This window comes from Henckelia pumila, chromosome 2 (assembly GCF_033568475.1).
Source record: "Henckelia pumila isolate YLH828 chromosome 2, ASM3356847v2, whole genome shotgun sequence".
In the NCBI taxonomy this organism is placed as follows: domain Eukaryota; kingdom Viridiplantae; phylum Streptophyta; class Magnoliopsida; order Lamiales; family Gesneriaceae; genus Henckelia; species Henckelia pumila.
In genome coordinates this window covers 138,582,309-138,684,218 of record NC_133121.1, presented here as the reverse complement: position 1 = coordinate 138,684,218, position 101,910 = coordinate 138,582,309, and the positions used below count along the sequence as shown (strand labels likewise).

At 35.4% G+C, this 101,910-nt stretch overlaps 3 protein-coding genes and 2 non-coding genes across 30 annotated transcripts; 3 read left to right on the top strand and 2 right to left on the bottom strand.

Moving 5' to 3' along the window:
- The first annotated feature begins 2,778 nt into the window (after positions 1 to 2,778).
- Positions 2,779 to 4,236, top strand: LOC140878519 (uncharacterized). The gene has a single exon (XM_073282118.1). The coding sequence runs from the start codon at positions 2,779 to 2,781 to the stop codon at positions 4,234 to 4,236; it is 1,458 nt and encodes a 485-aa protein (XP_073138219.1).
- On the top strand, positions 4,233 to 7,454 carry LOC140878518 (uncharacterized). Its single transcript, XM_073282117.1, has 7 exons — positions 4,233 to 4,517; positions 4,614 to 4,945; positions 5,025 to 5,101; positions 5,407 to 5,694; positions 5,758 to 5,942; positions 5,988 to 6,875; positions 6,954 to 7,454. Exons 1-7 carry the CDS (start codon positions 4,233 to 4,235, stop codon positions 7,452 to 7,454), a joined length of 2,556 nt encoding a protein of 851 aa, XP_073138218.1.
- An 11,476-nt stretch (positions 7,455 to 18,930) lies between these two features.
- LOC140885822 (small nucleolar RNA R71) lies at positions 18,931 to 19,040 on the bottom strand. Its single transcript, XR_012151237.1, has one exon. It is a non-coding gene; the product is annotated as a small nucleolar RNA R71 (small nucleolar RNA).
- An 11,850-nt stretch (positions 19,041 to 30,890) lies between these two features.
- LOC140885799 (small nucleolar RNA R71) lies at positions 30,891 to 31,001 on the top strand. Its single transcript, XR_012151215.1, has one exon. It is a non-coding gene; the product is annotated as a small nucleolar RNA R71 (small nucleolar RNA).
- A 16,163-nt stretch (positions 31,002 to 47,164) lies between these two features.
- Positions 47,165 to 71,918, bottom strand: LOC140880045 (tRNA dimethylallyltransferase 2-like). 26 transcript variants are annotated; one of them, XM_073284112.1, is made up of 16 exons: positions 71,687 to 71,918; positions 68,904 to 71,591; positions 68,701 to 68,764; positions 68,444 to 68,611; positions 68,185 to 68,277; positions 66,182 to 66,486; positions 65,615 to 65,669; positions 64,972 to 64,990; positions 64,783 to 64,879; positions 55,631 to 55,712; positions 51,670 to 51,814; positions 48,886 to 48,960; positions 48,127 to 48,504; positions 47,953 to 48,028; positions 47,700 to 47,860; positions 47,165 to 47,445 (listed from the first exon to the last, which is right to left on the bottom strand). In XM_073284112.1, the coding sequence occupies exons 12-16, from the start codon at positions 48,889 to 48,891 to the stop codon at positions 47,329 to 47,331; spliced, it is 738 nt and encodes a 245-aa protein (XP_073140213.1). In that variant the 5' UTR covers positions 48,892 to 48,960; positions 51,670 to 51,814; positions 55,631 to 55,712; positions 64,783 to 64,879; positions 64,972 to 64,990; positions 65,615 to 65,669; positions 66,182 to 66,486; positions 68,185 to 68,277; positions 68,444 to 68,611; positions 68,701 to 68,764; positions 68,904 to 71,591; positions 71,687 to 71,918; the 3' UTR covers positions 47,165 to 47,328. The 26 variants fall into 26 exon arrangements, with proteins under 26 accessions (XP_073140213.1, XP_073140223.1, XP_073140226.1 ...); XM_073284122.1 differs by having other exon boundaries at positions 68,498 to 68,611; XM_073284125.1 differs by having other exon boundaries at positions 68,444 to 68,764; positions 68,904 to 69,016; positions 69,783 to 71,591.
- Between the last annotated feature and the right edge of the window lie 29,992 nt (positions 71,919 to 101,910).

The following is a 101,910-nucleotide window of genomic DNA, read 5'->3' as shown; positions in this document are numbered from 1 at the left end:
CAACAGACATACTCTTATTTTTTTTATAAGAAAAAAGGTCTGATAATCTTCTTTTTTATAAGAAAAAAGGTTTGATAATTTTTTTTCGTTCGCAAAAAAATCTTTAACATCGTCTCACCGATAAATTTTTTCAGTCAATTTCTAACCCAATCTAATTTATGAAAAAGTTTTACTTTTTATCTCAAAAATTATTTTCACCGCAGATATGAATCAGACTCACTCGTATGACAAAAGAGTTTTTTTTTTAATTTTATTTATCAACTAATTTTTGAAGATAAACGAATTAAGTCTACTGGTATCATTTTGAATGCTAATTTTTATGGTGTATATTTTATCATATAATACTTTTATGATAAATAGCATATTATTCAATTTGAACTGATAATTATGTGGATATATATTAGTGATTATTGATTACGAATTAAACATTGTAAAATTTCTGAATAATATATTTGGAAAAATTAGATATATTCATGATACGGCATTGTCTTAAATAAAAGTTGCGTAAGGTTGTTGTTATCCTGAGAAAATATTTCAATTCGAGCCCATTTATAATGGGTTTACCCGGTATAGCCCAAGGTGGCAAGGTCCAGTCCAGTCCAAAATTATGTTGGACTTTGCCGACCTGAGCTGGTCATTATGGGCCGACCTGTGCTGTTTTTAATGGGCTGCAGGTATCCTTTTCTAGTTCAAATAAGACTCTGATATATCTGAGATAAGCTTGGATCTTTTCAAATATTCACAAGATATAGATAAATTTAAAAAGGATCCAATGGATGAAGAGTTCTAGTCCAGGACATGTTATAATTAGACTAGGTAACTTACTATTTTTCCCTATAAATACAGGTATTGTTATGGTTGTGTTCATTCATTATTCATTGTTCACCATATATTATTCATTATACACACTTCTCTTAGTTTTTGCATTAATCATACCCTCTGCCTTCAAGACACTGACTTAGGCATCGGAGAGGTCACGCCGAAAACACTTTCGGCGCCCCCTGACCTAGCTGTTTCTTGCGTAGATTTCATTGATACCCGACCCGACTTGCTTCATAAAGGATTTGGAGGATCCATTCTACCAGACTGAACCCGGGGTAAAAATTCGACATCATCAATTGGCGCCGTCTGTGGGAACGACATCTATTCCCATGAGTATATTCTCTACCGTTGAAAGATATCCCCACGGTTGAAAGAAGAAGGAAAAAAAAAAACCAATCCTCCTGATCGAGCACATTCCTTGCCCCATACTTAGCGATCTCGTTTGCATGGCTGTAGTCATGCAGTCAGCCAAATCTCTCAAATCAAAATTGTCGTACCAATCACCTAGGCGAAACCCAAAACAATGTCCCAATTATAAAATATTAAGCCCAACGTCTTTTTTTTTTTTGAGTATTTCCAACCTTAAAAATCCCCAAACCAAGTGCCGCCAAGCGTCTCTTTCCCACATAGCCCATGTAGTCGCTCCTTGAACAATGGGTTGCCTTCACTGTCATGTGCACTGCCGAGGAACATGGGTTGATTCGTCGTCCCACAATTATGTTTTATCGATGAATTATCGGCTACCACCATGATCTCTACCTTGTGTGTCTTTGATTTACAACTCTCTGCCCTGCGTCCCAAGGTTGATCCCCACCGGAAACCGCTATCACCTCGACGTATATATGCATAACCTTGTTGGGTTGTTCTGTGGCTACTGTGCCAAACAAATCGATCTTATCTCACGGAGGGTGAATTTGGCCTTCAAACAACGATGCAGACATGGTCATTACTCACCCGGATGGGTGAAGTTGGCTGATGCCCCGGGGGGCAGGGACATAAAGAGTCAGGGATTACAGGATTGTATTAAAGCAAGGGTGGCGGGACTGTAAGTCAGGACAGCGAGTAAGACTCTAGCCCGACTATTTTTGGGATGAGTAGTGATGCCCCGGTAAGCCAGGGGTGCAGGGCCACGAATGCCCCGGAGTGGCAGGGCCTTATTAAGGCAGGCCAGGAGCCTCAGGAGCCCGGGAAACCAGATCTGCAGGACTTAGATAAGGCCCGTGTTTTAGGAGCATGATCCCCACGATTATCATAAACCCGAGCTTTTCGGGTTCATCGTACGTGACAGGCAAACGTGGGCAACTACCGCACCCACGATCCAGATCGTGGCCACTACCCTGGAATTGCGGAGTGACACTCTCACTCCAAGGCCTATAAATACCTGGTCACACATATTTGTAGAGGTATGTTCATCTAAACTTTCAAAGAACTATACCCATTTCTCTAAAAAGCCTACTCTATTTCTAAGTCTAACTTAAGCATCGGAGTGGCACCGTCGGAAACCCCTCCTGCGCCCCACTAACGTGCTTTTTATTCCCTTCCTTGGTGTGCAGATCATCTTGATTAAGGAAGGACAGCTCATATATTACCTTCATTAGCCCGGTCACCATGTCAGGCCCACTTCACTATCCTGATAGCCCGGGCCCTGTTTTTACAAAACCATCATCATTGGCGCCGTCTGTGGGAAAGCTTGTTCTATAGACGTAGATATGGCTTCTCATGATCAAACATCACCTGGAGACCACCAGCCAAGACGGAATATTACCATTTCCGCGGAGCAGTTTGAATCATATGTCCAAGATGTGATATGGAAGTCATTGATAGCTGCAAAGCAGCCACAATCAAAGGACATAACAGTGGGAGGAAGAAGGGAATCAGGGTAATCCAAACCCTACTGCCCAGGTTCGAGAAGGAGAAGAAGAAGAAAGCTCCTGGATGCACTCAATACAGCCGTCCATGGCGGATGAGTTGCATGAACTCAGGAGGAAGGTACATAAGTTGGAGGAGGGGGGTTCCAAAATGGCTTGCCCTATCAAAATTCCGGGTTGCCCTTTTTCACAGGAGGTGATAGAGGAACCCTTGCCACTGAATTACAAGTCGACAAAAATCCGGGAGTACGATGGGAGCACAGACCCAGAGGAGCACCTGGCTCGGTTTGAAAATGTAGCCATGTTACATTGCTATGGAGATAAGATCAAATGCAAAGTCTTCCTAACCACTTTGGTGGATTCTGCCCAAAGATGGTTTGAGAAGTTGGAGCCCCAGAGTGTTCAATCCTTTGCAGAATTCAAGCAAGTGTTTTTGCAGCACTTCGGCAGTAGCAAGAGGTATAGGAAAACTGCCTATAGCCTCTTTGAAGCAAAGCAGTCAGGAGAGGAGTCTCTACGAACCTATATCAAAAGGTTTAACAAAATTGCTTTGGAGGTCCCGACTTGTGCCCAGGAGACCAAGATCACGGCTTTCACTCAAGGTCTTCGGGAAGGGGAATTTTTCAAATCACTAGTGAAAAAAGCACCCCGGACCTTCGAAGATTTGCTGGCTCGGGCTGAAAAATACATTAACATGGAGGAAGCTCAGAGGCAGAAAAAGGAGGTGGCCCGGCAGGAGGGAGGCCGGGAACAAGGAAGAAGTAGAGAGAACCATGATCACATGGGGCAATTGTCCTGGTATGCTCTGCACCGAGGGACCCGAGATAAGGCTGTTTATATGTGTGAAGAAAGGGTGGACACGCAGGCCCCTGTTTCAAAAGAGAAGCTCTGGAAGTATTGTGCACTTCATCAAGAGTGCACTCATGACACCAGTGAGTGCCGAACTCTGCAGCAAAGACACCAACTGCCTTATGTTAGAGATGGTAGGCCGGTCCCAAAAAAGCCCCGAAGCGTGCCTTGGCTTCGGGGGTCACAGACATCAATTCCTCCCCGGGATGCCACCAGCTCTCGGGAAAAAAGGAAACAAGAAATGGATCATGCAAAAAAAGACAAAACATCTGGAGACGGGCCAGCCAAAGGTATCATTAACATGATATCGAGAGGATCTACGGACGGAGATTCCAACCGGGCTAGGAAGGCCTGGAGTCGGAGGGAAAGTTTAGGGGTGGAGGAAGGAAGGCAGGGTATGGGGCCAATCATCACATTTGGACCCCAAGACCTGGAGGGAGTAAACTTACCACATAATGACGCCTTGCTTATACAAGCTCGGATCTCCAATTATGATGTTCGAAGGGTGTTCGTTGACTCGGGAAGCTCAGTAAATGTCCTTTTTCAAGAAGCATTCGAGCAGATGGATTTGCAGGGTTATGAGTTGAGCCCGGTAAAACCGCCTTGTATGGTTTTGCCGGGCACACCGTCCAACCCCAAGGGAAAATGTTGCTGCCCATCACCTTGGGATCAGAAGATGAGAAGAGGACGGTCATGACAAGATTCACATTAGTGAAAACACCTTCTTCCTATAATGTCATCTTGGGTAGGCCGGCTATGAACTCTTTCAAAGCCGTAGCCTCAGCTTACCATCAAAAGATCAAATTCCCAGTGGGATATAAGGTCAGAGAAGTCCGAGGAGATCAGCCTTTCTCTCGAAAATGCTATGCCGAGACAGTGAAGATAGATTACAAGAGGGCAAGACAGAATGCAAAGGAAGGAGCCCTGGGGGGAAGAGAAGTCTGTTCTGTGGAGGAATCTAAAAGCGAGTATGAAAAGGTATAGATAGAGCTCGGGCAAACAGGGAAGTCTGTTAAAATAGCCCGGGATTTAGACGTATGGTTGATTGAAGCATTGAGAGGCTGCCTCATTCAGAATAAGGATGTGTTCGCCTGGGCTCAGGGTGATTTGGTGGGAGTTTCATCTCAGGTGGCAGAACACAAACTAAACATCAACCCGGGTTCCCGACCTGTCTTACAAAAGAAGAGGCATTTTGGGGCCGAGAAGGATAAAGTGATAGCGGAGCAGGTTCAAGAGCTACTACGGGCCGGGCACATCAAGGAAATACAATTTCCTACTTGGTTGTCCAATATAGTGCTAGTACCAAAGGCTACTGGGAAGTGGAGAATGTGTGTGGATTTCCGGGATTTAAATAAAGCCTGTCCCAAGGATTGTTATCCTTTACCCCGAATTGACGAAATGTGGAGGTATATGTGGATGATATATTGGTGAAGTCCAGGACCCGGGATAGTTTCTTACCCGACTTGGAGGAAACTTTTGCGACAGTTCGGCGGTATGGGATCAAATTGAACCCGGCCAAGTGTATGTTTGGGGTGAAAAGTGGCAAGTTTCTGGGGTTCATGGTAACTGAACGTGGGATAGAAGTCAACCTTGAAAAAAGTGAAGCTGTTGCGGGAAATGTCTTCACCAACATCTATTAAGGAGGTACAACGATTAACCGGCCGGATTACAGCCCTGTCTCGGTTTATAGCTCGATCAGCTCATCGCAGCTATCATATTTTCCAAGTGTTGCGTAAAGCCCAGAGGTTTGGCTGGACTGAGCAATGCGAGCAGGCCTTTTAGGAGTTGAAGGAGCATCTGGCTAGCTTTCCTATCTTGGTTAAGCCGGAACCAGGGGAACGATTGTGGATATATCTGTCCACTACAGAAAACGCGGTCAGCACTGTCTTGATAAAAGAGGACAAGGGAGATCAGAGGCCTGTGTACTACGTCGGTCATGCTTTGAAGGGGGCGGAAGTTAGATATACGGAGATTGAGAAGATGGCCTTGGCTCTAGTAATAACGGCCCGGAAATTGAGATCTTATTTCTTGTCTCACCCGGTAACTGTTCTTACTAATAGCCTCCTGGGGCGCATTATGACTCACCCAGATGCCTCGAGGAGGCTCATGAAATGGTCGGTGGAATTGGGAGAGTATGATATTGAGTACCAGCCGCGTAAGGCCATCAAAGCCCAGGCTTTATCTGATTTTTTGACAGAGGTGGCCACTTTTGGCTAAGAGGAAGTATGGAGGGTTTTTGTAGATGGAGCAAGTAGTGTTGGAGGCAGTGGTGTGGGGATCATCTTGATCTCACCTGCCCAAGAGAAGATTGAGATAGTCGTGAAGCTTGACTTCCAGGCCTCCAACAACGAAGCTGAATACGAGGCTGTGATAGGTGGGATGCAACAAGCTCGGGAAGTCGGGGTAAGTCATATCATAATTTATTCTGACTCTCAGTTGGTTGTTCAGCAAGTAAACAAAACCTTCTGTACCCGAGAGGAGAAATTGATAAAATATTGTAAGATGATTGAAGAGCTCGGGGCTAGTTTCAACACTTGGAGTATAGAGCAGATACCCCGGGAAGAAAATATGGAAGCAGACGCCTTGGCTAAAAGAGCGGTCGCTGGGGAAGGTGATAGTAGAGAATCCCTTATGCAAAGGGAAACGGTGGCTGCCATAGAAGCCCAGGAGCCGGTCCTCCAAGAAAACACATGGAAGGCCCCGATTGTCAAGTACCTAACTCAGGGGAATCTTACGGAGGACAAAGGACGAGCCTGGATCATACGAAGACAGGCAGCCAGGTTTGCTATCTTGGGAGGAAGCCTGTATAGGCGTTCCTACCAAGGCCCTTTGCTCAAATGTTTGGGGGAAGGAAAAACAGAATATGTCTTGCGGAAAGTGCACGAAGGATGTTGTGGAAACCATGGAGGGTCTATGAGTTTGGTCCGAAGGGTGTTGCTGTCAGGATACTGGTGGCCCATTTTTCAGGCAGACGCATCCAAGATTGCCCGGTCTTGTGAAGGATGCCAGAGGTTCGGCAATATACAGCATAGCCCGGCAAGCAACTTGAATCCGATATGGGCATCCTGCCCCTTTGATCAATGGGGTCTGGACATAGTGGGACCTTTTCCACTAGCTCGGGCACAGAAGAAGTTCTTGTTGGTAGCTGTTGATTATTTTTCCAAGTGGGTGGAGGCAGAGCCTTTGGCGAAAATAACAGAGGCCGAGGTGATGAAGTTTTTATGGAAAATCATAGTATGTCGATTTGGGCTACCGAGAAAGCTGGTCTCGGATAATGGCAGGCAATTTCAGGGGAAAAAATTGGCAGACTGGTGTGCCGAGATGGGCATTAAGCAGGTTTTCACCTTGGTCGCCTATCCTCAAAGTAACGGCCAAACAGAGGTAACCAATCGTACTATTGTTCGATCTTTATAGGCGCGACTGCATGGAATGGGGAAAGATTGGGTTGAAGAGATCCCGAGTGTGTTACGGGCCTATCGCACCACTCCACATACTGCAACACAAGAATCACCTTTTAGCCAGGTATATGGTTCGGAAGCTATTTTGCCAGTAGAGATCGGACAGCCTTCAGCTCGGATTAAAGCATATGAGGACACAGACGAAGGAGCCCGGGCACAAGAATTGGTTCTCATTGAAGAGCAAAGGAAGAAGGCGGCTCGTAGAATGGAGGCCTACAGAGCTCGGGTGATGAGAGCCTATAATCAGAAGGTCAGGCCTCGAGAATTCCAGGAAGGAGAATTTGTGTTGAAAAGAGTTAATCCAGCAGGGGAAGTAGGGAAGCTGGATGCCCGATGGAAGGGACCATATAAGCTTATCAAAAAAGTCGGTGCTAATACTTGGTACCTACAAGACGGCCAGGGACGCCCCCTCAAGCGACCATGGAATGCTTTACATTTGAAGAAGTATTTTGTGTAATGTTTTTGTATTCAATGTTTTATTAATGAAGGAGTTTTATCATGAAAGAAAGATTTCCATTATATAAGCCCGGGAGGTTTCAGGCCCCGGCACCCATCATAAGCCCTTGGCATTATATAAACCCGGGAGGTTCCAGGCCTCGGCACCCATCTTAAGCCCAAGGCATATATAAGCCCTTGGCATTATATAAGCCCGGGAGGTTCCAGGCCTCGGCACCCATCATAAGCTCAAGGCATATATAAGCCCTTGGCATTATATAAGCCCGGAAGGTTCCAGGCCCCGGCACCCATCTTAAGCCCAAGGCATATATAAGCCCTTGGCATTATATAAACCCGGGAGGTTCCAGGCCCCGGCACCCATCTTAAGCCCAAGGCATATATAAGCCCTTGGCATTATATAAGCCCGGGAGGTTCCAGGCCCCGGCCCATGATAAGCCCAAGGCATATATAAGCCCGGGAGGTTCCAGGCCCCGGCACCCATCTTACGCCCAAGGCATATATAATCCCTTGGCATTATATAAGCCCGGGAGGTTCCAGGCCCCGGCACCCATCATAAGCCCAAGACATATATAAGCCCTTGGCATTATATAAGCCCGGGAGGTTCCAGGCCCCGACACCTATCATAAGCCCAAGTCATATATAAGCCCTTGGCATTATATAAGCCCGGGAGGTACCAGGCCCCGGCACCCATCTTAAGCCCAAGGCATATATAAGCCCTTGGCATTATCTAAACCCGGGAGGTTCCAGGCCCCGGCACCCATCTTAAGCCCAAGGCATATATAAGCCCTTGGCATTACCTACTCTTTTATTTATATATAAGGCATTAAATAATGGATAACAAGAACAGATGAGTTACATTGACAAAGGATTACGAGAGGAAGGGCTCCTACGGCCCAATTACAAATAATAATTCAAAGTGCGGGGTTATTAGAAGGACTGGCATCTGCAGTTGTCTGAGTCGCGGCAACCTTCGCATTTTCAGCTCCTTGGGTGGCGGGGAGGGAGTCGATGGCCTTATCCAAGTCGGGAAAATCTCTCTTGTCAGAAGACCATAGGCCAGCTTCCTTGAATTGCTCTCGGCATTTGTAAAATTCGACCTGGAAAAAAGTGTACGATCTGTCCACCACTGCCTCTTGAAACTCAGCAGAAGATAGGAAAGCTGCTTTGAGCTCTTCTTCTGACTTCAGGCGAGTTTCCAGAGCTGACACTGCTTTCTCCGCTTTATCCCTTGCACTGGCCGCTTCAGCTTGAGCCTTTGCAGCAACTGCCCTCAACTCAGCCGTAGTGGTGGCTAGAGCATCTCGAGCCTGCCCTAGATCAGCTTCAGAGCGGGCACGGTCTAGCTAAGCAGAGTGAAAACCTTGCTCGGCTGCCTCCAGGGCTGAACGGAGGCTAGACGCTACTTGATCATGACTTTGTTGTGCCATCATCAAGTCCTGTTCCAGTTTTTTGATCAACTCCGCGGCAGCCCGAGACTTCTCAGCCTCTACGTGTGCCCGATCAGTCTCAATCCGACCAAATTTGGTCGCATCTTCATAGCTGTCCACCAGCATATGCAGTCCCTGAAAGCAGAGGTATTAGAAATAGAAAATAGAACACGTTTGAGGCTAGGAGAAGTAAACTTACGGATATAACCCGGTTGGTGCCCTCGAAATACTTAACGTTCGGGTTTTGGTTGTAGAGGTGGAGCTGCTCTGCAGAAGTCAAGAGGTCCTTCAGCATCCGTACTCCCCGGCCAGAGGCCCCGGCTTGGAATATATTTTCCCTCGCACCAAAGGGACTAGATCCCTGGGCAGCCTGGTAGAAGGGGACCAAAGGGGGGAAAGAGGGAGAGGAAGGAGCCACCTCTTCTGGGTCACTAAGTATGACCATTTCTGGCTCCTCTATGGCCTTCCTCTTTCGCGTCAAAGGAGAGGAGGGACCGGCAGCAGAAGGAGCCTGATCATTCGTCACCCCTGCCTCCACAGATGGAACTGGCAAGGGAACAGCAGAAGGTGAAGGAGCGGAGACCTCGGGGGTGACAACGGCAGTGGCAGCCTCCTGACGTAGGGCTTGTTGAGCCCTGCGTTCCTCCGTAGTTGAAGGACTCGGGTCTTTCTAGCTGCCTCTGCAGCCCTGGCTTCTTCTTTTTCCCGTGCAGCTGCCTTCTCGGCTACCCGTTTCTGAGCAAAGGCCTGCTTCATCAGTCAAGATTTTTTCTTCTTAGGCGGGGCTAGGGATGCTGCGCAAAAATGATAGAAATCGGCCCATTAGAAACAGCATGTAAGAGAAGCAAATACATGGTAACAGTAAAGCATACCAGAGACTGGGGCCGAGTCATCATATTCATCAATAATCCGGTCAACCGGATCCGTTACCCGAGCACCCAGCCCGTAGTCATTCAAACTTTTTTCCTCCAGGAGAGGGGCTGAAGGAAACTTCTGGTTTTCCACTAGCTCTTGGGATCGGAGGTAGGGTTCCTCCAACTTATAATTTTTAAGGAGCTCGGGCTGAAGAGGAAGGGCTGACAAGAATTGGGTAGGTCTGGTTCGGGCACCAGGGAGTTGAATATAAAAGAATCTTTCTTTTCATCCCTTCCAAGAGGAAGGGGTATCATCTAGAAACCGGGCATTCTGCCGGGCATTCAAAGATAAAGCCATCTCAGTGAAACGACAGGCATAATAGTAGTGAAAGATGAGAGGGGTGATGGCTAAGTTGTTCGCTTTGAAAAGAACGTAAGTGGCAGCCATCATATGGAAGGCATTGGGATGAAATTGGTTCAAGGGAACCTTGTAAAAAGAAGCAATTTTGTAATAAAATGGATGAATAGGGAAACGAAGCTCATTCCTGAGTTGTTCCCTGAAGAAGGTATAGAACCCCTTGCTACAACTTAAATTGTAATTCACCCAAGTGTAGGTTGTCTGCAAGTAATATACTCGTGAGTACGAGATCGATCCACGGAGAGGATGTTGTAAGTTTAATTTTAGCAATAATATATTATAGATGAAAATATTATTATAAAACTTCAAATACACAAATTATAAAATTGTCAAGGTTTCAAAGGTTCATTGTTGGTTTATTTAAGATTGCTAAATAAAAATAAATAAAAGAAACTAAAATAAAAATAAACATAAAAGAACAATGAAACAAGTATATCATATAATATAGTTTCCACTATATTAATATCAGATTAACCGATATTTAATACATGGTACCCATAATATATATATAGATGAATAAATATAAACATAAAAAGAACAATTAAATATTTAAACAAGTATATCATATAATATAGTTCCCACTATATTAATATCAACCGATATTTAATACATGGTACCCATAATATATATATAAATGCATAAATATAAATTGACATAAAAGTAAATGTTAGATCAAATCACAATATTTTATTTAGAACAACCGGCAGAGCCACGCTATCGTCTAAATAAAATATATGACTTTATGTTAGATGCGATAAAGTAAATGTTAGTTGCGGAAAAGTAAAAGTTAGATGCGAGAAAGTAAATGTTAGTTGCGGAAAAGTAAATGTTAGTTGCGATAAAGTAAAAGTTAGATGCGAGAAAGTAATTAGTTCAAATCACAATATATTATTTAGAACAACCGACAGTGTCACGCTATCGTCTAAATAATATATATGACTTTATTATAAATAGATACATATATTTATAGTATATAATTATTGTAGTAATTATTGTATCATATTTGACAACAAATCAAGGTAACCACATTCAAGGTACCAAGCATTTGATGTAAATAGATAACAACAAATCATCCAAAATTATACCTACAAATAAAGATCAATTAGTAAAAATAAAAATAGAAAAGAAAAGAATATACAAAATATAGACAATCTTACTTGACCAACAATGAAACCTTTTCACCTTGACATAAAAAGATTTAGCTTTCCATGAACATGAAACTCAAGAATAAAGATAAAAGAAATTTCATACTTGAACTTGAGAAACTTGCACACTCAAACTTTTATTCTCACACACACAATATTTATTTTACAAATGAAGAATTCTCTACACTCTTGCACACTACAAAGCTTATACAACACATCTATTTATAGGCCAAATGAGAGCAAGAGTCCAAGGCTCATTAAATGTGAAATAGTAAAGTTGGTGGGTGCTTGTCTCCTTGAATGTCAATACCATGACCCAACTTTAATTGGCATGTTTGATGCCTTAGACCACCGATTCAGCCTTTATTTTCAACATAAAACACGTAGGATATTTTGTGTAGATGTGTTTGGATAACTCATTCACCCCTTTGGATAAAATATGAAATACTTATGATATTTTTACTCCAAGCTGGTCATAATAAAAGTAAATCTATCTCCATTTTGATGTTTTATTATTTTGATCATCTTAATGAAGTTTTTGGAATTTCTTGTCTTCTACAAAGTTGAAGATGCCTCTTTTGTGATTCTACAGGTTTTGAGATTACTCCATTATGACCACTGTAGCTTGAGTAATTTTATTTTTATCAAACCTGCGCAAATCGTAAAATACAACATTTTAATAAAACATTTAAATATAAACACATAACACTAAAATAATACAACTTCATAATTTTAATTAAACTTAAATTTTAAAACATGCTTTTTATCATATAAATAATTACAAATTTTAAGTTTCATCACACCCCCAAACCGGCTAATTACTAGTCTTAGTAATAAAATATCATAAAATGTCATAAAATATCATAAAATCACAAGTTAGATTTTTATTCCTTAATATATATATTCAAATTTTGCAAACTTTAAAATTTTAAAAACACACTTGTGAGGAGATCATATGTTTATTTATAAATCTCATTATCAACCAATATATTAATATGTAATTGGATGGGCTATACATATATATTTCACACAATATCAAAATATTAAATATATATAATTTTTTTTACATAAATATTTTCTAAAAACTTTGAGAATAATATAATTAAAAGGATAATAGAAATCATTTTCATAACATGTATATCATCAGGAATATTAATGTAAAAGTCTCAACTCCATATTCTCTCGGGTTAAAGTATTTCATATATAGCTGTTTTTCACTCATGGAGTTGGAAAAAAATTATACACTCTTTGAAAATGGCTAGTAAAGAAGACAATCAAATAACCTAATATTGAAAATAAGATAGGATGATTTACAAAGAATAAACCCAATTTTTTTTTTGTTTTTTGTTTTTTGTTTTTTTTTTGCTTGGCTGCAAAATTGTTTTTACATAATCAAATACCTCCAATAAACTTTGAAAATGTAACATTTTTTTTTCAAAGTTTATTTTTTTTTTTATTTTTTATGAGGTAAATCTATTACATTAATAATTATAGTAGAGATATTAATACTCTACATCTTTACAATCAAACTTCAAACAACTTTGCAGCCAATTTTCATTTTTCTTTTTTTTTTTTCAAAATGGGTTTAATCTAGTAATCAACCATTTCTTAATAATCAATAAAATCTTATAAGTTGTTTTCTCAATTCTTACCCCTCACTCACAAAATTTATGTGAGTAACTATTGCACTTTTACAAATTAATTCCCTCAATTATACATGTTATTATTTATTCAATCAATATCACTTTAATTATATACTCATAAAAGTTTTAGAAAATATGTATTTGAAAACACACAATTATATATTATTTATAACTTATATCCCATCAATTATATATTTTTTATTAAATTGATAAAAAGAAGAATAAATAAACATCTATACAAAAAGACTTGATTTTCTTAGTAGTTTGCAATTTAAATATATACGGAATATTAAAATCTAATCTATTGTGATAAGATGATAAATAAAAACTAATGCGTGTCAGGAGTTTTTGACTCCTTACTCTGCCATTGAAAAAGAAAAATAAATATTATTATAGAAATATATTTTTTTTAAATTTTAATTTTTTTTTTTTTTTTTTTTTAGAGATAAACCCTCCCCCAAACCTGAATATGACATTGTTTTTAATTTTTTTTTTTTAAGAAAAATAATGAGTACATGATGAAAGAGATATCACCTGGAATTATTGAAGATGAGGAACAAACACAAACCATTTCATGACATGTTGAATCAATGATCCAGTTTTCTTTTCTTACTGGTTGGTTGAGACCAATTGATCTTTGTTATAGCTGAATCTGGTTGATGAACAAAAGCTTGGAGATCATCAATTAATTGGTCTTCATTCGAAGCAGAGATGAACATCCTTCGTGAATTTTCTAAAATAAAATTTTGTTCCACGGCTACATCGAGAAAAGTCAACAAACCATCATAATAGTTATTGATATTCAACAAGCCAACAGGTTTATTATGGATATTAAGTTGTGCCCAAGAAACAACATGAAAAATTTCTTCTAAAGTACCAAAACCACCAGGTAAGGCAATAAAAGCATCAGAATTTTCTATCATTTTTGTTATTCTCTCGTACATTGATGAAACTTTCAACTCTTCCCCAACCGTAACACCTGTAATATTTCCTTCAGCTAAAGCTGTAGGAATAATACCCAAAACCTGACTACCTCCAAGATGAGCTGCTGTTGAAATAGATCCCATTAATCCAATATTGCCTCCTCCGTAAACCAAGTGAATTTTTCTCTCTGCTAACTTTTTTTCAAGATTAATTGCTGCATCAACAAATATTTCATTCTTTCCAGTATTAGAACCACAAAAGACACAAATATTTTTCAATTTTTGTGAAGAAGATCCTGTCATGTTTTTTTCTTTTCTTTTAAAAAAATATAGAGAGAGTTGAGTGATTTTATAAGGAAAACAAGGAATAAGACAGAAATAGGAATACAGATGTGAACAAAATGATAAAAATAGTAAAAAAAAATAATATATAATAATAACATGCATGCGTATAAACAGTGATGTGATTGTGGCTCACAGTGTTCCTTCAATATTTATGAGTCGAGGGTTGGCTTACCATCCAATTTTCTTATAAATTGGAAAATAGGGTCTTTTTTAGTCAGATTCCCAAGACCATCACCATGACGCTGCGCTTGAAATAGTTTCCATAAACGAAGAAGTTGACCTTTTACATCTCCACTAGAATGCGTCTCAAGAGTCAATGAGATATCATCCAATGACTCTTTACTCAGCCCATTCTTAATGAAATCAATTTTATCTTCTCTATTTGTGGAAATATATCCCAAAGATCTGCATTGTCTATTACAAGTCCATCTGACACAATTATGACAAACATCTAACCTTTTAGCCCTTCTTTTCTTCGCATAGGTACTTTTTCCTAGTCCAGACATATTTCGAACAAGTAAAAATTTTGGAACTTCACCACCTAATCGAACCTTGGCTTCAATTATAAGACGAATATCCTCCGGGATTCCTTTTTGCATAAGCATTCTCAATCTTTCACATCTGCCTTCATAAATCATTCTCAGAACTTTTTTAGAAACAGATGGAAAATATTTACCAAGTTTTTTGATAGCTTCATCCATAATATATATTTATATATATATATATATATTCAATTATTTTGGGAAATTGAAATAAAACCGACTGAAAGTAGTCACGGAGTACCGTTATCCGCCACTTAACCGGGAAGTGAACTCAATTCTGCAAAAATAAAATAAAAATATAAGTAACAATTAAGTTGGATCATATAAAGGCATAAACTCTTCATTAAGAACTTCATTTTCTATAAACGGTTTAAGTCTTTGCCCATTAACGTTAAATACATTATTATTTTTAGGATTTTTAACATCAACAGCACCATGAGGATAGACAAATTTAACAATAAATGGTCCAGACCATCGCGATCTAAGTTTTTGGAAACAAATGCAAGCGAGAATTATAAAGTAAAACTTTTTGTCCGATTTCAAAAGATTTTCACATAATATTTTTATCATGAAATGCTTTTGTTTTATCTTTATAAATCTTTGCATTTTCATATGCATCATTTCTTAATTCTTCTAGTTCATTTAATTGCAATTTTCTTGATTTAGATGCATCATCTAAATTAGTATTAAACGCTTTAATTGCCCAATAAGCTTTATGTTCAATTTCAACAGGTAAATGACAATGCTTTCCAAAAACTAATCTATATGGTGACATCCCCAATGATGTTTTAAATGCAGTTCTATATGCCCATAATGCATCACTTAATCTTAAAGACCAATATTTTCGATTTGGATTGACTGTTTTTTCCAAAATTTGTTTTATTTCTTTATTTGCAAGTTCAACCTGACCATTCGTTTGAGGGTGATATGGAGTAGAGACTTTATGTGTAATACCATATTTTCTTAACAACGAAGAAAATGATTTATTTATAAAATGACTTCCCCCATCACTTATTATAGCTCTAGTTATTCCAAATCGACTAAAAATATTTTTTTTCAAAAATTTTATCACAACTTTATGATCATTAGTTCTACATGCAATTGCTTCAATCCATTTTGAAACATAATCGACAGCTACTAAAATATAAGTGAATCCAAAAGATAATGGAAATGGACCCATAAAATCTATTCCCCAACTGTCAAATATTTCAATAATCATGATTGGATTTAAAGGCATCATGTTTCGTTTTGAAATTGAACCCATTTTCTGACAATTTTCACAAGATTTGCAAAATGAATGTGTATCTTTGAATAAAGAAGGCCAATAAAATCCACATTGAAAGATTTTTGCAGCTATTTTCTTTGACGAAAAAATGACCTCCACATGCCTCAGAATGACAAAATTTAATGACACTACTTACCTCATTGTCGGGTATGCATCGTCGAAAAATTTGATCAGGACAATACTTAAACAAATAAGGATCATCCCAATAAAATTTTTTGACCTCTTTCAAGAATTTATTTTTATCTTGTGAACTCCAATGAGAAGACATTTTATTTGTCACAAGAAAATTTACAATATTAGCAAACCAAGGCATAGTAGTAGCATAAAATAGTTGATCATCCGGAAAATTTTCATTTATTGGTATTTCATTTTGAGATGATTCAGAAATTATTCTTGATAAATGATCGGCTACTACATTTTCTTTTCCTTTTTTATCTTTTATTACAAGATCAAATTCTTGTAACAACAAAATCCATCTTATTAATCTCGGCTTAGCATCTTGTTTATTTGATAAATATTTTATGGCAGAATGATTAATGAAACTTAAAATTTGTAATTATTTATATGTTAAAAAGTGTGTTTTAAAATTTAAGTTTAATTAAAATTATGAAGTTGTATTATTTTAGTGTTATGTGTTTATATTTAAATGTTTTACTAAAATGTTGTATTTTACGGTTTGCGCAGGTTTGGTAAAAATAAAATTACTCAAGCTACAGTGGTCATAATGGAGTAATCTCAAAACCTGTAGAATCACAAAAGAGGCATCTTCAACTTTGTAGAAGACAAGAAATTCCAAAAACTTCATTAAGATGATCAAAATAATAAAACATCAAAATGGAGATAGATTTATTTTTACTATGACCAGCTTGGAGTAAAAATATCATAAGTATTTCATATTTTATCCAAAAGGGGTGAATGAGTTGTCCAAACACATCTACACAAAATATCCTACGTGTTTTATGTTGAAAATAAAGGCTGAATCGGTGGTCTAAGACATCAAACATGCCAATTAAAGTTGGGTCATGGTATTGACATTCAAGGAGACAAGCACCCACCAACTTTACTATTTCACATTTAATGAGCCTTGGACTCTTGCTCTCATTTGGCATATAAATAGATGTGTTGTATAAGCTTTGTAGTGTGCAAGAGTGTAGAGAATTCTTCATTTGTAAAATAAATATTGTGTGTGTGAGAATAAAAGTTTGAGTGTGCAAGTTTCTCAAGTTCAAGTATGAAATTTCTTTTATCTTTATTCTTGAGTTTCATGTTCATGGAAAGCTAAATCTTTTTATGTCAAGGTGAAAAGGTTTCATTGTTGGTCAAGTAAGATTGTCTATATTTTGTATATTCTTTTCTTTTCTATTTTTATTTTTACTAATTGATCTTTATTTGTAGGTATAATTTTGGATGATTTGTTGTTATCTATTTACATCAAATGCTTGGTACCTTGAATGTGGTTACCTTGATTTGTTGTCAAATATGATACAATAATTACTACAATAATTATATACTATAAATATATGTATCTATTTATAATAAAGTCATATATATTATTTAGACGATAGCGTGACACTGTCGGTTGTTCTAAATAATATATTGTGATTTGAACTAACATTTACTTTCTCGCATCTAACTTTTACTTTATCGCAACTAACATTTACTTTTCCGCAACTAACATTTACTTTCTCGCATCTAACTTTTACTTTTCCGCAACTAACATTTACTTTATCGCATCTAACATAAAGTCATATATTTTATTTAGACGATAGCGTGGCTCTGCCGGTTGTTCTAAATAAAATATTATGATTTGATCTAACATTTACTTTTATGTCAATTTATATTTATGCATTTATATATATATTATGGGTACCATGTATTAAATATCGGTTGATATTAATATAGTGGGAACTATATTATATGATATACTTGTTTAAATATTTAATTGTTCTTTTTATGTTTATATTTATTCATCTATATATATATTATAGGTACCATGTATTAAATATCGCTTAATCTGATATTAATATAGTGGGAACTATATTATATGATATACTTGTTTAAATATTTCATTGTTCTTTTATGTTTATTTTTATTTTAGTTTCTTTTATTTATTTTTATTTAGCAATCTTAAATAAACCAACAATGAACCTTTGAAACCTTGACAATTTTATAATTTGTGTATTTGAAGTTTTATAATAATATTTTCATCTATAATATATTATTGCTAAAATTAAACTTACAACATCCTCTCCGTGGATCGATCTCGTACTCACGAGTATATTACTTGCAGACAACCTACACTTGGGTGAATTACAATTTAAGTTGTAGCAAGTTTTTGGCGCCGTTGCCGGGGAGGTATAAATTAAGTTTAATTTTGTTATTATGTAAATAGTATGTTGTTTTTAATTGTATGATTGTTTGGAGTCGTAAACAAAGTGGTAGACTTGTTCGAGTAACTGAAAATATTTTAAACATGGACAATAATTCTAATAATCAAGATGATAATAATAATAATAATCATCATCATCAAGAACATGAACAACCAAGAACACTTAGGCACCATATGAATCCAATAAGAACTAGTACACCATCTTGTTTAGTTTTTCCTCCTGATGCATCTAATTTCAATTTTAAGCCACAAGTCATTCAACTTTTACCAAATTTTCATGGCTTAGATTCTGAAAATCCATATTTGCATTTAAGAGAATTTGAGGAGGTTTGCAACACTTATAATGATCAAAATTGTAGCATGGATACTGTTCGATTAAAGCTTTTTCCTTTTTCCTTAAAAGATAAAGCTAAAACATGGTTGCAAAATTTGAGATCAAGTTCAATAAAATCATGGGAAGAAATGCAACAACAATTTCTAAAAAAGTTTTTTCCTTCCCATAGAACAAACTCTTTTAAAAGACAATTACAACTTTTTCTCAAAAACAAGGGGAAACATTTTATCAATGTTGGGATAGATATAAAGAGTTACTTAATACATGCCCACATCATGGTTTTAAAATATGGAGAATAATTTCTCACTTTTATGAAGGTTTAATACCTAAAGATAGGCAAATGATAGAATTCATGTGTGATGGAACTTTTGAAGATAAAAACCCAAATGAAGCTATGGAATATTTGGAGTCATTAGCAGAAAATGCTCAAAATTGGGATAATATAGGCTCAATTGAACCACCAAGTAAAACCAATAATTCAACAAATGGGGGTGGTATTTATCATCTTAAAGATGATGTAGATATTCAAGCTAAACTTGCATCTTTAGCAAGAAAAATCGAGTCATTAGAAATGAAAAAGAGTGATCAATTAAAAAGTGTTCAAGAAAGTGTTTGTCATATATGTGACACACATGATCATCTTACAAAAAATTGTCCTACTTTGCCTTCATTTAAAGAATGCTCCATGAACAAGCCAATTATGTTAAAAATTTTAAAAAACCAACATTAGATCCTTTTTCACAAACATACAATCCTGGTTGGAGAAATCATCCCAATTTTAGTTGGAGGAACGATAATAATGCACAACCTTCACAACAATCTTTTCAAAATAACCAAAAGCATCAAGGTTATGCTCCTTATATCCCACCTCCAAGAAAAAATTTTGAAGATGAAATTCATGCATACATTCAAAAGCAAGAGTCTATCAATATTCAAAACATTCAATCTATGAATGATTTGAAAGAAACTCTTGCAAAATTTGCATCTGCACTTAACATTCATGAAAAAGGAAAATTTCTATCTCAACCACAACCTAATCCTAAAAATCAAAATCAAGAAAAATTTGATCAAGTAAAATCTGTTATTACTCTTAGAAGTGGTAAAATAGTTAATGATCCATATAGTGATGAAAACAAAGATCAATTAAACTCAAAGAGTAAGGATTCAAATCCTGATACTTTTGAGAAAGATGATGCTTTGAGTCCTAAAAATAAGAAAATTGATGATAAAATAAATAAACATGTTCCTTTTCCTCATGCATTAGTAAATAATAAAAAACAAAAAAATGATTCTGATATTTATGAAGTTTTTAAACAAGTAAAAATAAATATTCCATTATTAGATGCTATTAAACAAGTGCCTTCTTATGCAAAGTTTTTAAAAGATTTATGTACTGTGAAAAGACAATTGCATGTAAAGAAGAAAGCATTCTTAACGGAGCAAGTAAGCTCTATTATTCAAAATAATTCTACCTTGAAATATAAAGATACCGGTTGTCCAACAATTTCATGTATTATTGGAAAAAATAAAATTAAAAAAGCTTTGTTAGATTTGGGAGCAAGTGTGAATTTAATTCCTTATTCAGTTTATGAAAAGCTTAAGTTGAAAGATTTAAAACCTACATCTGTCACTCTTGTACTAGCCGATAGGTCAATCAAAATACCTAGAGGTATCGTAGAAGATGTGTTAGTTCAAGTCGATAAATTCATATATCCTGTGGATTTTATTGTCTTGGATACACAACCAATAGAAGTACATAACGAAATTCCAGTAATATTGGGACGTACATTTCTAGCAACTTCAAATGCTTTAATTAATTGTCGAAATGGAATAATGAAATTGTCTTTTGGAAATATGACTTTAGAACTTAATGTGTTCAATTTATGTAAACAACCAAGTATTAATGAAGATGAAGATGATAATGCAATAGAAACAATTGTGGAAGAAAATATACACCAAGAAAACTTAAATCAACAATCTGAAGTTTGTTTAGTGGAAAGTTTTGATTCAAAAAATGTTTTTAAATCAAAGTTATTTGAAGAAATTAATGAATTTGAAGAAGTAAAAGAAAATGATCATCCAAAACTTGAATTAAAACCCTTGCCAATAGAACTAAAATATGCTTTTCTTGGTGAAAATCAAACATATCCTATTGTAATATCTTCTACCCTCTTACCAAAACAAGAAGAAGATGTAATAACACTACTTAAAAAACACAAAAATGCAATTGGATGGACTTTGCAAGATATAAAAGGTATAAATCCTTTAATCTGCACACATAGAATTCACTTGGAAGAAAATGCTAAAACATATCAACAACCACAAAGAATATTAAATCCACACATGAAAGAAGTTGTTAAAAATGAAGTTTTAAAACTATTAGATGCCGGAATTATTTATCCAATCTTGGATAGTAAATGGGTAAGTCCAACACAAGTAGTACCAAAAAAATCAAGCATCACTGTTATAAAAATTGAAAAGGGAGAATTATTACAAGCTAGGATTCCATCTAGTTGGCGTATGTGCATTGATTATAGAAAATTAAATGATGCAACTAGAAAAGATCACTTTTCGTTACCATTTTTAGATCAAATTTTAGAGAAAGTGGCAGGTAATCCTTATTATTGTTTTCTTGATGGGTATTCAGGGTATTATCAAATACCAATATCATTAGAAGATCAATAAAAAACTACTTTCACTTGTCCGTTCGGAACTTTTGCTTTTAAAAGAATGCCATTTGGTTTATGTAATGCCCCGGCTACTTTTCAAAAATGCATGCTAAGTATTTTTAGTGACATGATTGAAGAATTTGTGGAAGTTTTTATGGATGATATAACTGTTTTTGGAAACTCATTTGAAAACTGTCTTAAAAATTTGGAAGAAGTTTTAAAAAGATGTGAAGAAAAAAATCTTGTTTTAAATTGGGAAAAATGTCACTACATGGTTAAATCCGGAATTGTGTTAGGGCATGTCATATCGGAAAAAGGAATTGAAGTTGATAAAGCTAAGATTGATGTTATTGCTAATCTACCATCACCAAACACAATCAAAGAAATTCGATCATTTTTGGGTCATGCGGGATTTTATAGAAGATTTATAAAAAATTTTAGCATAATATCGAAACCAATTTCAAATCTTTTAACAAAAGATGCAGAATTTGAATGGACTCAAGAATGTGAAACTGCTTTTAAAAAAATAATTAATCTTTTAACTACATCACCTATTTTACAACCTCCTGATTGGTCTTTACCATTTGAACTAATGTGTGATGCAAGTGATTATGATGTAGGAGCCTTGTTAGGACAAAGAAAAGAAGGTAAACCTTATGTGATCTATTATGCGAGTAGAACCTTAAATAGTGCTCAAATCAATTATTCAACAACTGAAAAAGAATTACTTTCAGTAGTGTTTGCATTAGATAAATTTCGATCCTATTTAATTGGTTCTACTACTATTGTTTACACTGATCATTCTGCCATAAAATATTTATCAAATAAACAAGATGCTAAGCCGAGATTAATAAGATGGATTTTGTTGTTACAAGAATTTGATCTTGTAATAAAAGATAAAAAAGGAAAAGAAAATGTAGTAGCCGATCATTTATCAAGAATAATTTCTGAATCATCTCAAAATGAAATACCAATAAATGAAAATTTTCCGGATGATCAACTATTTTATGCTACTACTATGTCTTGGTTTGCTAATATTGTAAATTTTCTTGTGACAAATAAAATGCCTTCTCATTGGAGTTCACAAGATAAAAATAAATTCTTGAAAGAGGTCAAAAAATTTTATTGGGATGATCCTTATTTGTTTAAGTATTGTCCTGATCAAATTTTTCGACGATGCATACCCGACAATGAGGTAAGTAGTGTCATTAAATTTTGTCATTCTGAGGCATGTGGAGGTCATTTTTCGTCAAAGAAAACAGCTGCAAAAATCTTTCAATGTGGATTTTATTGGCCTTCTTTATTCAAAGATACACATTCATTTTGCAAATCTTGTGAAAATTGTCAGAAAATGGGTTCAATTTCAAAACGAAACATGATGCCTTTAAATCCAATCATGATTATTGAAATATTTGACAGTTGGGGAATAGATTTTATGGGTCCATTTCCATTATCTTTTGGATTCACTTATATTTTAGTAGCTGTCGATTATGTTTCAAAATGGATTGAAGCAATTGCATGTAGAACTAATGATCATAAAGTTGTGATAAAATTTTTGAAAGAAAATATTTTTAGTCGATTTGGAATACCTAGAGCTATAATAAGTGATGGGGGAAGTCATTTTATAAATAAATCATTTTCTTCGTTGTTAAGAAAATATGGTATTACACATAAAGTCTCTACTCCATATCACCCTCAAACGAATGGTCAGGTTGAACTTTCAAATAAAGAAATAAAACAAATTTTGGAAAAAACAGTCAATCCAAATCGAAAATATTGGTCTTTAAGATTAAGTGATGCATTATGGGCATATAGAACTGCATTTAAAACATCATTGGGGATGTCACCATATAGATTAGTTTTTGGAAAGCATTGTCATTTACCTGTTGAAATTGAACATAAAGCTTATTGGGCAATTAAAGCGTTTAATACTAATTTAGATGATGCATCTAAATCAAGAAAATTGCAATTAAATGAACTAGAAGAATTAAGAAATGATGCATATGAAAATGCAAAGATTTATAAAGATAAAACAAAAGCATTTCATGATAAAAATATTATGAGAAAATCTTTTGAAATCGGACAAAAAGTTCTACTTTATAATTCTCGCTTGCATTTGTTTCCAGGAAAACTTAGATCGCGATGGTCTGGACCATTTATTGTTAAATTTGTCTATCCTCATGGTGTTGTTGATGTTGAAAATCCTAAAAATAATAATGTATTTAAAGTTAATGGGCAAAGACTTAAACCGTTTATAGAAAATGAAGTTCTTAATGAAGAGTTTATGCCTTTATATGATCCAACTTAATTGTTACTTATATTTTTATTTTTATTTTTGCAGAAATTAGGACACTTCCTGGTTAAGTGGCGGATAACGGTACTCCGTGGCTCTTACAGTCGGTTAAATTGGTTTTCCACAATAACTGATCAAAAAAATATATATATTTCTTTATTTTCAAAATGGAAGAAGCTATCAAAGAACATGGAAAATATATTTGTTCTTCTGTTTCTAAAAAAGTTCGAAGAATGATTTATGAATGCAGACGTGAAAGATTGAGAATGCTTATGCAAAAAGGAATTCCAGAGGATATTCGTCTTATAATTGAAGCAAAGGTTCGAATAGGTGGCGAAGTTCCAAAATTCTTATATGTTCGAAATATGTCCGGACTAGGAAAAAGCACCTATGCGAAGAAAAGGAGGGCAAAAGGGTTAGATGTTTGTCATAAATGTGCCAGATGGACTTGTAACAAACGATGCAGATCTTTGGGATGTGTTTCCACAAATAGAGAAGATAAAATTGATTTCATTAAGAATGGGCTGAGTAAAGAGTCATTGGATGATATCTCATTGATTCTTGAGACGCATTCTAGTGGAGATGTACAAGGTCAACTTCTCCGTTTATGGAAACTATTCCAAGCGCAGCGTCATGGTAATGGTCTTGGGAATCTGACTAAAAAAGACCCTATTTGCCAATTTATAAGAAAATTGGATGGGAAGCCAACCCTCAACTCATAAGAAGACGTTGAAGTCATCATTGATTCAACATGTCATGAAATGGTTTGTGTTTGTTCCTCATCTTCAATAAATTCCAGGTGATATCTCTTTCATCATGTACTCATTATTTTTCTTAAAAAAAAAAATTAAAAACAATGTCATATTCAGGTTTGGGGGAGGGTTTATCTCTAAAAAAAAAAATTTAAAATTTAAAATTTAAAAAAAATATATTTCTATAATAATATTTATTTTTCTTTTTCAATGGCAGAGTAAGGAGTCAAAAACTCCTGACACGCATTAGTTTTTATTTATCATCTTATCACAATAGATTAGATTTTAATATTCCGTATATATTTAAATTGCAAACTACTAAGAAAATAAAGTCTTTTTGTATAGATGTTTATTTATTCTTCTTTTTATCAATTTAATAAAAAATATATAATTGATGGGATATAAGTTATAAATAATATATAATTGTGTGTTTTCAAATACATATTTTCTAAAACTTTTATGAGTATATAATTAAAGTGATATTGATTGAATAAATAATAACATGTATAATTGAGGGAATTAATTTGTAAAAGTGCAATAGTTACTCACATAAATTTTGTGAGTGAGAGGTAAGAATTGAGAAAACAACTTATAAGCTTTTATTGATTATTAAGAAATGGTTGATTACTAGATTAAACCCATTTTGAAAAAAAGAAAAAAAAAAGAAAAATGAAAATTGGCTGCAAAGTTGTTTGAAGTTTGATTGTAAATATGTAGAGGAATAATATTTCTACTATAATTATTAATGTAATAGATTTACCTCATAAAAAATAAAAAAATAAATAAATTTTGAAAAAAAAATGTTACATTTTCAAAGTTTATTGGAGGTATTTGATTATGTAAAAACAATTTTGCAGCCAAGCAAAAAAAAAAAAAAAACAAAAAAAAATACAAAAAAAAATGGGTTTATTCTTTGTAAATCATCCTATCTTATTTTCAATATTAGGTTATTTGATTGTCTGCTTTACTAGCCATTTTCAAAGAGTGTATAATTTTCTTCCAACTCCATGAGTGAAAAACAGCTATATATGAAATATTTTAACCTGAGAAAATATGAAGTTGAGACTTTTACATTAATATTTCTGATGATATACATGTTATGAAAATGATTTCTATTATCCTTTTAATTATATTATTTTCAAAGTTTTTAGAAAATATTTATGTAAAAAAAAATTATATATTTAATATTTTGATATTGTGTGAAATATATATGTATAGCCCATCCAATTACATATTAATATATTGGTTGATAATGAGATTTATAAATAAACATATGATCTCCTCACAAGTGTGTTTTTAAAATTTCAAAGTTTGCAAATTTGAATATATATATTAAGGAATAAAAATCTAACTTGTAATTTTATGATATTTTATGATATTTTATGATATTTTATTACTAAGGGACTAGTAATTAGCCGGTTTGGGGGTGTGATGAAACTTAGAATTTGTAATTATTTATATGTTAAAAAGTGTGTTTTAAAATTTAAGTTTAATTAAAATTATGAAGTTGTATTATTTTAGTGTTATGTGTTTATATTTAAATGTTTTACTAAAATGTTGTATTTTACGGTTTGCGCAGGTTTGGTAAAAATAAAATTACTCAAGCTACAGTGGTCATAATGGAGTAATCTTAAAACCTGTAGAATCACAAAAGAGGCATCTTCAACTTTGTAGAAGACAAGAAATTCCAAAAACTTCATTAAGATGATCAAAATAATAAAACATCAAAATGGAGATAGATTTACTTTTACTATGACCAGCTTGGAGTAAAAATATCATAAGTATTTCATATTTTATCCAAAAGGGGTGAATGAGTTATCCAAACACATCTACACAAAATATCCTACGTGTTTTATGTTGAAAAGAAAGGCTGAATCGGTGGTCTAAGGCATCAAACATGCCAATTAAAGTTGGGTCATGGTATTGACATTCAAGGAGACAAGCACCCACCAACTTTACTATTTCACATTTAATGAGCCTTGGACTCTTGCTCTCATTTGACCTATAAATAGATGTGTTGTATAAGCTTTTGTGGTGTACAAGAGTGTAGAGAATTCTTCATTTGTAAAATAAATATTGTGTGTGTGAGAATAAAAGTTTGAGTGTGCAAGTTTCTCAAGTTCAAGTATGAAATTTCTTTTATCTTTATTCTTGAGTTTCATGTTCATGGAAAGCTAAATCTTTTTATGTCAAGGTGAAAAGGTTTCATTGTTGGTCAAGTAAGATTGTCTATATTTTGTATATTCTTTTCTTTTCTATTTTTATTTTTACTAATTGATCTTTATTTGTAGGTATAATTTTGGATGATTTGTTGTTATCTATTTACATCAAATGCTTGGTACCTTGAATGTGGTTACCTTGATTTGTTGTCAAATATGATACAATAATTACTACAATAATTATATACTATAAATATATGTATCTATTTATAATAAAGTCATATATATTATTTAGACGATAGCGTGACACTGTCGGTTGTTCTAAATAATATATTGTGATTTGAACTAACATTTACTTTCTCGCATCTAACTTTTACTTTATCGCAACTAACATTTACTTTTCCGCAACTAACATTTACTTTCTCGCATCTAACTTTTACTTTTCCGCAACTAACATTTACTTTATCGCATCTAACATAAAGTCATATATTTTATTTAGACGATAGCGTGGCTATGCCGGTTGTTCTAAATAAAATATTGTGATTTGATCTAACATTTACTTTTATGTCAATTTATATTTATGCATTTATATATATATATTATGGGTACCATGTATTAAATATCGGTTGATATTAATATAGTGGGAACTATATTATATGATATACTTGTTTAAATATTTAATTGTTCTTTTTATGTTTATATTTATTCATCTATATATATATTTTGGGTACCATGTATTAAATATCGGTTAATCTGATATTAATATAGTGGGAACTATATTATATGATATACTTGTTTAAATATTTCATTGTTCTTTTATGTTCATTTTTATTTTAGTTTCTTTTATTTATTTTTATTTAGCAATCTTAAATAAACCAACAATGAACCTTTGAAACCTTGACAATTTTATAATTTGTGTATTTGAAGTTTTATAATAATATTTTCATCTATAATATATTATTGCTAAAATTAAACTTACAACATCCTCTCCGTGGATCGATCTCGTACTCACGAGTATATTACTTGCAGACAACCTACACTTGGGTGAATTACAATTTAAGTTGTAGCAATGATCAGTGTAAACAATAGTAGTAGAACCAATTAAATATGATCGAAATTTATCTAATGCAAACACTACTGAAAGTAATTCTTTTTCAGTTGTTGAATAATTGATTTGAGCACTATTTAAGGTTCTACTTGCATAATAGATCACATAAGGTTTACCTTCTTTTCTTTGTCCTAACACGGCTCCTACAGCATAATCACTTGCATCACACATTAATTCAAATGGTAAAGACCAATCAGGAGGTTGTAAAATAGGTGATGTAGTTAAAAGATTAATTATTTTTTTAAAAGCAGTTTCACATTCTTGAGTCCATTCAAATTCTGCATCTTTTGTTAAAAGATTTGAAATTGGTTTCGATATTATGCTAAAATTTTTTATAAATCTTCTATAAAATCCCGCATGACCCAAAAATGATCGAATTTCTTTGATCGTGTTTGGTGATGGTAGATTAGCAATAACATCAACCTTAGCTTTATCAACTTCAATTCCTTTTTCAGATATGACATGCCCTAACACAATTCCGGATTTAACCATGTAGTGACATTTTTCCCAATTTAAAACAAGATTTTTTTCTTCACATCTTTTTAAAACTTCTTCCAAATTTTTAAGACAGTTTTCAAATGAGTTTCCAAAAACAGTTATATCATCCATAAAAACTTCCACAAATTCTTCAATCATGTCACTAAAAATACTTAGCATGCATCTTTGAAAAGTAGCCGGGGCATTACATAAACCAAATGGCATTCTTTTAAAAGCAAAAGTTCCGAACGGACAAGTGAAAGTAGTTTTTTCTTGATCTTCTAATGATATTGGTATTTGATAATACCCCGAATACCCATCAAGAAAACAATAATAAGGGTTACCTGCCACTTTCTCTAAAATTTGATCTAAAAATGGTAACGGAAAGTGATCTTTTCTAGTTGTATCATTTAATTTTCTATAATCAATGCACATACGCCAACTAGATGGAATCCTAGCTTGTAATAATTCTCCCTTTTCATTTTTTATAACAGTGATGCCTGATTTTTTTGGTACTACTTGTGTTGGACTTACCCATTTACTATCCGAGATTGGATAAATAATTCCGGCATCTAATAGTTTTAAAACTTCATTTTTAACAACTTTTTTCATGTGTGGATTTAATCTTCTTTGTGGTTGTTGATATTTTTTAGCATTTTCTTCCAAGTGAATTCTATGTGTGCAGATTAAAGGATTTATACCTTTTATATCTTGCAAAGTCCATCCAATTGCATTTTTGTGTTTTTTAAGTAGTGTTATTACATCTTCTTCTTGTTTTGGTAAGAGGGTAGAAGATATTACAATAGGATATGTTTGATTTTCACCAAGAAAAGCATATTTTAGTTCTATTGGCAAGGGTTTTAATTCAAGTTTTGGATGATCATTTTCTTTTACTTCTTCAAGTTCATTAATTTCTTCAAATAACTTTGATTTAAAAACATTTTTTGAATCAAAACTTTCCACTAAACAAACTTCAGATTGTTGATTTAAGTTTTCTTGGTGTATATTTTCTTCCACAATTGTTTCTATTGCATTATCATATTCATCTTCATTAATACTTGGTTGTTTACATAAATTGAACACATTAAGTTCTAAAGTCATATTTCCAAAAGACAATTTCATTATTCCATTTCGACAATTAATTAAAGCATTTGAAGTTGCTAGAAATGGACGTCCCAATATTACTGGAATTTCGTTATGTACTTCTATTGGTTGTGTATCCAAGATAATAAAATCCACAGGATATATGAATTTATCGACTTGAACTAACACATCTTCTACGATACCTCTAGGTATTTTGATTGACCTATCGGCTAGTAAAAGAGTGACAGATGTAGGTTTTAAATCTCCCAACTTAAGCTTTTCATAAACTGAATAAGGAATTAAATTCACACTTGCTCCCAAATCTAACAAAGCTTTTTTAATTTTATTTTTTCCAATAATACATGAAATTGTTGACAACCGGGATCTTTATATTTCAAGGTAGAATTATTTTGAATAATAGAGCTTACTTGCTCCGTTAAGAATGCTTTCTTCTTTACATGCAATTGTCTTTTCACAGTGCATAAATCTTTTAAAAACTTTGCATAAGAAGGCACTTGTTTAATAGCATCTAATAATGGAATATTTATTTTTACTTGTTTAAAAACTTCATAAATATCAGAATCATTTTTTTGTTTTTTATTATTTACTAATGCATGAGGAAAAGGAACATGTTTATTTATTTTATCATCAATTTTCTTATTTTTAGGACTCAAAGCATCATCTTTCTCAAAAGTATCAGGATTTGAATCCTTACTCTTTGAGTTTAATTGATCTTTGTTTTCATCACTATATGGATCATTAACTATTTTACCACTTCTAAGAGTAATAACATATTTTACTTGATCAAATTTTTCTTGATTTTGATTTTTAGGATTAGGTTGTGGTTGAGATGAAAATTTTCCTTTTTCATGAATATTAAGTGCAGATGCAAATTTTGCAAGAGTTTCTTTCAAATCATTCATAGATTGAATGTTTTGAATATTGATAGACTCTTGCTTTTGAATGTATGCATGAATTTCATCTTCAAAATTTTTTCTTGGAGGTGGGATATAAGGAGCATAACCTTGATGATTTTGATTATTTTGAAAAGGTTGTTGTGAAGGTTGTGCATTATTATCGTTCCTCCAACTAAAATTAGGATGATTTCTCCAACCAGGATTGTATGTTTGTGAAAAAAGGATCTAATGTTGGTTTTTTGAAATTGTTAATATAATTGGCTTGTTCATGGAGACATTCTTTAAATGAAGGCAAAGTAGGACAATTTTTTGTAAGATGATCATGTGTGTCACATATATGACAAACAATTTCTTGAACACTTTTTAATTGATCACTCTTTTTCATTTCTAATGACTCGATTTTTCTTGCTAAAGATGCAAGTTTAGCTTGAATATCTACATCATCTTTAAGATGATAAATACCACCCCCATTTGTTGAATTATTGGTTTTACTTGGTGGTTCAATTGAGCCTATATTATCCCAATTTTGAGCATTTTCTGCTAATGACTCCAAATATTCCATAGCTTCATTTGGGTTTTTATCTTCAAAAGTTCCATTACACATGAATTCTATCATTTGCCTATCTTTAGGTATTAAACCTTCATAAAAGTGAGAAACTATTCTCCATATTTCAAAACCATGATGTGGGCATGTATTAAGTAACTCTTTATATCTATCCCAACATTGATAAAATGTTTCCCCTTGTTTTTGAGAAAAAGTTGTAATTTGTCTTTTAAAAGAGTTTGTTCTATGGGAAGGAAAAAACTTTTTTAGAAATTGTTGTTGCATTTCCTCCCATGATCTTATTGAACTTGATTTCAAATTTTGCAACCATGTTTTAGCTTTATCTTTTAAGGAAAAAGGGAAAAGCTTTAATCGAACAGTATCCATGCTACAATTTTGATCATTATAAGTATTGCAAACCTCCTCAAATTCTCTTAAATGCAAATATGGATTTTCAGAATCTAAGCCATGAAAATTTGGTAAAAGTTGAATGACTTGTGGCTTAAAATTGAAATTAGATGCATCAGGAGGAAAAACTAAACAATATGGTGTACTAGTTCTTATTGGATTCATATGGTGCCTAAGTGTTCTTGGTTGTTCATGTTCTTGATGATGATGATGATTATTATTATTATTATCATCTTGATTATTAGAATTATCGTCCATTTTTAAAATATTTTCAGTTACTCGAACAAGTCTACCACTTTGTTTACGACTCCAAACAATCATACAATTAAAAACAACATACTATTTACATAATAACAAAATTAAACTTAATTTATACCTCCCCGGCAACGGCGCCAAAAACTTGCTACAACTTAAATTGTAATTCACCCAAGTGTAGATTGTCTGCAAGTAATATACTCGTGAGTACGAGATCGATCCACGGAGAGGATGTTGTAAGTTTAATTTTAGCAATAATATATTATAGATGAAAATATTATTATAAAACTTCAAATACACAAATTATAAAATTGTCAAGGTTTCAAAGGTTCATTGTTGGTTTATTTAAGATTGCTAAATAAAAATAAATAAAAGAAACTAAAATAAAAATAAACATAAAAGAACAATGAAACAAGTATATTATATAATATAGTTCCCACTATATTAATATCAGATTAACCGATATTTAATACATGGTACCCATAATATATATATATATGAATAAATATAAACATAAAAAGAACAATTAAATATTTAAACAAGTATATCATATAATATAGTTCCCACTATATTAATATCAACCGATATTTAATACATGGTACCCATAATATATATATAAATGCATAAATATAAATTGACATAAAAGTAAATGTTAGATCAAATCACAATATTTTATTTAGAACAACCGGAAGAGCCACGCTATCGTCTAAATAAAATATATGACTTTATGTTAGATGCGATAAAGTAAATGTTAGTTGCGGAAAAGTAAAAGTTAGATGCGAGAAAGTAAATGTTAGTTGCGGAAAAGTAAATGTTAGTTGCGATAAAGTAAAAGTTAGATGCGAGAAAGTAAATGTTAGTTCAAATCACAATATATTATTTAGAACAACCGACAGTGTCACGCTATCGTCTAAATAATATATATGACTTTATTATAAATAGATACATATATTTATAGTATATAATTATTGTAGTAATTATTGTATCATATTTGACAACAAATCAAGGTAACCACATTCAAGGTACCAAGCATTTGATGTAAATAGATAACAACAAATCATCCAAAATTATACCTACAAATAAAGATCAATTAGTAAAAATAAAAATAGAAAAGAAAAGAATATACAAAATATAGACAATCTTACTTGACCAACAATGAAACCTTTTCACCTTGACATAAAAAGATTTAGCTTTTCATGAACATGAAACTCAAGAATAAAGATAAAAGAAATTTCATACTTGAACTTGAGAAACTTGCACACTCAAACTTTTATTCTCACACACACAATATTTATTTTACAAATGAAGAATTCTCTACACTCTTGCACACTACAAAGCTTATACAACACATCTATTTATAGGCCAAATGAGAGCAAGAGTCCAAGGCTCATTAAATGTGAAATAGTAAAGTTGGTGGGTGCTTGTCTCCTTGAATGTCAATACCATGACCCAACTTTAATTGGCATGTTTGATGCCTTAGACCACCGATTCAGCCTTTCTTTTCAACATAAAACACGTAGGATATTTTGTTTAGATGTGTTTGGACAACTCATTCATCCCTTTTGGATAAAATATGAAATACTTATGATATTTTTACTCCAAGCTGGTCATAGTAAAAGTAAATCTATCTCCATTTTGATGTTTTATTATTTTGATCATCTTAATGAAGTTTTTGGAATTTCTTGTCTTCTACAAAGTTGAAGATGCCTCTTTTGTGATTCTACAGGTTTTGAGATTACTCCATTATGACCACTGTAGCTTGAGTAATTTTATTTTTATCAAACCTGCGCAAACCGTAAAATACAACATTTTAGTAAAACATTTAAATATAAACACATAACACTAAAATAATACAACTTCATAATTTTAATTAAACTTAAATTTTAAAACACACTTTTTATCATATAAATAATTACAAATTTTAAGTTTCATCACCCCTCGGGCGGCCGGTCAGCCCGGCCTAGGGGCCCCGGAATGAGAATAGAGTACGCAGGAGGAATGTTACCCATAACCCTAAGTTCCTCTATGGATTCCGGGCGTAGGCTACTGGTAAAGTGGGAGAACCAGGGACCTTCGGGGTTTGGTTTGGGCAAAGGTAGGAGAGGCCCAGAGTCGAAGATTTTAGCCTTACCCTTGTCCTTAGAAGGCCCGATTTTAGCCTTCTTCGAACGAGATGAGGAGGAGGCTACTGTGGATTGGACATGGGAGGTAACAGGAGGGGGAGAATCGTGGCGTAAGGCCTCGGATTCTATATCAGAGGAGCCACGAACGTGGGCACTGGAGGTTGAAGATGTGGAATTTGACATGTTCAAGGGACAAGAAAACTTTAAGGTAAGATAGACAAAAAACTTACAGAAGAAAGCAAGCTTGCTACGCGGAGTCGCCGGAGCCGGAGAAGCTTAGAAGCAGGGAAGGAATACGTGAACAGGGAAAGTAAAGAAAAAGTGAAGAAATGGGTTTAGTATTTATAGGCGAATAGCTTTAATTCTGGCCGTAGATGAAAAGATGATCGAAGGGTAAGGGTGACCTTGGGAAGTTGAACCGGGCAGCGTAATGATGACGCGGGCAGTCGAAAGGACAGGTAACGTCCTCTGACACCTGCCCGTCTTTTCAAATTCTAGGGTTAACATCAGCCCTATAACTTTTGGACATTAATGGGGGATACCCCAGGAAGGCCGTGGTAGCAAGGCCTTGAATAGCCAGGGGCAGGGCTGTAAGTCAGGACAGCGAGTAAGACTCTAGCCCGACTATTTTTGAGATGAGTAGTGATGCCCCGGGGGGCAGGGACATAAAGAGTCAGGGATTACAGGGTTGTATTAAAGCAAGGGTGGCGGGACTGTAAGTCAGGACAGCGAGTAAGACGTTAGCCCGACTATTTTTGGGATGAGTAGTAATGCCCCGGTAAGCCAGGGGTGCAGGGCCACGAATGCCCCGGAGTGGCAGGGCCTTATTAAGGCAGGCCAGGAGCCTCAGGAGCCCGGGAAACCAGGTTTGCAGGACTTAGATAAGGCCCGTGTTTTAGGGGCATGATCCCCACGATTATCATAAACCCGAGCTTTCCGGGTTCATCGTACGTGACAGGCAAACGTGGGCAACTACCGCACCCACGATCCAGATCGTGGCCACTACCCTGGAATTGCGGAGTGACACTCTCACTCCAAGGCCTATAAATACCTGGTCACAGATATTTTTAGAGGTATGTTCATCTAAACTTCCAAAACACTATACTCATTTCTCTAAAAAGCTCACTCTATTTCTAAGTCTAACTTAAGCATCGGAGCGGCCTCGCCGGAAACCCCTCCGGTGCCCCACTAACGTGCTTTTTATTCCCTTCCTTGGTGTGCAGATCATCTTGATTAAGGAAGGACAGCTCATATATTACCTCCATTAGCCCGGTCACCACGTCAGGCCCACTTCACTACCCTGATAGCCCGGGCCCTGGTTTTACAAAACCATCATCATTGGCCTTAAACAACGATGCAGACATGGTTATTACTCACCCGATTCCATGAACACTCTTTGCTTACGATAGATGGCTCTCGCCTTTTCGTTTCGAGATAAGTGTCGTTACTCTTATTTATTGCAATATATTTTCGTATAAATCACAATTTTATTATTATCGTTGAGCAGGGGATTTCTTGCTACGTTGACATTTAACTATCTTATTGTGTTTTGTGTTGATTTAAATATCTTATTGTGTTTCGAGATACCGAGATAAGTATCTTATTGTGTTTCGGGTTGATTTTTTTTTGGTTGGGCTGGTTTATCTCTCTGCTTTGCATGTCAACCCACTCTTATATAACGGCCTACCACGTGATCGATGAATTACCTAAGCTAGTCAATCAGATTATGTTGTTTAAAGTTGTTGTTCATCCCTCTGCTTTCGTCTTCAACCACCTCAAAAAAGCCCATGATACAACAATTGCACTCTACGTCGGCTACTCTATCAAAGAGTAGACTGCAATTCATGTCCAAGTGCATGCATTGTTTTCTAATATTTTGACCTCTAATTATTTGCTCGCTACTTGGGAGGATAAGTTACTTTTATATTACGTAATTATATCAAATCTTATTTTATACTACTATTTTGTATGTGTTGTTATTTGTTAATCAAGGAATATTTTTTCTTTTGACCAAAACGGACAAACTCTCAAATAAAAAATATTGTTGGAAATGATATTTTAAGAGGATGAAAGACAATCCTTATAACAAATGAGATCTCCAACTTCTCTCTTGCCTAACTATGGCATCATTGTCATCTATGGGCCTAAAACATGAGTGCTAGGTGCACATTATATTCTCAAGATGCCTAGTTGTCCCAAGATTATTAATGATAAAGTTCTTATACCAGCTGTGTATTTCATGCCAAATGCTTCACTCATCTTTGTATAAGTATTTTTTTTGGTAGTTTAGTTGCAAATTAAATTCATGTCATGAGTTATGGCTGAGCTATTCCAAGATTTTGTCATCTTGTTTTCATATCTAAGTGGCTTAGTAATTTAATCTTGAATCACAAGCTATGTACCAATGTTTCTTATGTCCTTTTACAGGAAAAATGACAAGCTCAGTTTTTGGCTCCCTCATACATCTTTAATTAGTTTACCATATTACATAATTAACAAAATTCATCTCAACATGTAAAAATTTACTCATTCCATCTCCACTAATTTTAGCAAAAAAGACTTGATAAAAATAGCTCATCACTACCATGAACTTACTGTATAGATTTACATTGTTGTAAATAAAAAATTTATTTATTTTCTTAGAGAACTTCTCAGTGTTCTCACGTAGGAGTGTACCTTGGTTACTTTTTTTGTCCTTTTCGTGAGGGTTATATATTTGTTAGAATCATGCACAATATAAGTATTCATGTTAATTATTTATTTATCCATGGTAGTTAATATTTTCTCGAGTTTTACACAATTTCCCAATTCTTAAATCTTTGATAAATAACTTATCATTTTCGATTTTATCAGTCCTTGGTTTACCATTTACAAGGATATTTAATTTTCATATCTTATGTGACAAACTTGAACCGCTTGGGATTTCATCATTTCACGAATTTGGATATCTTATAATAATTTTTATTGATGTCATACAACCAAGTTATTATTATTATTATTTTTTGGATTCCTTCTGCGCGCCATGGTTTCGTTCTTTGGTGCAGAACTCAAAACATGTTATGTTTGGATGCATGGATATTGCTTGGACTCGATTCCTAGCACCTTTATTATCAGGCACCGCATCTTGACACCTCGTGACAACCTTGTCAAACCTACTCGGCAACGCAAGAAATAAAAGAGAAATGGTTATGCAATCTCGCTGTAAGGCCCAATTACATCAAATGGGCGTGCAATCTCGCAGTAAGGCCTAATTACATCAAATGAGCATGCAATCTCGCAATAAGACCCAATTACATCATATGGGCGTGCAATCTCGCACTAAGATTCAATCCATGGCTCAACACTTTATAAGCTCGGGCAGGTCCGGCACTATAAACCCACTCCGGTGGTACTCAAAGCCCACGTCAGTGGCCCACATCAGTGATTTACAAAGTCCAGGCAGTATCTGGCATTCAAGGACCACATAGGTGGAACTAAAAACTCAGGCAGGTCTGGCATTCAAGGACCACATTGCTGGAACTAAAAGCCCAGGCAGGTCTGGAATTCAAGGACCACATAGGTAGAACTAAAAGCCCAGGCAGGTCTGGCATTCAAGGACCACATAGGTTAAAAGCCCAGGCAGGTCTGACATTCAAGGACCACATAGGTGGAACTCAAAGCCCAGGCAGGTCTGGCATTCAAGGACCACATAGGTGGAACTAAAAGCCCAAGCAGGTCTGGCACTCAAGGACCACATCGGTGGAATTAAAATTTCAGGTAGGTCTAGCACTCAAGGACCACATCAGTGGAACTCAAAAGCCCGGGCAGGTCCGACATCAAAAAGTACACTAGTGTGGCCCACATCAGTTGTATACAAAGTCCGGGCAGGTCCGGCATCAAAAGCCCACGTCAGTGGCCCAAGTCAGTGGTATTCAAAGCCCAGACAGGTCTGGCACTCAGTTTCATCAAATTGTCGTCTATTGCTCTTTGTTCGAGCTCAGTTTTAATCAGATCTTCATCTAGACCATTTGTCCAAAGGAAGCACATGTAGTTCGGGGTCAGGTCTACATTATTGGTCTAAATTCATTCTTCTTTTAGACCAGTTCGGGAGGTACTATTGTTATCCCGAGAAAATATTTCAACCCGAGCCCATTTATAATGGGGTTACCCGGTATAGCCCAAGGTGGCAAGGTCCAGTCCAGTCCAAAATTATGTTGGACTTTGCCGACTTGAGCTGGTCATTATGGGCCGACCTGTGCTGTTTTTAATGGGCTGCAGGTATCCTTTTCTAGTTCAAATAAGACTCTGATATATCTGAGATAAGCTTGGATCTTTTCAAATATTCACAAGATATAAATAAACTTAAAAAGGATCCAATGGATGAAGAGTCCTAGTCCAGGATATGTTATAATTCGACTAGGTAACTTACTATTTTCCCCCTATAAATACAGGTATTGTTATGGTTGTGTTCATTCATTATTCATTGTTCACCATATATTATTCATTATACACACTTCTCTTAGTTTTCGCATTAATCATACTCTCTGCCTTCAAGACACTGACTTAGGCATCGGAGGGGTCACGCCGAAAACACTTTCGATGCCCCCCTGACCTAGCTGTTTCTTGCGCAGATTTCATTGATACCCGACCCGACTTGCTTCCTAAAGGATTTGGAGGATCCATTCTACCAGACTGAACCCAAGGTAAAAATTCGACATCATCAGTTGTGTTAATTATAATAATCAAATTGGAGAATATAAAAATTGAAACATAATAGTATATGTACAACGAGGGCTGCATATTGTAACACGTTCATTTTGAAATTACAAAAGTTATTTATGCATTTTTGGGAAGATTCTTTCAAAAGTACATACATCGAAGATCGTTTTTTTTTTTTATAAAAAAATTCAAATTCAATGTATAACTCAATGTTCATGTATCATATATATACAACTAGAAAGAGAGAGATATAGAGCCCATTCTTTCATATTAATTAAACTCTCTGCCAAAAAACAAGACTATATTCACTTTTTCAAATATATATATATATATATATATATATATATATATATATATATGTGTGTGTGTGTGTAGACTCAAACTTAATGAGAACATACTCCGTCGTCCTCCCATCCCATTGATTTGAAAATAAAATTTAGAAAGAAATTTTACATTTTTTCTTTATTTAATGAAAAAATTAATAAAATAAAATAAATATACATGTAAACTAAACTATAGGTTTGATGTCGATAGGCCTTAATCCAATGGCTAAGGGTAAGGTCATGAGATTAACTGATCTCAGATTCGATTTTTGCTGATTGCGGGTATTTTTTTAAATTTATTTAAGTAGATTTAGAAGTTTTTTTTGTAATTTTTTTGTTCTATATAAGTATATTTCGAGTCTATGCTCGAGTTCCATATGTAATGCCGATATTTGCGTCATATATTTGTAATCTAGTTCATGATTATACTCAAACTAAAATATATATATATATTTGACGCGAATGAAAAATGAAATGTAACTTAAATGAGTGAGAGTGATGAAATATTATAGGATAATTTTACACGCCAAAATATAATTGTTATGTCACCCCTAATTAAAAAAAATTAAACTAATGGCATTTTAAGCCGGCAAACAGTTGTATTGGCCGTCATAACGGTGGCGTTAACATACCTTGCAACGACTCCAACATTTACACTGTCAAAGTTATTGTTTTACCAATTTCACCATCAGTAAAATATATAAGGTTGCATTTGGATAAAAATATTTCAAATCTATAGATTTTAATTACAATTTTAGTGTTAACAATGAAACATAAAAAAAATTTTAAATTCATAACTTGATTATTTACATATTAGCTAGATGGATTAAAATGGATTCCAAATGACCACTTTATTGGATGAACTTAAAATCCATCATAATTATCATAAAATACTATGTAAACATAAAAAAGTGGATTTGATGTTTATGGTGATACTTTTCTAAACAACAAAAATATATTTAAAATTCATAAATCTGAAATACTTTTATCCAAGTGTTAAGTGAAATCATATTAGTGTATGAAATAAATGATGAAAACGATCAAAAAATAAATATTTTAGGTCTCTTGGACTTAATAATTGACTGGCGCCTTTGTGCTCGTATCCGCGCATCTATACATTAAAATATTTGGTATTACGTAATTTTTTAGGGAAAAAAAAATTCTAAAAACTATATGTTTGCAATAATTAATTAGAACCCGTGATTAATTAATTTTAGTCTTTCTATCGTTACATTTATTATATTTATATTAATAACGAGTTGGTCTCTTATGAGACGAGTCGATCGTATTAATATTTATAATATAAATTAATTTTTTTTTACATAAAAAATAATATTTTTTCAAAAATCGAGTCAAATAAAAAATTTATCTCACAAAGTAGACTCATAAACTGTCTCATCTCAAGTTTTTGTGTTTTATAATAATTTTTTGTATTGGAAGTGATATGGTCATTTATAATATTTTGATAATATTGAAGACAATCTTGTAGTTAAATTGAGATACTTTTTTATGTTTAATAAAATGCAATGTGTATTTGTTTTTTTTTCAACATTAAACATTATATATAACCAGCTCCCTTCACATATATTATATGTTTTGTTTGTGCAAATGAGATGAGATTCTTTTATAATTTCTTCCTCTTCCTCGTTTGTTTGGAGCCAAGGATGTTACCGCTTTGGTTAGTAGATCTTGTATTTGAAGATTTAAACTCTTCTTAATAATATTACAAGTTTTATTGTCAAAAAAATTTTTTGGGTGAAAGATTAAGAAATATTACAAAATGGATGGATAGTTATTTAACTGGTGGAGAAATTTAAAAAAATTTTGGGTGAGTTGCTAAAATTACGATTAGTTAGATGTTACTTGTAAGTATATTGTCTTGATATACATTTAAGGGTTGACATTCATTATTACATGTGAGGTTTACTATTTTAATATTTTTAGTGGACCCTGCATGCACTGATAAATAATCATTCTTAGATCTATCATGAGGATAATGCTTTTATAGATAACATGAAATATTCCTTGAAAATGTACTCAATAGTAATACGTACATTCTTTAATTTGTTAAAAAAATTCAGCAAATCAATTTTAAAACTATCATTAGGGTACGATCCTAGGGTATGATCTCATTAAATGATTATTAAAACACTCCCTCTAATTTTTATTTATTTTTATTTTTGCACGTTGGAAACAATTTGGGGGAAATTCAGCCCTCTCTTTCTCATGTTCTCTTCCTTCTACTATTCAGATAGCTGTGCCGATGGGGTCGGGAGATGAGGAATCAGAATCGTCTGGACATGAGGATTCCATATGGGATTCCCGATCAATCGGAGGTTTTCGGACGTGACCGGGATCTGAGAAACGGTTGGTGGCGCTCGGGTGAATAGTGCAGGCGACACTTTGGACGGAGAAATGAACGGGCAAATAACTCCGATCGGCCTAAAAATTGGCCAATAGGAGCGCCTCGAGGAGACGAATCCAAAAATATATGTATAATTTGTTGTCAAAGGATCCACGGAACGTGGTCGGGATCTGAGAAACTGTTGGCGGTGCTCAGGTGAACAATGCAAGCGACATTTTGGACGGAGAAATGACAGGGCAAATGAACTCCGATCGGCCTAAAATTTGGACAGTTGGAGCGCCTGTTGGAAAATAATTCAAATATGTATCATTTGTTGTCAAAGGAGCCACGGTGACCGGAATTGAGGTGGTGGCCGATAATATTTTTTAAAAAAAACAAATGGGTGCCAGCTGGCCTCCATGGAGTGTTCGTGGATATATATACGTGGATATATATATATATATATATACATAACGTGTTTGTATAGTTCATTTTTTTTAAAATTAAATTAAAAATACAAAAAATAGCATTTTCGTATATAAATGTTTAACAAATAAAAAAATTTAAATGTGACATTCATGTAATTTAATAAATATCGAAGGACAAAAAAGTAAGAGGACGTATCAATGGAAATATATGAAAATTTTCCTTCATACCTAATATAGTATTAAATTAATTATCATAAATTTGACATTGTGATAACGAATCATAACATTAAAATATCTCAAATTTAATAATATATTATATAATATAGTTAGACAATATATATACAAATAAAATTATCTTAAAAATAGTAGATCATGACATCAAAATTAGTTAATTTAAACCCTCAGCTTTAATATTATAGTAAATATTATTTGATATGTAAGAATCGTACACACATAATAAAGATTCATATTTCATATTTTATAATTAAAGTTTTCAAAAGATCTTATTTTTGTCATATTTTGGGAATTGGAATAAATCAACCCGTATTAACCAATCCAATTTGTTGAATAAATAATATTAATCATGTAAATCAAAATTTGAATAATCATAAATTAATTCAAATTAGCGTGTCGTTTCATAGGTAAATTATATATGATCGTGGTTGAAAAAAAAAACAGATTAATTTTTTTTGGCTTTTTTACAAGACCACTTTGTTAAATAAATAGGTCTACATAATATCACTTTTGTTACTAGAAGTTCGCGAATTCTAATTTTGGAAATCAACTCGTTTGAGAATTTTAATGTCATTTATCTGAGAAATTATACATAAATCTAATAAATTATTTACCTAGGCATTGTCGAAACTTGTTGACTTTAATCAAATTTTTTAGAATGTCCAAATCATCATATTTTTCCCCGCATATAAATGCTAATAATACAGTCTTTATCGCTATTTTCAAGTAGATCAAACTTCAAAGCTTATTTACTACATGTTGATTGTTGAACACAACAAAAAAATAGATCATACTACATGTACAAATGAGATTACACGTTGGGTTTTAAACTACATTTTAAATTACAAATTAAATCATCCTAAATATAATTTTGAAAGATTTTTTTCAAATAAATGCAAGGATAATTTTGTAATTTCAAATTAATTTAATAATCTAATTTATAACTCTCATTGTACATATAGTATTTTCCAAAAAAAATTACCGCAATTTCACATCCAATTTTCTTATAGTAGTATTAAGTGAGGGCAAGTAAATATGGCCGGCGAGACAAAAAATTCAGCATCATAGTTCACTTTCCATCAATCATCAATCAATTATAAAATTATCAGCACCAATCAATAATAAAAAATTGTCCTAAATAAAATATGTTTCACGATATCATCAATCAATTATGGGACCAAATGTTGAATTATAATCATCAAACAATTATAAAATTATCAGCACCAATCAATAATAAAAAATTGTCCTAAATAAAATATGTTTCACGATATCATCAATCAATTATGGGACCAAATGTTGAAATAATTTATAAACGTTTTTCCATAAGTGGTATCAAATAATATACATACATTTAGTTTGAACACGAAATTTCAAATTTTGTGAAGAAAATCTGAAAAATATTTATTAGAAACGTTCCAAAACACTACATGAGTTCCAAATATGGACGTGTAATTAGCCAACATTATTATTGGACACGAAATTATCAAAGATTAGACCAATAAAAAATTCGTTAAATCCACCCAAGGCCCAAGCCTGGGATGATTCCAAGCGATAAATAGGACAAGCATCTCACTTTCGAAGTCCTTAGCTCTAAACAAGTTTCATATTTTCTTTCGATTTAAATATCCTTCACACTTGTCCAACATCGTAATTTCACCTTCAAAAGCCCCTGAATTTTTAACTATTTTATTTGGCTATATCAAACACAAAACATATAAATTTTGTGTGAAATATAATGAGGTTAAGAGTAATTTTTAAAGTTAATATTTGGGATTTTATTTTATCGAATTGCATTTTATTCAAGATTTAATGAAAATAAAATCAATATAAAAAAATGAGAGTTATATACATAAATTTAGCGTGGTATCACAAATTTACACTAAAATGGGTTTGTGGAAGAGCCTCTCATTTAATAACAATAATAATAATAATAATATAATAATAATAATAATAATAATAATAATAATAATAATAATAAGTATTATTATTATTTTATTTGTATAGTATAAATATATGCATACATTACATTTTACAATTTTATCAAGGAAGGAAATCTTAAATATTTTTCTATAATTTATTATCTATTATTATCATTATTATTAAAGTTGAAACATCAATACAATTAATTTTTTTGCATCTCATTTAAGGATGACAATAAATCAAATCTAAATCCGTTTCAATATTAAAACTGTCTTTGTGGAGCGGGTCCAGAGTCGGCCAAACCATTCTGAAGAGGGTTCGGGTTTTGGCCAAACCCACAATATCATGTATACATAAATATAATATATACGTATATATAATATAATATATAATCATATTTTTTTATTAAATTAAATAATTAATACATTATTTATAACATGATATAACTTTATGTGCATAAAATTCAACTTTTAAAATTCTAAAAATGTAAATATATATCCCAAAAATCCGATTAATGTTATGTATGTAAGTATTTATGTATGTATGTGTGTATGTATGTATTTTATCATATATTTATGTGTGTGTGTATATATATATAATATAATATAACCAAAATGTTAGATAAAATATCCAAATTTAGTTTTTTGCCATATTTGTAACAATGTACGTATGTATGTACGTGTATATATATATATATATATATATATATATATATATATATATATATATATATAATAACCTAAAGATATTCATATACAATAAAAAATTGTCTAAAAAATATCTAGAATATTTTTGTCTCGATATATTAATGCATTTTCTATAACAAAATCTGGAATTACCAAAAAAACATACAAAAAATCTCATAACTTTGGGATTCAATCACATTATATTTACTTTACAAATATACATCAAACAATTTAATTCCCTAAGGCTACATTTACTTTGAATGATGGGATTGGCCAATGACAGATTAAAGTATGATTATTAAGATAATTTGATAGGATAGAGAGTGATTATGGATAAATAATAATATGTTTACTTGGATGGATTAATTTTGGGATTGATTTTTTTTTCATTCTCTCACCCCATAATATTTATAATCCCATTAAAAATTTAGGGCTAAAAATCATCTCTCAATCCTATTATTAACGGACCAAGAAATTTCTATCCATTTTCAATTTTGCAAGTAAACATATGATTAGTTGGTATTAATTATGATATCCTTCATTTATCAAGACAAGTAAACGCAGCCTAATTAAATTTAAAATTCAAAACAAAGTTCATATATCCCAAATATCTTATAAATGTCAAATATACATACATACATGTATTTAACCATATATGTATGTTTCTATATATATATATATATTTAAATATAATACACGTAATATGTGTATGTATATACAAAATATAACATAATATTTTAAATTCAAATAAATCATCCCTTAAATCTTGCATGCCATTAAATTTTTTAAAACTTAACATATATACCAGAACAGAGTTACCAAGACAAAAAAAACTATTATAGTGAAGAAACACACACTTACTTTGTTAAAATAAGGGCAAATTGTTTGATTGGACATTTCCTACGAATCGACTTAGTAAAATCCCCTATCTCATATAGAAATGATTTAGCGAACCCTTAAATCTTGCATGTCATTAATTTTTTTAAAACTTAACATATATACCAGAACAACAACCAAGGATTTTATTTTGAAATCAAAATAGCTCCATTTCACATAATAATAATAATAATAATAATAAATCAATCAATCAAATTCTTAAATTGATTTGAAATAATCAATCAATCAATCAATCAAATTCTTAAATTGAATTTCAAATCCAACATTTAAAATTCAAAATAATGTATCCAAAATACAACTGAATTTTTAAAATTCAAAATTAAAAATTCAAATAAATCACAGCTTGCCATTAAATTTTTTAGAACTTAACATATATGTCAGCATAATGTCCGTCGTGAATTTGAACGCAATAATAGTATATATATATATATATATTTGTGTGCATCACTATAAAGTAATATTTCATTTCAAAAAAAAAAACCAACGAATTTATTTTGAAATCCAAATGGCTCCATTGTTTAAATTTATCCGTGAGCTCGAGCCTTCAAACTGTTACTCAGAGCTGAAACTACGACGGTTCGTTGTTACGAACTATCTCCATATGAAAGCAAGATAAATTCCACGGTGAAATTCATATTTCATAAGGTTGAGGTATACTACTTTTTTTTTTTAATATTCATCTATCTAAACAATGTTAGTATAATTTAATGGGCACGTATACATACAACCATAGAATATGGCGTCGTTGAAAAATTGAAACCAATACTCAAAGAAAATAATCTTTATGATTTTAAAAATATGATTGTTGCACAAAATAGATTGAATACAAGACAACGTCAAACAAATACAAAAGCAATTTTTTCAATTAAACAAATTTGTGTGAAATTTTAGATGATAGTTTTCCATCAAAAATATTTGAACAAAAATTTTAGAGAATTGACGAATGCAGATGTCATTGACGAAACTAAATTTTTTGGTAAGTTTTTTTTCATGTTTTATTTATGTATACATCAAATATTTTGTGTAATTGACATAATTTTTGTTAATGGATCTAACATAGTTCGTATTATTATCATATTTTTTTTAGATATTATTTGCGTAATGATTTCAAGAGACTGCCATCAAAACAGAGAAATTAATGGACGTCACACGAAACTTATTGATTTTGTCATTGAATATAGAGGAAAGTCCCTTTTTCTAATCTTTCTCATTCTATTTATGTAGGTAATTTTTTTATATATAGATTTACTAAAATATTTTTATTATTTATTAGGTAATTTTTTGTAAAAATAACAATATATAAAATAAAACTATTATTAGACAGGTCAACCCGATGCCTATCTCAATAAAAATATTAATCTTAGCCTAAAAATAATATTTTTTCCTTAGTCGAAACAAATATATTTATCTCGATTCAAAAGACTGTCTTATAAAAGTTTTTTTTATTACATTATATCAATAACTATAACTAATTTATGCAAATACTTATACTTATTAATTATAATAATTAATTACATAAAATAAATTCGGTGCATCGCACGAGTGAGACACTAGTCTCATATTATACAAATGTTTCCCCAAAATACTTCTCTATAAATAACATTATTTTAACATGATAAATTAGAACTTCAGAAAAATTATTCCGATCATATTATATTAAATAAATATAAAAATATATTTCAGATAAAAATATAATTTACGTATTCATATTGTGTGCGAAGAATTCAAAAATAAATCTTAAAGAAAAAAAACAGATTTTATAGTAAAATTCATTATTTTGCAACTTTTCTATGTTTTAAAATTTATCACTTTCCTATAATTCCAACTCCAGAAATTTAAAATTGATGTATTTAGCTGATATTTCAAAAATAAATCTCAGAATTAGAAAAAAAAGAATGAAGTTCAGTATTTGTAACTCTTTTGTATTTTAAATTTTCTCACAATTTCCTATAATTTCAACTCCAGTCATCCTTCCAACTTCCAAGTAGTTTTAACTGTCATCATTCTTTCAGAAAAACGAATCAGCAACGTTTTAGGCATGTACTCAAATCACCATTGTCACAACACACACAGAAAAATAATTTGGACTGGTGTTAACTTTTAAATTTGAGATATATAGTTTGAAAGCTCTGCCATAATGTATTACAAATGCTAGTTAATATAGAAAACATCTACTATCAAACCTAATTAAATTTGACTATAAAAGTTAGTATAAATAAATAAGCAGCAGCAAAACAAGATTAGACCCGGCCCTATCTTTTATGCAAATCTAAGGACATCCTCATCCGAGACGCTCTTTTTCGATGCCCCTTCCCTCGTCTATGTTGTTCCCATTCATGGGCACCTCGAAGCTCCTTGTTCCCACATGCCTAAAAAGAAACCAAGCCACGGGCGACGGCCATACACCGAAATATTATCACCAACAGTTGCATGAAAATCAAAGATAAAACACACTTAATCAAAAAGTAATGTATCTACCAAGGTTTTTGAAGTGCGTGTCTTTTTAAAGCAAAACGAAAAAAGAGTTCCGTGCTTAAAATATGATTGTTAGAAAGGACTTCAGTTTCTTCTTCTTTTTTTTTTCTTTTTTTTTTCCAGGTGAATCTGAAGTACTTTAACTAACCTGACAAATGTATCGAGTCCAAAGGTCTCTCTGGGGCAGATCAATGGTTCCTTCACAACCTTGTCCTGCATCGTCTGAACTAACAGTATTTGCAAGGAAAGATTCAATAATTTTAACAGATGGTTCAACCACATTAACCGCCCATGAATCGTCCAGAGAACCTATAAAAACAGGTCACCTCCATTCAAACTCATGCATAATATCTGAGTAATGTATTCATCAAGATAAGTCTGCAAGAAAGAGACGGACTCACATGATATACAACTTGTGACATCCAGATAATGTATCTTCCATCCAAAAAGCAGTTGAAGTTGATTTAGCCTTCTCTTCTGTGAAAAGAACACAAGTTTGCACCGAGGATGTAGCACGACGATAGATTGTGGCACATTATTGAGAAATATACCAAACATGTTGATATTTTACTTACCTGACGACGAACAAGTCTTCTGGTGTTCAATTTCACTTTGTCGATAGATTCTATTAACATAAAATTAGACTGGTCTCCACAGGAGGAGTTAACCAAATCACACAAATTGTCCTTGTGCATCTTAGGACACAGGGAAGACTTTTGATCTTCAGTGTTCCGATATCTTAAAAAATCCTCGAATTCCCGGACACCAATTGCTTGTCGTAGACCTTGTGTATAATCCGAATCTGACTTGTAAATGTCACAAACTTCTTCAAATAGACCGGCTTCAACCATGTGATCAACTCTTTGATTTACATATTGATCCAATGCTTGCAGAGATGCATCCACACATATAAAACAGCAATTATATCTTAAATTATCAACTCGACCCCAGTTCTGCCCTGCCATATTTGTAATGACAATAATTAATCAATGATTATGTGACATAACAAGTTCTCTGTTCTTTAGTTAATTAAGAGCGGAAGAGTAGCTTTATTCCAAAGAACGCTTTGTAAAATTTTGATCTTAGCTCATCGGGACAATAAAAATTGAAATGCACTCATTCGACTCGCAGGAAGCTGGTACAGTAACCATAAACAAATCAATATTTTGGTATGATTATGATGTTGTATAAAATTTAAATTCTAAAGCTGCATATTTCCTCAAAACGCGAAATTCGGCAAGATGCGTTAGAACTTCGTAACAGATATAAAATCATTCCGGTACTAGATATGAAGGTACTACGATTTTGCAGAGAAGGCAAGAAGTATAACAAACCTCCATGGTGTTACCCTGGAAAAGCTTGCTTGGGAGTACACCCAAACGTTCATATAACTTTAAGTATTGTCTGATCTGTGATTGTCAAGAAAACATATCAAGAACCCAAAAATATAAATAGAAAAGGAAGCGGGCAAGATAATCTACCATAGCTAGGCCACATTACTTTCTTCATAGATGTCATGATTGTTATCAGGAACCCAGTAAAAATACACTAAATTATATTTCTGAAGTTGCAATTAAATTTAGTTCACTGTGAAAAAAGTAATCATCCTTGAATTCTGAATAAAAGTTAAGGACCATATGAAGCTGGGAAAGTAAGAAACTTGAGTAATTAACATAAAACCAAGTTTTCTAGCCATCCCCAATCCCCATCAGTGAAGAGAAGACACTTCAAAATAAATTTAAAGCAAAAGCATATGACCTATATAACATGCATGCCTCAACCTATATAAACTCCCACCCAAACTGTTGATCAACAAATTAAAAAACATACAATTGCGAGAAGGAGGAGGAATCGAATGCCCATGTATTCTTTCAATGTGAGATTTCGGCTATTGTCTAGGATAAGGTTAGGGAGTGGTTGGGGATGGCAAAAAGAATGGCAACGAAACACACCATCTTGAAGGCTTTCCGAGGAGTATATAGGGGCAACTTGAAACTGTCGAAGTTGAGAGATGTGGCCCTTGCTGCATGTATTTATCAGGTGTGGACAGCCCGCAATAAGGCTGGCTTTTGAAGGCGAAGAACCGAGTGGATGTGATACTTACACGAGTGCAAGTGCTTGCTTATCGATGTATTCCTCATGTGATTGAAACGGTCTAGTATTGTTTTAACTGTTTTTCTCCTAGGGAGGCCCAGTTCAGCGGTTTGATTGTAAAATATGTTTTTCTCCTGGGCATGCCTAGCGTATTTGTAATCTTTTTACCCTTTTAACGAAGTCATTTTCATTAAAAAAAAAATCATACAATTGCGAGTAAGGTACAACAAATCCCAATAATTTTAATCCAATCTGAAACGGAGAAAATACCTTACACAAGGAAAATGAACCAGGACGATTCAACTATACCTAAAAATAACATCGCATAGATGATAAAATCTAATAAACCAAAGTAAAATTAAAATGAAAGCAAAAAGTGTATATCAAAGATCGTGCAGAACTTATAATCCCGGAATAAGATGGTGCTTTGATTTTTATTCTGATTTGATTGAATATTTGCCTCCACTAACAAGATACTTGCACTTGTTTTATGGCGATTATTAGGTCAATGACCTTACATAAATTCGAATTTTAAAAAACGACCTACATTTATTGAAAAAGCATTGTGCTATGTGTGGCCATCATGTGTTCTCCGTCAACAAAGTTCATTGCTTAATGTGGAGAGAATGTCATAAATTTAAAGGAACCTTTTTCCAACGTTCTTACATTTATAAAAATGTACGTGCCAATTCTATCTCAATATCAAGATAGAACATGAAGATACTGAGCTTTAGTCTTTCTACAGAAGTAAATTAATATTAGTTGAGTTGGGAATTCATTTGTTTGGAGACAAAAAGAATATCGTAAACTTATATTGATACCAAGAATTGAAGCAAAAATGTTGGCCGCACGTTATATTCTTTTGCCATATCATCACTCACATCCGCTTTTGTGCAAAAGATACATTACTTGCAGTATTTTAAAACCCCTCGACTCCTGTCTAATTCACCAAATTAGCACTACATTTACCCATCTAACGAAATTCCCCCGCTCAATAAATGAGTTGAAACTGTACATATGTTTATGTGTACCAAATTAAAAAGGAAAAAAAATCTACATTAGGCAAAGCAAAATGCGGTAAACTATACACTTAATAGTATTAGAAGCAATTTTGGAGAAAAAAAATGTAGGAACAATGAATGTCTAGAGAGTGGAAAACTGACTTATTCCAAATAGAAATTGTTTGGATCAAACAAATAATTCCAAATTTTAATTTTTAACATAACTACATAAGTCCACTCAAAATGCCGGGGGCAATTTTTAATTCCATGTTAACAATCAGCAGTGTTTACCAAGTGTAATTACAAAGCACAATGTATAACTTTCTAGCCATAGTCAGCAAGAGAGGTGTAGAATACTAACTACTAAGTATATCAAGATCAATGTTACAGTCAATCTGTTAGAAATATAGTTGAATCATATTTGAGTATACTGATTCTCACGAAAAAAGACAAGAATAGAGGGATAAACATCACAATTTAGTGATTATTTCCGGTATTCACCTTCAGTATAACGGGATATCGCAGGATTTATCAAGCTACAGATAATAAAATCAGCAGAACAAAGTGACAGAGAATGAGAGACCTCACAATAAATCACACGAAACAAACAACCAGAAATCATTAACAGCACACAACTCAAACCAATCTTTCAAATCCCAGTTTACAAAATGAAGCAATCTGATCGCAAATCATGATAGCTCAGCCAATTAAAAGAAAAGGATTACCGAAAAGTGACAGCATAAGGCTAAAAATTTAAACTCGAGTATACTATAATACCTGGTGCTTGATGCGACGGCGGCGGATGGCAGACAAAACAAGTAAATAAAAGGTTATGAAACACACAAAGAAGCTAGAGGTAGCTAGACTCCAAAATAGTAGAAGCAATGTTTACTAATAATCTAAAACTACTCGTGATAAAAGCAAGCGGAAAAAACAACAAACAGTGATACATGAATATGGTTCACTTTTGGTGTGTAAAGGAGCGAAGCTTAATTTTTTGAATTCTTCACGGATCCTACATACCTTGTATATTTTCAACCTTATCCATCCTTTTCAACCGCTCTGAATTTACACAGGTCCATTACGCGTTTCAGCCATCGCGTCGTCAGTGACAGATATCCTCTTCAAAGACAAAGTTGATGGCTTGCTAGCTCGAGTCCTCACACCTCTTTGGGAATTTCGAATCAGGAATAAAAATTAAAGATTAAATATTGCAAATCCAATAGTTTCTCAGATATATCAATGAACAAACAGAAAAGAATTATTCAAGTATAAAATAGTAAAACTAGAATTCGTTGCTAGACACAATTTCAAATATAACACGTGCAAAAAAAAATAAATAGCATGGACTTTGGTGCGAGAGACAAGTTATCCACAATTTCAGTAGTTGGCTAGTTGCACTCCAAATTCCATTAAAATTGGTAAAACTTACTCCTTGGGAGGCCAAAGCAAAAAATCTTGAATGCCCAGGAAAATAGCAAGATCAAGTTTTAGCATTCAGCATCAAGACAATTTAACAAGGAACTTAATAGTCAAAGAAATCAGCAACAAAGAAAACTTTATCATAAGAGCCTATCCACCGAAAATAAACAAAATTAATAGCACTGATCACATTAAAATCAGAACGAAAGTATATTTTGAAATGCTGAAAGCATACCACCATGTTTGTCTCAACTTTATGTTTGTGATCTGTCGATAATTAACTCCTTTGAAGACCTGATTATCCTAACTAAATATTTACTTTGAAATGCGGCATCCGGGCGGTAGATCTTGCTGATCATATTTTCTCGTTCGGAACCCGTATTATTCACGATAGCAGCGATATTCCAGGAAAACTGAAAGAATACCTCCACAATGTCACCAGATATGCAGTTCTCTAAACCTTGGACCAGAGGAGGGTCCGATCTCACAAACTCTCTTGAAACAGTCTTCACTATTTTCTCACTCACAACACCCTTTTCTACAAAAAGATTTCCTTAATTCATCACTTTTATTCAAGAATCATGAACATATCATTTCTCGAAGTATGGCGATGGGAGATATGGCTGATTCATGGGATACGAAGAGGTCAACCCGTCAAACATTTTTTTTTCTTTCAGGAATTGAGTCCCATTTCCAAGTTATGGTTATTGTTTTTTTGTACAAAATGAGATTAGTCTGCGATTTTGGTGTCAAGAATCGGGTTCAAACTCAACAATCCGTGTTCCGCATTGCTGGTGAAAACCACCACCACTATACATTATATTGTGCAGGTATTTCTATATATGTAGAGATTTGAATGGCTTTTTGTTAAAGTTGGAATCTTCTTTGACTAATTTGAAAACTTTGCCATTGTCAAAAACACCAGAAAACGAAACAAAAACAAAAAACTAGCCCAGCCAAAGCTTTCCAATCCCAAGAAGAGGAACATCACGCAGAAGGATCGAAGAAGAGTCAAGAAATGAGAAGAGGGAAGAACTGAAGAGGACGTAATGAAATGTCCAAAACCAGTTCCATTTTGATGCGTGTTTGTGTTTTGCTGCGGTGGAGAGTAAAATCCCATTACACGTGTGATTTCTCTTACTATTTCGTGCTTTAATATATGACGAGTAATCTGAATTCTCATATGCAACAGGAGAAACATCTTACGAAGAGTACTTAATATGGAAGAGAAGCTTTCACTCTCTTGCTTGATTATGAAGGTAGTATTGAGATTGAGGTAGGTGTCAACTATATGCATGAAAATCAACATGTATAGTAAATATTTCAGCAAAACCCAAAATAATTAGTAAGATGGTGAGCAGAATTCAAAATCCAACGGAAGCTTGGAAGAAATAGCTAAAGATAAAAAAAAAATTTTGATTGTTGGTGGTTGTTTGCATTAGGCTGCTAACATTGCACACCTATACAAGTTTTCATAATTTGTCTTCAAGCATATAATAGATTTTTTTAAAACTGTGTACACATTTTTGTAAACAGAAACTGCTCCTTTCAGAGAACCGTGATTTTCAAAATTTAAAACCGATTATTTATTATTCTATTTTAAGTCCAGAGGCAATAATTACTTTTTTTTTTTAAATGATTGTCAAAAAGAAGAAAATAGGTGTTACATAATGAAGGGGAAAAGTAGATCATATTTCTTGCAATTGAGAAATCTTGCTTCCACCAATAATGTTTGGTTTTTTTTTTATTTGTATATCAACTGTTTTAATTCATTATTTTTGTACCAAAATGTTTGTTATATACTTCAAATATTTAAATTTAATGTTGTTGATTGTTGTGTGCTTGATGAATTTTATTTAAATGAGAATGGAGACATATGTTTTGTTGAACTACACGACTACTGAATAGAATTTCTTATCTGGTTTGCATTTGTAGCCCAAGTAATTTTCTAAGAATACACAAGTTCCGAGCAACTTATCCCTATCGGACGAGATTTAAAACTAGCAATTCAGGATTGAAGACCTTTCTGAGAAAGGCGGATGTTCATTTGCAGTTGCTGATAGGGGCCATGGAACTTTTTTGTTTTTTAATAGAGTCGTTTTCTTTAAAGAGTAGGTCGTTCAGCTGCTGTTGAATAGCGTCCGCTGAGCAGAATGTTCGATGGGAAAGAAAAAGGTATCTTGGATGTCTCAAGTTTTCTTTGTTCCCGACCAATTATTGAACATTTGCATTAATTATTAACTACTTATTATTTGGTGTAATATATTTTACTCAATCAATTTTGTGGGAAAACTGTTTTGACCATGAAATTGTGATTAAATGAATAGAGGAGAGTTAAATAACATATAAAGATCATACATATTCATGCTTTGTTTGAGTGTATTTTAACATAAATAAAGTTATTAAGATGCACATTTTCATCCGAATTTCAAAGTTAATTATAGCATTGATGCATCATATAGGGATCAATCCTCAACCGGGGCATCACTCACCGGGAGAAAAGCTCACCAACTCCAACACAACACCAGAATTCTGTCATAGGGTTGTTCTGTTGAGATTTTCTCTCGATCGGGACATCCCTCCTTGAGAAAGAAACTCACCAACTCCACAAACTCATAAACCACCTTTACTATACGGACAACACAAGCAATGAAATCATAAAGGAACCTACATTTTACATATGATTTTCGAAAGAATTTGACATATGAAATTTTAGGAATAAAATCTGAGCTTATTTCAATTACAATTAATATGTATTTTGGGATATATAGAATTATTAAGATCACTTTTGAAACCAAGTTGTAGTCTTCCGAATTTCAACGTTAATTCCAACATTAATGCATCATATTGGGATCAATCCTCAACCGGGGCATCACTCGCCGGGAGAAAAGCTCACCAACTCCAACACAACATCAAAATTCTGTCATGGGGTTATTCCGTTGAGATTTTCTCTCGATCGGGTCATAACCTCCCGAAAAGAAACTCACCAACTCCACAAACCCACGAACAACACTTACTCTACGGACAACACAAGGAATGGAATCTTAAATGCACCTACATTTTACATATTAATTTTTTGTTTTTACAGCTATTTTTTATCGATTTAATTGCACTTAAAAAGTATGATAAAGAAACATGGCAAATAAAAAGTGAACAAACACAGCGCAAAAACTCTAACAAATCATGGCACGGTGGCTATTGTAAGAATATTGGAGGTAAATTTGTATTTTAAATTTATGTTTAACATGTACTTTGAATAGCAAGTCTGTTTCATAAGAGAAGGATTAAGTTCTCTGCAGTAGAGTTACAATACTTTCTCATACGGTAAGAATTATCTTAGAAATGAAAATACATAGCTCAAAACCTAATATAAAAGAAACAAGGTTTATCTGCACGATACTGAAGACAGATGAGAAGCCGCATTTGGGAAATTTGAAGCAATAACGAGAGCATGTGTGACAATCATCATAAACTTGGAGAAGACAGAGTAATGCAGCAGAGCACATAGAAGAATTTAGGCAGCACGTATAAAGAAGAAATGGAACAGAGGAAGTGAATGTACCCACTCGAAGCTTTCCAATCCCTTTCAGAAAGGACACCTCGCAAAACGATCAAGAGACCAATAAATTGTGAACAGCTGAAACCTAATATGCAGAACAATTCCATTCCAAAAAAACATAATTATCATTAAGCATTTACTTTAAAGAGTAATTTTCAGCTGCCCAACCATTCCTGCCCAACTCGTTCTCGACCACTAAAACCCGCTACCGGGTTTTAGTTGTTTTTTTTAAAAAAATTCGTATCACTAAAACCCACTACCGGGTTTTAGTTGTCGGGGATGAGTTGGACTTGGGCAGCTAAAAATTTCTATACTTTAAATGTCCAGTTGTAGCATATAAATCAAATATATATATATATATATATATATATATACTAACAATGGAAAACATAGAGAAAAAAAATCTTGAAATAATGTAATTCTCACTGACGAGCTTGCCAATTAAAAGGAAATTCATTTGGAAATAAAAGAGCATGTGTGACAATCATCACAAACTTGGAGAAGACATAGTAATATCTTTAAATTCATGTTTATGGGTGGGAGAAACTCGGTAAAATGAGATGATCCTGATGTGATGCAGTAATCATGATCCAAATCATCTTCATAGGTTGTCCAACCTAGGATTTTTAAGACCATGGAATCTTTTATGTTAAGATGTTAAAACAAAAGATACAAGAATCACAACACTAATATTAAGTGATGTAGATACATGTACTAAGGATTGTTTTCCATTGGATTTGATTAACAAACTGAACCTGTAGTTGGTAAAGATAATGTACTGAAAAATTATAACACGATGAGTACGTTAACCTTCAAGTAACTAACCATATAAGTACATATAAGGTAAAATAGAGGAATTTTTTATGTTAAGATGTTAAAACAAAAGATGCAAGAATCACAACACTAATATTCAGCGATACATGTACTAAGGATTGTTTTCCATTGGATTCGATTAATAAACTGAACCTGTAGTTGGTAAAGATAATATACTGAAAAATTATAACACGATGAGTTCGTTAACCTTCAAGTAACTAATCATATAAGTACATATAAGGTAAAATAGAGGAAGCTAAATGATTTTTCATATATTATGTGAGATAAGTTGAGACAGATAATTTATGAAATGTTGTGACTGATTTTGTCCACTTCAACACTAGTTAGTTTACAATATTATTTTAAATTAAAAATCATAGTCATCACATTATTTGGTTGATTTCCTCCACATGTAATGTCCTAAAACGATATTCATCACTTGCTTACGATACATGTCCATGGAATGAACATCTTTATAAAAATAGATTAAAGTCAAACTATGATCATTAAATCAGTAAGCTTTAATTTATAAAATAACTCTTATTCTATAATTTGTGAATTTAACCAAATTTAGTAATATAAACGATTTTAAAAAGAAACTAAATCATTCTGAAATATTAAAATTTAATATTCATATTTGACTGATTTACTATACCTAAAATCTAATTCACGCATATAACCACAAAAAAAAATGCGGCAGACCTAATTTCATACATATACAAGAATATAATATTTTAAATCAGATATGTGTCGAATATCGAGTATATCAAACAGAAACAACATCATGCATCAATCGTATATTCGTATTCATAATCCGAGTAATAACCAAATTCTCGATTCACAAAGAATTGGAAAAAGTAAGTAATTCAGTAGCATCAGTGTAATTTGAACACCAAAAACAGATCACGAAGGTAAAAAACAACCCGAAATTGCAGATCCCGGTAAAAAGAAATAAAGAGAGAGAAACCAAACATTGCACAAATCTAAAAAGACTCAAGCTTCCATCGTAAAACCACACCTTAGCTTAATCCAAATCCAAAATCAACAATCCAAATTCCCTACAATCAGCACACGATCAACTTAACCACACTCCAAACTCTCAATTCTTGTAACCAAAAAAAAAAAAAGACGTAAGTTTCATTTTTCACGTTTTAATCAACATTCAACAACCATATAAAAAATCTATATAAAGATGAAACTGAAACAAGTAGATCAATCCAATAAAATCAAAATGCCACAAATTCAAATTTTAAACCACCGAAATTCATGTGTAAATAGAGAAATGACTTCTTTTAGTCATCTGTAGAAACTCGTTCCTTTTTAAAAATGCTCTAGGAGAAAGTTGAGAAACAAGATATGACAATCAACGAAAGAGAAAAAAGAATAAGAAACCCATGTGACCTCATGGAGAAAATGGGTAAATCTTACCAAGAAGACACAAAAATGTTGAATACAAAATTCGCTTTGTCAAATAATCTCAAAGTTCACAAATCAAAATTTATTAAAATTGAAACACAATCCCAGAATTTGCAATAAGTAATGAACACAAGTAAAAGCTCCCAAATCCTAACAGACTGTCTTATTCCCCGCATTATCTCTCCGCAACAGCCCTCAAATCGGAATCTCAAATTAAAATGTTAAGTGGGCTGGTTCCAACAGAGTAATTCATATGCCCTTGAAGCTCAACTTCTGCCGAAAAATCATACCGAACCAAAGATGAAAAAGAGTCCTTCAACTACAGCTAAACTATTATTTTTTAGCTCCGTAATTATAAGTTTCTTGTATGTTTATAGAAGATTCAAAAATAACAACAAGATCTTCCTCTTAGTCGGTTCACTGTCACCAATTCTATCAATAAGCTTTTTGATGGATCTTTGCTCAAACTGAGAATGGCAAACCAATAATTTTAATGTAATTTCTGATTCCCGTAACATCGATTAACCATCATTTTACTCCATTGAGAAATTAATCAAAACATTAAAAACAAGAAAAAGAACACAATCATGTCCATCATCCATAGCTTTAAATCAAACCCCATTACAGATCCTCCGAGCAGAAATACTGATAAAACATAGCACGAAACCTAGAGTTCAATACATTATACACCATCCCTTTGTATCACACAAACTATGTGACTAAGAAATGCTTGTGTATATAAATACAACTATAAAGAGAATCTATATAAAAAATTCAGAGGAAAAAAAAAAATCAGAGGAAACCAAATGCTCACAATCATGTCCATCATCCATAGTATAAATCAAACCCCATTACAGATCCTCCGATCATAAATACTGATAAAACATAGCACGAAACCTAGAGTGCAATACATTATACACCATCCCTTTGTATCACACAAACTATGTGACTAGGAAATGCTTGTGTATATAAATATGTTATGGACCAAAGTAAAGAAAGCCCAGTTACAAGTGTAGAGGCCGTTATGGGCCCAAGTAGCAAAGAAAAGCCCATAATCAAAAATGTCTACACCCGTAGGAATAAGAAGGCGTGAGAAGGATGAGGTGAGGTATTCAGTTACGTTCTGTTTCTGAGTGAGACTAGCGTGAGCTAGGGAGTGTGTACAGAGTGAATCTCTGGGATCAATCTTGTATTGAGTAAGATTTGAATATTCAAGCATATATATAAAAATATATAATTCGTTCCTTGTTTGTGATTCTTTGATCACAACAATTTGGTCCGACCTGCTGGATCGGAGCGTAGCAGTTATCGATGGCCAGCACTCGTGCAGAGGCGAAGGTGGAAGCGCTGGAGAGGTCGGTGATGGGTCTGCAGGAAGGGTTGTTCAAGGTACAGGGTGATGTAGCGTTGGTATCAAAGTCAGTGGGAGAACTGTTGAAAGTGCGGGAGGAGGTTACCTCGTTGACGAAATCTGTGGGAGAGTTGATGGGGTTGAAAGAGTTGATGGAGCAACTCTTGAGAGAGAAGACGGTGAGCAAGGAGTCTTCGGGAGGGGAACAGTTCGTAACACATTCTGAGGACCATGGGTCCGGGAAATCTGGGGGAGTTCATGGTGTCCATATGCATGAGCGAGTGCCGGAGCTTCACCATGCCTTGAAACGTATCGAGCTGCCGGCGTTTGAAGGAGGGGATCCACTAGTATGGCTCGGGAAGATCGAGGAGTATTTTGAGTTGCAGGGCACGCCCATGGGCAGCAGAGTAAAGTTGGCATACATGTGCATGGAGGGGTCGGCCGTCCATTGGTTCCGATGGACCCGATCGAGATTTCCAGAATTGGATTGGGATAATTTTGTGGATGAATTACTTAAGAGATACGGTGGCAAACGAGGCTAACCCTTACGAACTGTTAGCATCATTGCATCAGGGGATCAGTCGGTGACATCCTACGTCGAACAATTTGAGGTTCTCTTGGCTCAAATTGGTAACCTTCCTGAGGAGCAAGGGCTGGGGTATTTTCTGAGTGGGTTGCGGGAAGACGTGCGGCGGAAGATTGGGATCCATGATCCTCGCACAGTACCTCGGGCGATGGATTTGGCGAGATGGGCAGAGGAAGAGTTGTGGGGCGAGGTGACTGCTGGAAGAATGAACCCTTTTCAATTGGGCCAGAAAACTGATTCTCGTAATGGTTATGGGAGAAATTGGCTGGGACGGGCCCATTTCTCGGAGGACAGGCCCAAACCAAATTTATGGAGCCCAAACCCTAATCGCGAAGTTACATCGACCGATCAGTCTCTAGGGAACACAAACTCTTTGACTTCTCCGATCCATTCCCGTCTGAACACGACGCAAGAGAAAGGGCTACACGCCCGGCCGAGTATTCCAGCGAATAAGGAGGGGCGCATCTTTTCCCACCAGGAGTATTTGAACCGCAAGGAGAAGGGGCTCTGTTTCAAGTGTGGCGAGCCCTTCCACCCCTTGCACAGATGTGCGTCCAAATCAATGCGGGTAATCTATTTTGCTGAAGATGAGGATACTCCAGAAGAGCGAGAGGTGTTCGAGAAATTGGGGGAGGCAGAAATAGAGCCACTGCAGGGTGCGATTTTTGAAAACAACCCCGAGTATAACACCATCGAGCTACCCTTCTACTCGGTGGGGGGATTAATCACCCCCAGACTATGAAGTTCCGTGCCAATATAGCAGGAACCACCATTATTGCAATGGTCGACAGTGGTGCGAGCCACAACTTCATATCTCGTGAATTGGTCAAGCGGTTGGGACTGGAGGTGGATGACTCAGTCACATTCACAGTCTGTTTGGGAGACGGTGGTCGGGTACCATGCCAAGGCGTCTGCCGCGCTTTGAGGCTGGAAATGGGTGTGTGTATTGCACAAATCGAGGGATACGTGTTTGATCTGGGAGGTATTGATGTCATCTTGGGAGTAGATTGGTTGCGCACGCTTGGAGATGTAGTGGTAAACTGGGACACAGTGCAGATGTGTTTTACATGGGAATCAAAGTTAGTAACTTTGCGAGGTGACCCTGCTCTAAACAGAACCCTTGTTTCTTTACAGTCTTTGGTCAAGACAGTGGAAGTGGAGTTGTGTGCAGCGGTCTGGACCAAATGGCAGAGTGACGTGGTGGACAATGGTGGCACTGCTAACTTGGGGCAGCAAGACGAACTCAAGGAGTTATTACAACAGTTTGATGGGGTATTCCAGGAACCGCGAGGACTACCTCCTCCAAGGGGCAGGGACCATGCGATCCTCATAAAGGAGGGATGTGGGCCGGTGTCCGTACGGCCATATCGTTATGGACACAACCAAAAGGATGAAATAGAGAAGATGGTGGCTGAGATGTTGAAGGCAGGCGTGATTCAACCTAGTGCCAGTCCTTACTCAAGCCCCGTATTACTGGTTTAAAAAAAGGATGGCAGTTGGAGATTTTGTATTGATTATAGGACCTTAAATGACATCACGGTGGCAGATCGATACCCTATACCAGTGGTGGATGAACTTTTTGATGAATTACATGGGGCTCAGTTCTTTTCGAAATTCGATCTCAAGTGGGGTTATCATCAAATCAGGGTGAAAATTGAGGATGTTGAGAAGACAACTTTCCGGACTCATACGGGCCATTACGAATTTCTCGTAATGCCCCTTGGCTTAAAGAATGCACCAGCCACGTTTCAATCCACTATGAACGAGGTATTTCGTCCTTATCTCCGACAGTTTGTATTGGTTTTTTTCGATGACATCTTGGTGTACAGCAAGTGTTGGAAGGATCATGTTTCTCATGTACGTATTGTTCTGAGTGTTCTGACCGCAAATAAGTTGGTACTCAATAAAACCAAGTGCCACTTTGGGTTGTGACAGATCGAGTACCTCGGTCACATCATCACTACACACAGGGTGTCGATGGACCCAAAAAAAGTAGAGAGTGTCACTCAATGGCCGCTGCCTAAGTCAGTAAAGGGAATACGTGCTTTCTTAGGATTGACGGGGTACTACCGCAAATTCATTCGTGATTATGGTAAGATAGCTAAACCCCTCACTGAGCAGTTAAAGAAAAATAATTTCCAGTGGAATGTGGAAGCCCATAATTCGTTTGAAGCCTTAAAACGTGCATTAGCTACTGCCCCGGTACTTTGAATGCCCGATTTTTCAAAAGAATTTGTCATTGAATGTGATGCTTCGGGAATAGGAATAGGGGTCGTTTTAATGCAGGAGGGGCAGCCTTTGGCTTACTATAGTAGGGCCCTTGCCGACCGTGCATTATCTAAATCAACATATGAAAGGGAACTGATGGCCCTTGTGTTGGCAGTACAGTATTGGAGACCGTATCTCTTGGGCCGCAAATTTATTGTCCTCACTGATCACAAACCACTGAGGACTTTGTTGCAGCAACGCATTTCTACACCGGACCAACAATACTGGCTTACAAAGTTGCTAGGATATGAGTTTGAGGTAAGGTACGAGGTGGGCTCACAAAATCAGGCTGCGGATGCATTATCGAGAAAGTATGAGGCGATGGGACTCCAGTCAATCTTTGTACCACAGTGCGCAGAAGTCGAAGATTTGCGCAGAGCTGTTGACCAAGATTCAATGCTATGTGAGATTAAAAGGAAGGTACTCGCACATGACACTCCATCTCTTCATTATTCAGTGTTAAATGGGTGGTTGTTGTACAAGAAACGATTGGTAATTCCCCGAGAAGGGCCATGGGTCAACAGGATTCTAGAGGAACTTCATTCCACCCCACTCGGTGGTCACTCTGGTGCACTGCGCACTTTCAAAAGAATTGCAGGGGTTTTTATTGGCCAAAGATGAAACATGATATTTACCAATTTGTGGCTAGATGTGATATATGTCAACAACAGAAATACCAAGCTCTGGCTCCTGCTGGTCTTTTACAACCCCTACCAATTCCAGAAGTGATTTGGGAGGATATAGCGATGGATTTCATCTCAGGACTTCCAAAGTCCAAGGGCTATGACGTCATTTTAGTAGTGATTGACCGTCTATCTAAGTACGGCCATTTTGCACTACTGCGGCATCCATATACTGCACGAGCTGTGGCAGAGTTGTTTGTCAAGGAAGTTGTGAGGCTACATGGGGTGCCCAAGTCAATTGTGAGCGATAGGGACCCGGTGTTCATGAGTCTGTTCTGGAAAGAATACTTTAAATTGCAAGGCACCAAGCTGAAGATGAGTTCGTCTCATCACCCGGAGACAGATGGGCAAAGTGAAGCCCTCAACAAAAGCATTGAAACGTACTTACGATGTTTTGCGACGGAACAACCGCGAAGTTGGGCATCGTGGCTACCATGGTGTGAATTTTGGTACAATACGTCTTTTCAAACATCTGCTGGAATGACTCCCTTCGAGGCAGTATATGGCCGCAAAGCACCAACTCTTTTACAGTATCTGCCTCAAGAGATTTCGGTGGCAGCAGTAGCTAGTGAGTTACAAGACAGGGACGAGGTCCTTCGACAATTGAAGTACAACCTTCAGTGTGCTCAACAATCAATGTTGAGATATGCCAACAAGAAAAGGCGGGACGTGGTGTTTCAGGTGGGGGAGTGGGTTTTTCTCAAGCTCCGACCCCATAGACAGAAATCAGTGTGTTCGCGGGTTAATCAAAAGTTGGCTGCTCGTTATTATGGGCCATTCCAGGTGGTTCAAAAGTTGGGTGCGACGGCCTACAAATTACGATTACCAGCAGGGTCTAGAATTCATCCGGTATTTCATGTGTCGTGCCTTAAGAAAGCAGTGGGCAGCACAGCGCAGACACTTAAACTTCCTCATGAGTTAGAACAGGATATGTCTACTGAGTTTGAGCCCGAGTTTGAGCCCGAAGAGATTCTGGCCCAAAGGCTGAAGAAGAAACATGGAGCTTTTGTCAGGGAGTTGTTGGTTCGTTGGAAGGGGAGACATAGCGACGAGGCCACATGGGAAGTCGCTATAGATTTCATTGCCCAATTTCCTGAGTTCAGTCTTGAGGACAAGACTCGTTTTGAGGGGGAAGGAGTTGTTATGGACCAAAGTAAAGAAAGCCCAGTTACAAGGGTAGAGGCCGTTATGGGCCCAAGTAGCAAAGAAAAGTCCATAATCAAAAATGTCTACACCCGTAGGAATAAGAAGGCGTGAGAAGGGTGAGGTGAGGTATTCATTTACGTTCTGTTTCTGAGTGAGACTAGCGTGAGCTAGGGAGTGTGTACAGAGTGAATCTCTGGGATCAATCTTGTATTGAGTAAGATTTGAATATTCAAGCATATATATAAAAATATATAATTCGTTCCTTGTTTGTGATTCTTTGATCTCAACAAAATACCACTAGAAAGAGAATCTATTTAAAAAATTCAGAGGAAAAAAAATCAGAGGAAACCAAATGCTCACATACAACAGAGATGGAGAGGAGATTAAGAAGTGTAACTAAGATAGGGGATAATTAATCTGGTCACAATGAAAAGGTTGATCTGAAAACAGGGGTAAAAGCCTTGGAATTGACCCAAAAGTTTGAGTCAATCAACACCTAACAATAACTACAATACGTACACAGACGATACACAGAGGACAACACAGTAGAAATCTACACGTGAAATCAAAATCAGGTAAACAGAGAATACTAAGAGTCTAAAAAAATTTAACAATCCCAAGAAGAGGGAAGACCGAGAAGAAGGATTGAAGCCACGGGAATTGCAAGAAATGAGAAGACAGTTAAACACAACGAAGGTACAGTTCACCAATTGATACTAATACTACCAAACTAAGATTATTTAGCTAATTCAAAAAAATAAAATAAATTTTAGGTGAAGCAAGGGCAAAAAAAGAACAAAGCGAAACAAAACAAAACAAAACAGAAGACATTAAAACAAGATTGAACCTTGCATTAACGAAGGAAAAAGAAATCACATTCAGGTTGTTAAACCTTTAAACAAAGATTGAGCAAAGCTCAAGGATGGTAGACGCCTGATTCACGAGAAAGAAAACGAAGGAAAATGGAACTCGATGGAGCCGGTAAACACCTATGAACAAAGCAAAAGGCAGATCTAAGAACATAGATACATTGTACAACATGTGGAAAAAAACAAGAAAGAAAAAGGCGACGAGAACAAACCCGTATGAAGGTTTCCAGTCTGAATCAGAAGCCTCAAGACGCAAAAAGATCAGAAGAGAAGAGGATATGATAACGCTTGATTAACGATAAGCACTTATGGACAAAGAAAAACACAGTAACAGAGATACATTGTAATCTTGAGTCAAACAAAATAGCCAAACCTAACCATATTCAATCGAGAATATACTGAATATTTGAAAAATAAAATAAGAAACCTAATAAACAAGTTCAACGGTAAAACTAAGATTTCAAGAAATTTGACTATTATATTGTCCTCATCTGTCTGAAACTGATCAGGTTTGGATCCAAGCTTCATAAACTTCATATTTAGCAGGCTAATTCGACACAGCAAAACAGCAGATTTGTCAGCCCTTGGATCAAGTATATTCCCAAGGCTGGAGTTAACATAGAAAGCTTTACTTCTTCAAATAATGCAATATTTGTTTCCTTCCAAAGCTACCATGTCAAAATATGTGAAGTTTCCAGAAAGCATACATGCAGCACCAGAGAAACTCAGTAGTCAGTAATGTACATGGGACTTTTGAAGGAAATAAAGTTCATAATGTCAAATCTTGAGAACAAATGAACTTCATAAAACTTGATATGCCCTGGTAGTGTGAAAATGCTTCAGAATTTGGACGACCTTATGTAGCTTGAAGGCGAATTAGCTTGGATTTTACCCTCGTCGAAGGTGAAGGCTGTGGATCCCCTCGTTGTAAAATAATAATAACAACAAACAAATAAAAGTCAAAAAATAATGTAAAAAGCTTAACCTGATAAATAATGACATCAATCCTATACTGTCACCATAACAGTTCTAAACATTTCCATCATAAAAATCAATCCTGGAAAAAAAATTTCCAACATTATGCATCAAAGCAGTCAACGAAAGGTAAATTAACCAACTAAAAATCGAGGGGTGAATTATAGCCTTTTGAAGCATGGGGATGAACGCCCCACAATGTTCGTGAAATACCTCGGATCAATGAAATCTCAAAAACAAACTCGACCTTTATGGTACACAAAATCTATTAAATTTGGCCCTATCTTTTCCACCACCTTTTGAAGTCCCACAATGTTTCTTGAAGTAACGAAGACATACAACATAAAAGTTGTAAACATAAAAATCAATACTGGAATGAATTTTTTTGCATCAAAGCTGTAAACGAAAGGTAAATTAATCAACTAAATATTGAGGGATGAATTATACCTTTTTGAAGCCCCAAAATGTTCTTGAAATACGTCGGATCAACGAAAAAGACTCAATCTTTATGGCACACAAAATCTATTTGGGATAATTAGTTTGGTACTGGCAGGTGAGTGGGGAATACTGTGGGGTCAGCCGTCCGGACCTAGATGGGCGTTTCTTCAAACTGATTTCAAAGAATCTCATCTATCATAACCTATTACTCCGAGTACTGCAACTGGAGAAATGATCCATGAAAGCTGTTATCTTGCACAAAATGTAGTTTTCTGAGTGGAAGCTTGCATTTATTATTTACAACTGCCAATGAACTTGTAAGAAAGAGCTTGTCACTCTTGTTGTACATGTAGATAGAAGAATACTTGTATTCGAAGTTACAATACCCAGGAAAATTAGAATCATAAAGTTCATGGGATCATAAATGTTCCAGTGCAAAATAAGAAGCCACATAAATGAAGCACGGGTCACCAACTATAGCATTTAAATATTAAACTGCTAAGTGTATTGATAATCATACAATTATGAGATTCATAAGGTACAGAAAATCCCAGTAATCTTAATCCAATCTGAAACAGAGAAAATACCCTAAAGAAGGAAAATGAACCGCGACGATTCAACTTTTACCTAAAAATTTTTTTGCATAGATGATAAAATGTGAAAAAAAATCAGCCAAAGATAGATTAAAATGAAAGTGAAAAGTGTATATCAAAGATTGTGCATAACTTGTAATCCCGGAATAAGATGATGCTTTGATTTTTATTCTGATTTGATTGAATATTTGCCTCCACTAATAAGATACATGTTGCAACTGTTCTATGGCGATTATTAGGTCAATGACCTTACATAAATTGGAATTTTAAAAAATGACCTACATTTATTGAAAAAGCATTGTGCAATGTGTGGCATCATGTGCTCTCAGTCAACAAAGTTCATTGCTTAATGTGGAGATAATGTCGTAAATTTAAAGGACCGTATCCAACGTTCTTACATTTATAAAAATGAACGTGCCAATTCTATCTCAATATCAAGATAGAACATTAAGAGACTGAAGAGAATAAGCTTTAGCCTATATATAGCTTATACTGATACCAAGAATTGAAGCAAATATGTTAGCTGCGGGTTATATTCTTTTGCCCCATCATCACTCATATCCTCTTTGGTCATTACTTGCAGTATTTTGAAACCCCATGATTCCTATCTAATTCATCAAATTAGCACTACATTTGCCCATATAACGGAATGCCCCAGCTCAATAAATGAGTTGAAACTGTACATATGTTTATGTGTACCAAATTAGAAGGGGAAAAAATCTACATTAAGCAAAGCAATATGCGGTGAACTATACACTTAATAGTATAAGAAGCAATTTTGGAGATGAAAAAATGCAGGAACAATGAATGTCTAGTGAGTGGAAAACTGACTTATTCCAAATAGAAATTGTTTGGACCAAACAAGAATTCTGACAGATTAAAATTTGTAATTTTTAACATAACTAACGAAGTCCACTCAAAATGTCTAGGGGAATTTTTAATTCCATGGCTCATTAGAATGGAAGGATTCCATGTTAACGAATTAACAGTGTTCACTAACTGTAAGTACAAAGTACAATATATAACTTTCGAGCCATAGTTAGCAAGAGAGGCGTACATCAAGATTAATGTTCCAGTCATACTGTTAGAATATGAATAAGTTCAGTAATTATTTGAGTAAACTGATTCTCACGAAAAGGGACAAGAATACAGGGACAAACATCACAATTTAGTGGTTATTTCCGGTATTCACGTTCAGTATAATGGGACATTGCAGGATTTATCAAGCTGCAGATAATAAAATCAGCATAACAAAGTGACAGAAAATTCAAGAACTCAAAATAAATCACACGAAACAAACAACCAGCAGTCATTAACAACACCACAGAACTCAAACCAATCTTTCAAATCCCAGTTTACAAAATGAAGCAATCTTATCGCAAATCATTATAGCTCAGCCAATTAAAAAAAAAGGATTACCGAAAAGTGACAGCATAAGGCTCAAAAATTAAAACTCGAGTATTGCGACGGCTGTGGATGTGGCGTACAAAGCTGTCCATACACTTGATCAACCTAAAAAAACGAAAGAAGTAAATGAAAGGTTATGAAACACACAAAGAAGCAAAAGGTAGCTAAGTTCCAAAATAGTAGAAGCAATGTTTACTAATAATCTAAAACTACTCATGGTAAAAGCAAGCGGAAAAATCAACAAACAGTGATACATGAATATGGTTCACACTTTTGTTGTGTGAAGGAGCGAAGCTTAATTTTTTGAGTTCTTCACGGATCCTACATGCATTAGATATTTTCAGCCTTATCCATCTTTCTCAACTGCTCTGAATTTACACTCAGATCCATTACGCGTTTCAGCCATCGAGTCGTCGTTGAAGGATATCCTCTTCAAGACCTTGCAAGGAATGTATGAGACTTCTTTACGCCAACATCGTTGCGAACAAAATCTTTTTGGGTTGTTCGATATGCATTGAATAATGGCACCTGAAAGTTCATTTTCTCATAACAATTTGAAGTTGATGGCTTGCTAGCTCTTGTGTCCTCACACCTTCGGGAATTGTAAAGCAGAAAAAAAGTAAAGATTAAGTATTGTAAATCCAATAGTTTCTCAGATATATCAATGCACAAACAGAAAAGAATTATTTAAGTATAAAATAGTTATCCTTTAGATCAGGAGATTGCATCACCATTATCACGTGTTTCCTTTCGACTATCATTCGAGAGGGGACTGGAAGAGACACGTTGGTCCGCTGACCCTTTGCGATTCCTCTCCCAATTTGACTTTCCGGTCATCTCTACCCTTCCATCAAGAAATACACTCGCTAAAATAATGTAACAAACACATCTTTCTGATAAAACGAAAGGATAGTCAAATATCACAAAGCGAGCTCCTCATTTCGCGCTTTTTTAGTGAAACCACCATTAATGAACATCAAAGCAAAACACGGCCAGCTAAACACAAAGGTGAAGCTTGAGACAGGACACTTGAAGACTTTGGGTTTGTCACTTTCTCAATAACCATTGCACCAGGGGAAAAAATGACAAAATCTTTATAACAAATAAAATCCTAAAAAAAACTTGAAAGAACATTAACATCATCTTTAAGTCCTTGGCCACATCAGCCAAGCGCATACCCTTCGAAAAACCCATTAATTAAATCATTTAAATGTGAACAAATAATGGCAACAAACAATCAGGTCATTGAATAACATCACTTATCTCAGAGTACAAAAGCTGGACACCGAAATACAAACCGTCGTTTATACATGTATTATGAATAATGCATGCTTTTCTCCCCATACTCACAGGTGAATTGAATACCTAAACTGTAATTTCAATTGAACAACTGAAATTGCCAAACTGACAGTGAAATAGAAGCAAGAATATTAATTTAGAAACCCAAACAAGGAGAAGACAAGAGAAGATAAAAGTGGAGAAAGAACACCGTGTAGAGAAACTGAAAAAACTAACAAAAACAAAACAACAGGAGAAAACATTAACCCAGATGAAGATTTTCAATCCCACATTCCACCGCAAACCAAGAAACTGAGAGGGGGTAGATTTACCATTTGGATCCTGCAATTTTTTTAATAATTTCATCTTGTGAAGCAAATTGTTTGTTCCACTAATCACATCTCTTGCTTTGCAATTTTTCTCTAACTGGATCTGGGAGCAATTATTTGGAATTATCATATATTTTATTTCAGTTTCAATCCCAAGCTTAAAATAAGATTCATCAATTCTTCTTCCTGTTTTGTATCAAAAAACCTAAGCAAATAAATTTAAAAAATTTAACAGGGAAAACCAACCAAATAAAGGGGAACGTTAGCTAGGCCGAAAGAAGCAAAGAAATAGAAATCAGAAGGTCAATAATCAACTGAGAATCCATCTATTTAAATATTTTTGAAGCAGTTAATCAAAAATCCCGTGGTAAAAAAAACAGTTCAAGTAAAACCAACATTCACCAATCACATCTCTAAAATATAGTTTAATTCCACTGGATTTGTACATGTTTAAAACTGATTTTACATTAAAAAAAATAATGAATTTCATAGGAAATGGCGATAACAATTAAATGCTTACTGGATAGTAGCATTTATGTGTGTTTAGACAACAAAGAAATGTGTAATTTTGTTTTATGTAGTTACAAAGTCATCATGTGTACATATTTCATGTTTCAAACATGTCTCCACCCCAAATCATAAGTTGTGATGGGAAAAATCAGCCAACATCTAAGTCTGTTATCGGAAGAAAGAGAACAATAAGAACACTGGGTTGAAACTACATTATGCACAAGCAATCATCAGTAGGAGGGGACAAAAATTCTTATATTTGAGCATCAAATATTTTATTTCAATCGCAAACTACTAAAAGTATTATTTTAATCAATATTTTAAAAGTAGCTGTGGTTGAATCGTAAAGGGTTGATATTTCCCATCAAAGAACTTACAATATTAAAGTTGAATACTTTGAGAAGGGAAAAAAACCCCAAAAGAAATCATTAGTTTTAACCGACAGCAAGCGGAAAATAATATAAATATTATTGCCACGGTCAACCACGAAGTCTTTGAGATTGAATCGATGGATTGCTAAAATCCCAAGAAAAAAAAATCGTAATAGGATAACAGAATAGTAAAATCAGAAACAATAAAAATCTTAAACTTCACAGTACAAAGATTAGAAAACAAAGAAAACCAACATTGACATTTTTAAAAATCTTAAAATCGACAACAAAACATTAAAGAATCCTTTGTGCTTAGCCATTTGCATCAGCTCTGATGTAAGGTATACCAAAAATAAAGCACCAAAACTGAACAAATTCTTGCTATCGCTGGAGCTGTGTCCACAGAGTTTTCCATATAAAAATTTGAAACAATAAATTTATGGGTCACTTACAGGCTTGAAAATCCTCAAGCCGTATTCAAATAAGATTGATACAAATAAACTCAAGATTTCCTCGGTGATAATTAATATTTATTTTCACATTTGAACTCCACAAGATAACAAGGAAGCAAGCTTCCAGAAGCTGTAAGAGTAAAAGCACAGGTTTAAGTTTAAGGAACATATAAATTTGGAGTCAAACCCTTCTTAGGGATGAACTCCAGAGTACGCAGAAGCACAAAAGCAAAAGCAACTACAAATTCAACGCAACAACCAATATTAAATTCCGAATTAACTTCGAATTATAAAACTCAAAGATATTAGGGAACCATCGTCATCTGAAATCTCAGATCCGCGTATGAAAGGAGAAAAAAGAAGAACCCTCCCCTGAAGAAGATCAGATCCATACAGCACAAAGGCGACCGACAAGGCTCTGACAGTCGTGAACAGAAGTCATTGTTCGTACATCAGTAAGGTTAGGACATCAGGGTTACCTAAACAACAACAGGAGCGCAGAACTAAATGCAAGAAAGACACACAAGAAATTTGGAAAGTAGAGGGAAAGACCAAAACAGAGACAATAGAGAACCAGGCCACTCCAAGCACTAAGTCGCAGCAGCACGCAGATCCAGAGGTAGAGAATTACTAGCAGATGACTCAGTGAAGCCGAAGAAATGAGAAGCCATGAACGATAGCTGGTCGTCACCGATTCCCTCACCCATTCTCACGGGGGCTCCTCGGAGTACGAAAGCTACTTAGACCTTATTCGCTCCAGAACCACCCCCGAATGGGGTTTTTTTTTTTCTAACCTCGGTGAAACATTGTTTTTTTAAAAAATGACATGCGGTGTAATGCAAATTGTAAACCACTTGGTAGAGGTTAATTTTTTAAAAAAATGTTTGACGAAGTCCATTTTCCTAAATATCAGTTCTTGTCGCTGCTTTCGTGGAATTGCATTGGATTTGGTAAGATTTGGAATTGTAAAATATCATTTTAGTGTTTGGCAAAACGGGATTGATATTTGATGAGATTTCATTTAACTAACTGAAATTCTTATAAAATTAGTCGGATTTCACGGGATTTCACGGGATTTGAGTTTATAAAAATAATAAAAATATTTTAATAATAAATATATATGTGTTGGTTATAAATTTTAAGTTTTCTTCAAAACTTTTTACATAATATCATTTATATAAAATTTATACCATCAAATTCCAAAATATATTTTAACTTTTTTCCAAACACCAAAATTGTCACGCCCCGGAATCGGGCCTAGTTGACATCGGCGTTGTTTAACAATTTAACATTGAAACAACAAGCCTCATAGTACAAATCTTGCCAAAAACCAGTCTATTTCATAAACCATAACTGTTTTTACAGTGAAGAACACAAGTACGGAAGCAATAACGTAGTAAGAAATAAAGCTGGAATAAATTCTTGAATTTCTATATCTTGAACTTGATCACCAATCCCAAAATGCGTGTTGTTTATCATCCTCCAACTGATCTTCGCCCATATCTGGAGAGGGAAGTAAGAGGGATGAGTGTTTTGGGAAACACTCAGCAAGTGAGGGCCAATCGTACACATAAATATCGAATATATATACATGATACGAATTCAATAGGAGTCAAGACAAGATACAGACATAATACGAAACAAAGAATCAAGACATATCATAACCGAATCATAACTTATACATGACACTGTTATTCATCTCGTTAATCATGGCTACTGATCAGTCCCTAATTGTTACTCCTCTAAGGGAACGAGGCCTTAAACAGTTATTATAACCCACCACATCAGGGCCTTATCATATCATATTTTCGGAATTTCCTTACCATTTCTTAATTTGAATCCTAACAGTGCATTTCAAAATCTCATAGTATAACAAAGGAATTGTACAGAACAAAACATGAAACGAAATTAAAGGGCATGAAACGAGGAATGTACGATCAAGTTTTCAAAACAGGAACATATTTATTCATATCTTATCATAATGACCATGGGCTTTTACTGGTTTTGGGCTCCCTCTAGGGACTTTTCCCTCACAGGCTTTTCCCGATGTGCCATTATTCAAATCAGAATCATCACAAACGAACATATCACATGGATATCAATTGGAACGAAAAGAACAGAATGAATCTGAACAAAGGCTTAGCAAAGGAATGCATAACGAATCATAAGGTACTTCAAAATGAAGCATAACAAAGGATTCATGTGGAACGAAACATATACGGAGTCAAAGGAAAACGGATACTTGATGATTTCAAACAAGAATAAGCCCAAACAAAGATTTCGATGGTTTCTTAGAATAATGTTTAGATAATCAAAATGAACAAAAAGAGTCCAATAGAAACAAGACTCAATGATTTCCATCGAATTGAAATAAAGATGGCTTAAAGAAACAAAAACCCACTTACCTGATTCCCACAAAAATTGAAGTATATTGGATCTTTGGTCAGAACCCTAACTCGAAATTGGATGACACCTCGATCAGGACTTTCAACAGCACTCTTTCTCGACTACTTGCTTTGAACACAAGCTACTCCAGATTCGAAAATTAGGCAGAGTCTCGACCACTATAGATACTAAATTTTGTGAGATATGGAGAGGAACTCAGTCGATTCTAACATCATCGGAAAATATAAGTCTAGCTGATCAGAGAAATAATTACTATAGAACAAAGCTCTCGCTGCCGTGATCGCTAATCTGCCTTCAGAAATAAATTCTAACAAACGGATCGAACTCGAGAAGAAATCTGGTGTGGGACCCCGGGGCTCGTCTAATAAAAATACCATAATTAAAGAATAACAGCATTTAAAAGAAACAACACAAGAATCCAAATTTTTTTAAAAAAAGGGCCTCGCTCGATCGGTTAAACTTGACCGATCGAGCGGCCAATAAATTCCAGCTCTCGGGTTTGAGAAAACTTGGCCTCGCTCGATCGGTGCAATTCAACCGATCGAGCGGGCATGTCTGCTAAAAAATTATGCAGATTTCTTGTGCTGATTTTGCTACTAACAATAAACATTTAAATGGTACCATTGGTTTCCCCTTCAAAACTTGAAGATTTAACAGCCAAGAAGCATGCTAAACTTACTCTCAACATGATTCAATAACACATAATCTATACAACTCTAGACTATGCAAAGATATACAATACAAAAGTTGAATACCATCAAAACTCAACATGGTTTAAAAATAAGTTCCCAACAACAAGCTACAACACAACCCGGAGCACCACTTCTAAACTCTTCTCAATGCTCTTGGCCTCCTGTAACTTGGCCCTGAAACACCTGTTGCAATGCACACACAAAAACAAAGCAACAGCCGAAAAACCGGTAAGTCTAAAGACTTAGTATGAATGACGGAAATATATACTTACTCACATGTAGTCATACCATGCATTTCAAATCATAAATAACATATATTATAAAATGCAGAATAAATTAAATGGCTAGGAAGGAATAAGGCTTAAAGGCAACCCCGGTTTAGATGCTAGAACACATCACACACCATCAATGCTAGAACTCCACATTGATGTTATAAACCCGGTTTTAAGTATCAATGCTCGAATCTCATCATTAATACACGATATCGATGCTTAATACTCATCAACGATACCAAGGCAAGACTATAAGAACGTTTAGGCTCAACGGGATGACACAATACACAATCACCTCCTACATAGTCTAACAAACATGCCATCACTTAAGAACTCATGTAAGGCAATCAAAGCACATAACTCACATAAGGCATAGTAAAGCACATAAACACATAAAATAAAAACTATTGTGTGATTTAAGGGATCGAGAGATCAAACAGATCTCGATGCTCATTCCCAGCTTTGGTCATCGTCGAATCATACCTTCCAATCTTGATAGCTAAGTAGCTCTAATCCTCAAGCTACAATACACACCAATCTTGTATCAACTCACTAGATAGAATGGTAGAAATCTCAAAGCTAGAAACTCAAACCTTGACCAATCTTCAATCGATTCGAATCGGTGCGATCTCGGACTCGATATCTTCTTGAACAATCTGAAGTTCATATCAAGTCATTCAATATTGCATTCAATGCATTCCAAAGCTCAACAACTCAAGGCTTTCTAATTTGATCGGAATTCAAACCGGCGACGTAACGGTTCGAAACCAATAATTCTAACAACTTAAACATCATCTCAACATTGATATATAACTCATATCAATATTATTTCATCACTTAATTCTCGAAATCAACAACATATATTTCCAGAAATTATCAAACGTAAACTGACGGCGTAACGGTACAATTTGGAACCCGAACTTCATTTCTATCCAAACTCTCAATCATAAACAACACAAACACACTTATTATCAAATTAAACATCATCAAATACCAGCATAATCAGAAGGTTCAAGCATTCGAACATAATCTGAAAATCATAACAATTGCATACGTTGTCCGTTCTTCATTCCGGCTTCGATATCGTAAAGCTTATAACATCAAGAACACTAATACATACTTAAATTCTGATTTTTCCCAACATCAACACATCGGAATTTCAATACCTACGGAATCATAAAGATACTTACATCAATAGATAGCCCTTCTTGCAACGATTCCAAAACTATGCTAGGTTTTGAAATCGGACGGCCGGATCTTGAGATATTGAAGTTTAAAAATCAAAATTGAATTGGAAATATGACTTCTTCCTTGCTGCACGCTTTTGATGCTGAAAATCTGATATTATCCAAGTAATACACGGTCATATACAGCCAAATGACAATTGTCCCATTCAAAATCTAATATTTGCACTTTGGCCCCTGAATTGTCTATTATTTGCAATTCGGTCCCTGCACGAGTTTCTTTTTTCAAATTAAATCCTTTTATTCCGAAATCATGGAATTTAAATATTAAATCCCATAAATATCTCATTCAAATATTTTAATCTTTTAATTTAAGAATCCCAGAATTTAAATCTCACTATCCGTAAATTCTCAAATTAAATATTTTCAGCTCGGAAATTAAATATCTAATTTCCATAATTTATCCAATTAATATTTTCAACAATTCGGAATTTAAATCTCTAATTCCGTAATTAATAACTTAATATTTGCGGGGCCTTACAATTCTCCCCCTCTGAGACATGATTTCGTCCTCGAAATCGCAGACAAATATACCGAAAAATTAAAGTGCTGAATAAACGACTGAAGTAAAAAAAAAAAAAAAAAACCTCTTTTTAGTGACATAGCTCAGAATATCGTATCTCAATTTCAATATCATAGGTTGAATGAATACTAAAACATTTTCACTATTTTAAAATGAGTTCCAGATACATCTATCTCATATCTGCTATAATTCTCAAGTGACTTTCTCAACACTGTATATATACTGCTGCAAATCACCTAGCTTAAAATCTCATCCTGTTATATCTCACTTGGATAGAATACATAGAAAGTATTTAACTCATACTTCCTCACAGCAACACGTATAACACTTCGTGTATAACGGATAAAGCTTAAGAGAAATTTAATCTCTCAACTGGGTGCGTTCCGTAACTTGCTCTTGTTCGGAGCTCATACTTATACTCTATCTTGCTCTGCTTTATTCTAGATTGAATTACTCGAATGGTATCGACATTTCTCATGATCATTCTGGTTCAATCATTTATGTTGTTTAAATCTTGTCTCAGATAAGGAAACTATGCATCTCCTACTGCTGAAGCATCAGAACAAATCATTCCACCAACGGAGAAATCTTTACTTCCTACCTCAGAATGCTACAATAAAAGCACTATCATGCTTGCTTATGAGCGATCTTGTAGAAAATCAATACATGGTAAATAAGATTACCAAATAAGAGTAATCTTGAACCTCAAATTCTCTCGCTAAGCTCATGTAGATGCTAACACTCGGCATCTTGACATCAATGTTATAACTCATCAAGGATGTCATCTCTCAGAATTACGATATCAATGTTATAACTCATCATTGATACTCGTCATCAATGTTATAACTCATCATCAATGCTGAGAGAATATACGTAGAGCCAGACTATACATCCTATCAAATATAGATAAATTATCTAAATTGCCAATCAATCGGAGGATGTTACCTTGTACTCTCAAGCAAATGAGTACCCAAAGCTTCCTTCAGACTGTGCCAAGAATACGAAATAAATCGAGGATCTAAATTAGAGATAGCAATCTTTGGCACAACATGACCTTTCAAAAACATTTCTGTCATACGAAGTGATCAGATGGTCATGTCGGAATAACATCTGATAAGTAATACTCTATCAGATTTATTCAGTCTGTCATAAACTACCTTATTGCATCATATCCTCTCTAGGATTTTGGTAATTTTGTGACACATTCCATCTTGTTTTGATCCCATTCTTATTTTGAGCACGCTAAACTGTACAATAGACCACTTGGTCGCTTTCTTTTTTGCTTTCATTGCTGACAGTTTAGGCATCAGGACACAACTTCTCTCATCATTACTTTCATACTCTGACCTGGATGGATACAAATTACATTGTAATGTGCCTCTTTCAGAATTTATTGTCTCACTTCTGAAATACTGTGCACAATAATACCTGTATTTGCAGACACTAAACTTCATCCACACTCAACTGATACTCAAACTCATGTCTACGTATGATTTTATCAATTGAGATTCAAATAATCTGAGTGGATTTCCGTGCTTCTGTAAACCCTCACAATCAATATTTGCTTAGCTTGGATTACAAAAACTTACGCAGTTGCAAATCTAACACAAAAACCCAAGCTAAAAGCACAATAACTTTTGTTCAATATAACCACATCAAGAGCAGATAAGATCAAATCGCACATTATTCTGCTTAAGCTTCAGTGGTTGCATTACATCTGTCTGGATAATACTCTTCCAGCAAATTTCTCAACTCATCTATTTCACATCTGTCAGGGTTTATTGGTACAAATCTCATATTACGAGGAGAATCCTTTAACATTCTCTGTTAATACCTTAGGTAGTCACTGTCTCAACCTTGCTAGGAGTCATCACAATCCTGTCATTTGACATAATAAGGTCAAGAATTACAACTCTATCTAGTTAAATTTCACACCTGGACAGTTTGTCATACAATTGCTCTGTCTAATTCGTCTCATTCATCAACTGACTCAGGATATCATTGCTAAATATCGCAATAAATTCACCAATGAACATCCAAAATATTTTGTTCATAAAACTCATGAACATCACTGAAGTATTCATCACTCCAAACAGCATAATCAGGTCTTAGGCACAACTGCCTCACTGATTTTCACTTAATGATATCCAAACGCAAACAATCTTAATAGACACAAACCAAATAATTGGTTACACCAATCTCCTATTAGCTATTAAGGATACTTATTCTTAACTATGTCCTTGTTCAAATATATTCGAAATATAATCTCATCGACCCATTTTCCTTTTTATCGACTAGCACCGAAAAAACTTCAAAGCAGAAAAACAAACCGGTCTAACATATTCTTTGACTAGCAATCTCTATCAGTTACGAGCCATCACTTTCGAATATATGATTTTCTAATTCAACATCAGATAGTCTCGAAGTTAATTCCACAAATCATGATAATCAAAATAAAGTAAATTCTGGACAATAACCGCTGCAAAGTGAAAACAACTCACTTGCATTTCCATACTAGGGTGTGCTTCAATTCAAGCTCGAAAACTAAGAAATACGAGCCACTCAACAATAAACATAATTGGTGACCAATTCATCAATAATGCAATATTATACAATACACCAAATCAGGGTTGATAGCGTGGCTTTATGATGAGATATCTACACACGCATATCAATTAGAATAGAGTCCTAACCATTGTCAATTATTGCACAAAGACAAGTAGATCACCATGGAATCCAAGGTCCAAAACTAAAAATTCAAATATTAAGACTATAACTTCTCAAGTTCCTACTCGAAGAACAATCGAGATCAAATGGCAAGAATCATCAAATTCAATGTCATGTGAATCAAGAATACATGACTACGATAAAAATCGAATATCAGCAAAATAATCGAAGGGAGGCTCAACTGTAACTGAATTCTGAAATCCCAAAACACTAATGGCATTAGCATACTCATCAACCCAAAAGATATCATAAACTCAATGTTATTATAGGTTACATTTGGATCACTAAATCAGTTCTACTTAATCAAACAATCAACTTAGCATTACCGCTATATCGATTCATCTACCAGTCGAAGGTTATATACAATTCTAGCTTTGATCTCAAAGTGTTTACCACACTAGCACAAAGCTTATAACCCATTACTGTAAAATCAAAATCAAACCATATAATTCTAAACTCAAGAATTCTTACCGCCATATTTCAGTCACTGATCTAATCTGATCAATTTCCTGAACTAGTATGAAATCCATCATATCGAGGATTTATCTCTATTTTGCTCAAGGTTATCTGATAAAATCAATTCACTCATCGATGGACATCACAATATCAGATCTTACTTCACTCAATTCCGGCCACAACAGGTCTTAGGGAATGATAACTTAATCTCTTTGAGAATATATTTCATCTCTGTCCTTTCAACCTCATAACAGCCTAGCCAAACACATCCAATTTTGATATGGATTTTCCGTATCTATCTCATACAAAATCCTGCAATCAAAATCTCATGCAGATATACAATGGTCATGATTAACCACAATAAATTCTCTATATTTACCGTAGCTATCACATAACCATGATTTAATCCAATGCTACTCTTTAAGCTGAAGAGCATACAATTTCTTGCATAACAAGGAGACGTACATGTTATACTGAGACCATACAACCAACAACATCAATACATCATAATCATAATCTCAGTTCCAGCATTTCCTAACTCAATAAACTCCATGAGCATATCATTGCTTGCTTGACAAGGTGACATACCTCATACTCTTCAATCTTCTGAGTATTGCTCGATTCCCTACTCATAAAACTCATGAGTATACAATTTAAACTCTAGTTTGAATCATCTCCTTATCCATACTGTACACAGCTCCTCGTCAACTCATTGAAAGAGTGGGTGTCCGGTGAGCCAACTTGTGGCTAAGGGCTTTTATGACTCTATGTATAAACAATCTTTTGTTTAATATAATTTACACATTTATAATGGCATTTACTTGATCTTTTATCATATTATTATGTTGTGACATACTATAAGATGTTTAGATGAAGACCTTGAATATACTATAGTGTATGTAAGATGTGGTGGCACATGGGGATGACTATCATGAAACACATCTTATAGTCACTGTATATTCTAAACAGTTCCTAGTCGATTGAGCCGTCCGTTAATAAGGATAAGGATCGCTCGAGATTGAGACTAGCATTTGCGATGCCGAGTACCACGTTTCATTGGTATGGAACATAGAGATGTTCAAAGCATGCAAATGGATATTCATACGATGAATGATCGAACTACCCTATCCGGACTTTTCAAGTGGTTATCACTTATCGAGTGGATAAAGTCCGCAGTTTTGGTTGTACACCATTAGTCCTTACTACTTGAAACATCATTGAGACTCTATATGCTAGTACTGTACTTTGACTCGTTTACCGACTCTATTGGGGTCATCAGGTGTCGGGATTAGGTACAGTTATGACACATATAGAAGCCGATGCTTTGTTGTCAAGGATTCACCACATACTTGCTAGTGTGGATATCCTATGCAATCTGAGGAGATATTAGTATGACGAATCTCTGGCCAGAGTACATGATGTGTTTTAAGAAATGGTTTCTTAGTAGCACATGCGATGTCACTATTTGATCTTCAAGATGCATTGCATAGTTATCGAATCTCGAACGACTCTCGATTTACCAATGGTTGTTGATTCGATCGGGATATATGGATGAAGGGACCGTACTGTATGCTAACCAAAATCTATTGGTTCTTGCAGGCACTATCAGTGATACCTAGGGAATCATTGGGCGATGTTGCTAGGCGCTCTTACCATGATTCGATGGGCAAGTCGGAAATTGTTGTTCCGAGTCACAAGGAGTTGTGAGCTCACGGCTAGCTGTATCCCTGAACCATTGAGGGTCACACAAGTAATGGATTTTTAATCCCCGTTGAGATAGTTAAATTTAAAGAGTTAAATTTAGTGAATAAAGAAGTGGGACTTCTTATGTAGTAGCCCGTAACCAAAATCAGTAATTGAGGGATTAATCATAATTACTTGGATAGAGTTCGGAAGCTCCGAAGGTGAGTTCGGAAGCTCCGATCAGGATCGGAAGCTCCGAACAGGATCGGAAGCTCCGATCGATATTACGTCAGGCATGACGTGTGGCAAGATCGGAAGCTCCGATCAGGACCGGAAGCTCCGATCACCCCTATCCGGAATCAACAAGTGATATTTTGACACGTGGTAGATCAGGATCTTTGGAAGCTCCGATGGCAGGATCGGACGTTCCGATCGAGGTTTGGACGTTCCGATCAAGGATCGGAAGTTCCGATCGTTGTCTATAAATAGAAGGCCGAGGCTTCACTTTCATTTGCCAATTCCGAGTTCTCCTTTCCATTCTAGTCCTTTTGGAGCTGTTCTAGTCTTCTTAGGCTTGGTCCGGAGGTCGACGAGGCGTTCGATAGTCGTAGCGGAGTTGTGCCCAAGTTCTGGAGGCATCGACATCAAAGGGCTAACGACGGACGAAGGTATAGCTTTTGCTTCCTATAAATATTTAGGAGTATGCAATATCTAATTAAGGATTTTAGAGCACTTTAATGATAGTAGTATCATTTGGCAGTGTAGAACAGACTATAGGCGTGGACCTAAAGTTGGTAGAGCTTGCACTGTTTTGAGGTACGAAAGTACTGTTCGAGATATCCTGACTGAGTATGCATGTATTATGTGACTGCATGATTTATATGTCATGATATTATGCTGCATTCATTTGCATCTTACTGTATCTCTTTCGAAATGTCTGTTAGTAGGGTTGTACCCTATCCTGTTAGTGGATGGACTTCCATCGATTTGGGTCTGGCGTATCCACGGTTATCTCGGTATGGGAGCCACCTCCTGAAGCGACGGCACAGCGTGCTATATATCAGGGCCCGGTCTGTCTCTGTTATCTGTTCCTTGACCTCGAGTCTATAGGGAGTTCACTTTGCATGCATGTATACTCATACTCTTGCACTGAGCGTTTTATGCTCACGTCTCATACTCTGTATTTTCTGGACACCCTATTCCATGGGGCAGGTTTGCGATTGGACGAGGAGGGTGGATCCAAGAGGGGCTAGTCAGTGGTTGGCCAGCTGGAGCTTCGCTTAGGTTTTATTACTGTTGTTTTGGGTTTATACAGCTATTCGATTTGGTTGTATATTATTGGATAAATTACAGATTCCTTTACTTGGGGTTGTAAATTATTTATGGTTTCCGCAGTTTTATTCTGATATCTGTTTAATTAAGTTTAATTGCATGCCTAAGTTTTGTTTAGTAGGTGATCCGGGTAAGGGTCACTACATTTATGGTATCAGAGCATGCAAAAGAATTCTTGGGATTTAGTCTCATTTTGAGGTATTTTTGTAGATGGCAAATCATGACGACCGGAGTTCTCATGGCAGTGTTGGTGGGCGTTGGGGTGATGCCGACCGGGAGCCTCGTCGAGAACGGCGTCATCGTCATCATGACGACGAGCGTTTCACTGTGCGTCGATTCTTAGCTATGGGTCCTAAGCCCTTAGTTGGAGGTGAGTCTCCGGAGGATGCGGAGAACTGGTTAGACCGCATGGAGATGACTTTTTAGACTTTCCAATGCACCAAGGAGTGGAGACCCTTGGCTATCTTTTGGATGGGCGTGCGCACAGGTGGTGGAGGTTTACTTCTACACCTTTTGTTGCGGCGAGAGGAGTGGCCACTGGGCCGAGTTCCGCACAGCTTTCCAAAAGCGGTATTTTCCTCCTGCACTCCGTCAGTCGAAGGCAGGCGAACTACTGAGTCTGCGACAGGGAGCCATGTCTATCGATGAGTATCAGCAGAGGTTCTTTGATCTGCTATCCTATTGCCCCGAGATTGCTGATAGCTCAGAGATGAAGTATAATATGTTCCTTCAGTCCTGAGATCCATGACCGTGTGGCGGTTGGCGACGACATGTCCTACGAGGGTTTGATGAGCCGTTGTCACCAGGCAGAGGACAACATTCGACGGAATAGGTTTTTCCCTCAGTCGAGACCTGCTAGTTCTTTGGGTCCCCGTGCCCAAACTTTCAAGAAGTCTGGATCTTCTTCTTTCTCTGGTTCTGGAGGTGTTGTTCGTTACGGTAAGAAGGACAAGTGTGATCACTGTGGGAAGAACCATCCATCCGACAAGTGCCGTAGAGCTTCTGGAGCTTGTTTCCATTGTGGAGAGACTGGTCATATCCGGAGGGATTGTCCACTGTCTGGGGGAGGCGGTTCTGGATCTGGTTCAGGATCGGGTTCTCAGGCCACCGTACAGCAGAGGTCGTAGGGACAGTCTGCTAGGAGTTCTCATTTGAGGCCACGAGCTTCTGGCCAGGTGTTTGCCCTGAGACATGATCAGACTGTGGAGGAGAATGAGAAAGTCATCGCAGGTACATTTCTGCTTTATGATATACCTGCTCTTGTACTTATTGACACTGGTGCATCTCATTCCTTCATTTCTGCACGTTTTGTTAAGAGGCATAAGTTACCATGCATTGCACTAGACGTAGTGATGTCTATTTCTACTCCGACGGGCCAATCTGCTTTGGCTAAGCGTCTAGTGATGGGTTGCCCTTTAGAGTTCGAAGGGAACATTCTGTTAGCGAATCTCATGGTCCTGGCGATGGACGACTTTGATTGCATTATGGGAATAGATATGTTGACTACCTATCGAGCTTCAGTGGACTGCTATCAGAGATTAGTACGCTTTCATCCGGAGGGGAGTGAGAGCTGGTTTTTCTATGGTGAGGGAGCGCGACCCCCGATGCCTTTGGTATCAGCTTTGAGAGCATGTCAATCTCTAGAGTCTGGAGGGGAAGGCTACCTTATCTATGCAGTTGATTTGTCCGCTAAGAGTATTGGGATAAAGAGCATTCCTGTTGTGGATGAATTTCCAGATGTGTTTCCTGATGAGATTCCGGGTTTTCCTCCTGCTAGGGAAGTCGAGTTTGGCATAGAGTTGATGCCGGGTACTTCGCCTATTTCTAGAGCACCGTATCGTCTGGCTCCGTCAGAGATGCGTGAGTTGAAGAATCAGCTACAGGATCTTTTGGACAAGGGATACATTCGTCCTAGTGTATCTCCTTGGGGAGCTCCTGTTCTCTTCGTGAAGAAGAAGGATGAGTCGATGCGGCTGTGCATTGACTATCGGCAGCTGAACCGAGTCACTGTGAAGAACAAGTATCCGTTGCCTCGTATTGATGATTTGTTCGACCAGCTGCAGGGCACGTCAGTTTACTCCAAGATTGACTTGAGATCTGGGTATCATCAGTTGAGAGTCCGTGATCAGGACGTAGCCAAGACTGCATTCCGTACTCGCTATGGGCATTACGAGTTCCTAGTGATGCCATTTGGTTTGACTAATGCGCCGGCTATATTCATGGATCTGATGAACCGTGTCTTCAGGGAGTATTTGGACAAGTTTGTCGTGGTTTTCATTGATGACATTTTGGTGTATTCACGTAATACGGAAGAGCATGTTTCTCACTTGCGGTTGGTACTACAGACTCTTCGAGATGAGCAGTTGTACGCCAAGCTGAGCAAGTGTGAGTTCTGGATGGATAGAGTGGTCTTTCTTGGCCATATCATATCCAGGAAGGGGATTTCTGTTGATCCAAGAAAGATTGAAGCGGTACTTAATTGGTCGCGTCCGACGACAGTTGCTGAGATCCGTAGTTTTCTGGGTCTAGCAGGGTATTATCATCGCTTCATTCTGTATTTCTCTCAGTTAGCTCGACCGTTGACGCAGCTTACCCGCAAGGGTGTGGATTTTGAGTGGTCCTCCGAGTGTGAGGAGAATTTCCGTGAGCTTCGACGGCGGTTGACTTCTGCGCCGGTGTTGGCATTACCGTCAGGATCTGGAGGGTATGTATTTTACACGGATGCTTCTCTTCAGGGGTTAGGTTGTGTCCTGACTCAGAATGGGCATGTGATCGCATACGCTTCTAGACAGTTGAAGCTTCACGAGGACAACTACCCAGTCCATGATTTGGAATTAGCAGCCATTGTGTTCGCTTTGAAGATCTGGCGTCATTATCTGTATGGCGAGAAATTTGAGATCTTCACCGGCCATAAGAGTCTCAAGTATTTGTTCACTCAGGCGAAGTTGAACATGAGGCAGAGACGTTGGATGGACTTGCTTAAGGACTATGATTGCGAGATTAAGTACCATCCGGGAGCTGCTAATCTCACCGCTGATGCTTTGAGTCGCAAGGTGCGACTATCCGCACTTCAGACTTGTTCGATGTCTAGTGCGATCAGTGACTGTTGTACTTCAGGTTATACCTTCAAGCATAAGAAAGGTATGCAGAGTATCCAGATGTTTGCGATATTATCTGAGCCAGCCTTGTATTCACGGATCCGAGATGCTCAGATGTCTGATTCGAAGACCCAGCGTTTAGCTCGTCTAGCTAACGAGGGTAGCTCGTCTGGATTTCATTATCAGTCAGATGGCTTTCTGTGTTTGTTTGGTAGGCTTGTGATTCCGCAGGATGAAGAGTTGCGAGAGGAGATTTTGTCTCAGGCGCATCGCACTAAGTTGAGTATTCATCCTGGGAGCAACAAGATTTACAAGGATCTACGTATTCATTTCTGGTGGAAGGGAATGAAACGCAGTGTTTATCAGTTTGTTTCGAGGTGTTTGGTGTGTCAACAGGTCAAGGCAGAGCACCGACGACCTGGAGGATTGCTTCACAGTCTGCCTATTCCTGAATGGAAATAAGAGTTTATCACAATGGACTTTGTGACCCATTTGCCGGTATCCCCGAGGAACTGTGATGCTATCTGGGTTGTGGTGGACCGACTCACCAAGTCAGCGCATTTCATTGCCTATAGCCGAGAGTACTCTGTGGATCGCATGACACGGATGTACATTCAGGAGATCGTCCGACTTCATGGAGTGCCTGTGAGAATTGTCAGCGATCGGGACCCCAGGTTTACTTCTAGATTCTGGGGGAGTGTTCAGCGTGCGATGGGTACTACTCTCAGTTTGAGTACAGCCTATCATCCGGAGACTGATGGTCAGTCATAGCGCACTATCCGTACTTTAGAGGATATGCTTAGAGCGTGCGTCATGGATTTTGGTTCAGCCTGGCAGGATCATTTGCCGTTGATCGAGTTCGCTTACAACAACAGCTATCATACTAGTATTGGGATGACACCTTTTGAGGCGTTGTACGGGTGACATTGTCGTACTCCACTCTTCTGGGAAGAAGTGGGGGAGAGACAGGCTGAGGGACCGGAGTTTATCCAGCAGGCGATAGATATTGTTGATCAAATCAAGAAACGGATTAAGACTGCACAGGATCGTCAGGCCAGCTATGCTAATATCAAGCGTAGGCCTTTGCAGTTCGAGGTCGGGGAGAAAGTGTTTCTGAGAGTGTCACCTTTCCGCAAGATTCTCAGATTTGGCCTTAAGGGCAAGTTGTCTCCCAGATTTATCGGTCCGTTTGAGATCTTGGAGAGCATTGGCGATTTGGCTTATCGACTAGCTTTGCCACCGCATCTATCCAGTATTCACGACGTGTTCCACGTATCTCTGTTGCGATGGTATCTGGCGGATGAATCTCATATTCTACAGCAGTCTGAGGTTCAGGTAGACAAGGATTTGACTTATGTTGAGAAACCTCTTCGTATCCTGGATTATAAGGATAAGGTTTTACGGAACAAAGTCATTCCTTTGGTTTTAGTTCAGTGGCAGCGCCGAGGCACTGAGGAAGCTACTTGGGAGCTCGAGGACAAGATGCGTAAAGACCATCCCGAGTTGTTTTGATTTCATTCTTTAAGTTGTATTCAGTTGCAAACTCTGTAAACGTTTGATTTGAATAAAGAATGTTTTCTGATTTCTGTATTTGCATTTGGTACTTAAGATCTGATTTCGAGGACGAAATATCTTAAGTGGGGGAGAATGTATTAGCCCGTAACCAAAATCAGTAATTGAGGGATTAATCATAATTACTTGGGTAGAGTTCGGAAGCTCCGAAGGTGAGTTCGGAAGCTCCGATCAGGATCGGAAGCTCCGAACAGGATCGGAAGCTCCGATTGATATTACGTCAGGCATGACGTGTGGCAAGATCGAAAGCTCCGATCAGGACCGAAAGCTCCGATCACCCCTATCCGAAATCAACAAGTGATATTTTGACACGTGGCAGATCAGGATCTTTGGAAGCTCCGATGGCAGGATCAGACGTTCCGATCGAGGTTCGGACGTTCCGATCAAGGATCGGAAGTTCCGATCGTTGTCTATAAATAGAAGGCCAAGGCTTCACTTTCATTTGCCAATTCCGAGTTCTCCTTTCCATTCTAGTCCTTTTGGAGCTGTTCTAGTCTTCTTAGGCTTGGTCCGGAGGTCGGCGAGGCGTTCGATAGTCGTAGCGGAGTTGTGCCCAAGTTCTGGAGGCATCGACATCAAAGGGCTAACGACGGACGAAGGTATAGCTTTTGCTTCCTATAAATATTTAGGAGTATGCAATAGCTTAGTTAAGGCCTTTAGAGCACTTTAATGATAGTAGTATCATTTGGCAGTGTAGAGCAGACTATAGGCGTGGACCTAGAGTTGGTAGAGCTTGCACTGTTTTGAGGTACGAAAGTACTGTTCGAGATATTCTGACTGAGTATGCATGTATTATGTGACTGCATGATTTATATGCCATGATATTATGCTGCATTCATTTGCATCTTGCTGTATCTCTTTTAAGATGTCTGTTAGTAGGGTTGTACCCTATCCTGTAGTGGATGGACTTCCATCGATTTGGGTTCGGCGTATCCACGGTTATCTCGGTATGGGAGCCACCTCCTGAAGCGACGGCACAGCGTGCTACATACCAGGGCCCGGTATGTCTCTGTTATCTGTTCCTTGACCTCGAGTCTATAGGGAGTTCACTTTGCATGCATGTATACTCATACTCTCGCACTAAGCATTTTATGCTCACGTCTCGTACTCTGTATTTTCTGGACACCCTATTCCATGGGGCAGGTTTGCGATTGGACGAGGAGGGTGGATCCAGAAGGGGCTAGTCAGTGGTTGGCCAGCTGGAGCTTCGCTTAGGTTTTATTACTGTTGTTTTGGGTTTATACAGCTATTCGATTTGGTTGTATATTATTGGATAAATTACAGATTCCTTTACTTGGGGTTGTAAATTATTTATGGTTTCCGCAGTTTTATTCTGATATCTGTTTAATTAAGTTTAATTGCATGCCTAAGTTCTGTTTAGTAGGTGATCCGGGTAAGGGTCACTACATCTTATATCAGAGTAGAAGAGTAAGATTTCCTAAAATGACATAGGGATGGGCATTTTTGGAAATCACTGAATTCGGATTCAGAAAATTTATCTTGACTTTAAAAGTTGCAGAAATGGTTTCTGTGCACATTGGTGAAATTGGTTTATCAATCTGAGTCACGATAAATTTTATATTAATTTCTGAACATGCGGGCTTTGCTTGTCAGGCTTGAACTTATGACTAATGGGCCCTAAGCTGTTAGCAGCCCACATTATAAATAAGTTATTGCAGTACAGAAATTACACAACAGAAGGCATAATTTTCGAAAACACTAGGGTTTTCTCTCTAGTGGCCGCCGCCCCTCTCCTCTCTCTGTCAGAAAATCCAGCCTCTGAATTTTGAATTTGCAGTCTGGTTTAACGGATCAAATTCGTTAATTCTCTTCGTAAAAACTTCTGATAGATTTTCTAGTACAATCTATCAGAGGGATTAAACTTCTGTTCGTGGACCTGATTGAAGAATTGTTCGTCCATCAGTTCCTGGGATATACAACAAGAGCAGAGTTATCTGTTGGTGTCCATAATCTCGTTTCGAGATTCAAGGTAAAAATTTAATTGTTATTTAATTTTTACACACACAATTTAATCGTAAAGTTTTGATACCCATGATATGGAATCGTTCCATATAAAATTTTAAAACTTTCGCTGCACCGGGTATCAATTCTGATTGATCTGATCACAGTTTTCCAACACTCATGAGCGTACCCTTGCCTTCCTCACACATCAATTTATATTTATAAGTTTATCAATTATAGCAATATACTAAATAAACACATAAGCATGTAATTTTATGCCAGCATATTCAACATAAAAAATATAAACACATGCTAGCATAAATTCAGGCAATTTCTCAAAGGTAGAAACATGCTCGCTTCAAATTCACATAATCAAACAATGCATTAAACTCATGCATAATGAACTCATGCGACTCAATCTACCCCACTCAGCTTCTAATGTCGACTCAAGACAACTTAAGCTCTGATACCAAACAATGTGGGACACCGGGGCTCGTCTAATAAAAATACCATAATTAAAGAATAACAACATTTAAAAGAAGCAACACAAGAATCAAGTTTTTTTTTTAAAAGAGGGCCTCGCTCGATCGGTTAAACTTGACCAATCGAGCGGCCAATAAATTCCAGCTCTCTGGTTTGAGAAAACTTGGCCTCGCTCGATCGGTGCAATTCAACCGATCGAGCGGGCATGTCTGCTAAAAAATTCTGCAGATTTCTTGTGCTGATTTTTCTGCTAACAATAAACATTTAAATAGTACCATTGGTTTTCCCTTCAAAACTTGAAGATTTAACAGCCAAGAAGCATGCTAAACTTACTCTTAACATGATTCAATAACACATAATCTATACAACTCTAGACTATGCAAAGCCATATAATACAAAAGTTGAATACCATCAAAACTCAACATGGTTTAAAAATAAATTCCCAACAACAAGCTACAACACAACCCAGAGCACCACTTCTAAACTCTTTTCAATGCTCTTGGCCTCATATAACTTGGCCCTGAAACACCTGTTGCAATGCACACACAAAAACAAAGCAACATTCGGAAACCCGGTAAGTCTAAAGACTTAGTATGAATGACGAAAACATATACTTACTCACATGTAGCCATACCATGCATTTCAAATCATAAATAACACATTATAAAATGCAGAATAAATTAAATGGCTAGGAAGGAACAAGGCTTAAAGGTGACCCCGGTTTAGATGCTAGAACACACCACACACCATCAATGCTAGAACTCCTCATTGATGTTATAAACCCGGTTTTAAGTATCAATTCTCGAATCTCATCATTAATACACGATATCGATGCTTAATACTCATCAACGATACCAAGGCAAGACTATAAGAATGTTTAGGCTCAACGGGATGACACAATACACAATCACCTCCTACATAGCCTAACAAACATGCCATCACTCAAGAACTCAAGTAAGACAATCAAAACACATAAATCACATAAGGCATAGTAAAGCACATAAACACATAAAATAGAAACTATTGTGTGATTTAAGGGATCGAGAGATCAAACAGATCTCGATGCTCATTACTTGCTTTGGTCATCATCGAATCATACCTTTCAATCTTGATAGCTAAGTAGCTCCAATCCTCAAGCTACAATACACACCAACCTTGTATCAACTCACTAGATAGAATGGTAGAAATCTCAAAGCTAGAAACTCAAACCTTGACCAATCTCCAATCGATTCGAATCGGTGCGATCTTGGACTCGATATCTTCTTGAACAATCTAAAATTCATATCAAGTCATTCAATATTGCATTCAACTCATTCCAAAGCTCGACAACTCAAGGCTTTCTAATTTGATCGGAATTCAAACCGGCGACGTAATGGTTCGAAACCAATAATTCTAACAACTTAAACATCATCTCAACATTGATATATAACTCACATCAATATTATTTCATCACTTAATTCTCGAAATCAGCATCATATATTTCCTGAAATTATCAAACGTAAACTGACGGCGTAACGGTACAATTCGGAACCCGAACTTCATTTCTATCCAAACTCTCAATCATAAACAACACAAACACACTTCTTATCAAATTAAACATCATCAAATACCAGCATAATCAGAAGGTTCAAGCATTCGAACATAATCTGAAAACTGCATACGTTGTTCGTTCTTCATTTCGGCTGCGATATCGTAAAGCTTATAACATCAAGAACACTAACACATACTTAAATTCTGATTTTTCCCAACATCAACACATCAGAATTTCGAGACCTACGGAATCATAAAGATACTTATATCAATAGATAGCCCTTCTTGCAACGATTCCAAAACTATGCTCGGTTTTGAAATCGGACGGCCGGATCTTGAGATATTTAAGTTTTAAAAATCAAAATTGAATTGGAAATATGAATTCTTCCTTGCTGCACGATTTTTTTGCTGAAAATCGGATATTATCCAAGTAATACACGGTTATATACAGTCAAATGACAAGTGTCCCACTCAAAATCTGATATTTGCACTTTGGCCCCCGAATTGTCCAATATTCGCAATTCGGTCCCTGCACGAGTTTCTTCTTCAAATTAAATCCTTTAATTACGGAAACATGGAATTTAAATATTAAATCCCATAAATATCTCATTCAAATATTTTAATCTTTTAATTTAAGAATCTCAAAATTTAAATCTCACTATCCGTAAATTCTCAAATTAAATATTTTCAGTTCGGAAATTAAATCTCTAATTTTCATAATTTCTCCAATTAATATTTTCCACGATTCTGAATTTAAATCTCTAATTTCGTAATTAATAACTTTATATTTGCGGGGCCTTACATCTGGAAGCTTGGAAGCTCACGTTGGTTCTTCAATGGAGGAATGGCGAGATGGGGGGAGGAGATGGAGTGCAAAGACCAAGTCAAACTCCTTTAAATATCTAATAAACTCGATATTTTCATTTTAGGCCCTGAAAAATCTAATCAATACAATTAGTATTAATATTCTAATACTTTAAGATTCCCCCGCAAGATAAGCTTGGTGGATGACGTCACACTTAGCTTGGAACGCAATCTGTCAAAAGAGGCAAATAAATGAGAGTGGTTTGGTAAGTATATCCGTGATTTGATCAAGAGCTGGAACATGTTGAACATGTAAAGTTCCAGCAAGAACTTTCTCCCGAACAAAGTATAAGTCGAGCTCCATGTGTTTGGTACGAGAGTGTAGAACCAAATTTGCACTCATAGAGACCATACTTAGGTTATCACACCAAATAACAGGAGCTTTTGGCAAAATAATCTGAAGCACATGTAAAAGTGATTGGATCCACGTGATTTCTACAACAGCACTTGCTAGGTTGCGATATTCTGCTTCAGTACTCGATCGTGATATAGTATGTTGTTTTTTGGAGCTCTAGCAATCAAACACTTGCCTAAATAAATGCAAAAACCTGAAACTGATTTTCTATCATCAGGATCAGTGGCCCAATTCGCATCAGAGAACCCTACAAGATCAAGAGAGGCAGACTCGGGAAAAAATAACCCATGATCAGAAGTTCTGTTGTGAAAATTCTCACAAGCGTACGAGTGTCAAGTTTTAATATAAAGTGATAAAATCAGATATCGATCCCACAGGGAATAAAATAAAAATATTTAGTGCTTGTAATTAAAATAGTCTAAACTTTATCTAGAAAATCAATAACTCAGAATTTTGCAGAAAAATAAAATATCAATGAAGTTTTGATTAGCACGCACACAACTTTTAGATAAATATCAATCAGAGAAAAATGGTCTAGAGGTATAGATTTTACCTGGTTTCAACAACAGTCAATCCTAATTAATTAATCTTCATGAATTTCATTCAATTAATAGCCAAGAACACTTAAGTTTATTATTTCCCTCTCCCGAGCAACAAATAATGTTTATCAACTACAATTCAATTCCAATATTCCTATTAAGAATTTATCGCAGTGATCTATCACAAAACAATGTTCTTTTTAAAAGCTCTGTTAAAATCATACACTCTTCTGAGCTGTATAAATAATTAACAGTGTAGTTTCTAATGTCCTATTCAAAATCCCCTCTTCCGAGCAATGATTTCAAATAAATATAACAAATCAATTATTGATCAGATAATTGAAAAGACAATCAATTCTAGAAAAGACAATTAATCTAGAAAAAACTCAATCCAATAAAATCAAAAATTCATGAAAGCGTCTACATCAGGTTCCATCTGACCTCTAGACTATAAAAATTTAGTTCATAATAAAATTCTGAATAAAACAAAACATGTTCAAAAATCTAAACATATTCAGAATAAAATAAAAGTAAGAAATCAAATCCGTCGTCGACGCCGTGTCCGGACTATCGAACTCCATCTTCGTTCTTCAGTTAAGCTCCAGAAAAATCACAAAAGTTCACGATCTCAATCTCTGATATCCTAATGTGTGTGTGGCGGCTCTCCTTCTTTTCGTTGATTAACCTTTAATTCCTTTTTATATTGCTCCACAAAAGCCCAACAAAAAGCCCAAGAATTAATTGCCCGAAATAATAAAATTTCCAAATCACAGCGACGTGGCGGGCGCTCAGTGTATGGTGCAGGCGCGCCTACAGCTCGATTTCAATTCTCTCAGAAACATAGCATTGCGCGATTGCTCTAGTTTAAGCGCTAACAAGAAACTCTAATCTTTGGCCCAATGAAAAGCCCAATAACTTTCTTTCTCCTTGTCTGATCGTTTCTTTTCCTTTTACTTCTTTTCTTTTTATTTTATTTTCTTCTCTTCTTTTTCCTCCTTTTTTCACATAAAATCAATAATTTTCTACACTCACAAAAACAACAAAACACCCACATAAATCTACTTGAAACAATCAATTAATAATTAAAATCATATATAAATTAAGTGTATAAAATACACTTATCAAATACCCCCAAACTTAGACTTTTGCTAGTCCCGAGCAAAACTATTCAAAACAATAACTTTCAAAAACTCAAATCATCATAAACTCACAAGAATATTCAAGAAATATTATGGAGCAATGGCATCAACAATAATTTCAAAAATATCAAATCCAATCCCATCCAACCCAACTAACACTTGAAAGTTTCAATCATAACAAAATAACCGCATAAACTCACAATCTCCGCAACTCAAGTTCAAAACACCCTTATCCAAGTTCAATTCAAACATTCATAGATCATGAGGACTTTTCAAGGTAGCAAAAGATCAAAATATAGGAATATTTATCAAAAACACTCACAAATAGGTAAATGCAAAGAATAATGGTGTGTGCGTGTTTCGATCAAAATTCATAATCATTAAAAGCATCAATCAACAGTCCATAGGCTAGATTCTCACAACTCTTCTCCACTAGTATATTGGGCAATTGAGACTCGGTCAATAGGACTTAATAAGCATATAATGTAAGGCCTGGCTCATGGCTACAAATGAAGGATAAGAATTCAAATTAAGGAGTAATTTATATTCATGCTTAAACTCTAATTTCAACTCCTTTTATTTCACACTTTCACACTTAATTCTTTTTTTTTTCAATTCACTTCACTGATTCAACTTTTTCTCACAACTTCTTTTACAACTTTTTCCAACTCTCTTTTACAACTTTTCCAAACACATTTTTTTTTCTTCTACTACCTCTTTTCATCTTTTCAATTCATCCACCACACCATTCCATTTTTCACAAATATTAACTAGGAGCATAAAACAATTTAGCATTCAAATTACTCCCTTAAAGGTAGGAATTAATGTATAAGCTATTCAGGTAGTCAATGTAGGACCTTGAAATAATGATGAACGGGGTTTAATCACACGTTTACATGCATGCCATTCGATTTTCAATAAAGCTCAAACAAGGTACTAGAGATACATGTATTAATGGGTAGCTTGAAAAGCTCAAACGAATTCAGAAAAATTGCCTAAATCATTCCTAATATCAGTTTTGCCTGTATTTTGCCTTGAAGAGTGTTCAAACTAGTTCTAGACAAGTCTCAATCCACAATTAATTCATATAAATATCGATCAGTGCAGAAAAGATAATCATCAGCAGTTAAAGATGATTTTCACAACAAATTTCAGATTTTTCTCGTACCTCAATGTACTAATATACGTGTAGGCTCAAATAGGCAACTAAGGATAAAATTTGTTCAATGAAAATTAGGCCCAAAATTTCAAACAATGCATCAATCATCTCTATGTCTGTATGTTTCAAAACTCAGATTCAAGTATTAATCGTAGAGTATATAGGAAATTGTTCATCCAATTGGTTCCATTTTCTCAAAAATATTTTTCAGATAGGCAGACAATCATGAATTTCAGTTATAGCACAAAAAATATTTTTTTTCAGCCATGCATCCATTTCTTTCTCGACTTCTTTTAAACTCTACCACTAAAACAACAACTAAACTCAAAAAAAAAAAAAATATCTATAAAGCACACAATAAACTCAAAGCTACTCACTTTCAATCATTCAACTAAATCAAACATTGATTCACTCCCCAAACTTAATATAATCATTGTCCCTAATGATTAAAAATAGTAAAAAGAACAAGGCAAGGGACACGTACCTTTCGACACCGAGGTCAGTACACGATATCTATATCATCATCTCTATAGAAAGAACTCGCAGGAGCAACAACATGTCACCATCGAAGGAGGTAGAGAAGCAATAACCACATCCATTTTAATCCTTAGGAACTCGATGGTGCATGGAATAAGAGCCTTGTTAGCGCATGGATTGCTTGATATGATGTCATGGAATCAGAGCTGTAAGGGTACGCATTAAGACTGGGCGATGGAGCTGCGCTGTTGGTGACTGGTGGTGAGGTTGGAGATTGTTTGCGCATGGAAAGGAAGTGGCTGGATTGCGCGATTGCTCTTGGACCTGCGCAGATGAGAATTTGTTTTCACTTGTTGTAGCTGGTGGACGCGCGATTGCGCTAGGTAGCAGCGCAGATGAGTTGTTTGCGCAAGGTAGTGAAGTGATGCGCAGATGGGAGCTGGTTATGCGCGACTGCGCAGGAGGTTGCGCAAATAGAGGGGATGGTTTGCGCTTGAGGCTACTGATTGATTGCGCGTTAGCCCAAGAAGAGGCGCACTTTGGATTGTTGGCGCTTGATGTTGTGCAGAATGGAGGTGACGAGCGCGATAGCACTTGAGGCAGCGCAGATGATGGCTTGTAGCGCGGTTGCGCTTGTAATAGCACAGATGGTGGAGTTGGTAGCGCGATTGCGCGAGTTTAAGCGCTGATGGGCTGCGCGGTTGAGTAGTAGCACATCGTAGAGTATGCGCGGGCGCTCAAGAAAATCGGACCGGGCGCGCCGTTTACTCGAATTTGAGAATTTTTGGAGCCTGAAAAAAAATTAAAAATTAAGAAAAAATTAAGCTCAAAAATTTAAAATAAAAAATACTTAAAACAATTAAATAACAAAAATTAAATAAATTGAAAATAAAATCAAATAAAATAAAAGAAAAAAAAATGCTTGGGTTGCCTCTTAAGTAGCGCTTGGTTTATAGTCGTCAGCCCGACTTTCACCGGTGTTAGATGATTTTTTTCTTCGCTCTCACACGCCAAATATATTCACTAAAACTGCAATGAAAACAAAAGAAATAAATTAGAAAATTAAAAATAAAATAAATAAAAACTCTAAATTAAAATCTAGACTAATTGGTAACAAGACTAAAAAATAATCAAAATTTACTCCCCGGCAACGGCGCCAAAAACTTGTTATGAAAATTCTCGGAAGCGTACGAGTGTCAAGTTTTAATAAAGTGATAAAATCAGATATCGATCCCACAGGGAGTAAAATAAAAATATTTAGTGCTTGTAATTAAAATAGTCTAAACTTTATCTAGAAAATCAACAACTCAGAATTTTGCAGAAAAATAAAATATCAATGAAGTTTTGATTAGCACGCACACAACTTTCAGATAAATATCAATCAGAGAAAAATGGTCTAGAGGTATAGATTTCACCTGGTTTCAACAACAGTCAATCCTAATTAATTAATCTTCATGAATTTCATTCAATTAATAGCCAAGAACACTTAAGTTTATTATTTCCCTCTCCCGAGCAACAAATAATGTTTATCAACTACAATTCAATTCCAATATTCCTATTAAGAATTTATCGCAGTGATCTATCACAAAACAATGTTCTTTTTAAAAGCTCTGTTAAAATCACACACTCTCCCGAGCTGTATAAATAATTAACAGTGTAGTTTCTAATGTCCTATTCAAAATCCCCTCTTCCGAGCAATGATTTCAAATAAATATAACAAATCAATTATTGATCAGATAATTGAAAAGACAATCAATTCTAGAAAAAACAATTAATCTAGAAGAAACTCAATCCAATAAAATCAAAAATTCATGAAAGCGTCTACATCAGGTTCCATCTGACCTCTAGACTATAAAAATTTAGTTCATAATAAAATTCTGAATAAAACAAAACATGTTCAAAAATCCAAACATATTCAGAATAAAATAAAAGTAAGAAATCAAATCCGTCGTCGATGTCGTGTCCGGACTATCGAACTCCGTCTTCGTTCTTCATTTAAGCTCCAGAAAAATCACAAAAGTTCACGATCTCAATCTCTGATATCCTAATGTGTGTGTGGCGGCTCTCCTTCTTTTCGCTGATTAACCTTTAATTCCTTTTTATATCGCTCCACAAAAGCCCAACAAAAAGCCCAAGAATTAATTGCCCGAAATAATAAAATTTCCAAATCACAGCGACAGGGCGGGCGCTCAGTGTATGGCGCGGGCGCGCCTACAGCTCGATTTCAATTCTTTAAGAAACATAGCATTGCGCGATTGCTCTAGTTTAAGCGCTAACAAGAAACTCTAATCTTTGGCTCAATGAAAAGCCCAATAACTTTCTTTCTTCTTGTCTGATCGTTTTTTTTCCTTTTACTTCTTTTCTCTTTATTTTATTTTCTTCTCTTCTTTTTCCTCCTTTTTTCACATAAAATCAATAATTTCCTACACTCACAAAAACAACAAAACACCCACATATATCTACTTGAAACAAACAATTAATAATTAAAATCATATATAAATTAAGTGTATAAAATACACTTATCAAGTTCCTTGCAAATATCTTAAAATTCTTTTTACAGCTTTCCAGTTAACATCTTTAGGAGCATGCATAAACTGACAAACTTTGTTTACCGAAAAAGAAATCTCTGGCCTTGTGATAGTAAGGTATTGTAATGCTCCAATAATACTCCGATACAAAGAAGGATCTGAGAAAGCCTCTCCCTTATGCGCAGATAAATAATCATTTGTGATCATTGGTGTAGGCAAAGGTCTAGCATTATTCATATTAGCACGAACAAGAAGCTTGAAAGAGTAGGTGCCCGGTTAGCCAACTTGTGGCTAAGGGCTTTTATGACTCTATGTAAAACAATCTTTTGTTTAATATAATTTACACTTTTATAATGACATTGACTTTATCTTTCTTCATATTGTTATATTATGAAATACTATTGTTGTTTTGATAAAGACCTTGAATATACTATAGTGTATGTAAAATGTGATAGCACATGGGGATGGCTATCATGAAATACATCTTATAGTCACTGTATATTCTAAACTGAAAATAAGGATAAAGATCGCTCGAGATTGAGACTAGCATTTGTGATGCCGAGTACCACGTTTCATTGGTATGGAACATAGAGATGTTCAAAGCATGCAAATGGATATTCATATGATGAATGATCGAACTACCCTATTCGGACTTTTCAAGTGGTTATCACTTATCGAGTGGATAAAGTCCGCGGTTTTGGTTGTACATCATTAGTCCTTATTACTTGAAACATCATTGAGACTCTATATGTTAGTATTGTACTTTGACTCGTTTACCGACTCTATTGGGGTCATCAGGTGTCAGGATTGGGTACAGTTACGACACATATAGGAGTCGATGCTTTGTTGTCAAGGATTCACCACATACTTGCGAGTGTGGCTATCCTATGCAATCTGAGGAGATATTAGTGTGACGAATCTCTGGCCAGTACATGATGTGTTTTAGGTTAATGGGTTTTCCTAGTAACACATGCGATGTCACTAATAGATCTCCAAGATGTTATGCATAGTTATCGAATCTCGAACAACTCTCGATATACCAATGGTTGTTGATTCGATCGGGATATATGGATGAAGGGACCGTACTGTATGCTAACCAAAATCTACTAGTTCTTGCAGGCACTATCAGTAATACCTAGGGAATCATGGGGCGATGTTGCTAGGCGCTCTTACCATGATTCGATGGGTAAGTCGAAAATTGTTGTTCCGAGTCACAAGGAGTTGTGAGCCCACGGCTAGCTGTATTCCTGAACCATTGAGGGTTACACAAGTAATTGATTACTAAAACCCCGTAGAGATAGTTAAATTTAAAGAGTTAAATTTAATGAAAGAGAAGTTGGACTTCTTAACTAAAGGGAGTGAGATTTCCTAAAATAACATAGGGATGGACATTTTTGGAAATCACTGAATTCGGATTCAGAAAAATTATTTTGACTCTAAAAGATGCAGAAATGGTTTCTGTGCACATTGGTGAAATCAGTTTATCAATCGAAGTCACGATGAATTTTATATTAATTTCTATAACAACAGGCTTGGCTTGTTGGGCTTAAGTTATGGATTGTGGACTTTAAGGAGTTAGAGTCCTGATACAATTATAACTAGAAATTATCTATAAATATACTGCAGTGTTCGAAAATTACATAAGATTTTCAGTCTTGCAATTTTCGAATTTCAGCCTATATTATTCAAGGGGATTTTTGAAATTCTCTGTCCCTTTTGGAGAAAATTCGGGTTGTGATTTTTGTGAAAAATTACAATCTGAATTAACAGATCATATCTGTTTATTCTCTACGCAAACTTCTGATTGATTTCTAGTGCAGTCAATCAGAGGGTTTTGTTTTCTATTCGTGGACCTGATTGAAGAAACGTTCATTCATCAGTTCTTGGGATATACAACAAGAGCAGATTAAATTCTGTTGGTGTCCATAATCTCGCTTCGAGATTTCAAGGTAAAATATTTAATAGTGATTATTTGTTTTACTTACAAAAATTTAATCGTAAAGTTTTGATACTCAGATATGGAATCGTTCCATATTAATAAAATAAATATTTTAAAATTCCGCTGCACCGGGTATCAATTCTAATTGATCTGAACACAATTTTCCAACAGTGGTATCAGAGCCAGGTTGCTCAGATCAAACGATTAAATTAATCGATTGTACAAAATTTTTAAGCTTCGATTTTTGAAACAAAACGAAAATTTAAAATTGAAATTTTAATGGGCAAATCGGGCAGCGAGTCCATCGCTGCCCAGCCCGGAAAAATTATTTTTTAATTTTTAATTAAAATTTTAATTTTTGAAATTCTAGTTTTTGATTCGATCGAAAATTGTTTTTGATTGGTTCACGAGGCATCGGATCGAATTGTTCGAGTCCGAAAATTTTAAAATTGATTTTTGGATAAATTTGAATTTTTGGAAAATTTATAAATTTTATCCGTTAAATTAAATTTTATAAAATTAATTATTTTGGTACAATTGATGATAAGATATGATCTTATGGATGGATAAGATAAAATATGATTTTATCTTTTAAATTATGATGTCTTTGCATGTTTATCCAATTATTTAATTATTGAATTAATTAATGGATAAAAGATGATCGATTGCCATGACCAATGTTTTAGGAGTATGTTAGGTGATTTATATTTGTCTTATTGTTGTTGGTGTTTATTAATGGGCTTGGTTTATAGCCCAATATGATTGTCACATGTAATAAAAGTGGGCCTAGTTTATGGCCCGTTCCCACCCCTAAAAATGTATCCCATATTTGTCATTGAAATTTATTGTAAATTTATTAGACTTAGTGGGAGACAAAGATTTGAAGAAATGGTGGGCCCAGCAGACAATGAAGACCGAAGAAATGTAAATTGGAAGCACAATGTAATAGGATTGTATTGCATACTTGCATATCACCTAGGATTGGACTTAGACTCGTGATTGACAACCACGGGTCGATTAGTTAATGAGATCGATCATCCTTAAATAATATATGATATTATTGATGTATGCATGTTTAGACAAAATTGTATGAATCCCACAAGCATACATAAATTGCATGATGAGACAAATTTTCAAAAATTAAAAATCCCTCATTTTAAATATGATTTAAAATTGATATCAAGATTAATAAAAAGGGAATTTAAATATTGTTTAAATATTCCTACCTTCCATCAACGATCAATGTATGAGATGCTACTCGCGGATACGGTCCGGCTCATATTATTGGTGGGGCCCGTTCGTCGGAAAGCTGTACATTGGATCGACACATGTTGTAAGTTGGGTGGAACTCCCATGGGATTGGCTCATATTATTGGGGATCCACATGGCGACCGTCCATCACAACTTAATATTGATAGGTTATCTTGACATGTCACAATAAACGGCGTCATATTATTGGGCCCTTATTGGATATGAGGTAAAAACATGGGGGTTACTTTGGAAGTAATTGGGCTCTACCTTTTGAAAATTATGGTTGGCTGATATTATTCGGGATCATGATTTGTCAATTGGACTCCATGTTCTCACTAAGGAAAACAGTTTCCCGTTTTCACTAGAGGGTAGTGAAATCGTTAAAATAGTGGGAGTGTAATTCATAAAATTAAAATTTGCCATATTTTATGTCTTAGTAAATTAATTAAACAATCATTGATTATTGTCTGTTTCCTTTTCAGTATACTATTACAATGACTTCTCGCAATCCACTGTTTTCAATTCTCGAACAAAACAAATTGACTGGCGCAAACTATACGGAATGGT

What these genes read in the sequence shown, in the direction of transcription:
- LOC140878519 (XM_073282118.1), top strand. Translation starts at nt 2,779, where the DNA reads ATGGCGGATGAGTTGCATGAACTCAGGAGGAAGGTACATAAGTTGGAG.
- LOC140878518 (XM_073282117.1), top strand. Translation starts at nt 4,233, where the DNA reads ATGACAAGATTCACATTAGTGAAAACACCTTCTTCCTATAATGTCATC. An exon ending in CTAAAAGCGAGTATGAAAAG is followed by an intron (nt 4,518 to 4,613) that starts GTATAGATAGAG and finishes TGCCTCATTCAG; the next exon opens with AATAAGGATGTGTTCGCCTG. An exon ending in CCGAGATGGGCATTAAGCAG is followed by an intron (nt 6,876 to 6,953) that starts GTTTTCACCTTG and finishes CGATCTTTATAG; the next exon opens with GCGCGACTGCATGGAATGGG.
- LOC140880045 (XM_073284117.1), bottom strand. An exon ending in GAAGACTTGTTCGTCGTCAG is followed by an intron (nt 48,029 to 48,126) that starts GTAAGTAAAATA and finishes TTCTTTTCACAG; the next exon opens with AAGAGAAGGCTAAATCAACT. An exon ending in TGTCACAAGTTGTATATCAT is followed by an intron (nt 47,861 to 47,952) that starts GTGAGTCCGTCT and finishes CTGTTTTTATAG; the next exon opens with GTTCTCTGGACGATTCATGG.